The following is a 121,413-nucleotide window of genomic DNA, read 5'->3' as shown; positions in this document are numbered from 1 at the left end:
GACATTAATAAAATCTAACAGAGACCGCACAGTGACAAAAACCTTGTTTCAAACTTGTTTGCATAAAAGGAACAGTCTCAATAATTAACAAGAGCTAAGAGCTCATATGGCACCTGTGACTAGGTCGGAAGAGCCAAGAGTCAAGAGATCATATGGTATGAGCTCTAGCAAAATTCTAAGAATCAATAGATTGATTTAAAAGAAAAATCAGAGGCTTAATGCGTATTGGGATTTAAAATAAGAGCTCTGAATCACGAGGTCGTTCTAAATATCAAAATTCATTGAGACCTGATGACCCACTCGTAAGTTAAAAATACGTTAATTTTTCTAATTTTTCCTCTCCCTTCAGCCCCCAGATGGTCGAGTCGGGGAAAACAACTTTATCAAGTCAGTTTTTGCAGCTCCCTGACGCGCATACCAATTTTCATCGTCCTAGCACGTTCAGAAGCACCAAACTCGCCAAAGCCCTGAACCCCACCCCCTAATTCCCCCAAAGAGAGCAGATCCAATCCAGTTACGTCAATCACGTATCTACAAAATTTGCTTATTCTACCCACAAAGTTTCATCCCGATCTCTCCACTCTAAGCGTTTTCTAAGATTTCCGGTTCCCCCCCCCCAACTGCCACCAATGGAAACAGATCTAGTCGGGATTTAAAATTAGAAATCTGAGACACGAGTTCCTTCTTAATATTAAATTTCAATAAGATCTGGTCGCCCGTTCTACGGTAAAAAATATCTCAATGTTTCTAATTTTTCCAAATTAACAACCCCCAGCTCCCGCAAAGAGAGCGGATTCAGTCCGGTTATGTCAATCACGTATCTAGGACTTGTGCTTATTCTCCCCACCAAGTTTCATCCCAATCTCTCCACACTCAGCGTTTTCCAAGATTTCCAGTTTCCAAGATTTCAGTTTCCCCCTATAACCCTCTATGTCCGCGAATCCAATTCGAGTTGAAAATGGAGCATCTGAGACATATGATCTTTCTATATATCAAGTTTCATTAAGATCTGATTACCCATTCGTAAGTTACAAATACGTCATTTTTTCTAATTTTTCCGAATTACTCACCCTTCCCTACCTGGCTCCATCAAAGAGAGCGGATCCGGTCCGGTTATGTCAGTCATGTATCTTGGACTTGGACTAATTCTTCCCACCAAGTTTCATCCTGATCTCTCCGCTTTAAACGTTTTCCAAGATTCCCAACCTTCCCCTCCCCCCAATGACACTAAATCCAGTTGGGATTGAAAATGAGCGTTTTCCAAGATTTTAGGTTCCCCCCACTCCCCTAAATGCTACCGGATCTGGTCGGGATTTATAATAAGAGCTTGGAGACACGATATCCTTCCAAACATCAAATTTCATTAAGATCCGATCACCTGTTCGTAAGTTAAAAATGCATAATTTTTTTTGATTATTTTATTTAACCGTCCCCCCCCCCTCCTTGGTAGATACCAAGTGCCTTAAAAACTTATTTAAACCTTAACTATTAAAAAACCAATTACAAAAAAAAACTTTCGTCCCACCCAAACCAGAGCAAACGGTCCCAACCACAAATCCAACACCTCTTAAGGAAGGGCGCGCGCCCCCCGCGCACCCCTGGATCCGCCACTGCTCACTCTTGTTCCAACCCCTGTACCCACAAATTGAATAAATGCCGACAAAAGAACACAAAAAAACAAAAAACATGGGAAACGTACACAATAGTGTTCTTAACATGTCTCCTTCTCAACAGCACCAATTCTAGGCTAATACCCTTTGTAGTTAAATCGATTTCTACAAACGAATAATATGGAAAAATAATTGAAATGTATACGATTTTTGCTACCAATTTCAGTATTATGGGAGGGGTAAATTACATTAAAAAGCCACGAAGAATTATATAAGTAAGTGTTTTAGGATTTTTTTTAAAGTTGTTTCCGGATTATTATAGTATTTTCTTTTGGGTACGCCTAACGGTACACAAGTACCTTATTGATCTCTTCGGAAGGTATTTTGAAGAGCCTACCTCCACTCCGTCTTCCTCAAAAGGGTGCTACCCTTAGATGACCTGTTATTATCTTAGCTATGCCACGGCAGGATCCGGGAAACGATCAAAAATTAAAAAAACTAAAAATTTGCAAGAAGGAACATATGTGAAAAAAAAAATCCTTGTCCTTCCCGTACATTCTTCTGAATTGTGCCCCTTTTCTTGTAAAAAAGACTACGGGCAATCCCCGACCAAAATTCAGAATCTAGCCTGCGTACAGTCGCTTGATTTGCCAATTTTATTTAATATCCTTAAAGGGCCCTTAAAGTAACTTCCTTTTCCTTATTACACTACTTGCTTATAGAAAATTGACTCCCAAAATATGCTCAGCAGGGTAATGTGAAAAACTATAAATTTACCTAAGCCATTAAGTTCTGGTTTGACCTCATGATCGGTAGCACAAACAAGGGCCGGGGGGGGGGGAGTGGTAATTTTTTAGTTTCGTCACAAGCTATATAAACTGGAAATATAGCACTTTTAGTCCATAATTTAGTCCACTTTTAGTCCATAATATAGTCCACTTATACTCCATAATATAGCACTTAGAAATGCTAATTATAGAGGCGCATCCCTTTCTGGTTGACCCTCCTCATTCATGGGGCAAAATAATAATGCGTAAAGTGGGCTTGCTTATTACCTATAGAGCGAAGCGTATTAAACTCGAAAGTTTCTCGAAAGTGAAAGTGAACAAACTTGGATATGAGCATTAATGGTTGCTTGAGTTTTTTAATTATCTTCGGACTTTCCACTTTACAAAAATGACGAGTGATAACTGGAATTACTATTAAAAATATAATTTCATTTATATTGTACAACCCCAACTTTTCCTTTGGCTTCAAAACCCTGACCACTTTGCGCATTTTTAGTTTGCCCAATGAAGGAGGAGGGTGAACCAGAAATGGATGCACTTCTAGAATTAGCATTTCTAAGTGCTATAGTGTGGAAACTATGCTGCTTCGCAGTAGTTTCCACTTTAGACGGCTTATGACGAAACTAAACCATTATCGGAGGAGGTGCACCCATTTCAAAAATTAACTTTTTATATTTTCAAAGAAAATTTCTTTTTGATTTGAACAAAATTCGGAAAATCAAAACTTTCTGGTTAATTTGAATTGATTTACCACATTTAAAGGGAACACGCTAATAAATTATCAAAGTAGAACCACTAGATTCTTTTTTTATCATCTTGCTATTACCACGGTTGTTTTTCGTACCATCCCCCCCCCCCCTCTCTCTCTCTCTCTCTCTCTGATGGCTCAGATATAGCACTAGGATTTGTGCCAAGAAAAGGGAAGATAGCCCTTTTGGAAAAGCCTAAAATAAGGCATTTTTACAATAGAACACTTTATTAGACACAAATATATAAATTATCTTAAAGAAAAAACTTACATGCCTAGTGCATACTACAGCCACTAGGCTGTTGTTTACATATTGACCCTCCCCTCAAATATCTATGTAAGAGCATGCTAGCCTATAGAAAGTAATCTCACCTAAACCCAATCTTGAAAAAATTTAATGTCAATTCTCCGATTTCACACGCTCGACTAAATGAAGACCAGCTCGCATTACCCTGAGTTATGACAAAATGCATCTGCAAAGCTAAGCAAGTGTATTCTTTCTACACAGTCAAAACAAAATCAAATGGGGTTGGGTAGGGAGAATTTTATCTAGATAAGTGTGACATTACTAACATTTTAGATGTGTCAGCACAATCATATCATATAGCAGGACATCAGACCATGAATCAGATAACAAACAAAGGGAAATACTGTTTTATTCCCCATTTAATACTCTTCTGAGACATAATTATTGCTACCGTCACCATTTCGTGCCAGCCCCTCCCCGTAATTCCTAAATAAACTCCTAGGTTGTGTACAAAAGTGGCATAATTTTGTAATTTGACTTATTTATTTGGTATTCAGTATTTACATGGTGGCGCAAGTTCACAAAAACATCGATAAAATGTATTTCATCGAACCGGAGGGGCTGGGGGATAATTTTTTTTACGATTTCTTTCAATAAAAATACAAGAAAAGGGGTATCTTCAATGAAGGTGACGAAAGAGCTTTTAGTTTGAAATCTAGAAGTAAGCGAAAGATCTAGGGGAGAGGCAAGTGACACCCATGTCCCCTCAAAATTCGCGCCACTGCTGGCATTATGGGCCAAGTATTCACAGAGGTCGTTTTGGGGGGAAGACAAAGGGGCTACCTGCCCAGAAAAGATAAATGTTAGGGGCTCAAAATTTTGGATATTAATTAAATGATTTTTAGTTTTAAATATTTTATTTTTATTAGTATTAAGTAGAGGGGGCAGTTTGCCAAGTTTTGTGAATAAATAAAAGTTTGTTTAAAATTTACCAGAAACTTTTTGGGGGACAGGGAAGGGGGCTCTAATCAAGATTTTGCTCTGGTCGCAAGAGAGGTCAGAACCACCACTGATTATTAGAGGGGTGGATTGTAAACAGTAGTGACAGTAGTAACGGCAATTACTATATTTAGAAACACAATTAAATGAAAAATGGATGGCTAGTAGTCTTACTGTGTTATGCTAGAATTCTACCCATTTGAAACTCAAAGACTTGCTTCAACTTAGATTAGGCTGAAAAGTTAGTGAAAATAGTTAATACCGACTCTACATTAGCTCTTAAAAAATCAACTTACATTACGTGAAGTTTCTTAAGTTACGAAGATACTTAATTTACAATGGGTATGTGTCCTTATCCCTCATATGGTTAGAATGTACACTAATTACAGAGGCTGAGGGGCAAAAATTTGTATCGGGGTATCTGTGTTCTGCTGGTGTCCCCAACCTTAATTCTGTATCCACCCCTGCTATAACACCCCTTTGAACACTCTATCCCAGAAGACATAATACAATGAACTAGTATTATAAGCAACAAGCAATCATATGTAAACTGATAATTACAATGATGGCTGAAAACAGGGCTGAAATACTGCGATTTGAGTTTTAGGGTCTAGGTGTTTATCCCTCCTCAGGGCTGAAAACAGCTGTAACGAGTCAATTAGTGCAGCTCCCTGACATGCCTAACAATTTTCATCGTCCTAGCACGTCCAGAAGCACTAAACTCACCAAAGCGCTGAACCACACCACCTAACTCCCCCAAAGAAAGCGGATCCAGTCCGGTTACGTCAATTACGTATCTACTGCGTTTATAAGCGTTTTCCAAGATTTCCGGTTTCCCCCTCCAACTCCTCCCCCAATGTCAACAGATCTGGTCGGGATTTGAAAGAAGAGCTCTGAGACATGAGTTTCTCCTAATTATCAGATTTTATTAAGATCCGGTCACCCATTCTTAAGTTAAAAACACCTCAATTTTTCTAATTTTTCCAAATTAACAACTTCCAGCTCCCCCAAAGAGAACGGATCCGTACCAATAATGTCAGTCTCGTATCTATAGCTTGTGCTTATTCTTCCCATCAAGTTTCATCTCCATCTCTCCACTCTAAGCGTTTTCCAAGACTTCCGGTTTCCAAGGTTTCTGTTTTTCCCTCCAGCCCTCTATGTCCTTGGATCCAATTCTAATTGAAAATGGATTATCTGAGACATAAGATTCTTCTGTATATTAAGTTTCATTAAGATCCGATCACCCATTCGTAAGATACCTCGATTTTCACGTTTTCCAAGAATTCCAGTTTCCCCCTCCAGCTCCCTTCAATGTCATTGGATCTGGTCGGGATTTAAAATGAGAGTTTTAAAGCACAAGATCCTTCTAGATATCAAATTTCATTAAGACCTGAACACCCGTTCGCAAGTTACAAATACCTCATTTTTTGTAATTTTACCGAATTACCCCCCTCCCCCCCCCCCCAACTCCACCAAAGAGAGTGGATCCGAGCCGGTTATGTCAATCACCTATCTTGGACCTGTGCTTATTCTTTCCACCAAGTTTCATCCTGATCTCTCCGCTTTAAGCGTTTTCCAATATTTCCTGCCCCCCCCCCCCAAATGACACTGGATCTGGTAGGGATTTATAATGAGATATCTGGGTTTCGAGATCCTTCTAAATATTAAGGTACGATCGCTCTTTCATAAGTTAAAATACTTAATTTTGACTACTTGTTTAGAATTACCCCCCCCCCCCCAACTCCCGCAAAGAGAGCAGATCCGTTCCGGCTATGTAAATCCCGTTTCTAGGACTTGTCTTATTTTTACCACCAAGTTTCACCCCAACCCCTATACTCCAAGCGTTTTCCAAGATTTTAGGTCTTCCCCAACTTCCTCTTCACCGGATCCGGAAGAGCTCCGAGACATGATATCCTTCCAAATATCAAATTTCAATAAGATCCAATCTCTCCTTCGTAAGTTGAAAATACCTTATTTTTTTTCAGAATTAACCCTCCTCCTCCCAACTCCCCTAAAGAGAGCAGATCCGTTCCAGTTACGCCAATCTCATATCTAGGACTTAAGATTATTTTTACCACCAAGTTTCATTCCGATCCCCCCACTCTAAGCGTTTTCCATGATTTTAGGTTTCACCTCCCATCTTCCCCCAATGTCACCAGATCCGGTCGGAATTTAAAATAAGAGCTATGAGACACGATATCCTTCCAAACATCAAATTTCATCGATATCTGATGACTCTTTCCAAAGTTAAAAATACCTCACTTTTTCTAATTTTTCAGAGTTAACCCTTCCCCCCCCCCAACTCCCCCAAAGAGAGCGAATCCAGTCCGGTTACGTCAATCACGTATCTACGATATTTGCTTATTCTACCCACCAAGTTTCATCCCGATCTCTTCACTCTTAATCATTTTCCAAGATTTTGGTTTCCCCCTTCACCTCTGCCTACTCTCACCGGATCTGGTTGGGATTTGTAATAAGAGTGCTGAAGCACAAGATTCTTCTAAATATCAAGTGTCATTAAGATATGACTACCCGTCCATAAATTACAAATACCTTATTTTTAATTTTTCCGAATTACCCCCCCCCCCCAACTCTCCCAAAGAGTGCGGATCCGGTCCAGTTATGTCAGTCACGTATCTTGGATGTGTGCTTATTCTTGCCACAAAATTTCATCCTGACCTCTCCACTCTGAGCGTTTTCCAAGATTTCTGATACCCCCCCCCCCCACAACTCTCCCCAATGAAACTGGATTCAGCCAGATCTAAAATGAAAGATCTGAGTTGCAAAATACTTCTAAATATGAGATTTCATTAAGATTCGATCACTCCTTCGTAACTTAAAAACACCTCATTTTTTCGAATTAACCGTCACTCCACTCCCCCCCCCCCACAGACGGTCGAATCGGATAAATGACTATTTCTAATTTAATCTTGTCTGGTACTGATTTTTCTCATTTTTCAGAATTAACCCTCCCCCCCAACTTCTCCAAAGAGAGCGGACCCGTTCCGAATATGTCAATCACGTATCTGGGATTTTTGCTCATTTTTACCACCAAGTTTCATCCCGGTCTTTTTTTCTAATTAACCTTCTCCCCACTCCCCACAAATGATCAAATTGGGGAAACGACTATTTCTAATTTAATCTAGTCTTGTTCCTGATACGCCTGCCAAATCTCATCGTCCTAGCTTATCTGGATGGGCCTAAACTAGTAAAACAGGGAAAGACAGACAGACAGACCGACAAAATTTATGATCACTATATGTCACTTCGTAAATACAAAGTGGCACAAAAACTTGTTAATACCACACAAACTTATCAAACTTTTTCCAAAACCTTTTAAGCCGTGGAAGCAAGAGATAAATTATGGTCTAACTCGGTGTCTTCAAGTATCGCCCCGATTTACAAACAATTAGCTACAACTGAAGCCCAGCTGGAGAAAATAAAGTCATCTGCTGGAAAATATAACCAATCAAACAGTTCGTGGTAACGAACTGTAGTAAGAAGCGACCCGGCTCAATAGCAACCCAAACTCTATAAAATGGAATTTTGATACCAATAGTTACATCAAAAGAATCGCATTTTAATGTTGATTTTAAATATATAAGTTTCATCAAGACCAGTTATACCCATCGAAAGAAAATAGGGGGAAACACCCCCCAAAAGTCATAGAATCTTAACGTAGAACCTTATTGTTACCTTATTGTTTGAATTGGGGGCCAGGACCGCGCTCGGGATGGCAGTTGGGTTATAGGGAATGTGCCGACAAAATTGTCCAATGTGCCGACAAAAGCAGACACATAAACTAGATTAAACAAAAAACAAACTAAATTCGAAGTTGTCTTGGAAATTTGGGGTGGGGGATTTATCTTCTCTTCCTCGTCCCTTTGGCTGCACCCCTGGTGAGGGCCAAAGGTGGGTGACATCGTTGGCTCCTATTGGTCGTTCAAGTTTAATCTGTTTTGAGACCATTAGTGTGTGTTAAGACCTTATTGTGGAATATTGTAAATACTGTTTTCTCACAAATTTTTTTTTATTTTTTATTAGAAAATTAGCGTTTTCAATTTTTTGTCCCAAAACATTTGAAGGCTTTTTAACTGTGAAACAAAAACGCAGATCCTGACTCGAAAACTGATTCTTGCGTCTGCCTAAAAGAAATTTGAATATAACCTCCAAAGGATTTTCGAATAAAATCGTGTTTTTGAGTTGGCTACATACAGCAGTTTAAGTCTGATCTCAAGGAGCATAAAATCAATTATTAAACATACAGACTTTCCCTTTTATTAGGCTATATAAATAAATGAATTTATTAAACTTACAAAAACCAAAAATCCCCAATTTCTTAAATTAACGACAAAGAAAACAAAGCAAAACTAATATTAAATTCTTTTTTGCGCATTATTATCTTGACGATGTCTTAGGTTATTATTTCTGAAAAGCAAACATACCTAGAAAAAAAACCGAAAATAACATATAAATATTATAAGAATTCAATCTTTTTTAATTCATTTTTTTCAATTCAATTTCTGTTTTATTTACAAACAAAAACATAATATCTAATTTACTAATAACCTCCCGAAAAAGATACAAAAAAACACTTGTGAATGGGTGGCTACTTACATTTAAAAAAAAAAGAATTAATCAAATTAACAAAAAATTAAATTAAATAAAAATAAATAGATTTCATAACCAAAATAAAACTATAACCAATCTCTCATCAACCATTATACCATAATAATAATAATAATACTAATAATAATAGGAACCGTATTAATTACAATAAGTGAATAAAGCTATGAAAATTTTCCTAAAAAATATTTTTTTTAAATGGTTTTAAATAACCCAAGGTGCTCAACCACCCAAATACTCTTTGGAAGTGTATTCCATACATGGGGCCCTGAAAATCTAGCAGGGAAACCAGCCCGGGTTCTAGTTAAACAACTAAGAGGTGGGAGATGCGAAAACTTTCCAATACTAGCAAGAATTATCGCTCTATAATTGAGGGTTAATCGTGGTGCTTTAACCTAGTTCTCTTTGAGCCTCTCCCTTTTCCAGAATGAATGGATTCGAAATTGACAACTGAGTAAAATTACTGGTGCAGAATTAAGTGCAAGATTACATCTAGAAGTCATTAAGTCTAGAACTAAAAAAAAAGATATCTATCTAAGTTAAAACAAAGTAATAGATTAGGAACTCCTGTATTCATTTAAAAATATAAAAGTTTACTGATGTGGTAAATATTTAATTCATTAACTCAAGCAAAAAAGCGCTAATGAGTTTATAAAACACGTCTAGAAAGGTATACTCTCATGACATTCCAGTAAAAATTCTAGGGAAAGTTTAACATATCAATATGCAAAGGTATAATACAGCAGCATTAAATAGAATGATGCAGGCTTTATAAGGTATTGGAACATATCAGCAGAAATCTATCATGTCTTACGAGTTTTCCTGTGTCTAGTTCTTAGGCCAAGCTCAATGAAGATATCGATTTCTATGCAACTGTATTAAACACAACTGACACCTACGCAAAAAACATTTAAGTCCCCCTTCATAAGATTTTGTTTCGTCATGCAAGATATGGTTGATCTTCTCCAAATATATTTTTATTATATCCCATTAAAAATCTTACTTGAACTCTGTAAACAGCGGTAATTCCAGCATTAAAATAAGTATTGTAAGCTTCAATTAGTATAAAGATTTCCCCTCTAGATTGCAGCCAATGCATCAATATGCACAATTACAAAAATGGCCGTATATTCCGAATTGGTCTAAGACTTACATGAAACATAGGACTAAGGAAACCCCAATCCAGAGGGAAAATAAAAATAAGTGTTGGTTCCTCTCAAAGTGCAGCCTAAAAGGAGGCTAAAACATAAGAGATCATCTCTCTATTTCTTTTGGTTTCAACTGAGTATTAAATAAGACATCATATTTATAAGCTATAAAAAGTTATACTGTTTTATAGTTAAACAGTAAATGATGACTTAACTCTAATAAATATATACACAAATATAACATCACAGATAGCTAAAATTACTCAGAGTTCTAGAAAGAATCTATTGACTCCCCTCAAAACGCATCCCAAAAAAGGGTCAAAAAAGTAATTTTTGTCTGCAAAGGAAAGGGAATATTTTAAAAGTTTGGGAGGGGGATCATTCGATTGAAATTGGAAGTTCTTGGTTTCTTTTTAAATATCAAAAGCTACCGAATGGCGATAAGCTTTCCTACTGGCTCATTTTCTGCTACCCGGCCGTCCTCTGACCCCTATGATATCCAGCAAGATTTTGAGTCAACTGTTTCGTTTACATTTTCGAAATGTTCATTAATTCAACCTTTGGGGTCAACCCCCTTGTAATCCTTGAGGTAAACTTTGTTCTACCCTGCTTTCATAACTCTGCTATCTCTTGCCATTTTTTCTACTCAATTTTGTTGCGTTTCTTTGAAAAGAATAAAAAACAATTGATTCCACTTCTTTGAACAAGTAAAAACATGAAAATCTGTAAAATACTCATATTAATACTGCAAAAAATAAAAAAACTAATTGCCAAAATAAATAACAAGGGGTAAAATAAAAACTAATAAATAATGTAAAATAAACAACAAAACTGTAGAATAGTCTGAGAACCAAAAATAAGAATAAGCTTTTTGAATAACATCATTATCCGAGCTTTAAATACAGGCACGTATACGTGTGTTCATTTGGAGAGAAGACAGCTACAGAATGACATAGAAAATATCCCTCTGCTGACACAGAGTTGTAGAGTCACTTTTTATTTACAACAAAACATAAACACTGTTAATAAACGAAAACGCAAATGCCTTATGAAATAATTAAGCGCATTATAAAGAAAAGAAAAAATCACCCTCCAGAGTACAGTTTCAATAATTTAAACGGCTCCTTTTTTTCAAAATAACACAGGAAAAACAAGAATGACCTGACACTACAGAGTCACAACGTGTTTAACATATTAACCATATCAGTGCACTACTGCACTCTCGAATTGGAAATGGTAACTACTGCACTCTTTTTTGTACTCATTTTTTTGCCTTTCTTTAAAAAGAGTAAAAAAAAAACATTTATTCAACTTGTTTGAATGCAAATGCCTTAGGACATAATCAAGCGTTTTACAAAGAAAAGACCCCCCCCCCCCCAGAGCATATTTTCAATCATTTAAACTTCTACTTCTTTTCAAAATAAAACAAAAAAATAAAAAGGACCTGACACTACAAAGTCGCAACGTGTTTCTATAAAAAACTGAACCATATTAGTGCAGTACTGCGCTCTCGAATTGGAAATGGTAAAAAACTACATATTTTTCGTCCCATGTGGCAAAGGCTACAACTGGCTGTAGTTGTGGATCGCAATTACAATGAAAAACATGATAATTATGGTATTGCGAGAAGCGATGACTTACCCTATTTCTTTTTGTGTTGTATTTTTAAATGACATATAAAAATTGTTCTGATTCATATCTTGATACATTTTATTCAGAACAGTGTATAAAAGCAATTGTTCTTTTACTTTTTTCATTATTAATGCTAGTCATAAAGCGTAAATCTTCTTGTTTAAACAAAAGAAAAAAAAACTTGATCAATTTATTGCATATCAGAAGTGGTCTTAAAGTTTTGTTCGAATGTATTTTGGAAAAAATGGCATTGGAGGGGGGCCTAGCTATCCTCCAATATTTTTGGTCACTTAATAAAAGTACAATAGTTTTTGATAATCGTCTGAATAAGCCCTCCCCCGATCTTCTAGGTCCATTAGCTCGATACGATCCTCCCCAAAAAAAAAACAAGTGCTTTTAATATATAAGATTAGAGGAATATGCTTGCAAGCTAAGAACTCATCTTTTCAGTCTCTCTGAAGTATTTTGCATAGTGAGTAGCCAAATTAGCGATATTTATCTACGCGTAAGGTAAACTTTTTAGCGAGCAAAAATTGGCGAAAATATTCGGTGAAAACCACAACTGCAAGACATTCTCTCTCAACCGTCATATATTTTCTTTATGCTATTTCCTTATTGCTCATGTTTAGAATATTCCTTAAGGCTATTTTTAGCCTAAGGAATTTATTAGAAATTAGCAATATTTTTAATAAGGACGCAGGCCGTAAAATTGGAATTCATTTAACAAGACAAGAGGTTAGACTACTCTAATATTAAAAAATAAAATAAAAAGAAGAGGCTGAATAATGGAACTTAACTGAATAATGAGGTTGTAGTCGATTCGAAGTAAAATAGAATCTTGGAAAATTAAATGGTCGGGCTTCACACTAACATCAAAGAGTACAGAATCTGATGTTTTTTCACATGAATTGCAAACCGGTAGCACCATTGTCGGTGCAGCGTTATCTAGCATAATTAAAATTTTACAAAACCTGATAGGGAAACTTGAAGTTCTAATATTTATCTGAGAAAACTAAAATAAGATATGAAAACTTGATTCAACCAATGTCTGATTAGTTATTACAATTAAATTCATTGTTTTTTTCTGGCGAACACTACAAGGAACTAGCCGTATCTCTGAGAAGGTAGCATTCCCCGGCTGTCCAACTTCAATGCGTTTTTAGCTAAAATGGGCTAGATTACGCACTTAGCTAAATGAGTATGCCCTGACTAAAACGTGGCTACATTTAACATATATGACTAAATTATATTCGTAAAGGCTTATTTTGGCAAATATTCCAAATTGTATAGTAACTGCTCTTTGTAATTCTATAAAATAGTGATTGGAAAGTTACATCCTGTAAACGTTACTAGTTGAAAAAGAGAAAAGAACAATAGTACTAATTTATTGTATACCAAATGAATCATACAATCAGCAGAGGTATTGACAATCATAAAAATGACACTCTAACCCTTTCCCTCGCCAGATCCATATTAATTATTTTTCACCTCATCTCTTCAACAATCAAATGTCGTTCATTTATATAGTTTGTTTAATTATGAAGGTTCTTTCTTATTTTTTTTACCTTGACTAAAGGTTGATTTTTTTTTTTTTTTTTTTTTTTTTTTTTTACGTTGAATAGTCATGGACCATGGCTGTTTCCCTCAATGACATATTTAGCAAAAATAGGCTAGATTCCGCACTTAGCTAAATGAGCATGCCTTGACTAAAACGTGGCAACATTGAACATAGATGCCTAAATTAGATTCTTAAAGGCTTATTTTGGCAATAATTCCAAATTGTATAGTAACTGTTCTTTGTAATTCTATAAAATAATGACTGGAAAGCTGCATCCCGTAAACCTTATCCTATTAACCATCCTTTATCCTACTATCCAGTATCCATCCTACCAATCCTTATCCTGTAAACCATCCTGTATCCCATTAGTTGAAAAAGAGAAAAGAACAATAATACTAATTTATTGTATACCAAGAGTATCATACAATCAGCAGAGGTATTGACAAGCATAAAAATGACACCTTAACCCTTTCCCTCGCCAGATCCATATTATTTTTCACCTCATCTCTCAACAATCATTTTTTTTACCTTGAATAGTACTGGACTATGGCTGTTTCCCTCACAAATATGTTAATTCTGTAAGATTAAGAGCTATCCTCTTGAATCTGAGGTAAAAAAAAAAAAAAAAAAAAAAGATCTATTTTGTTAATTTTTGGGGCTAATTAAATTACCTTACTTTTTTATAATTTTCATTTCTGCTCTTATCTTATCCTTATATTTTATTAATTTGATAGAAATGTCTCTTTTCAATGAGACTGCAAAATATATTTTTTATCAAGAAAAATAAAGGATATCCCATTTAGTACATCATTGGTTTTATAATTCTATTAGGTCAATAGCTATCCTCTTTGCTTAGTTAGATAATATCCAAATTAATAATCCCAATTTAACCTTCTCTTCCGTTTCTATAAAATCTATTCCTATCATTTCGTTTTAAGTATCCCATCTTCATTCTTTTTACATTATCAATTAGTCTACTCATCTATTTTAATATCAATTTTATTTGTTCTGTTTTGTTTTAATATTTATTTTATTATTACTCTCTTAATTTACTCCATTAATCCTTTTACTCTATTATTTTAGGGGTTCTTCTCTCTCGAATGAACTAATTACATCTAAAATAAACAAGGGAACCCGCTAATTTTATAGAACTGTGGCCTTTAGTAAACAGTCTCTTCTAGAGATCTATCCCAGTATTACTTATTTAAAACAGAACAGAATTACTGTTCAATGTAAGAACAACTAAACATTAAGAAAAAACCTGTTAAATAAAATATATAAACGAACGACATTTGAGGTGAAAATATAACCATCTCGAAAAAAGTTCATAGTAAAAAAACGAGAAAGTAAGGGAAGGGTATTTGGATCAAAATATTTCATTTGTTTCGAAAAAGTTGACAGTCAATAAAAAGTTTGTGAATTAAAGTGGAAAACATTTAAGAGAAAAAAGTTTCATATTTCAAAAAAGGGTGTATAAGTAATAAAATGCGAAATTCCAAAGAAAATTGTTACAAGCAAAATGAAAGTGACTTTTTTTCAAAAGAAAAACAAAATGACGGACAAATAAAGGCATGACACGAATGGGGAAAATATTTGAACTAAAACTTTTCTATTATGTTTCAAAAAGAGGTTTCAAAATACTATTGAACAGGAAAATGTTGCTTGCAAAAAGAAGAGTAGTTGCTTTCGAAAAAGTCGAAAATAAAACTAGAGAAAGGAAGGAGTTGTAAAGTTTAAAATAAGAAAAATCAAAAGAAAAATTTGATGAAAAAAAGGAGATTTTAAAAAGAATACGTTAATAGACAAAGTAAAGTAAAAAAAAATTTGAAACAAAAATGACACTCACGTATAAAATGGCGGATTAAAGAGACAAACCTTATTTACAAAAAGTTATAATTTTAGAAAATAAATCAAAGTCAAATTAAAACACATGAATGGAAGGGTTAAAAATAATTGTTCGAACCATATTTCTAAAGATAATTATAATCACAGGTTAACCATTATTGCTACGTTACTAACGTGGACATTAAAATATGAACGTCCAAGCACACATTAAATAAGTGGGCGTTACTACGTAATAAAGGCAATTGGCACAAAACTAATTTAGACAAGATTTTTAACTTTTTGAACTTTTCGACGAACCAGCCAATGAGTTAGGCACTGTTGTATTTACATCATCGTCGTCATCCCAAGTAGCCAAACGTAGTAAAGACTTCTTCACTCGAAGTATTGGCAACCGTGCATTTGGATTTTGATGCCAACATTCTTTCATAATTTGGGAAAGGCCGGATAAGATCTGAAGTTAAAAATATTCTACATAAGGTTCAAACCTAAGAGTATAATATATTGAAGGCAGCAAAAAATGAAGAAATACAAAATAAGAAAGGAAAAGCTGACTTTTTAATTACAGTTGCAAAGATTTCCATTAGACCAATCGAAGTAATTCAGAGCATAAAAATGTTAGAACTTGGAAAGAACAAAGAACTTAAACAAAGAGATAACAAAATAAAAGCGCTTTAAACCTATCCAGAGGATAATTAAAAAGAATATCTTTGAATACATGGCCAATTTAGTACTTTTAACCTTAGTTTTTCATGTATTTATTTTTAAGCATCAACGGAGATCAAAATACCCACTGCCCCCACCCCCCTTTCCTGGCTGCTTCTTAAGCATTAATACATGAAAACCAGGGTTATCTATTTTTTTTTTAGTTTTGTTGTTAAAAGAATTCAAGCTGAGAGTTTTGCATAGAACTTTTGTGAAGTGTTGCAATACTGAACCGGGACGCAACAAAAAAAAGAAAGAATTTTTTTTTTATAAATTTTACAATATTAATTTCTGCTTGTAAAATTCTAACATAAGCAATCTTTTATCCCCAGTGTGTTAATCACAATTATTTCCTGCTTACAAAAATGGCTAAAACTAGCCAAATATCCACAATATTGGATCTTATTTATCGATAAATACTTTCATGAAACCCAAAATTCGTCAAATTTAGGATATTTTCATCTTGGCGTTGTGCTTTGCACAATAAAAATAAAGCGAATGGTGATATTCTCATAATCAGATAAGAATAAGGACTGTTGACATATGAATAAAGTTTTAAACACTAAATTGATATAATAAAAAAAGAATAAGTGGACTTTTTAAGACGTTCTTGTGGGTTTGTCAATTAGTTTGTTGTGTTTAAATTTGAATAATTTTGACCATAATTATATTAATATATAGCATTGACTTTTAGCTATTCAATGATATATACAATTATTTTCAATTCTTTTTTGGTAGTAAGATATTGCGGTTATATTTCTGACATAGGCTTGCTTATTTAATTTTTAAAGCCATTCAGTTTTCAATTTTAATCATTCAGTTTACAGCCATTTAATCGCAGTGTTTGCTTTCTAAAAACAGCAATCACGAAAGCCACACTTTCGTGAGTTCTATGATGATTTTTTTGCTTATTTTCTGCTAGTTTTTCAAACACTTTCCTTACACCCAAAGACGGTTCCCGCTAACACTAAAACTGCTTAAAGACCTCCACATATGAAGGTAATTTCGTTAAAAGTTGAGTTTCTGGGTTTTCCTATTTTTTATAAGACATACAAGGTGAGGCAGAGAAGTAATAAGACTGATCTTTTATTACCAAAGTTTTTGTTTCTTTCAAACATTAATATTACCTCCCTCATATTAGTTTGAATGGGCAGCTACGCACCGATGGAGACATTCCCAAGGTCCGTAGTAGCACTGAAAGTCATCACCATTGGAGGTCCTCAGTATGCCCGTTACATTCTATTGAGTGATTTCTTAAGTCTCGAAATGAAAGCCTTTGAGGTCACCTTTTACTTTAGGATAAATTAAAGGTCACAGAGACTGAGTTCGGTAGGGTGAGACTAAGGGGAGCCACGAAAATGCCTTTTGAGTCCGAAAATTTTGTTTTGGATGGAGCAGTAGATCATTTGGGGTATTCATGACGGGGCAAAGATTTTTCTTTAATATTTGGTCTCGTACGAGAGACCATTTTTCTGTGCCTTCCATGGTTCTTTATATGTATATATATATATATATATATATATATATATATATATATATATATATATATATATATATATATATGTGTGTGTGTGTGTGTGTGTTAATATTTGTGATTTGGTAAAATTTATCATATTTAGTTTACCTACTGTTGCTAAAAAGAGGAATATATTAACAGGATAAGCTTATTTTGGTGTTACTTGGTTGTTTTACATTTGCTGGGTTTTTTTTTCTTTTTTTTTTCATAGGCATGTATTTTGGGGGTGATACCTGACACAGGGATGCCATGGATATTCTGTGGTAGCCACAACACTTGACTGGGTAAAGAATCTAATGTGGCGAAACCCTATAGGCAAGTGTATTCTCCTGATGAGCCCTTGTGTTGGGTTGTTGCCTCTGAATTATTTGTCTTTATTGTTTCTATTGTTTGGTAAATGACGACTTATACTTATTGACGACATGACTGCCTGTCCATGGATTATTCTTTATGGTTGATTGTGTATGGCTATGCTGTTTGACCTATGTGATTGTATGGATGAGTAGGGTTAAGGCCTCATTCAAGTGCTGGTCAATATTAATCACTAATTTAGGAAAAGAGTCTTCCTTTTCTCCTTCTGTCTTTTTTTTTTTTTTTTTTTTTTTTATGTGTTTGTGCTGTTGCATTGGTGATTTCTCTTTTCATAATAAATATATATATATATATATATATATATATATATATATATATATATATATATATATATATATATATATATATATATATATATATATATATATATATATATATATATATATATATATATATATATATATATATATATAATGAAAAGAGAAATCATCAATGCAACAGCACAAACAAATTAAAAAAAAAAAAAAAAAAAAAACACAGAAAGAGAAAAGGAAGACTGTTTTCCTACATTAGTAATTAATAGGCTACAGATCAGTAATTGAATGAGGCCTTAACCCTACTCATCCATCCAACTACATAGGTCAAACAACATAGCCATACACAATCAACCATAAAGAATAATCCATGGACAGGCAGTCGTGTCGTAAGTAAGTATAAGTCATCATTTACCAAATATTAAAAACAGTAAAAAAAAAGACAAATAATTCAGAGGCAACAATCCAACAGAAGGGCTCGTTAGGAGAATACACACTTGCCTATAAGGTTACGGCACTTTTATATATATATATATATATATATATATATATATATATATATATATATATATATATATATATATATATATATATATATATATATATATATATATATATATATATATATATATATATATATATATATATATATATATATATATATATATATATATATATATATATATATATATATAATGAAAAGAGAAATCATCAATGCAACAGCACAAAAAAAAAACAAAAAAAACAAAAAACAAAAAAAACAAAAAAAAAACACACAGAAAGAGAAAAGGAAGACTGTTTTCCTACATTAGTAATTAATACAGATCAGTAATTGAATGAGGCCTTAACCCTACTCATCCATCCAACTACATAGGTCAACCAGCATAGCCATACACAATCAACCATAAAGAATACTCCATGGACAGGCAGTCGTGTCGTAAGTAAGTATAAGTCATCATTTACCAAATATTAAAAACAGTAAAAAAAAGACAAATAATTCAGAGGCAACAATCCAACAGAAGGGCTCGTTAGGAGAATACACACTTGCCTATAGGGTTACGGCACTTTAATATATATATATATATATATATATATATATATATATATATATATATATATATATATATATATATATATATATATATATTTATATATATATATATATATATATATATATATATAAAGAAAAAAAAGAAGTTAAAAGTCCTCGAAACCTAACTCAATATGCTAAAGTTAGACTTTCTGTCAGAACTCTTCAAAAATTAATTCTGAATCACAACTTAATTGAGACACTATATTTTGAGTAGATGGGGTTGAAGGCAGAATGTACACAGCTATGTACATTCAATATAATTTATGTATTATTGGTTTTTGTGCTTATCGTAATACAGTTTTTACGAATTACGATACTGTTCTAGTAGCATACCAAAATACAACTATATACAACTGGAAAACATTACCAGTGTCAATAGCCCAACAAAAATAAAGCTTACCTCACATTTTGACCATCTAGTCAAAATTTCTGGACGGTATTGGTCAATGCAAACCACTTTCTTCATGTCATCAAAAGATGGGTCGGGCAGGACCACATCATAAAACGGGGGTCTATATTCATCGAATATTCCATCAGTAGTAGATCGTCGAGCTATTTCCCATAATACCAAACCAAACGCATAAATATCTACCCGTCTATAAGACTCAAAGGCCTCCATGTTCATCCTAAAGGACAAAAAGTTTTTAGCATTCAAGGCCAATTAGAAGAACAACCTTTCAGACTAGTTAATTACAAAATAAGATAATTCAAGTGAACGTAAAGAAACACATAAAACACAAACACTAAAAACAATAAGAACAATAGGGAATTTTGCAAGACAGTGGGAAACAAATTAGAATGAACATTTTGGCCCTATGTCCAAGGGCCGTCCTCAGCAAGACATAAATATATAAGAAGAAAAAACTTACAACAGGGTAAAATCAATAAAACTAAAAAAATTCAAAACAGTCCCAACATCCTCACCTCAGTGAAGTTCATCCAGGACTGGCATAACGTAAAACACAAAACTAATATATATTATTGTCATGTCTATACATATGCATATATAAATTAGTTAAGGCGGGAGTGGCCCTACCACTCCCCAATCGTTTACACTCAAGCTTAATTTACACTTCTTGAAATTATTATCAAAATCTATGCTGGGGTATCACTTTCAATGAATATCAATAACTGCGCCCAAAGCCGTATGAGCAGGAAGGTACCTCCTTCCTGCTGTGGGATGTACCTCCTCCCCCGAAATTTTCGATAGAATCCTAAAATCTTGTCCAAAATTTTACTTACAATCCAATATTTGAATTTTTAAGCAGGAAATTGAAAAAACAAAAAGCTACCAACCAATTTACAATCATTGTTACATACACTTTAACACCAATAATCGTATGTTAATTGAGATGGTAGCCCCAATCATATCTTAGTTAAGTCTGGGCATGAAAAACGATCAATAATTAAATTAAAAAACAACTTTTTCAAAGGAAAGTAAGAAGAAACATTAAAATATAAAACAGACAAAAATTATTCCGTATCTGACGGGGGCTACTCCCTCCTCAAAACCTCACTCTTTCTGCTAAAGTTAGACTTTCTGTCAAAACTCTTTAAAGATGACTTCTGAATCCCAACTTTATTAAGACACTGTATTTGGTAACAATTCATTTAGTAGCAATTGGTTGAAAAGCAGGCTAAATCTTAGGTAATAGGAACTGAACTTTCAATTTCTAATTCAATGAGCCCCCTTCATAGCTAATTCGACCATCCTTCCTATATAAACCATATACGGTAAGAGTGGGCAACTTGCAAAACTTGCAGCATTTGTACCGGAGGTTGAAAGGGTTATTTGAACTTTGGATAATTTTGTACAAAATGGCTATCTTTAAATTTTGATCGGATGCGTTTGAAAAAGAAACAAGAGCTAAGAGCCCATATGGCACTTGTGACGAAGCCAAAAGAGCCAAGGGCTCATATGGTATGAGCTCTAACAAAGTTCTAAAAATCAATAGATCGATTTAGAAGGAAAATCAGAGGCTTAATGCCGGTCGGGATTAAAATAAGAGCTCTGAGTCACGATTTCCTTCTAAATATCAAAATTCATTAAGGTACGATCACCCACACGTAAGTTAAATACCTCATTTTTTCTAATTTTTCCTCTCCCTTCAGCCCCCCAGATGGTCGAATCAGGGAAAACGATTTTATCAAGTCAATCTGTGCAGCTCCCTGACACGCCTACCAATTTTCATCGTCCTAGCACATCCAGAAGCACCAAACTCGCCAAAGCACTGAACCCCACCCCCTAACTCCCCCAAAGAGAGCAAATCCAGTACGGTTACGTCAATCACGTATCAACGACATTTGCTTATTCTACCCATAAAGCTTTATCCCAATTCCTCTACTCTAAGCGTTTTCCAAAATTTCCAATTTCCCCCTCCAACTCCCCCCATTGTCAACAGATCTGGTCGGGACTTGAAATAAAAGCTCTGAGACATGAGTTCCTTCTAAATATCAAATTTCATTAAGCTCCGGTCGCCCGTTCTTAAGTTAAAAATACCTCAATTTTTCAAGTTTTTTTTTCAAATTAACACCCCCCAGCTCCTGCAAAGAGAACGGATCCGTTCCAATTATGTCAATCACGTATCTAGAACTTGTGCTTAGTTTTCCCATCAAGTTTCATCCCAATATCTCCACTCTAAGCGTTTCCCAAGATTTCTGTTCCCCCCTCCAACCCCACGTCCCCGGATCTAATTCTAGTCGAAAATGGAACATTTGAGTCATAAGATCCTTCTATATATCAAGTTCCATTAAGATCCGATCACCTATTCGTAAGATAAAGATACCCCAGTTTTCACGTTTTCCAAGAATTCCCGTATCCCCCTCCAACTCCCCCCAATGTAACAGGATCTGGTCGAAATTTAAAATAAGAGCTCTAAAACACAAGATCCTTCTAAATATCAAATTTCATTAAGATCTGATCACCCATTCGTAAGTTACAAATACCTCATTTTTTTCTAATTTTCCGAATTATTCCCCCCCCCCCAACTCCAACAAAGAGAGCGGATCCGGTACGGTTACGCAAGTCACGTATCTTGGACTTGTTTCTATTTTTCCCACCTAGTTTCATCCTGATCTCTCCGCTTTGTGTATTTTCTAAGATTTCCGGTCCCCCTCCCCATTAACGCTGGATCCGGTCGGGATTTAAAATAAGAGATCCGAGTCACGAAGTCCTTCTAAATATTAAGTTTCATGAAGATCCGATAACTCCTTCGTAAGTTAAAAATACGTCATTTTTTCTAATTTTTCACAATTAATGACTCCCCCAAATAGAGCGGATCCGTTCCGATTATGTCAATCACGTATCTAGGACTTCTGCTTATTTTTCCCACCAAGTTTCATCTCGATCCTTCCACTCTAAGCGTTTTCCAAGATTTTAGGTCCCCCCCAAACTCCCCCCATTGTCACCAGATCCGGTCAGGATTTAAAATAAGAGCTTTGAGACACGATATCCTACTAAATATCAAATTTCATTGAGATCCGATCAACTGTTCGTAAGTTAAAAATGCCTCATTTTTTCTAATTTTTCAGAATTAAACCCCCCCCCCAAATACCTCAAAGAAAGCGGATCCATTCCGGTTATGTCAATCAGGCATCTAGGACTTGTGCTTATTTTTTCCACCAAGTTTCATCCCGATCCCACCACTCTAAGCGTTTTCCAAGATTTTAGGTCCCCCCCCCCCAACTCCCCCCAATGTCACCAGATCCGGTCGGGATTTAAAATAAGAGCTCTGATACACGATATCCTTCCAAACATCAAATTTTATTAAGATCTGATCACTCGCTTATAAGTTAAAAATACCTCATTTTTTCTAATTTTTCCGATTTAACCCCCCCCCCCCCCAGATGGTCGATTCGGGGAATCAAAAATTTCTAATTTAATCTGGTCTGAATCCTGATACGCCTGCCAAATTTCATTGTCCTAGCTTACCTGGAAGTGCCTAAAGTAGCAAAACCGGGACAGACCGACAGACAGACCGAGAGAATTTGCGATTGCTATATGTCACTTGGTAGATACCATAAAAAAAAAGTATGGCGTGTGGCTTGTTGCCTTTAAATCTCTTTTGACTATCAAAAATGGCTCTAAGCCGTTCAATTTGCAAACGTATGAGCCCCCTCCGAAGTTTACACGATCGCCCCTTAAACATGAAGTGCCTTTGGGAAAAATATTAATACACTGATCCTTTATACTTCCTTACTATAGGAAACGCTATAAGATTGCCTCTGACTTTAATAGGTGAGTAGAGCCTTCAATTTCCCTTCTAATGAACATCCGGAATTATCCATGGGGAATATAGGGGAGGGGGATATTTTTCGAGGGAAAAATGGGGAAGTAGAGAAATTTCCACGGGGAGAGGGAGGGGGAAAGGGTACAACCTTTGGAATTAGTTTTAAAAGACTGTCTAATACTTATTGGTATACATGGTCACAAGGGAATGGAACGTCTGATTTCTCACAAGGAGTTTTGCAAAGCTACTATAAGAGTAGCCTTTCACCGAAGAATGATTAGATTGTATTTTTAGTAATTGTAATATAATGATTGTGCTCCATTAATTTAGATGAGTTATAGACTATTATTTACTAGACTACTTCAATTATTGTTAAATGGCAGTTTCTGGAACAAAAGACTAATTGGTTGATTGGTGAGAATTTTAAAGCTTCGTTGGCTTTTTAATCATTTACCTTCACTTGCTGGTAAATATGGTAAATTGTTGGCTACCTCGTTGGCTGGAGTCGGGAGCTGGGGCTGTTACCCTTGCAAGCTTGATATTATGAGGTAAGATTCTTTTTTTTTCTCTTAATTCAAATTTTTGAATTTTTATTGACTATTGACATTCTGATAGGTTTAAAATACATTTGCATAAATTTTCATACTTCTAGCTTGGTTTTTTTCGTAGATTTTTCTATTTAAGTTAATTAAATTAATTTAAGTTATGTGATTAATTCAATTTCTCTATTAGCTTTACTGACTTTTTACACTTAACTCTTTTCTAAGATCACAAAAAAGTTCACATTTACACACACTTGTTTTAAAGGAAGATTTCATTTAGACTACTTTCTTTATCTATCAGTGTATATTTGTTGAAGTATATTATACGGTTAATTACTATTTAATTTTTATCACTGATTTTTATTTTTAAACTCAATTGAAATTAGTCAAAGCACAGAAGTATTTTGGGTTTTCAATTTCTGTTAATTTTTTCTCCTGTTACATTGTATTATGTTCTGTTATACCATTTTCACCTGTTAAATCTTTTCTAATTTCTGTTATATTAAATTTCTGCAATATAATTTTTGTTATATTCAAACAGTAAAATTAAACAAAAACTATTGCTTCAGAAAAAATATCTGCCCAACCATTAAAAGAAATTATAAAGTAGTCCATCGATGTGGCAAACGTAATAGATCGACTTACGTCTAGGTAACTAATGGTAACTAGTTAAAACTAGGTAACAGAGTATTCTATTGATTTTGGCAGACGTCATCGATCGACTTATATTTAGGTAGCTTGATAACTAGTTATAACAAGGTAATAAAGTATTATATTGATTATGACAAACGTCATCGATCGATTTTGTCTAAAAACAGATCAATGAAAAACAGTTGAAAATAGGGATGATACCTTTTTATTGACAGTGAATAGATATAAAATTATTCAACTGGATATTTCGAACACATATACAGTGTTCATCATCAGCAGTAAAACTCTGGTTTTACTGCTGGCACCTTTGGCACCTTTCAAAAAGGTGCCAAATTGTGGCTTGAATATAAATCGGATTCACAAAAAGGTGCCAAATTGTGGCTTGAATATAAATCGGATTCAGAGTCGCAGTGGGAAAAAGCGTAAGATCACTAAAGGCGACTAGTGTGAGAATATAAGGTCTACTCCGCTCTTGATTGATATATTTTGCATTTTTGTGTTTGTGGGATGTTGATTATTTACTTTCGTGTGTTACTTAGGCTAACTTGGTTCAAGATTCTCTTCATTATTTTTGCCCCAGTTATTTCTGTTCACTTATACCTACTCAATATAAGTTTGCTCGAAGGATGGCAGGTTTTTCATGATTCATCAATGGCACGGGGTCCTTGTCGCGCGGACTTGCTGGCACGAGGTAGGATCTTTCCGACTCTTTTTAAATGAATTCTAAGTTTGCGGTTGTGGGGGGACGCGATAGGCTGGCAGCTTTGAAGGGGAAACCTCTAAACCTTTCGTTACTTTCTGAAACTTTTAATGTTTTTGGCCAAAGAGAAAATAATACTTTTTCAGAAATAAAACCGTCATCGTATGTTTCTCCTGATGAAATAAATAGACTTGAAGATAATTCGAAGAGAATTGGATTTATAAACACACAGGGACTAATTAGTTCTATTGATGAACTAACCAGATTATTGCCAAGAAATCAAATTGATATTTTGGGAGTTTGTGAAACATTCATCAGTGATGCGACAAAACATAATGTTAAAATTCCGGGATATAATTTCATTGAAAAAAATAGACAAAACCATGGAAAAGGTGGCCTCAGGTTATTTTTGAAAGAAGGAGTGCATTTTAAACGTCTGCCAGAGCTCGATAAATATGACGTTGAAAAATTGTGTGAAATTTTGGCTGTTGAATGTCGGGCCGGAACCAAGAAATTACAAATTTGTGTCGTTTATAAGCCTCCGTTGGCACCAATCCCGCTTTTTCTGCAATCTTTGGAATCCTTATTAGCATCTTTAGACGATAAAGATGTTGTGGTCATGGGGGATTTTAATATAAATTTACTGAATTATGATGACAATACTCAAACAACCGAATTTATTTCTCTAATGACATCAAAATCACTGATTCCCTCATGTACAATACCAACGCGGGTTTCACTCACTAGTGCAACTCTCATCGACAACATATTTTTAACAACACCAGCCACGTCTTCACAAGTTGTTTTAACGGATTTTTCTGATCATTTTTTGTTGATTTCCGATGTGAAATATCAGCTTCAAACAAAAAAAGCACCAGAAATATCACACCGGATTATCAACAAAAAAAATCTGGACTGTTTAAAGGATAAATTGAATATTATCGATTGGTCTCGCGTATTTGATGCTGAAGACGTAAACTCTGCAATGGCTCATTTCTTCGAAAAATTTAACACTGCTTTTGACGAGTCATGCCCCAGAGTAAAAACACGAAAAGGAAAATATAATCAACCCATTCAACCGTGGATATCACCCTCCCTTTTGACCTCAATAAAACAAAAAAACTGTCTTTATAAAAAATTGTTATCATTCCCAAGCGAAGAAAATAAAACAACATTCAAAAAATACAAAAATCTACTTTCAAAAATAATACGTAATGCTAAAACCAAATTTTATTTTGATTCTTTTAGAGAAGTAAGTAAGTCACCAAAGAAAACTTGGGAGCTAATCAATTCATGCTTAAATCGATCACCAAAAACTTCTAAACCATCAGAAATAAAGGACGCTCATGGTCATATAATTGAAAGGGAGCTAGAAATAGCTAATTACATGAATTTGCATTTCGCGTCAATTGGACACTCGGTAGCCAACAAGCTCCAACATAACCTGCCCTATGGTCAATGTGATTATCGTACATGCCTTGTAAAGCCTTCTGTAAAATATTTGTTTTTAACACCGGTAACAGAGAAAGAGCTTTCCAATATTGGTAAGCTTTTAAAGAATGGGAATTCCCCGGGGATTGATGAATCGTCTACGAACATTGTGGAAGTTGTTTTACCGAGTATTAATAAAGTAATTTGTCATTTGATAAATCTGTCATTTAGATCAGGAACTTTTCCGGATTCATTGAAGAAAGCAAAGGTGATACCACTGTATAAAAGCTCTGACCGGAGTGATTGCACGAATTACAGACCGATATCTATTCTTTCAGGCTTTTCTAAATTAATGGAGCGATGTTTTTATAATCGAGTGTATAATTTCCTTACTTCGAATGATTATTTTTCAAAAAATCAGTATGGGTTTAGAAAGGGACATAGTACGCAGGACGCTATCCTGACAATGGTCCAATTTATTCACGAATGTCTTGATAAAAAAATGATTCCGGCAAGTATTTTTTTGGATCTTGAGAAGGCATTTGACACGATTTGTCACGAAATATTGTTGTTTAAATTAAGCCATGGCGGGATACGAGGACCAGCGCACGATTTTATCGCATCTTACCTAACAGGTCGATCCCAAGTAACAACTATCAATAAAACAGCTTCGGATCCATGCTTATTGCCCAATATTGGTGTTCCTCAGGGTTCAATTCTGGGACCACTGCTCTTCCTAATATACATAAATGACCTTCCATCAGCAACAGAAACCAACAGCCTGAATGTCCTTTTCGCCGATGATACTGGATCAGCACTTGCAGGGAAGTCGGAAGATGATGTCAAAGAGAAGCTGCAAATCGTGTTTTCCCAGCTGATTGTATGGCTAAAAGCTAATCTTTTGTCATTGAATGCCGCCAAAACGAAATTCATCATTTATAGTAGACTTGGACACAAAGCAAAAGGAATTTCAACTATAATTGATCAGGCTACAGATATTCGAATTCAAAGGGTAACTTCACTCCGGTATCTTGGTATAACTATTGATGAAAATCTATCTTATAAAGAACATTGTAATAGATCACGCGTTAAAATCGCCCAAGGAGTTGGTGTAATGAGGAGGCTTCAGCATTTTTTCCCCTATGAAGTTCTACGACTCATTTATTTTGCCTTGGTGCATTCCCATCTTACGTATTGTCCCCTAATTTATTTGGCAACTTTCAAATATCATATAAAACCGATACAGACTCTTCAAAACCGGGCTCTTCGAATTTTGCAAAGATATTTACCGTCACCTTCTTCCTATCCAAATAAATCTAAAACTGAAACTATATATTTATTAACTAATATTTTGCCTGTTTCAGAATTATTCACTCTTCATTCTTTTTTATTCAAGGTAAAATATAACCGCTCAGAACTGCCTCCGTACTTTCGTACGAGAAATTTTTTCCCTGAGCAACCTGACCATGTTTATGAAACCCGTAATAAATGGAAAATGCAGCACCTGAAATTAACCACTGAGAGATCACGGTTCTCGCCATATTTTTCGATCATGGGTTCATGGCATTTTTATCTACCATATATTGACTGCAGTAAATCTCTCCCACATATTAAAAAGCAACTTCATTCTATCCTTATAAATAAATTCAAGAATCAGTAATAAAAAAAAAATCTTAAAGTGAATAGTTGTTTGTTTGATATTGATAAGGTGGGCTCATTTTATTTTTTTTTTATTATTATTTTTTTTTTCAAATAAGTTGCCAGTCATCGGTCACCCTCGCTTGCACACTGTTTTTGTTTTGTTTTTCGGATTGATATTTGCCGAGTGTCAGTTGTTTTGTGGGTGGGTTCCCGTCTAGTGGTGAGTCGTGGATTTATTGATATTTATTTTATGCATTTGTTTTTGTTTCTTTTTTCTGTCAAATAGGTTTGCTATATTGTTATACCGGGTCTTTGTCAATCGACCTTGTGTCTCCGGCTTGACCCTTTTTTTATATATTGTGTGTGTTGTACAGAAGTTTAAATAAAATCTTGAATCTATATCTATTCACTGTCAATAAAAAGGTATCATCCCTATTTTGAACTGTTTTACTTTTGTCCTGGAAAGGCAGTGTGGTCTTCGAAGTTATCTAAACCGATCAATGTTTCAAAACGATTAAAAATAAGCTCGGATATTTTCAGATATTTTTTCGAAAGGTAGCCTTGATCTGATTGGCATATTACCAGAATTTATCAACGTATTTGTCACGAAATAAAATATCTTATGACATAAAGAACAGCATTATCATTTCTTATCCTGTTTTTGTAAAAGTTTTCCTTTTTTTTAACTTAAGCTTTGTAGCCTTTTCCATATACAAAATAGCTAAAATTTCCTGCTCTATAACTAATTTATCTAGCTTTGTAATTTTCAAAGTTTCTTCTATCTTCAATTTAGACTCAAGTAGAAAAATATGACATTCTGAACTAGTATTTTTTAAAGATGGTTTGTTAATTATTGATCAGAGGGCAGCCAGCACCCCATTTCTACCATTTCAACCAGCAACCCCCCCCCCCCAAAAAAAAAAAACCTGAGTATTTGCCTGGCCCTCATTCCCACTCCTACTGTGAAAAGTTAAAGATATTCGATTTATCGTAGGGAAATAATAAATGATCCTGAGTGTGTCTGAAAAGGCTAAGACAGAAGACGCCTGTTTGCCTGTCATTCCACGCAAATTAACAGTCCTATGTCAGTTTTAAATTCTTGGTCAACCTGCCTGAGACTCTAGGCGGGCGTATATGAATATATATGCATTATCATTTCTTATCTTGTTTTTGTGAAAGTTTTCCCTGTTCGGGTTAATAAACGTGAACGGTTAGTCTGTTATGCTTTATAGTCTTTTTCGTATACAAGATAGCTAAAATTTCCTGATTTTCTTCTGAGACAGGTCTTTTTTTTAAAGTTTGAGTCTAGGAACTTTTTTATGATATTTCAGCAAAAATCTGTAAATTTTTGCTTACGTTTGATCAAGAACTTCTGGCGGCATATATCTTCTGGTACCAACACGCGGATTTGCCATAATATTCAACTCTCCAGTGGTCTGAGTGTGCATTACTGCCAATCCAAAATCAGCCAGGACACATTCACCATTAAGTTTTACCAATATATTTTTCGATTTTATGTCTCTGTGAGCTATTGCGGGTTTACCCTGAAAAAGTTTATAAACTAGTAAAAAAGTTTAAGCACGAAATAAGTACGCATAAATGATGAAGAATCAGTCAACAGGAAATATGTTAACAGAAGACTTTCAATCCACACTTCGACGATTACTAGTACCCTATCCTACACAAAAACGTACATTCGAAGAGATGAAGATTAACCCGCCGTTAACCACGGGTTAAATATTAATTCGCCCTTCAATAAAGGGTGGGTTAACGCGTGCAATACAAAAAAGATCACCCCCCCCCAAAAAAAAAATTGAAAGACCACAAAGATGTCCGAACATCACGCAATGTAGAAACAAAACTTCAAAAGGATCATATTTTTTTAGTTCAGATATCCATGTATTCGTAACAGATTTCAGACTTGAAGTGACAATATTCTTATATTGTTATTATTTTCCAAACATAAATTTCCCAAGACTTCTGAATCTCTCCAACAGAAAGGAGTGGGTATACTATCTATCAGTTTCCTGAAAACTTTGCATGAAATACCAAACAAAGCAAAATAACTATTCACCAACTGGCATTGTAAACATCTGATTTTTGCGAAAAGTAGAATACTAGCATAAAGACTTCACGAAGCCATGGATTTGCCAAAATACTGATACCCAACTTAAACACAATTCTTCACGGTGGGAATAGTATTCTATTATACTATTTTGCTTTTTCTTTTTACAGCAAGAACTGGTCGATCGATATGGTATCGATAATGGTATTAACAGTGTTGCCTGTTCTTCAAATATGCTTTTTCGGTCATTTTTGTGTTGGATTAATAGGAATAATTACCAAAGTCATTAACGAGAATAGTTTCTTTTTTTGAAGACACAGCATACTTACCAAGCAAGGCGTTCTTTTTACAAAACCTGGTGGAAGCAAGAAATCTCAGAAAGTATCCTTACTTGCCTTTAATCCTCAGCAATGAAAAAGAAGGGGAAAACGAACACTCTTATGTGAGCATCGTAAGGTTAACAGACTTTTACTTTAATAATAGGCTAGATAATATGACGTCGCGTAATTGGGCGTTACGGGCACTTGCCAATTAAATAAAATAAGATATATTTCATTATATTACACAAAAGAAGAAATTATACAAACGCTTAACGTTCATTTGAACATATCATTTTTTCATATGTGTTGTAGTAGTTCGTGTGGGCCCGACTCATTCTTATGCGGTAGCGTTACGTCACTTCTAAAAAAAGGAAAAGACCCGGTTTCTTGTAGTTCTTATAGGCCCATAACGGTAGCTTCTACTCTTAGCAAGCTTTTTGAACACCTCCTACTACCTTATATCACTAAGCTTGCTCTAAATGATGATAATCAATTTGGTTTTAGATCTGGGCTAGGCTGTCAGCATGCTCACCGTGCTTTGACTTCTTTGTTAAAAGACGCCCATCGCACTCGTCGCGTACTTCATTTCGCAACCCTAGACTTGTCTAAAGCATTTGACAGTGTTTGTCATACTCAAGCACGGACAGCATTATGCCAGAGAGGAGTAAATCCGTCGGTAATTCACGTGCTTCATTTTTGGTACTCCAATTCTTACCTTCGCCTTAAGTCATTAGATAATTCTTATTTTGATCATATCCCTGTTCGTTGCGGTGTAAGACAAGGGGGAGTTCTTTCGCCATATATTTTTAATGCTTGTATTGAAAATGTATTATCAAAAATATCGACTACGTGCCTACTAGGACCATCTGATATCTCATATCTGGCTTATGCGGATGACCTTCTTCTGATTAGTCAAACTGAGTCTGGTCTTGCCCGTTCAGTGAAGTCAGTTACTTCTACTTTCCCCGATATCGGCCTGTACCTAAATATTGACAAGTGCGAGTTTCTTGTTTTCAACGGTAATAATTGTTCAGAATCACAATACTGCAGTGGTTTTAAGATTCCTCGTGTTAAATCGTTTCGTTGGCTTGGTATAACAGTTTGCGACTCTATGAATGCTCTCCGGTCTCGTGTTGTCAAAGATATTGGTGATAAGCTGAGGCTCGGTTACTCTAAGATTGTAGCAAATCGTGGACACTATAGGAGAAGAGCGCTAACTCGGCTTTACTCAAATTTTTGTGATCATTCTGCACTCTTCTGTTCTGGTAGTAGGCCACTTCTGTTGACTGGTGATCTAAAACGTATTCGCATAAATTATTACCGGTACTGCAAATTTATTTTATATATACCTCGTTCTTACCGGAATACAAAACCGGTTAAAAAGTATTGTGCGACAGATATTACTAGTGCTTTCGAAAGATTATCTGCCAATCTAGCTATTGAAGAGCTTTATAGGCTAGGATGTTTTCATCACCTTATCCGTCTTTTTTCTGTATGTGATTAGATTTGTTTCTTGTTTTACTTTTGTTGTTTTTCTTTTATATTTACTCCACTTAACCTCTGTTTTGTGAAGTAGGTGATAAATAAATTATTCATTGTTATTATTAGCTAGTTAGGTTGATTAAAATTATCAGCTCCAATAATAAAAAAAAAAAAAAAAAAAAAACAAATATGTAAGTGTGAAATTTTACAAACAAAAATACACACAAAGTCGAATATATAAATGACAAATCATATTTATAAATAAGAGGTGAAGTGTAGCTTAGAAAGAGGAGAAGCACAAATTGAACAGAGGAGGAAGGGAAGCACAAATTGGAAAGAAGAAAGTGGGGAAGCAGAAATTCGAAAGTGAGCAGAGGGGAAGCACAAACTAAAAAGAGAAAAGAGGTGAAGCATAAATTGGAAACAGGAAAGAGAGAAAGCAGAAAATTGAAAGAGGAAAGAAGGGAAGCAGAAATTGGAAAGAGGAAAGGGGGGAAGCAAAAATTCAAAAGAGTACAGAGGGGAAGCAGATATTCATAAGGGACAGAGGGGAAGAGGAAATTGAAAAGGGGAAAGAGGGGAAGCAGAAATTCGAAAGAGGACAGAGGGGAAGCACAAATTAAAAAGAAGAAAGAGGGGAAGCAAAAATTGGGAAGAGGATTAAGAGAAGCACAAATTGGAGAAAGGAAAGAGAGGAAGCAGAAATTTGAAAGAGGACAGAGGGGAAGCACAAATTGGAAAGAGGAAAGAGGGGAAACTAAAATTCGAAAGAGAACGGAGGGGAAGCAGAAATTCATAGAAGGACAGGGGGAAAGCGCAAATAGGGAAGATGAAAGAGGAGAAGCACAAATCAGAAAGCAGAAAGAGATTAATCACAAATTGAAAAGGAAAAAATGGAAGCACCAATTGGAAATGTTCTATAAAAATAATTACCTGAGTGCCGAAAATTTCCGTATGTAGATGCAATATACCATTAGTTGCCGATATGCACAATTTAAGTGCTTCTTTTGGGGTCAGTTGAGTCCGATTCAAATAGTCATACAGGGATCCAAGTGGATGGTAGTGAGTAATCAACCATAGCTGAGTCACAGAATTGCGCGATATTACGTCACTACCAATATAGCCAAGAATGTTTTCATGACGTAATAGAATAGTACTGCAAAATAATAAAAAGAATATTGCGTCACTAGAAGTAAAATAGAAGAGTCTTCGGAACTATTTAGAGCATTTTATTCTTTTCTTTTCTCAAAAATAGAAGAAAACGGACGATTTCGAGGAAAAAAGGGCAAACAGACAATTTTTGGCGGTTCTTTTCGGCGTTTTGGAGGCTATGACCCATCTATGCATACCAAAGTTCAGCTTGTTGTCGACTAAAAACTTACTAAGCTACGAAAGGCATCTAACAGCCAAACCTGTAAACCAAAAAAGTCTGAAAATTTCCAAAGAAGGGGGGGGGGAGAGCAGCCGGTACACTTACAAAGTGTGGTGCCATACTAGGCTATTTCTAATAGGAGATTCATCTTCCCTTACTATGGTTCCCTAAATGTTAATTTCTTTCATGATAGGTATTTGATGATGATCGTCCGTTGCCGTATTTTCCAAATAATTCCCCTTTTGAAGTGTTCCCTTTCAACAGATCTCGTAACGCTAACTCAAGTGAAAAAATCATACGATTTAATAGCAAACAACAATCAATTTTTGTTTCTCTTTTTGGTGCATACGCCGCAAGATAGCATTACAAAAAAAGAGGGAAAATTATTCATAATGAAAAAGTTATACGGTTATCTAGATCAATGAGAAAGAAAAGATAAAGAAATTTCTTCATGATAAAGTGTGAATCCAATTTATACTGCGAATAATATTATTTGGATAAAAGAGTTGGATGAAACTGTTAGTGCTGGGATAACATTATCATCACAATCTGATCCGCGTTTAAATGAAAAACCCGGCTGAACCTCAATAACCTGTTTTTTGCACAGCGCAGATACACATCCCCAACAAACTTCAATGCACTAGACATCCCCATTAAAACTCTTCTCGTACCCGCAAGGTTACCCATACCATACTCTAAATAAACTACCCTTTTGAATTGTCTAGTTCTTCTATTGAGTCTTTCAAACAAGCCCTCTTCGTAGATAGCCTACCCTTCTGACAACTTTCCAGCAGACCAGAGGTTAAACTTCAGAATATAGAGAGAAGAAATACAGTTGGCCACCCCCCCCCCCCCTCTCCCTATCTTTTTTTTTCTTTATTTCTTTTTACGACTTTGATAATCTGTAGGCAATTTATTAATGTTTCGAATCACTGACGTAATAAAACTATTTAGTTTCCTACTAAGTTATTCAATTTTTTCGCTAGCCTACAACAATAAGATATTTGTTCTCCAAGGATTCCTGTGTGACATTTGGTGAGCTGTACTATTTCCGACTTTTAAACGTAATTTTTACGATCAAACAATCAGATTAAAGATTTACGCTATAATCTTTTGAAATTAGAAAACTGTAGTAAATAGTAATTGGAGATAAATTAGTTGATATAAGCTTTTTCTATTAAGTTCTAGACATTCCGATTTTTCCCATCTGTAGTACAAGCGTGGTGTTCAAATCAAGGAGCAGCACATTCCCAAACATTATGCATCCGATTAAATAGATGTTTGAATTGGGTTAAAATCCCTTTTTCTTCTTTTTTTTTACATGTGAAGTTGAGATAACAATTTTTTTTCAATCTCAACACATAAAATTCCTTTTCATCTGTCATAATATAAAAATTGTGTAACAACTTGCTGTCTAGTAACAAGTTAATTTATGTATATTTATGGCTGTCTTCTTCGTCCTAAGAAATGCAAACAATTGTCCCTAATAATATTAGAGAGCTAGCTAGGGAGGTTAGGGAATTTCGGAGTTAGGGAGCTTATATAATATAATATTATTATATTATTAATATAATAACATTGGGACTTAGCTTCTGGCATGAGGATCGTCGAGTAGCTAAAGTTTTTAAGTTTCCAGCCAAGGAGGCTAGCCCAAATTAGCTAGCCTCTCCCTCCCACAATCAATCTTTTTAGTTTTTATTTCCACATTGAAAATTTGTTAATAATTTATTTTTCAAGTACCCAATGAAACAACCTGTACTAGTTTGTGTTTTGAATTACCTACGCAAAATATAGCTATATAGTTTCCCACCTAGTCTCGTATATTACTATTACCCTTATTTACAATTACTATTACCCATATTACACTATTATCCTTATAAGGGTATTATCCTATTACCCTTAGAGTCTAACAAAGAGTTAGATGCATAAGATAATATTTAATGGATAATGTCTAAGGGCGATAGCAACACACGCAAAAATGTGCATATACATTTATATATGGTTACAAGTCAAGAGCCAAAATAGTCAAGAGCTAAATAAAATTACGAAAATGTCTTTAATGCCTGAAAATAATTTTGGCACTTGCTGAAATGCAGCAGGAAAAAACGACACATAATATCAAATTATTTCAGTTGCAAAAACTTTTTTTTATTTATTTAATTTCTCATTTATTTTAAATAATGCTGGAAAATCCAGCGCCCCCTTCATGGGAATTATCGTCCCCCATGAAAAATTTCTCTCTGGAAAGATACTCCCACGTGATCCCTTAATACGTACCACATAATATAATATCAAATTGTTTACCTGTAGACCTCTGTTTCTCGATTCCAAGATGCTTCATCTTTTGAGAAAAATATTTTGACAGCCACACTTTCTCCATTCCACCGACCTCTCCATACCTCACCATAGCGTCCTTTCCCAACACACTCGTTGAGGCTAATTTGTTTCCCCAGAGTCCTCTGTATTAACAATGGTGCTCCAGATCCGCTACCAGATGATACCGAATGTTCAAAAATCTCCTTTAAAAAGAAGATTAATTAATTACACAACCTGTTGTAGCGCAGTGAATTGATGCTCTGCTTGGCAATACGGAAGACTAGGGTTCGACTCCCGCTGCAGCAAGGTTAGACGAATATTAACACGTTTATTCATTAATTACAATTTTCAATGAGGAACAACAGGCCAACGAAAAATTAGTTCGATTTTTAATCCAGGTAGTTCTAAAGTTTTCGCGAAAAATCAGGGAAATACGAGGGTGAGTCTCAGGGCCATACGGAAAATTAATTCGATTTTTAATCCAGGTAGTTCTAAAATCAGGGAAGTACGAGGGTGAGTCTCAGGGCCACAATTCACGCATAATTATTTAAGTTTGAAAAGTGTTTAGAGACTTTTTTTAGATTCTAGTTTGAAAAGCACCCCTCTCTCAACCCCAAACATGGATCTGCCTCAGAGGTGTAATTTTCTACGGGGCAGGGGGAAAGTACCCCTCCCAGACTTCACTTTGCCCTTTCTCCCAGCAGAAATTTAGTTTCTTCAAAAATCTTCTGAAAACTAAGATAAGCCTGCACAATTCAAGCATCCGCAAAAACAGGTTAGTTTTCTTTAGTATACCTTCACCTTTAAGGTTTAATGGTTTCAATATATGGTTTAACTCAAAACTATATGGTTTAATATTGTTATACCTTCACCTTTATGGTTTAATATGGCTAATTTTCAGTCTTCACTGTCATTTTCCCTTGATTTGGGAATTTTTGCTCCAGCTTTGCCCCTCCTCCCCCCCAGGATTTTGGCGAAGCTACGCTACAGCTCTGCGTACGTGTCTGATCTATGAACATAAAATTTTGGTACGATAAAGGAAGTCGACGTATAAAAATGCCATCACTGAAAACTTTTTTTCTTTTTACAGACTTGCAGGGTTACTATCTTGGCGCAAAACGTTATGTAGAGGGTATGCACCCGGGATTCTGCACCCTGGTTGGTCAAATAAGGTCCTACGTAAATAGTGACATTGATTTTTTCTTTCATTGGGAAGAGAGGGACAGAAAAAATTTGTTTGATCTTAACAAGACGGTACACAGCACGGTTTTCGTTTCTTATGTTTGTCGTGTGACGTTTACTAATTAGTAATGCTAGATCATGAAATGAGCAGGTGATGCGACGCAAAGTGCATATGCACATGTATTTCTTCTTCTGACTTATATTTTTATATTTTTGTATTATATTTATATTTTTTTTTTGCTTATATTTTTGTATTTGTAGTAGTGTTTTCTAGAGCCAATCCTACTAAGTACGTTTGAGCCTTAGCGACTTAGTCACCTTAACATTAACTGTCAAACGTCTGTGTTGCTGGTAGCTTTCGATAATTTCAAACTATGTTTAATAATTTGGCATATTACCTTCTTCACTACTCTCCCAAGCCCTTTTAGCTGACTTAATTACAACTTTTTTATGTTAAAAAACTTCGGAAATCCATAGGTAATATTGAGGTTGGCACACCATCCTCAAGTGTCTGAAGACATATTAAATACTTTTTCCTAAGTTACTTTGAAAGGAACCTTGAAGTTGTTTAAGATGTGTTTATTTATGCTGGATCATGAAATGAGCAGGCTACAGTATAATAATAACTATATCTTTCAAGCCCTTCTTCTTGCCAATCAGCATTTAAAAAGAAGAAAAACTTTATTTAACCCTTGAAGCAAAACAAAAAAAAAAATACATAAATGCATGAATGATATGTATGCCACCATGAATGGCAGTATATTAGATTAATCGATTGCTGTAGATATGCTGTGGCTGTATATGGCTATATGTAGAATGCTGTGGCTTAGTGTTTGATCCCAGCTACCACGGGGACAAGACAATGACTTTTATAGTTGAGAAAAGTCGTTAGCAAAACACAATACCTATTTAAATGTCCAATTCATAATTAGCGCTGTTATGTCAATTATATTAAAAAAGAAAAAAATTTCAAGTAACAATTAATTTGGCTATATGTAGAATGCTGTGGCTTAATGTTTGATCCCAGCTACCACGGGGACAAGACAATGACTTTTATAGTTGAGAAAAGTCGTTAGCAAAACACAATACCTATTTAAATGTCCAATTCATAATTAGCGCTGTTATGTCAATTATATAAAAAAGAAAATAATTTCAAGTAACAATTAATTTGGCTATATGTAGAATGCTGTGGCTTAATGTTTGATCCCAGCTACCACGGGGACAAGACAATGACTTTTATAGTTGAGAAAAGTCGTTAGCAAAACACAATACCTATTTAAATGTCCAATTCATAATGAGCGCTTTTATGCCAATTATATAAAAAAGAAAATAATTTCAAGTAACAATTAATTTCAAGTAATACCCTTAATGTACTGTCACCAGCAGCAGTAGCCTTAATGTCGTCCTTGTATGAAAAGTCATCAGGAGCACCAGCCAATAAAAGCAATCTAGATATTCGCTGGCGATGTCTTTGACGCATAGCCCCAAACGCCACACCAAAAATCAGCAATGCAATAGCAACAGGGCATATTACTGCCAGCGCAAGGAGGATATAGTGTTTCACGCCAATTTCTTCATCGTAAAAATCTAAAAAGAAAGATAGTCAAACTATTTGGGAACAAATGTCAAAAATACAGAAAAACCATGCACCAGAAGTCGAAGCATAAAAGGTTTTGAAGAGTCAAGGGCATGAAAACATTTTTTAAGCCCCAAAAGCGTCTTAGAATCTGAGTATTAAAAGTACCAAGGATGCCAAATTAAAAAAAAAAAATTGCGACCCGAGACCATTATGAGACTGTTCTTACCAAAAACAAGAAATTTCCAAGATCTTTCCTTCAGTTATCATGAAAATATTCTACGCGGCTAAGGGCCCTTAGCCTATGGGTCTACTCATACCCGAAAGCCATAAATTTCCAAGATCTTTCCTTTAGCTATATTAAAATATTTGTTTTGCAAACCAGGAATATTATGGGTCATTCATACCCGAAAACCAAAAATTTTATTTGACTAACGAATTTTTGACTAAAAAAAAACACATTAGTCAATATCATTTGACAACCCTGCTACTGATATGGTAATGCAAATGATAAAATCAACGAGAATAAACATACTTAAGGAAGCACAAGTCAGTTTCGAAGAAACAATATTATTTTATAACTAGCCATCAAGAAAAAGAGCACTCAAGCACCCAAAAATTAGCTGGTGGAAAACACTATTTCACTAGTTTTATTTTTAAATACCAAAGACAGTGAAAGCATGAGCATCGGTGAAGCTAAGTAGAACTGCAAGAACCGGACATGACCTAGATTTTATGCTGGAGGGGGGGGGGGGCAATTTTCATTCACTCCTCATTATTTTTTTTTCCTTGTTATAATTATATGCTTGTTAGTTTTAATACAATCAGTCATTTTTCTATTCATTCACTCAAAATGTAATATTTTCAAAAAATTCGTCTTTTTTTTCTTTTCCCGAAATACATTTTCAATTTAAAAGTAATTTTCAATATATAAACAATTAAATGTATAACTAAATGTATTCCAGATTATTTTATATTCTTTACACGTCTTATTAAATGTCCTTCAAAGAAGGAAAGCCGGGGGCGCATCTACAGCAAAATCTTGGACAATGTGACAAAGGTGCCAATAATTGACCAAATTGACAAACTTTCGACAAATTATCGATTTTCCTCTGATTTGCGTTCTATCAAGTGCCTAGCGTCACCAGCAGTGAAAACTTATGATGTTTAATCCATATACTAGAGCATGACGAATACAATGGATAAAGGGTTAATTCAGTTATGTTTATGTAATGTGCAGAAGGGAGCGTGAGTGAGTTTGAAGAGCCGTATTAGTACTGGCCGGCCAAGAGGTCATAAACTGCTGGGGACAGACAGCTCAAGTACCTGCATTTCCCATAACATTTCATTAGAATTACAAAATTTTCGATAAGGAGCTACTTTTAAAAAGAAATCTTCTAAAGTGTCTGAAGTTGTCAAGAATTGTGCGTTTTTTTGTTTTTTTTTGCCTTTTTTGTTTTTATTTTTTTATGCTCCTCTTAAGTGCATTTGTGTTGTATGCAGAGGGTAAAAATAAATTATTGTTATTATTATTATTCTAGAAATGAGTGAGAAAAGAAAAAAAAACAGAGAAAGAGGGCATCAGAACCCCGGCCCCCTTGGATCCTCCAGTGAGGGCAACAGTAGTTTCCAAGGCATATTCCAGCAAAAACCGTCGAAAATAAAGTCCACGCAAGAAAAAAATGGCTTACATAGGCCAATAGACACAAGGACAGCAGAAGAGAAAGATAAGACAAAAATTGCAAAACAGAATCCCCCCCCCCCCAAAAAAAGGGGCCAACAATTGAGTATATACGTAGAAACCGTAGGCGATAGAAAGGATGACCATAACACGGGTAATAGCAGGTCACAATGTGCATTTTGAAAACCCCTTACAGCATTCTTTTTTTTTACGAAATAGAAAATAAATACAAATACACTGTTGCAGTTTAATATTAGAACTGAAATCCTCTGTCCCCGTCCCCTAGATTAAAAATATATTTCTGGTATTTTAATTCAAAAGGTAATTGTTTTAGCATTTTCATTAAAGAACAATAAAACACAACAAAAATTATTTCCCCCTCCCTCTAAATTTGGACAAACACATCACCCGCTTTCCACTATATTTCCAGGAATTGGTGCTCCCCTTGGAATTTTAGAAATCGTAATTCGTATAAGATGATTTTTTCAAAACTGAGCCCACAAAACTTTATAAACTATTTTTTTTACATTAGCATTATATATTTCAAATACTTTTTATTTAATTTTATACATAAGATTGTGGTTTATCTGAAGTATGTTGTTTCTTAGAAGTCTGAGTTCCTAGAGTACCTGTTAAGAGAACGGTACAAAGACAGAGGAGTAACACCACTTTTGGTACTTTCATAACAACTACTAACTACAAATGAGGAATTACAAAAATGTGAGAAGGATCTCCAATTTCATGTTATGCCGACACAGCCCTTCAATGTCACTTTGATGAAGGCTCTTAGCTCTGAATTGGTTTTCTGGAACTCATTTCTCTAATTTCCATTTTCTTTTTCTTTTTTAAGAAAACAGAAATGAAAATGACGGAAAGGATAGAAATAAAATAAAAAAATAATAAGCGAGAAACTGATCAAACAATGACTTAACAAAGCTACGACTAGGGAAAAGATAAAGAAAAAATTCAAAAATTATGAGGAAAAAATCTTCCTCAATGTTAAATTAAAAAAACAAACAAGTTTTTTCAACTGAAAGTAAGGAGTAACATTAAAACTTAAAGCGACCAGAAATTATAACGTACATGAAGAAAGTAGCCCACTCTTCTACACCTCGCTCTTTACGCTAAAGTTTTTCAGTACATTTAAAAAGAAAAAACTTCTTATTGTTCTAATTAAACGACCCTTGTGTTTCAGGAGTCGTTCGTAAAGAATTGGGACAAAATTCAAACTTCAGCGTTAAGGGCGAGGTGTTGATGAGCGGGCAACCCCCTTCATACACGCCACAATTTCTGTTCGTTTTAAGTTTTAATGTTGCTCCTTACTTTAAATTGATTTTTTTTTTACTCCTGATCGTTTTTTGTGAATAATTAAATCCACGGGAAAATCCCCCTCCCCACGGAAATATCCTCAAGACAATTTAATCCCGGTGAAAATTTACCCCTGGTAATTACCCTTAATAGCTCCTACGTGTAAAATTGAGACAGAAAAGAGAAAGTAAGATATATGAATAGAATTTTGCATAGGAATTCTGGCAAATACCCCCAGTGTCAAATTTCTCCTGACAAATTTACCTGAAAACTTCTCTCCCCATAAAAAAATTCCAACCGTGAAAAAACCGCAGCAGAAAATTTGACCCCTCACCCAAAAATGTTATGGGTGAGTTATAAAATGCAAATATTATAACTTAGACCTTTCCCTGGAGCTTTGGGGGACGTGCTATATTCAAAGGCTTGGTTTTAGGGGTCTTTCAACTATGATGAACAAAATGGCTACCTCAAAATTTTAGGAAAGAACGGACGGGAGAGGGGGCCTAGTTGCCCTCCAATCTTTTTGATCACTTAAAAAGAGCACTATAACTTTTAATTTCATTTCGAATAAGCCCTCTACCAATATTCTAGGAGCACTGTGTCGATACAATCACCCGTGGGAAAAACAAACAAACAAAATAAAAAACCAAAAAAAAAAACAATAAACACGCATCTGTGATCTTTCTTCTGGCAAAATATATAAAATCCCACATCTTTGTAGATAGGAGGTTGAAACCTCTGAAAAAGGTTTTCCGATACGCTGAATCTATGGTGTGATTTTCATTAAGATTCTTGGACTTGTAGGGGTATTTTCCCCATTTTGAAAAACCAAGCTAATTTCCTCAGGCTCATAACATGTGACATGTAACACTAAGCATTATGAAATTTATATATTTGAAGTCAGCATGATAAGCCGATTCTTTTGACATATCTATCGGTATCAAAACTCCGTTTCTTAGAGTTTCGGTTGCTATTGAGCCGCGTCACTCCTTACTTACAGTCCGTTAGCACAAAACTGTTTGAAAAATAGGACGTAGCATAATAGAAAAAAAAAACGGAGGAAGAGTCACCCTGTAGCTATTGTATAAATAAAATAAAGTGTTTCTATATTTATTCACCTATTTACATTTGACTTGAAATAGGCTGATTGTATATATTCCTACGTTTGCGACACTAGGTACTTTCTAGTAGATTAAAAAAAACTAGTTTTTTACTTTGCTTCATCAAGAGGTTGTAAATGTATATTAAATTTTCTTTTGAAGCTGTCAACAAATTAAAGTTTTAGATATAAAGTTATTAGGAAAGTTTAGAAATTTATTAGGAAAGATAGAAAGTTATTAGGAAAATTGTTCCAAATTCCATTGCTTCATAACGAAGTTGTTAATGAATGTTAAATTTTCTTTTGAAGCTGTCAACAAATTAAAGTTTTAGATAGAAAGTTATTAGGAAAGTTTAGAAAGTTATTAGGAAAGATAGAAAGTTATTAGGAAAATTGTTCCAAATTCCATTGCTTCATAACGAAGTTGTTAATGAATGTTAAATTTTCTTTTGAAGCTGTCAACAAATTAAAGTTTTAGATAGAAAGTTATTAGGAAAGTTTAGAAAGTTATTAGGAAAGTTTAGAAAGTTATTAGGAAAGATAGAAAGTTTTTAGGAAAATTGTTCCAAATTCCATTGCTTCATAACGAAGTTGTTAATGAATGTTAAATTTTCTTTTGAAGCTGTCAACAAATTAAAGTTTTAGATAAAAAGTTATTAGGAAAGTTTAGAAAGTTATTAGGAAAGATAGAAAGTTATTAGGAAAATTGTTCCAAATTCCATTGCTTCATAACGAAGTTGTTAATGAATGTTAAATTTTCTTTTGAAGCTGTCAACAAATTAAAGTTTTAGATAGAAAGTTATTAGGAAAGTTTAGAAAGTTATTAGGAAAGATAGAAAGTTTTTAGGAAAATTGTTCCAAATTCCATTGCTTCATAGCGAAGTTGTTAATGAATGTTAAATTTTCTTTTGAAGCTGTCAACAAATTAAAGTTTTAGATAGAAAGTTATTAGGAAAGTTTAGAAAATTATTAGGAAAGATAGAAAGTTTTTAGGAAAATTGTTCCAAATTCCATTGCTTCATAACGAAGTTCTTAATGAATGTTAAATTTTCTTTTGAAGCTGTCAACAAATTAAAGTTTTAGATAAAAAGTTATTAGGAAAGTTTAGAAAGTTATTAGGAAAGATAGAAAGTTATTAGGAAAATTGTTCCAAATTCCATTGCTTCATAACGAAGTTGTTAATGAATGTTAAATTTTCTTTTGAAGCTGTCAACAAATTAAAGTTTTAGATAGAAAGTTATTAGGAAAGTTTAGAAAGTTATTAGGAAAGATAGAAAGTTTTTAGGAAAATTGTTCCAAATTCCATTGCTTCATAACGAAGTTGTTAATGAATGTTAAATTTTCTTTTGAAGCTGTCAACAAATTAAAGTTTTAGATAGAAAGTTATTAGGAAAGTTTAGAAAGTTATTAGGAAAGTTTAGAAAGTTATTAGGAAAGATAGAAAGTTTTTAGGAAAATTGTTCCAAATTCCATTGCTTCATAACGAAGTTGTTAATGAATGTTAAATTTTCTTTTGAAGCTGTCAACAAATTAAAGTTTTAGATAAAAAGTTATTAGGAAAGTTTAGAAAGTTATTAGGAAAGATAGAAAGTTATTAGGAAAATTGTTCCAAATTCCATTGCTTCATAACGAAGTTGTTAATGAATGTTAAATTTTCTTTTGAAGCTGTCAACAAATTAAAGTTTTAGATAGAAAGTTATTAGGAAAGTTTAGAAAGTTATTAGGAAAGATAGAAAGTTTTTAGGAAAATTGTTCCAAATTCCATTGCTTCATAGCGAAGTTGTTAATGAATGTTAAATTTTCTTTTGAAGCTGTCAACAAATTAAAGTTTTAGATAGAAAGTTATTAGGAAAGTTTAGAAAATTATTAGGAAAGATAGAAAGTTTTTAGGAAAATTGTTCCAAATTCCATTGCTTCATAACGAAGTTCTTAATGAATGTTAAATTTTCTTTTGAAGCTGTCAACAAATTAAAGTTTTAGATAAAAAGTTATTAGGAAAGTTTAGAAAGTTATTAGGAAAGATAGAAAGTTTTCAGGAAAATTGTTCCAAATTCCATTGCTTCATAACGAAGTTGTTAATGAATGTTAAATTTTCTTTTGAAGCTGTCAACAAATTAAAGTTTTAGATAAAAAGTTATTAGGAAAGTTTAGAAAGTTATTAGGAAAGATAGAAAGTTATTAGGAAAATTGTTCCAAATTCCATTGCTTCATAACGAAGTTGTTAGTGAATGTTAAATTTTCTTTTGAAGCTGTCAACAAATTAAAGTTTTAGATAAAAAGTTATTAGGAAAGTTTAGAAAGTTATTAGGAAAGATAGAAAGTTTTTAGGAAAATTGTTCCAAATTCCATTGCTTTATAACGAAGTTGTTAATGAATGTTAAATTTTCTTTTGAAGCTGTCAACAAATTAAAGTTTTAGATAGAAAGTTATTAGGAAAGTTTAGAAAGTTATTAGGAAAGATAGAAAGTTTTTAGGAAAATTGTTCCAAATTCCATTGCTTCATAACGAAGCTATTAATGAATGTTAAATTTTCTTTTGAAGCATTCAACAGATTACAGTTTTTGATAGAAAGTCTTTAGGAAAATTGTTCCAAATTCCATTGTTTCATCGCAAATTTGTTAATGAATGTTAATTTTTCTTTTAAAAGAGTCAACAGATAACAATTTAGAGAGAACAGGAATATAATTTCAAATCGCATTTCATCATCATGAGGTTGTAATTGTATGTTAAATCTTTTTTTAAGCAGTCATCAGATCAAAGTTTGAAAGAGAACGTCCTCAGGAAGATCGTTCGGAATCGATGTGCGAAGTCAAACGCATCTGTTCTTAAAGTATTTTGCTCTCGCCACGTCATATTTTAAATAGTCAGAGGAGCCTTCAAGACTACCTTGGTGCAGCTAGTCTGGTGCAGCTAAACTACTCAAGTCAGTTATTATTTTTGTGTGTCAATTTTCTTCTTTGTAGAAATTATGGAAAGAAAGCGGAGCTCATAGTTATTATCATAAACAACCTCTATGCAAATTTTTGATATATATTAAACTATTTTAACTATCATCGTCTCTTAAGCTACTGTATTGTTTTTTGTCTATCTACTTTACAAAGTTTTTTTCTTTCAGATTGGATCTTTGTCAAATTTATTGGAAATTTCTACAATTGTATCTACATGCTTTATATTATGTGTCATTCCAGGTAGTTCTAATCTCTTATCATTTTTGATTGAATATTTTAATATTAGATTTAAATAATTAGAATGTTCATTATCACAAGAAATAAAAATCTTTTCACAAAAAATTTCGCCGTCCTTTGCAATCAAGCCAGCATTTTCTTAAAAGCTCGAAGGAAGACCTGACCAATGAGCTACGATGGTCAATAGATAAGTTACATGATGTTAGAGTATTTATCACCATAAAACACTTTGAAAAACTTCACCTATAAACGTTGCAACAGGCAATTCAGGAAAAGTTCCGTTATTGCAAAATTCTTCACTGCAGCACTCAATCTTATACAGAGCTCCTTCTTTCTGAAAAGCTTGAGCACTTTCAGTCTCTCCAGGAGCGCAATAAAAAGCAACTTGATCAGCATTGGTTGTGCAACCTCGGGCGACCTGCTCATCTCCAGATACTTCTCGTACTCTTGACTTCCAACACTAGAACAAAACGAAATAATCATCAGTGCACATAGGGCAACCCCCAGGGAAGGCTTAAAAACAACAGAAGCAAATATTCAAGGCATTCTTATTAAGGATTGGGGGCGTCTCATAAACCTTAAAAAGACCCCAACTCCATGTATTAGTAAGTTTTTCACTATTGAGCTTAGATGGAAAAACAAATGACTAAAAACCCAAGGATGAAGTACGGTACCATCCATCTAGCCAACTCAGAAAACATCAAAAGACCAAATACACATGAAATTCCACATTTTTGTAAAGTTCGGACAAAAAATACAGGCTTTTCAAACCCTTTCACCCAGAAAATCTGGGCGGCTCTTCTCCTCCGCCAAAAGGAAAATAACCTTGGACCTGGCTCCGTCTAAAAAGGGAAAAAAGTCACGCCCTTCTTCAACAGGACCTGAATCTCCTTAGCCAGCTTTAAGCTACGCTCAGATAGACTTCACACGACATGAAGGCCTTAAAAATACAGCTAGCTCACAAAGCTGAGAGAGAAGAAGGGGAGCTAGTCAAAACTATATTCTAACTAGTTAATTATCATTCGCATTGACAAAGGAGTACAACGAGAAAACAAGATCAAAACGTGTGTTTAAGATTCCACATTTTTCTAAACATATTTAACCCCTCTTTATAAGGAAAACAGTATTCACATAACAAATTTGGCAAGATATTTTTCTACATCCGTGCCTAGTACCAACTTCTATATACTGCTACTAATACCAACTCACTGCATCACTAAGTCATATGAGGCCACTGTAGGTATGCAGGCTCCTCCTCCATCCCAATCTATTCAAAGCCTTCTTCTTTACACCCTCCCAGTATGTTCTCATTCCCTTCAATCCTTCCTTACAAATTTCTCCCACTTCACTCGGGGAGGACCTTTTTATCGTTTTACCCTGGATCGTTGACCAATAAGGACAATCTTGGCAACATGTCCTGCTTCATCCACAGAACGTGTCCTTAACCATCTCAATCTTAATTCCATTTATAGCCATAGAAAGCGAGATTAAACCGCATTTTTTTTACAGCTTACTGTTTAAGATAAGGTCAGTCAGTTGGGTACCCAAAACAATCCGTAGGAAATTTCTCTGGAAAACTTCTAGTAAATCGTACTCCGTTTTTCAGAGGGCCAGCGCTTCAGAACCTGACCCCTGCCATCAGCGACTTCTATATACCCACACATAACCATGAATTTGAGAAACCCACAGTTTTACAAAAAAAAATCTAAATTATAGATTCCAAAAAAAAAGTACTCAAAACTTCCCTTCCCTCTCCTCGTAAAAAAAAAATTAGATTGTATCATTTTACATATATTCAGAGAAAACTACTACTTCGGAATAGAAAGTTAATTTCTTAGAATTTCTACCGAAATATCAAAGTCCGATGCTTGAAACACAGATTTAAGGCTTTAAATATCAGGAAATTAAACGATTAAATTTCTTTCATTTTTTCTCCTATGGAGTAGGACGGTTAGTTAAACTCGCATTTTCTTCTCTTTTCCTCAAAAACCGTAAAGAATTGTTATTGTTACTTTGTTTCCTTTAAAACTAGAATCTGGATATGCTTGTAATTGATTCCTTGAAATATGAAGCCCCTTATATACCCCAGTCGTAAATTTTTAAAAAGAAACCGAGCCTTCATGACTCACTTATAACAAATTATCTGCTTACTTTATATGCTCCTTGGCATTCAGTGAGATCCTCACAATCGGGTGGGTTACAAGAATAGCAATTGAACTTTGGCATATCTGACAATCGTGTTGGCAATCTACTTGCACGATGATAGTCTTCATCATAATCATCATACTCATCATCTTCTTCTTCTTCTTTAATGGGTGTTACCTTACGTCTACCAATTATTCCCCAGATACTTTCACCTTTTTCGCTTTCTATAGAATCTGGAATTGTACAGGTAAATCAATGTTATGGTATTTGAAGGCCATAAATAGATACACCTAAATTCACTTATTCTAACCTTAGAATTAGTTTTCTACACAAAAACAACGATCCACACAAAAAAGGGGGATATAGCATATTCTTTTTTGAAGGTTGATCGGGAATATTCTTACTTTTTTTCTTTTTCTTTTTTATTGTTGTGCATTTTCGGAAAATTTTAACTTTCTTTAGATATTTTGTAGAATTTTTTTTACCTGAAGAGGTGTATGGCGCCAATGGACGAAAAAAATTAAAGCCATAATTGCTTCTATTAGTGTTCTAAGCAGACATATAGCCAAATGGAAGGGGGAGGGGTCCTGTCCGCATATTTTTGAAATCTCTAATGTTTTTTAGATTAATTTATAATATAATATTTGGCAGGCTTCACTGTCCTTTTTTATGGTGGGTCTCGAAGCTTTATTGGATGTACTACCATTCTGGAAGATATACAAATTTTATGAAATATTATAATGCAAAAAATGTCCTTCTTTCTAAACAAAAACTGAGCTTTTTTTTGCCAAGAACATAAAATATAACATTTTTATCATTAACGCTTTCTTTTACACATATATCTTCTTTTACATATTCTCTTTTACAAACATCTTCCATACCAGAAATATTAATTTTCTAAGATTTTACTTTGCTTATTTCAAAATTATGAACTTTTCAAAACAAAATCGCATTTGAACCATAAAATATAAAAGAGTAGTTAGTTAAGTTCTATAAAACTTTTTGTTGGTAAAGATTCAAATATTAGCCATCTGTTAACTCTAAAAGAGAGAAGATACATTAAGGCTGTGTTGATTTCCGCCTAACGATTTCAAACAATGAGATTTAATTTTCACTATCCTTGATACTTCAACCATTATGTCTCCTTGACAAAACCCCTTACCGAAAACAAGAGTTGCACTAATAACTGAGTTGTATATCTGTGCCTAACGAGGGTAAATACGAAGTTCTTATAGACATTAGCCATGTCCACAGTAAGGCTTCATAACACCGCAAGTAATGGCACAAGACATCGATAGAAGATTTTCCAATGAAGCGAGCATTTCCACAGCATTCCAGTATTTTCAAAATTTCGACTTGATCATTCCAAACAGCCAGATTTCATTTTTACTGTCCTTTGTACTTCAACCATCATTACCCCCTTGACAATCCTCTTACAAAAAAAAAAAGTTGCACCTACGAGTGTACCTACAAATCTGTACCAAATGAGTGTGAATACAAAGTCCTTATAGATAGTGATCATTCCCTGAGTAAGTCTCCTAAACAACCGTAGTCATGGCACCAGCCATGAATAATTTAAATTTTTATAGTTATTCGCAACATTTCCACATCTTATGGAACCAAAAATTGGGCCAAACAAAAATACTTGTTTTTTTTTTAAAGATCTACTAGACGAGTCGAAAACTTTAATACCGTAATGGATCTAAACACTGTCTTGAAATATCAACTCAAGTACTTTTTTTTACCAATGATGGAAAAATCTCCACAATACATTTCTTTTTTTCTAGAAAAGCCAAAACGAAATCGTTTCATAAAAATTACAAAAACTTTTTGATAAATCTTTGGACTAGTTCCCACAAAAAAGAAAATACTTACAGGCTAATTACAAAAGAAGCGCAAAAGGTTTACACATTCACATACAAAAAAGAGGCTAAACCAGGCAACCACTTCCAGATTATTAATTTTAAAAAGCAAGTTTTTTCTAACTTGCAACTTAAAAAAGCAAGCCGCATAAAGACTTAAAACGAAGAGAAATTATTGCGTATAGAGACGGCTTTGCCTCCTCCTCAACACCTCACACTTTACGCTAAAGTTTTTTTGTACTTTTAAAGAAGCTTCTTGTTCTATTTTTTTAATTAATTTCCGATCGTTTTTTATATAATCCCAGGAAATCTGGCCCCACCTCCACAAAAAAATACCCTCCCCACGGATATCCTCAAGACATTGCAATTCTGGTAAAAATTCACCCGAGTCAACTGCCCTTAACAACTCCACGTATAAAATTGAGACGGAAAAAATGAAGCAAGAAATATGAAAATAATTTTGTCTAGGAATTCTGGCAAATTTCCCCAGTGCATAATTTCCTCTGAAAAATTCACCCCCTGGAAACCTCCCTTCCCAAAGTTTCTCCGTGAACTTTGTCTTCCCACCATAAATGTATGCATGTTTCCCAATAACAAATACTATGCGTATACGTAATGGGGTGACCCAAAAAGATGCATACCCATATTTTATTCGATAAGAAATCCATTTTTTAACGAATGTTCTTTTTGTTGCAGGACGTGAAAGGTGAATCTATGGATGATAATTTGCAGCTATAGTTGCCCCAAAAGTTTCTTGGACCAATCAGCAGAAGATATTCTCCCTGGAGTCTTATTTTGCGACAAAATCATACCAGAGTGTACAGACTCAGTTTCGAAAACGTTTCCATGGTCGCAACTCAACCAAAATCACCGATTGTTAGTTGAGTTACGGAGTTCAGAGAGTATGGGACTGTAGTGGATTTATGTTTTAAAGCCACATGGGGAATTTATTCAGACAGGAAAGAGAGTGCAAGGACAGAAGAAAATATTGCTGCAGTGAGGGACTACACTATCCCTCACTGTTACACGCCACTATGGCGTGTAAGAACACGCCATAGTGGCTCCCTTGTCATTCCGAGTTCTTGGCTGTGTCTACGCACTAATTTTTTAGGGGTGTGTCCTACTGAGTCCCTTACTGCAGCAATGTTTTCTTCTGTCCTTGCATTCCTTGCATGTCCTTGCCCTCCCTTGTCATTCCGAGTTCTTGGCTGCGGCTACGCACTCATTTCCCAGGGCTGCGTCCAACTGAGTCCCTCACTGCAGCAATGTTTTCCTCTTTTTCCTGCCTGAATAAGTTCCCCCTGTGGCTTTAAAACATAAGTCTACTACAGTCCCACGCTCTCTAAACTTCGTAACCCAGCTAACAATTGTTGATTTAGGTGGAAAGTTGCAACAATGGAAACGTTTTCGAAAAGGAATCTGTACACTATTATGATTTTGTCGCAAAATAAGTTTCCGGGGAGAATATCTTCTGCTGATTTATCCAAGACATTTTTGGGGCAACTATAGGTGCAAATGCTCATCCAAAGGTTCATCTTTCACGTCCTGCAATAGAAAAGACATTCATTAAAAAATGGATTTTTCATCGAATAAAATATGGGGACGCGTACATAGTTACAATTTTTATAACTTAAAGACCTTTCCCCTGAGACTGTGAGGGAGGAGGTTCATGTTATATCCAAAGGCATAGTTATTGGGCCTTTCAACTATGATGAACAAAATGGCGAACAAAAACTTAACGTGGGAGGGGGTCTAGTTGCCCTCCAATCTTTTTAGTCACCTAAAAAATGCACTAAACTTTTAATTTCCGTTACAATGAGTCCTCTCATGATATTCTAGGACCACTGGGTCGTTACGATTACCACTGGGGACAAAAAACAAAGAAAAAACAAATAAACACGCATCCATGATCTCTCTTCTGGCCAAAAATAAAAAAAAATCGACATTTCTGCATATAAAAGCTTGAAACCTCTACAATGAGGGTTGTCTGATACGTTGGATCTGATCGTGTGATTTTCACTACGATTCTCAGACTTAGATGGGGTGTTTCTCCCTTTTTCAATAATAAAACAAATTTTCCTCAGGCTCATAAACTTTGATAAGTAAGACTAAACTTAATTAAACTTATATGTTTGAAATCAATATAAAAATCCAATTCTTTTTATATATCTATTGGTATCAAAATTCTGTTTTTTTAGAGTTTTTGTTACAATTGAGCCAGGTCGCTCCTTGTAGTTCGTTACCAGAACTGTTTGATTGTCACATTAATAGGAAAACCATTTGTGTAGAAGTGGTAGAACCAAAAAACATTTTGAATAGTTTCAATTAGTAGACACTATCTCGTGGAGGCGGTTTTAAAATAAAATATTAAAAGAAAACCCACAGCCATACAATACTTTTAAAAAATCCTCCCTCATTAGCATTAACTTGGGTATAAAACAAGTTACTCATGAAGAAATTGAAGTTAAATTCAATATGAATAAAACATTTCTTTAAATAGGAATTTTGGGGGAGCATTAAGTAAATGCTTTGCACACAAATTCAACTAAAAATGATTTGTGATCAATCAATCAATTTATTTATTTAAAGGAAACAGGCAAAAAAATTACAAAACTTTAGACCCCCATAAAGGCTCTTTGGCCTGTGGGAGAGGGAGACTAAACATAAGATTAAAACATATCATTAAAATTAAACACAAGGGCATGAAAAAAATAAAAATAAAAACAAAAACTACCATACCAATCAAATAAATGAATGAAACAAATTGAAAAGGAAAGATAAAGATTAAAAAGAAAAAAAGAAGAAAAACTAACTGTCAGGGCATAAGAGGTGGTCGGTTAGCTCTTTTTAAAATCGTTCATAAGAATGATAGAAATTTTAACTGGTAGGAAATTCCATATGGAGGCATAACAAAAAACTGGATTAAAATCTGATCTTATGGTCTTGGTTTTATGAATGAAAATGTCAATGTTATTTCTGAAAGAAAAAAAAAACACAAGATTCCTATAGTAGTTCAGAATTTAAAAGATACAATTGTTTGAAGAAGTTAGGGAGGAGTCCATGAAAATACTTGAAAATGAAACAAGAGGAAAGAAAGATGTATGTGGATTGACCATCCATTAAATTGACGCTGAGCTGGCCTGTCACCTCAGATACTAATTTAATTGCTCAGTTATATATTTTGAAAATGCGAAAGGTAAAAGATGTGAATTTCGATAGTCATACTGTTGGGCAGTAGTACATATAAGGTTGAACAAGGGAGAGAAAATGGATCTTTATTATTGAACCAGAAAGACAATGACGAAGCTTCCAAAGAACTCCTGGGTTTCTGAAGAGTGTAAGTTTCACGACAGCACATTGATGTAAAAGAAAGATTTTCGTCCAATAAAATACCCAGGAAACGAACATGTCTGTCAGGGGGACGAATTATATCACCATGAATGGAAGAAATAGTTTGAACCAAAGCAAAAAAGTACCTGATCTGGGAAAAGAGGTAGACAAGTTTTAGGAAGATTTAGTGAAAGGCGATTTGCATCGAACCAAGCAAAGGTTCTTTCTAGAATAGAATACACTTTCATGATAAGGGAAGAATCATTAATTTCTGAACACCCAAGAGAATTTCTGAGCACTATCATCTGCAAATGCAAATAGCATTGGGTCTTGAGCTGCCTCAATAGGTGGAACAAAATTGTGATCACAAATACTACAGCAACTTCATTTAGTTTGTTCAGAGAGAGCAATATAAAAAAACCTTGATAAATATAAGGAATAAAACAGGTGCTAGGATACACCCTTTAGTGAAAGTTCTTAAGCTGAACTAGCCAGCCATGACAAAAAAAAAACAAAGAGAGGTAGAGAGAATTACGGCTTCTATTGATAAAGCTGAGGCTCCTCAGGAACTTAGAGCCGAGATTGTAAGGAAACTTAATACTTTTACTATGAGCAAAATCGAAAATGACATCACTTAAAATGATATGAGTAAGCCCTTTTTACCTGAGAAATTGTGAAATGTTACAAAGCTCTGTTATAAGCCTGTTTTTGTAACAATGTCCGATCAATCTGAACTCTTATTTTGAATATGTCTGTGTCTCTTATTTTGGATATCTTTGCTCTCCTGTCTGTGTCTAATCGTTTCATTTTACACTGCGATGACAGGCAAGAAACTGATTTGGAATGCAGTTCCAGATTTTTTTTTTTTGCCACTGATTTGATACTTGAAGCCAACAAATTGATGTGGACTGTAGCTGCGGTTTCTACACGTGCTACAGATAGACAAAACATGATTGATAATTTTGGAGACATGATTAGATGTCTTGATCTCTGAGATGAATGTAAAGTTGTCCTACCCAGTTTTGTCATTTTTGACCCTGATGAAGTTCCTGTAGTGCCAGGTAAACAAACTGCTGTGCTTACTCGAAAAGTCAATGAATTATGTCTACTAAAGTTCAATAATCTAGTTGATTCTGACATGTTCAGGGCTAATGTTGGTTTGTGGCATAATGGATTGTCTCAGGCTTCACATACCTATGCAGTAGTCTTAAAGAATCCACCAAAAGATCTTGTCAATCCCGTATCGTGATAATACATTCTTAGTCTTAGCCCTTACTCTTAGTCAAGCCCTTAGATTAATTTTTAATGTTAATAATAGATCCTCAGTTAGCCATCTTTATGGATCTTCTGGTTTCTTCTCTGTTCATTAACATCATTTTATTGCCATTTCTAATACTTGCCACAATTATGTTTTTGGACAACTTTGACTAAATTTCCCAAGATTATTCCTGACAAATTCACAATTCCACAATTACCCAACATCTCATAGTTCTGATTTATCTTTTGAAATTAGGCTAACGGTGCAAGTGGCATTTAGCTTGCATCGTACTGGCCCGAAAGTTTGGAATTTAATCCTAATGGCTGTGAGAAATTGTAATGATAGAAAAAACCAGTTTCTGAACTTATTAAGATATTATATTCCTGGTTTCCTGTAATATCTTCTGTTGTGAGTGTTGAAGTTTGATTTCTGTAAGAAGTGTACGTTAGTTTAAGCTGAAGTGATGACGGTTTTTCTTCTTTTTTTGGTGATATACCACGCGCTTAAGTATGCCATAAGGCATTTCCGCTGTTTGTTTATGGGGTTTAATTCTTGTTGTAAATAAGCATGTATCTATCTATCTATCTTATTAAAATTTGTGAAAATAGTGGTGATTGTATTATTGAATAAGGACCCCGCAAGGATGCTTAGCGGCTTTTTTGTCTGATAAAGATTTTGCTCAGTCAACAGCACACACTCTCAATGATCATGATCTATCTTCGAGGGCCAAAGTGAAAATCCTTAAAAAAAAAAGAGAGAGAGAGAGAGAGAGAGAGAGAGAAAAAATCTCAAAATGAAGAAAAAAACGGGACTATGGCCAGTAGAAGGAAAGAAAAACTAAAACAACGCGGATATTTTGCCTGTATGAAACAAGGCGTCTTCAACACTAAGAAACAAAGATAGAATCTAAAATAACATAAAATTAATAGAATGTGAGATCAGGAAACAAAAAAACATATATATATGCAATTATTGTTATTGTGATTGAGTTTCACAGAAGCTAAATAGAGTTGTTTCAATGAAACCACTGAAGCTACAGGATAAAATAAAAAGAATACGAAATTATTTTTTTGACCAATAATCCTCTTATTTGCTTCTACTGTTGCAATTCATCTAGGTCTTGTGTTTAATCTAGTCCCTTGGTGATTATGTAAAGCTTCAGTACCCTCATTAGCTATTGGTTTCTTATTTAATTAGCTGAATCTCTATTTATTTAAAGATTGGCAAGAATAAATTTTTGTTCAATTGAATTGCTTCTCTAGTCCACTGTATCAATCCTCTATCGTTAGCAATGGCCGTGGCATCGACAAATTGTATGTGATGATAAGGGTGGTGGAAAATGCGTTCTGCCAAAGCTGAAACAAACTTTCAGGAGGTCTTACTAAATTTTAGAGTTTTATTTATTGAGTTTTGATGCTCAATAGATCGTTTAAAAACAGACATTAATCAAATAAAACTAGGCCAGACAAAATAGCTGTCAAATCTATTGAGGAACTGGTAAGTTTTAAAGGCAAGTTGGGGCATTTTACCTCCTAATCTTTCTTAATTGGAGAGATTAGCAAAATGTTGCTTTTTTTAATTTCAATTGCTTTCCTAGCCCACTGTGTCAAGTCTCTATTGTTGAAAATGACCATTGGCATCATTAAATTGTATGTAATGATCAGTGTGTTGGAAAATGTGTTCTGCCACAGCCAAAACAACTTTCAGGAGGCTTACCAAATTTTACAGTTGAAGTTGGGGAATTTAACCTCCTAACCTTTCAAATGGGTGCAAATTGTGTAAAATGGGTGCAAATTGAGCTAAGTATCAAATAACTTTGAGTGTTTCCTTGGAATAAGATATTTTAAAACAACATCTTCTGACAAATTGTCAATCATGACCCAAGAAGAGATTTTTAGTTTTTCAGTTGGATGCTCCTAAGGTAAAGCCCAGATTCTGAAATTTTAAATTTGCAATGAGATTTCAAGCTATGATCCCTCTTTACCAATACTAAACGTACACATATTTGAGATTTGAGACCCTCCTTCCTCCCTGTATAAAACATGATATATAAAAAAAAATTACACTGTGGGCACCTTTGTCTCTTCAGCATCTAAGCAAGCAAAACGCTAAAATCCAATGAACTAAAAATAAATATCTCCCCTCCCAGACACCTCCTCTTCTTTGTTTTTGTTTTTATGAGAAGTACATTTTTTCTAGTTTCTATCTTGTGGCAAGGGTGACTAACCGAGTTAAACCTCTCTATTTAACTTTGTTATAAGTTGGTGTTTTGTTTACTTTGATGATTCTAATAAAGTCCAAATCCAATCTGTGTTTTACCTAAAACATTTCCTTAAACAATTCAGATCATGACTAGAATTTTGGCTAAGAATTTAGAAGTAGATAGTTAGGTATTTAAAAAATATGATTTGAATTTATATGTTCATTTTTATGAAAATCTTAAATACTATGTTTTGTAATCAGTAAAATTGGGATGACAACAATATTTAGCAAAGAATACAAAAAAAAGTTTACTTTTCTTTCTTTTATTAGTGATTGATACTACAATGGAGGATCCTTATCAATTTTATAATAACAAAAAAATAATGTTATGATGCCAGTTTTACATTTCATTTTAACATATTTATTTCCTAAGCAGACCAAGAATTTTTCATCAAAATCGGGAACAGTAAATTATGAAGAAAAGTGAATCTCTTTGAACAATCTTGTTTAAAATCCTGAAATATCAGTAGGCTACCAGGGGACCAAGCTATACTTGGCGCAAAGAGAGACATTTTTTTAATTTCTCTGCAAGGCTTTAATTTTATTTTATTTGGAAAACTTTTTTTGCAGATTTATACCAACAATTGATTCTACATTATCAACAATAAATTAAAAAAAAACCTACAACAGAGACATACATTTTCAGAAAAATGTAGAATAACAATTCTGAGCATTTGTGCAGTCATTCACATGAAAAATATTTTTTTTCAAAATTTTGGGCCCTAAATGGATTTAGTTAATAGGCTAGTTTATGGTCATATATTATATTTTACAACCCATGATTGTGAAATAAAAAGATGTATAGCAGGTTTCACAGAAACCCAGATTTAATTGCATCTGATTAAGCCTTATATCATCACATTCAGTCTGTGAACCAGATTTCAGTCTCTGTTGCTTTTTTTATAAGCGTCTAGCTTTAAACTCAACTTGATTTTCTGAGGGTTATGAAAAATCATTCAAAGAGAAAAAGTCAATTCATCAGCAGCCTCCCTCTTCCAAGTACTTGGGACATAACTCATATAAAATATTTATTTCCAAAATTAAGGCCTTAGACAAATTTCTCCATGACACTTAGATTCTGTTCCTAAATTCGAAAATAGTGTCAATTTTCAGAAAACAAAATATTGTACTTTCTTTAAAAATTACAGATATATATATATATATATATATTGCTTGTTTAGTAAGTATCATTTTTAATACATTAGTTGCCAGAGTACTTGACAAGACATTCTTGGTCAAATGAGAAAGGATTTCATGCAGGCCTATATTGAACTATTATCCTTGGATCAACAATATTACTAATTCAGAATATTACCTTTTCATATATTTTGTGAGGAGGGTGTGTGTTTACAGGCCTGGAATTGGTCCAAAAAACTTTTTGCCCCAGAGTCTATTTAAATACACACAAACATTGTTAAATGAAGTTGGATTTTCTCTCATTCTTTCTAATGTTCTTTCTGTCAGATATCAACTACTATCTGATAGGTTCATGCATAGAAATAGATTGATTTAAAAAAAAATAAGTGGTGTAGGTTGTTATTTCAGGAGATGACACACATGTTCCTTTAATGTGTGCATAGCTACTATATAAAACCTCCTAAAAACCTGGCTGGGAAGATTTAGTTATTATTTATACTGTGAATACTTCGTTTGTTTATTCACAGTAAATAAATTCGATTTTTTTAAAGAATGCTGACTAAAAACAAAATGCTGACTTAAAAATTAGGTAAGAAAAAAAAATTAAAAAAAAATCTCAGATAAATCACTAATAAAAAAGAGAAGAAGAAAAAGAATGCTGACTAAAACAAAGACAAAAAAATAATAAGTTTTTTGGCAAGAGTCCTAGGGTTAGCAGTAACAGCAGTTTTTATTTACATTGTCTCCCTGATTAACACACATGGTATGAAATTTTTAGCTGAATAAGTTCTTTAAAGAAGAAGTTTGATTTCAAAATAATATAATACATCAAGTCAATAATAGGCTAGACAAGCACAATAAGGGGTATGCTTTTTTGTCACAATTCAGGGGGAAGGGAGGGGGGCTTTTGACTAATATGAGATGGATTCCACAAGTCCATCTTCACCATGTGTAAATAATAAATTATAGCAATTGCCCAAATAGCTTCTAAGACTACTCTTAAAAGTTGTCTTATGGAATTGTTAATTTTTTTTTTAAGATTATGCAAGACTCTACCTCAACAAAGAGAAAGGGATTATACAGCATATCTAAACATAGGTATAATTGAGTCACAAACACTCCCCGCCCCTCCAGAAAATGAAAAAACAGGAGTCTATATTCACTTTATACTTCTGTTATCAACTATTATCTTCCTTATCAAAATCACTCAATTAAAACCCTTATTAAAACTACTCCTTCCATCCTAAGAAAGGGTATTAGACTAATGTGCCAATGGGTGTAACATATATACAATACTGATGTTTGTTGTAAGCAGTTGCGATTTTCTCATATAAATATTTGAATTGCCTGCTCACCCCTGCTTTTGAAAATCTTTTTACTTTTAACTGAGACCATCATAATCATAATACAAGAAAAGCTGATAACTTAACTCATGAGTTTAGGAGTACTACTCGGGCATCTTTTGTGATTTGCCATTATGGTCCCCATGTTTGGAATATTTTGCCCGAGGGTGTGAAAAATGTACCTAGTCTTCCAGCTTTCAAGTCACAAATAAAGAACTTTCTTTTATCTCGTGAATAGTTTTGATGTAAGGCCCATTCCAGGTTGTCATTCTATTCAAGGCATTTCCCTAAATTACTTGCTGTTAATTTTTTTCTGTCTTCTTCTTGTCTTTTTCCTCTTTCTCTTCTTCCTTTCTTCCTTCATCAGTTGAGTTTCTTTTGTATTGAGTAGTGTGATATGAATGTGGTTTTAATAAGCTGAGGGTGATAACCTTGCTTGCCCTTACAAGCTTATTACCTTTCTTGGCAGGCAAATGGCAAATAGTGTTTGTTTTCTTTTCTTAATAAATTTATAACTCATATCTCATAAAAAAAACAGTATCATCCAATAATGAAGAAAAAATTCTAAAAAAAAAAACACAAGACTGCATTTTCCAGGGAGTGGGTATTTAAATGTTCTATTGTTCCCCCAAGAACAATTGTGATATCTTTCAACAATCCCCTAAGAGTCAGACCTGTGTCACCTATGTCTTCCAATATAGTAACAAATGCTTTTCTCACCATTTTCAGTTTCAAAAGTAAGTCCAGATGTATAAAAGAAACTAAGAAGTGTAACAGCCAAATATGGATTCATCTTCAAAGCTTCATTCACTTGATCTCTTTCCTTATCTTCTGAAGCTATTATGCTCAATAATTAGAAGATGCATCATGATTTCTCATTGGACCAAATGGAGAAGACAAGGTGTTGACATTTAAATCTTCTGAAAGTTAATTATAAAAAAGGCTACCATTTAATGGAACTAGATTCAGAAAAAGCAATGTTTTAACAAGCAGTAAATTAAAGTAAAAATTTCAATCCAAAAACATGATAAGATGAATCCAAAAGAAGTAAATTACAAGAAAGTAGCAAAATTCAGGCTATTTTGCACTTTCAAACTTTTGTCATAGTTACCGAAATCTGTTTGCTAAACTACCCAAAACAGGAAGAATTGCTTGCAAAGTTTCTTTAATTCCACTTTAATCCCCCTGGTGCACACTTTCTTTTTAATCTTCCATTTGAAAACTACTTTGCAAAGGGCTTTTGGCAATTACCTCAGAAGTATGAAAATATCAGATACAACCTTTAGGCATGAGAGTGAGAATTGAAAACTTTGGGAGTGAAAACTGAAAACTTTGAAACTAATGGCTTTTGGTAATTATTAAAAGTTATAACTTAACATATCACAAAACAGAAGCATGAAATGTCAGATACAAGCTTTATGCATGAGAGAGATTATATGTTGGTGACTAGACACACATTTCTAAACTAGATTTCACAAATTATCCCTCAAAACCATGATAAACACAAAACCTAATGATCAAATAGCAAAGGATTAATGAAAATATAACTTAATTGAGTAATTACTGGTTTTGTTGGTTTTCAATTATCTTTTGTACTTTTTAATAGTCATTGGTAGGTTTGTCCAAGCATTAGTAGAGAGCATTGCCTTTTTTTCTAAATATTGTATAATTACTGTTGTTGCATATGGCATTTCAGCCGCTTTTAAGATGTAGCCCTAAATTAAAACTAAAAATCACTGATTTTGTGGGTTTTCAATTATCTTTTGTTATTATTTCTTGTCAATGGTCCATAATAGCAAACAAGTCCATAATAGCAAACAAGTCACTAGAGTTTAAAGTGTTGTTGTTTTTCTAATTTTGATATGATAAATGCTGCAGATACACATTGCATTCAAACAACCCTACCCCTCACAACTTAATGATATCAAGATGTGGCCAAAAAACAGTTCATAGAAGTTTACTGATTTTGTGAGTTTTACATTATCTTTTGAGCTTACTTATATCCAATGATTGATTCATAATATCAAACAGAAAAATGAAAAGAACAATTAACAGAAAAAAAAGAACTTCTGAATATAACCTAATGCTATATTTTAACACTAGAAATTATTCTATTTGGAAAAAGTGCTAGACAGAGAACCGAGAACCTTGTTCTATTTCATTTTTTTTTCGGCCAATAGCCTACTATATCTTTGCTAATTTTCCTTTACAGAGAATGCCTATCAGCTAATTACTAACAAAATAAGGTAATTTACTTCAATTCCCCTAAACTAAAGTACTTCTAGGATGATTAGGATTAGGTCTATACTCATACATAGATTTGAAAAAAAAGACATCAAAATCTAACTGTCAAGTATGTTGTCTCAATCATCACTTAAGCCATCCAACCAAAACCTGCAAGCAGAGACTGTTTTAGACAACTTAGAAAAATAGAAAAACTAAAAAAAAAATTTCCTTTTGGATAAAAATCAAAAAAGAATTGAAAGGTAGTTGCTTCTGGGTCAATCCTGACCACTCCTATGGCTAATTGATCTTCTCAGTGAGTGATTCACTTCAGTTTTTGCCAACAAACCTGACAGAAGTGTACTCCTGCTCTAAACTTTAAACAACACATCAATTAGCAAAGATATTTATTACCTTTACAATACTATGGTTAAGAAACAACATCATGGTATTAACATATAAGTATGTCAACTACACCAAAAACAAGCTCTTTATAGTCCTTGTCAATTAAAAAGAAACACAAAAGAAGCTCTATAAGCCCTTAGCCAACCATAGAATCAGACAAGATTTTGTACCCAAAGAGTGATTAAAAACTTTAATAGCTTGTGTCAGGATACTATTTTTTCAGCATCAGCTAGGTTTCCAAAAGGAGGCAAAAAAAGGAACAAAGAAAAGGATGCTAAGTATTCAAAATGTGATTGGGGTTGTCACTATTAATTCTCTACAATTAAGATTAACATATGTGTGCATAAACAAGGGCAAACATGTTACTGGACTGAATGCACAGTGATATCCTTTTATCAGTGGCACATTTTTTTATTTATTTGTGTATCTTTCATAAATAACTGCCCATATTAGTAATGGAACTGAACAAATCTAGCATTGGACCTTACTTGCTCCAAAGTACGAATGAAGGTAATATTGACTACCCATCAGTTGACAATAGGGCATATGAGAATACTCAGTACCTAGTCACCAAGCCTGTATCACAGGGGTGTTGTTTGGGGGGGGACGGTTGCCTTCTTCCTAAATAATTATGAGAAAAATATAACATAGCCAATACCCCTAGTGAGATTCTCTACTAGAGGTTAAACACCACCTTATCTAGCTGGCAAATAAAATTTTAGGTAATAAACTGATTTTTAACATTTCTCTAAATTTGTACAACCTAAATCTTTACTAAAGAAACAAAACATAAGAAGGAGCAGAAAATAAGCTAAGTAGCCTACCATCTAGAAAACAACAGACTAGAAAAGTTAGTGGTAAAATTATAGCAGTTCATATACCTGACTTGCCAATAAAGTAAACATACCACTCAATGCCTTTTTTATGCTGTTTATGAATATAATAATTGCTTCTACCTTAAATTCAAATTTAAGCAATTTTTCAGCTCTTAAAAATGACAAATTTTCAAAGAATTATGACCATTCATGCAACTGACTTACAAATAAAGTGAACATACCACTTGATGCCTTTTTTTATGTTCTTTACAAATATAATAATTTTTTTTACCACAAATTCAAATTTAAGTACCAATTCAAAAATGACAAGTTTTCAATTGAAGTATGACTTGTTGCTTGTTTACCACAAAACAATACTACATTTTCTAAGAACCATTTTTCCATTATTATCCAAAACAAAAAATGCTATATTTTTTTAGTGCTAAAATTATTTATAATAAGGACAGTTGAGGTATAATTATAACAGAATTTGTATAAAAACTTTGAAACAATTTTAAAGTAAATTTTATCTTTACAATGTGTAGAAAATTATAACTAGGCCTTCAGAAATCACAAAAAACTCTTGCCTTCAAAAATGTTAATCTAGTTCTTCAAATAATAATTAACAGGATTGCCACTCAAACGAGATTAACGGCACTCAGGGTCTCTACTAAGCGTTAATCAAAGAAACATTTTCCAAAAAATAAGTTTTTCAAAGAAAAGTGAAGAACTCCACTAAACCAAAAATTAGCGAAAATACAATCAAATAATCTACCAATCATAAAACTGACACAGATCAGCATCGATAAATAAGTGAAACCTAAAACGAACAGAAATTACAATAAATAACCGAGTGAAACTCAAAACGAGCAGAAATTAACATGAGTAGGTCTTAAAGCTTTTATGCCTTCACCAACAATTTTTTACGCCTAGCACCAAAGCACTCAGGAACCCAAAACTTTTACTTTAGTGGCCAGAACCCTTAGTTCCCAAAGCTCACAACTTGTAAGACAACTAAATATCCAAACTAAATTTTATTAGGATACAGTAAGCTTTTTTTTTATTCTCAATTAACAATTTGAAAATTGTGCTTGCATTTGACCAACTTTCAGTGCTTGTATTTTTTGCAAAGAGTTGCAAAACTTTCCACTGGTGTAGTACATAGAATCATATGCGTTTATCTTAAAAATAGAAAACATATCATCACCACCAGCGGACGTTATTGATATTGATATTGTGAACTATTTATATTGCCAAATAGCGTAAGAAAGTACAATGCAGATATACAAATTCATTATGGCGTATGCGCCACGGAGGGGCCATGAGAAAATGCGCTGCATATGAAGAGTTCAAAAATTCTTGAGAGAATTTAAAGGATTAGGGGGGGCTGATTTTCACCCTACACCAACTTACGCTCCAGCATTTTGTCCTATTTAGATGTTGCAAAAAAGCTTACTGGAAAGTTAATATTGATGTTGTTTGAACTTAAAAAAAGAAAGACCAAATATCATTGTTGATAAGCTGCGAACAAAATTTCAAAACTTCACTCAGTTTAGTCAATAGTGATACGATAAAACTACTTCTGTGTTTTAAAAGGAGAGCTTTAAATGTAACTGATGTAGAAAAAGTGTCATGAGCCTTTGATAAGTCTAGAGTACCTAACCTTAAGCAGATGGAGAGATTTATTAAAGAAATATTGATTCATCAGTAGGGACACTAAACTATTTGCAAGATAAGAAAACATTTTCTCAGTGCTCTTTTAATTAAAAATTTGATTTTCTTACAACAAGACCAAGCATTTCTTACATCACATCGGATTCGATATTTCCATGCTAGCAATGAAATTGTCTAACTTTAAGCTTCCCAGCTTAATGATTTTGAATTGAATTAAAATGGATGATTTCTTCTCTTCCTCAAAATTCTTCTTCTCTTCCTTCTTTCTCTTCCTGCAAAGAATCAAGAGGCTTCTTATACTACAATTACTATACTAAATGGTTTATATAAAATTAATCCAATTAATATCCTTTGAAAGATTGCAAATCAGCTTAAGTCTACCAGCATAGTCACTGTTCAAGCTTGCTCGACGTAATACGTCACAACTCTGTCAAATCTTTTTTCTTTAATAAAATGTCGAATACCCTTTCTCCTGCTTTATGTTTCCCTATATTCAAATATTAGATGTTTTACCGTTTCCTCACTTACACAAAACACAAATCTTGGATCTTCATTAGAAAAAGAGGCTCTATATGTTTAAGTTTCTGTATAACCTGACTTTAGTCTAAATATCACTCTGGCTTCAGATCTACTTAGTGCTCCATATAATTTCTTTTCAAATCGTCTTTTTTTTATAACAAATATATTTGTTAAGAACGCACAATTTTCCTTTAATTTCCATATTCTGAATTTCTTTATCACCTCTCCAATTTGATTGCACCATCTTGGGTGTAATACTAAGAAATGTTTTTCCGTATTTTGAGGATGAAAATTTTGCTTCAGTATCAGTAATTTTATTTCCGCATAATTAACATGTCCTGTACCAAATCCAATGTGATGGTTGCTTATTTTTCAAGTAGTTTCTATACTTCTTCAAGGCAAAAGTCACATCGGGAGTTGCTTTATTTTCTTAATGAATATTCTTGATTGCCTTCAAACCACTTTTGAATCCGAACAAATTCTATATTTTCACCTGTAGATCCAGAATCTATTAGGCATCTCACTGCTTTGGCTATTGCAACTATTTCTGCTTGAAACACTGTAGTTATATCACATAATTCAATCACTTCAACTATGTTCATGGAGGGAATTGCAAAAGCAGCCCCCACCTTATTGTATACTATGCATCTGTGATGATATCCAAAGTGTCAAGAATTTGCATTTCTTTTTTGATCTTGAATAATTAATCATAATATACATTATCTCACTTTTCAAAGTCAGTTTTTCTCAGATATGGAATGGATTCCCATTGAGGAGTTATGAACACCATTTAGCATTTTGCGGTACTTGGCAGTTTTCAATATTTTTAATTTGTACTCGTTTTTTTTGGCCAAGGATAGAGATCTATCTTATTATTATTCTAATTTTACCATTTACACTACTTAAATTAAGTTCTTTTGCAACTACACTGGCAAATGTCAATGTCACCAAACGCTAAAAGACATCAATAGTTTTATTCTTATGTGTTACCTATACTGATTTTGGGTGAAATTTCAGAAAAAAATGTCTGCCTAAATCTGAGTTTTAGTGCCTACTGCAGAAATGAACTAGCCCTCTTTCCAACCTTTACTACAAAAAGGAGAATTAACTAATGTTACTTTTTCTCAAGACGATCTGTATGATGTACAGTGTATTTAACTTTTTTTCTTTAGACGATGCCTTGCCTTGCCGTCCATAAAAAGTGTTTTAGCCACGTGCCTCCATACTTAAACATAGGTCATTTGAAGAAAGCAAAATGATGTTCCTGGTAATAATGCTTAAATCAGGATGATTTTGCTTAAATGCTTTTCAAGATACTTGATCCACATTATTGCCATTGTAACACCTTTGCTTCCTTTCCTGCCGAAAAATGACCCTTTCTTTACAGCTATTATTATTTAGTAATGTAATGAAAAAATATTCCAATTTAAACATTTAAAACGTGCTTTTCAAAGACGAGAGTGGCCTCGCTCAAATCAAGCTAAGACTGGATACATATATATGTATGGGAAAATGTTTGATTATATCCTTCTTTAAGGCATAGTAACAAAAATATATGGTAAATGTTTTTGTTTTAATGATTACTGAGATAGCCTAGAAAACTTAACGTATTTTTTTGGTTTGGCTAGGCTACCTGAATTCACAGCTTGGAGCAAACTAAGGATTTCATTCACTGTTATGCTCTGTGATTACGTTATCAGTGAAGATTTTCTGGTAAATATGCAGTTTACAACACAATATAGCCAAGCTAGAATGAAAGTGAATAGGCTATATTGCTTGATGCCTTTTTTTATGTTCTTTCAGAATCCAGTAGTCTAGGCCTATTCGCTTCAAGATTAAGGTGCACTGTGAATCCTTATAGGGCTCAAAGAAGCCCATAGTAACCACAATTCTTAAAATTTGTTTCTAAGATAACTGTCTGGTGAGAAGAAATTTCCATTTGTAGTTAATTCAGGAATTGTAAGTATTATTCTCCTTGGGTTAGTCTCAATAGTAAAATAAGAGGTAAAATTCTATTTAATTAACTTCTTGCTATCTTGGAAAGGGTTTAGGTTAGGAAAATGAAACTTTCAGGGATAGGTCTACAGGCTAAAGTATGTCCTGGGAAGGTATTTTAAAGTACCCACCTCCACTCCTTCTCCCTCTAGGGGCCCCTGAAATTTGCCTACATGACAGGTCTATACCTATTGAAATTTTGACAAAACAACATTTTACCTTAATTTTCAGTTACTAATTGCCTTTTCTCTGCCTTTAGTCCTGAAAATACAATTCCTGTTATTTGAGTAGAATTTTGAGCCATATCAATGTTTTTTTCAAAATTTAGGAAATGTATTCGTATATCTTTAAAACTTCATAAAATGAAATTGAGCAAAGTTATGAAGCTGAAAACAATTTTCTTATTCTTCAATTCAGCAGAAGATCTATTTTGCAAAGTTTCACTTTTATAACATACATATTTTTAAAGGTCATTAAAGGTCAGGGCCCTCTAGAGAGAGAAGGAGTAGAGGTAGTTACTTCAGAATACCTTCCCTGGACATACTTTAGTCTGTAGATTCATCCATGAAAGTTTCATTTTCCTAACCTAAACCCTTTCCAAGATAGCAAGAAGTCAATGGACTAGAATTTTACCAAATAATATTTAAAAACCAAATTTACAAAATTAAAAAAATTTAAAACCTAGGCTATTAAAAGTTATGTCAGTCTTAATGTGACATTGTTTTCAATGAGTTTAAGGTTCTGTTTAAGAATTCCAATAAACTTGTTTTCAAAATAGTATTTTACTATTAAGACTAAGGAAATAATAATTTTTTTTAGCAATATCAGCTATTAATGTTAAATTTTCTGACTAGAAATTCTTTTTTTTTACCTCAAATTACTTTAAATTACAGCTTGGAGAACTTTTGGGTACCATAGACTGTTCTACATTTTGGGGGACCATTATAGTTTCAAGATACAATTTCCTCCAAAAACAATTCTCTACCTAAGAAAAAGCATAAGAAAAGGCATAAATTGATGTACTTTATTCACTTTACCCTAGATGGATTATTTTAAAAATTGTAGATTTACTGATTTTCATGTCTGGCTGCTTATTACTTTGTGATTGAGGATTCTGCTGCTGCTAAACTTGAAGTTTTCAGTCTAGTTTAGCTAGGATTAAAATAAACATGTCAGTTAATGTCTCATTACATGCTTTTCATAATTCAATAGTTGCTTCTGGGAGAAATTACATTTTGAGCTGTTAAAGGGCTCAAAACAACTTATAGTAACAAAAAACTTACAAACTGTTTGAAAAAACTCTCTAGTTAGGAAAAATTATCATTTGTAGTTGGTTATGAGTGAATATTTGGTGTATAATTTATATAGATGTTGAAGAGACTTGGTCCAAGAAGAGCAACCTAAGTGACACCACTCAAAGTGGTTGTAGAGGAGGAAAAATAAGGAACACTGCCAGAACTAAAGTTCTGACAACTTGGGTTCTATCTTAAAGAAAGTCCTGCATCAATAGTATAACAGAGAGGCATATAACTACAGCTTTCAACTCCCAAGGAACCCATGGATAGCTTTATCAAAACTTTTGCTAGGTTTAAGAGAATCATGTCAGCTAGATATGTTTTGGTGCAGTCTGGTATTTTGCAATCAAAAGACAGTTGTTGATATTTGAGAGACAGCTGAAAGAGGTTGCATAGGAAAGAGCTGAGGATGTTTTGACAGTCTTTGAGATGCCTTGGATGTATCTCATATTGTCCTTTAAACCTATTGACATCAAGTTTATCAAACAGCTATTTGTTTGTTGATTGACAGTAATGACATGGGACTAGTTATAGTATATGGTGCTACTGCAGGGGCATATCTTTAAGATAGCTTAATGCAAGATAAAGCAAACTGAAAATTCAATGAAGAAGGTTTTTTTGTTGGTTATAAATGGGATGCACTATTATATACAAGGCTATGACTGGTTTGGTAAAACTCCTTGCAGAATATGTTTCTGAAAAGATTCTGGATTTTCCATAATATCAGAGGCAGGCCTCAGTTTGTTATTGACATTAGAAACAAGATTTTGAGCTTTCATGTATTTTATCCAGTTGTCTTTGGTCAATGCTTGATGTATCTATATAAGACTTTTAAATCAGTCTTTGAGCCCCCCTATGAGAAACAGAAGTGTTCTGGGCTGCATTTGAAAGGTAATACAGGTAATACAAGTTGAAAGGTAAGGAATTTGTAATATGTTCTGGCCAATAAATTGATGCAAGTTCCTGTTCTATGGCTTAAAAGTGCAGAGAAGAGATTGAGAACAAATATTCAAAGACAATATTGACAGGAAAACCAAATGGTTGCTTTTGCCAGTAGAAGTGAATAACTTGTTTTCAAACAGTTTGTGATAATGAACTGTAGTAAGGAGTGACCTGGCTCAATAGTACCTGAAACTCAAAAAAATGGAATTTTCATACCAATAGTTACATCAAAAGAATTGCATTTTGATGCTGATTTTAAATATATAAGTTTCATCAAGATTAGTCCTACCCATCAAAAGTTACAAGGCTGAGAAAATTTGTCTCATTTTAGAAAATAGGTGGAAATACCCCATAAAAGTCATAGAATCTTAATAAAAATCACACCATCAGATTCAGCCTATCAGAGAACCTTATTTTAAGAGAACCTTATTAGAAGTTTCAAGCCCCTATCTACAAAAATGTGGAATTTCGCATTTTTTGCCAGAAGAAAGATCACAGATGCATGTTTATTTGTTTTTTTTTCCCAGGGGTGATCATATCAACTGAATGGTCCTAGAATGTTGTGAGAGGGCTCATTCTAACGGCAATTAAAAGTTCTAGTGCCCAAAAAATGCACCTAGGGCACCTAGGCCCCCTCCCATGCTCATTTTCCCCCAAAAGTCACCAGATCAAAATTCTGAGATAGCCATTTTATTCACCAATGCTGTAAAACCTAATAACTATGTCTTTTGGGATGACTTACTCCCCTGCAGTCCTCATGGGAGGGGCTGCAAGTTACAAACTTTGACCTGTGTTTACATATAGTAAGGATTACTGGGAAGTGTACAGATGTTTTCAGGGGGATATTTTTGGTTTAGGGGGGAGACTTGAGGGGGGATTACGTGAGAGGATATTTCCATGGACGAACTTCTCATGGGGGGAGCCACTTTCAATGAAGGGGGCACACGATTTTCTAGCATAATTTAAAAATAAAAATAATAAATATGAAATTTTTTGTTCTACTGAAAGTAAGGAGCAGCATTAAAACTTAAAACAAACAAAAATTATTATGCATATGAGGGGTTTACATCTTTGTAATACCTCACTCTTTATGCTAAAGTATTTTTTAATTATGTCAACTATTTATTCTGCCTTTGTCATTCAGAGGTCATTCTTAAGGAATTGGGACAAAATTTAAGCTTTAGTATAAAGAGCAAGGTATTGACAAGGGGTGAACCCCCTCATATATGCAATAAAAACATACAAATGTAGAAGTTTGTTATGTAAGTTAATTTGTAAGTTGTGTATATTTTTTACCATTTATAACATTTGTAAGAAATTAAAAGTTCTAGTTGCCTTTTGAAGTAATAAAAAAATTGGAGGACAGCTAGGCCTCCTCCCTCGCTCTTTTTTCTCAAAACTTCCGATTAATTGCAGTTAATTAATATGCAAATTTCGGTTTAATTTTTTATGGGCAGAGAGCCAAGATTAAAACATGCATTAATTAAAAAATGTCCAGAAATTAAATAAAAAAAACAAGTTTTTTTTAAATGAAAGCAAGGAGCAACATTAAAACTTAAAACGAACAGAAATGACTCCATATATGAAAGGGGCTTTTCCTCCTCGACAGCCCCCTCTTTACACTAAAGTTTCCCACTGTTTTAAAAAGTAGAGTTAAAAGAAAGAGTCAAACTTTAGTGTAAAGAGCGAGTTGTTGAGGAAGAAAAGCCCCTTTTATATATGGAGTAATTCCTATTTGTTTTAAGTTTTAACGTTGTTCCTTACTTTCATTTAAAAAAACTTGTTTTTTTATTTAATTTAATAAGGGGCTTAGGATGACTTCAAATTACATGGTCCAACAAGATGGATCCTGGTCACTTCTATATCTTGTTGGCTTAAAAACAATTTGGCGAAGAAGATTATTGAATAAACAGGACACAAAAGGGGAATATGTAGTGCTAGTTGCAAAATGAACAAGGCCATTGATTCATTGTATTGTGGGGAGCTTGAAGTCACCAAAGACTATTGTATCATTATCTTTTGACATTGAGGAGACCATTTTATCAAGAATGTTTATGAGAGCCAATTCACATTCTTCATGGTAAGGTGCATTAGGATTTTCATAAACAGAATGTGTTAATTATAGGGGGATATCTCTCATAGGCATTCATTCCAGTCAAATTATTTGCCACCATTCTACTATGTAGATTCCTAACAGCTGGAGATAAGCAAACTTGGGGAAATCAGTCCAGATTTTGATCCCAATGCAGAAATTTTTGTCTGGCAAAACAGTATCAAGCCATTCAGATTTAATCTTAGGTACATTCAAAAAAAGGGGACAGATGGTATTGACCAGGATATATTTTGCAACAAAGACTCCAACTCCTCTTTTGCAGCATATCTGTTCCAGGTTAGTAAAAAGTTGAAATCCAGAAATCTTAAAATTATCTTTGGCATTAAAGAATGTGGTATTTTTTGGCATGATTTCAACTAATCTATCTATTTCTATTAATATTTTTTTTTGAAAAGAACTTGGGATTCAAGAAGTTTATTAGAGAAAGACTTGACATTGGTGGAAATGGTACACAGAGCATTATTTTCCTGGAATGAGTATTTTATACCATCTAGCAGTTGATGAAAAATTGGATAAGGAAATATAGGAAGCATGGAGGCAGGTCCAGAGACTACTGTTAAAACTAGAATTATTTCATAATCAGAAAATTTCATTAGCAATATGATTTGGTATGGTAGTATGATCTTACAGTAAGTTCTGACTTACTTATTAAGGGACATAGTTGCATGCCTATACATCTATCGGGTTACTATATTGAGAGTTAATTGGTTCACAAAAATTTATTGATGAATCACAACCACTTAAAATATTTAAAGGGGTAAAATCTAGCACTGTTATTAAAATGACATTGAAACAAATGCAGAGAATGATTCACCAGCCATGTTTTTTTGGACAATGGCACCTTTACAAATCACTAAAGCTAGTTCTTCATTCCCTTGTTGTGATTTTAACTATACCTTGCGAACCTAAGAACTTATTAAAGGGAAGTTTCAGCATCAGTATATCATAAAAACAATAATAAAACTTAAAAACTGACATATTATGCCAAAACACTAAAAAAAAAAAACAATGAAAAATCATTTGTTAGTCAATAATCAAGATTGTGAAATGTCAGTTAAAAAGGTAAGAATTGGCCAAACCACACAGAAACCAAAGCTAATACACATTAACATATTTTTAAGGGGATATTAGAAAGAGGGGGGGGGGGTAAGACAAATATAAAACCTGGGCAGAACCAGTAGGCTATTCAATAATAAGAGAGAAAGTAGCAGGATATTTTGTTTGTTTTTTCTCTAATGAAGTGGATAAAGGTTTTTCATATCTAGAGATGAAGCAGCAAATAGGGGACAAAATAGGAAAGAGTTCAGAAACAGCTTGAGTCAGGCAAAATCTGCATAGGGAGTGGTGTTTGGGGAAAATGATTTTCTCAAGGAAAATGCTAACAAGGTTGTGTATAAGGCAGGGACCTGGATGGCTTCAGCTTAATAGAAGACAAAATAAGACATATTCTCACTCCACCTCATACTGATGAGGATTATTGATGATTATTTGTGTTTCTATTGATTATTTGTCACAAATGTCAAATGAGAAAAATATGACTGATTAAAACTGTTACATGTAGTAGATACATTTTTAAATTCAATTACTCCTTATAATTCTAAATGACAGTCTGCAAAGTATTTATGCTGCTTAAGACTTTCTCTTTCTGACTAAGGATTCTGGTAGATATAGTAAGGAACAAACCAACAAACATGCCCCTTCATCCCATAAAAGACTCCTTGGTACCCCTCCCCCAAGAATTGGAAATGAGGGCATTCAATTTTAGATAGCCTATCTTTAATAATAGTTTACCATTGATGGAACATGTCAATCTGATTTGGATTACAGATACATCCCTCCTCCCTAAAAGAAAATAACTAGCTGGTTTCACTCCATTATGTATGGTTACTATTATAAATTTTCTGTCATTTTCTAGATTTGTCTTTATATTTTGTGAAATTATACTGCACCTCTTCTATCCATGTTTAAGTACATCTAATTAAAATGAATTGTTAATTATTTAATTCGTTGTTATATCAAAAATATTATTTTTATAACACATTTGACTAGAATTCTCACCAATTTGACCATGGAGTGGGAGTGGCCATACTAAAAAAGAAATTGTTAAACAGTTTGACCTTTTGTCCAAAAAAAAGTTCAAATCTTTTTATTGAGATCACATCCCACCAATAGTTCTTTTCTTGCATCATGGATCCACCATTGGTCCAAAATTAAAGTAGGACTGTTCAGTAATATCCACTCCTACTGGCTTTGAGAAAAAGTAAATATCTCTTTTACCTAACCCTAACACATTTGACTAGAATTCTCACCAATTTGACCATGGAGTGGGAGTGGCCATACTAAAAAAGAAATTGTTAAACAGTTTGACCTTTTGTCCAAAAAAAGTTCAAATCTTTTTATTGAGATCACATCCCACCAATAGTTCTTTTCTTGCATCATGGATCCACCATTGGTCCAAAATTAAAGTAGGACTGTTCAGTAATATCCACTCCTACTGGCATAGAGAAAAAGTAAATATCTCTTTTACCTAACCCTTTGTTCTATATTATCCAATTATAAATATATATATATATATATATATATATATATATATATATATATATATATATATATATATATATATATATATATATATATATATATATATATATATATATATATATATATATATATATATATATATATATATATATATATATATATATATATAATAATAATATCCAATTTTAATAATTGCATATTAAAAATACCCAATTATAAAAAGAAATGTAATATTTATTTTAATAATATCTACTCTTACAGGCATGGAGAAAGTGGAAATATTTCTTTTACCTTCAAGTCAGCACTCTGTCGAAACTTTGGAAGTATTTACAAGCAATATACTGAAAGATGCAGACAAAGTTCCAGGGTTTGATGATTCACCAAATGGACCGTACAAAACATGTAAAATCAAGATTTGGTATATTGACCTTGAAAGTGGAGTTGCTGAAACTTTCAACACTGATGTATCATTTACAAATGTGCTGAAAAGTTTGAGAAAAGGGAAAGTAAACCCCATTTTCTCCCCAATATCCTGTGCTTTTAAGAAAATTTTGACTACCTTAAATCACCCTGGAAAAACAGTTGTGAATATACATGTTTGGAAGTGGCAAAACGAAAGGTATGCTCTTTAATTTGTACCTCACTTTATTTGTTGCTTATTTTTACTTTATTTTATTTTATCAATCATTTACTTTGTTTGTAAGCTTTAAGTTTAACCATGAACTAATTGAAACTAGAAATGGTTGCTTTTATTACTTTTTTATGTATATTACTGTTTATTATACATGTATATATATTATATATATATATATATATATATATATATATATATATATATATATATATATATATATATATATATATATATATATATATATATATATATTTTATTTTATTATATACTTTTTATTATATTTATTATATATATTACTTTTTATTTACTTTTGTATGCTTTTATTTGTACTTTATTTTATTTTATCAATCATTTACTTTATTTCTAAGCTTTAAGTTTAACCATGAACTAATGGAAACTGGAAATGGTTGCTTTTTTTTGCTCCAATTAAGCAAAAGAAAGAACGTTTTTGCTCATGGAAGTAAAGAGCAAAGCTGAAGTAAAAGTTATTACTTTGCATATCTTGCAATATATATACAAAACTAGTTCAAAGAAACTGACTTTTAGTATTTTCAAATGTCTGTAAAATTCTAAAAGCTCTAACACTTCTTTGAAAACAAAACTATATATGGAAAAAAAGGAATTAAAAGTCACTTTTGAAAAATAAAACTTTTTGGAGCAGAAGATTGAAAAAGTAGCCATCAGAAATTAAAGCCAAATTTATAAGGCTCTCAATAGTGTTTTACTAGCAATGATATTAATGGTTTTTAGTATCCAGTTATAATTCTCTAAAAAACAGAAGAGAGCTCAGTTTTTGGTAAAATGCCAGTATTAAAAGTTTTACAAATCTTTATAATTTTATTAATCAGTTTATTTGAGCTAAATTTGTAAATATATCTTGCCTAACCTGGGGAGTACTAATTTTGTTCATTTACTGTTTTGGTGTTTTTGAAAGCAAAAACATTGCTTTCTTAAAATTTGTTCTTTACTTTTTCTAATATGTACATCTAACCTTAAAGAAGATCTTTATGTAACACAGGCAATGGAACTAAAGAAGTCAGTACAGCTTTTTTTTGCACAAGATATGTACAACTTTGTTACATAAATAAGAATTCTGAGAATTGTTGTCATCATTGTAAATAGGCACATAAAAATGCAATTATTTTATGATATTGAAAAAAAAGAAGTGATATTTATATATTTGGAACTTCTATTTATTTCTATTTGGAAGTGCTTAATTTTTCATGATCAGTTCTCGAGCATCTCATGGCTGGTAAAAGACTAATGAGAGCTAAACAAATTATTCCTTTATTTTCTGCAGCCTACTTAAAGGTTTTCCTGTTTTGTGTTTTCACTACAGTGCTAGTTTTCAGAATTTTTCAAATTTAGGGAAATATCACAAGTCATTTTGTTTGTTGCAGTTAAGGCAAATGTATTGCCTAAACCGCAAAGCATCAGAAAAACTTAGTTGTTTCAAGCAGATTCGATGCCATTTAGAATTAGCCTATCCCATCTATGATAAGCTGCTTTGGTTTGTGTGACCAAACTGTTTTGATTTAATTGGGTGGTCTTGCCATAGCTGGTATTGCCTTAACTTGGTCTGATAATTATGGTCTTGCCATAACTTGGTCTGATAACTATGGTCTTGCCATGACTTGTATTGCCATAACTTGCCATAACTATGGTCTTACCCTAACTTGTACAATAAGTGATCAAAATAAATGGTAGACAGCTAAAAATTATATCATTTGAAAGTGTAAATTTCGTTTTTTTGATAAAACAGAGCAAAATTTCCTTTTGAAAACTCAGAAAAGGGTTGTCCCTAAAAATGTTCTTGCATGCCTTCTGGGAAAATGCCTAAAATCACTTCAAAAGAAATGTCATTTGATTAATTTGACAGCTCTTCAAATTTTCTGTGGTGCAACCCACTTTGATTGAAAACTTTGCCTTCAGAAATCTATTGTCTTTAAGTCAAAGCTCATAATCGAATGATACATTCTCAATAGATTTTCATGATGAGTAGTCCCCCCGGAGAATTCGCTAACGCACCCTTTGCCGTTGACCCAGTCAGCCGACATTGAGGGTCACAAAAAATGTTTAAAGTATAAGATCCTTTCAAATAATTGGTTAAAGACTCATTGTTAAGATTTTGCTTAAATTCTAACTCCAAAGTAAATGACAGGAATGCCATTTAATTTGAAGACCATTTTATTGGAAGAAAAGAAGTGGTGAATTAGAAAGAAAGAAAACAAATAATTTGGCTTGTTTGGCTTGTTACATTTTTTTTTTCCAATTGCATAATCTATATTTAACATATCAATGATACAACAAACCCGAAGAACTACACCAGTGAACCAAAAGTAATCTATTTACAAAGAATCATACAGGCCAATGTTGTTAAGACAAGAAGAACTATCTATCTTTATTAACTACTAATTAGCTACAGCAGCTACTCAATAACAGCATTAATTTGGATATTATCTTGATAAATTGTTGCATATTGGTTATTGACTTTTTTTTGGTTTTGAAGCTCATTTTTAATTATATTTCCCATACAAGGTATCAGGGATCTGATTTCGAATAAAAGTGAATTATCAACTATTAATATTTTTGAAAGGAAAAGGCTGGTCTCAGATGCATATTAATCCTGCCCCAGATTTAATTTAGAAGTTTAGGATTGACACCCATTCTAGCGGGCGGCCAGCAGCTTACTCGTTAAGAGGTAGTTTGATGGTGATATTCTGGAAAGTTTTTGTTGGAAATTTTTCCCAAACAAACAGAAATGTATTTTTAGAAAAAAAAATATTTCAGAAAAAAAGACACAAAACTGTATTAACTTTAGCTCAGAATTTTAATCATTATTCAAGTAAACCTAAAACTGGATGGTAATTATAGTCTTGTTTTCCTTGCTTTTTTTAAGTGTTCTCTAAGTGAAAAGAATCTGAAGAAGAGCTCTGCAGAGACTGCAGTGGTATCAATTCACGAAACTTAAGGATCCCTTCCTAAGATTTAGTAAATTACTTCGTCTTAGATTTGGGAAATTACTTTTAATTTTCATAACTTTAATAAAACAAGTATTTAGCGGCAATTTTCTGTTTGCGGTGAAAAAGTGGAAGAAAAAACAAAGAAACTTTAGTGTAAGGTACTGGCTGTAGTGTCACCGCTCAAAGTGTTGGGTTAATGGAAATAGATTTTTACACCTATAAGAGTTTTTTGTCAACAAGTGTAAATATAAATGACCCACGTGAAGAATCTTTTGCGTTGAAAATGTGGAAAAGTGGAAATATAAATGACCCAGTTCAAGAATATTTTGTGGTGAAAATGCAGAAGAAAAACAAAGAAACTTTAGTGCAAGGAACTGGCCATAGTGTCAGCGCTCAAAGTGTTGGGTTAATAGAAACAGACTTCCGCACCTATAACAGTGTTTCTGGATCAAGCGGAAATATAAATCATCCAGTTCGAAATTTTTTTGCCTATTTGAATGTTATATACTGACGTCTGCACACTATACCCTGCAATGTAAAATGTTAGAATGGTTCAAACACCACAAAATTTCACTATCAGCCAAGAGTCTCGCTGACCATACCTGCACACATAGCACAGAACTCAATATATATTCTCTTATAATTCAACTCCTAGTATCAGAAGATTTACTGCAAGAACTCTGTGCAGATTCAAGATAAATAAGGACAAACCAACTCATTAGCTCTGTCCATCTCACATAGTGAGTCAAAAGGAACATTAACAATCATTTTCTGTTATCTCTTGGACACAATAGTGTCAGCTAACAGAAAGTATTAGGTAACAATTCTCAAAAGATTGTCCGTCAGACTGGAAATGCAAAAAAAAAAAAAAAAAACAAGATCAGAAAAAAATATTGAGTCAAACTGTGGCCAAACTAGGCTACCTGCACCTGAAAATATTTATTTGAAATCAAAAAAAGAATCGGTAACACCTCGGAAATATTTGCTTTTTTTGATTTTCTGTTAATTGATTAGCATATAAACAAGTCATTCTACTTAGGTGTATTATCAGTATGGAATATTACACTTCAAATTCTTCCATTTTTTCCTACAACAATTTGATTTGTTTGACAGAAAGAAGTAAAAAAAGGAAAAAAAGGTTTTAACTTTTTAAATTATTGAAACTTGACCTAAAACTTTTGCACATTTGGAAATAAATTTGAGTCCAAGCCTTTGTAACAACCCCCATTTTTATGGCACTTGGTATCTACCAAGTGACATATAGCCATTGCAAATTCTGTCTGTCGGTATGTCTGTTGGTCTGTCTGTCGGTCCCAGTTTTGCTACTTTAGGCACTTCCAGGTAAGCTAGGACGATGAAATTTGGCAGGCGTATCAGGAACCAGACCAGGTTAAGTTAGAAATCGTCTTTTCCACGATTCGACCATCTGGAGAGGGAGTGGGGGAACAGCTAAATCGGAAAAATTAGAAAAAAGGAGGTATTTTTAACTTACGAATGGGTGATCAGATCTTAATAAAATTTGATATTTGGAAGTATATCATGTCTCAAAGCTCTTATTTCAAATCCCGACCAGATCCGGTGACATTGGGGGGGGGGGGGACCTAAAATCGTGGAAAACGCTTAGAGTGGAGGGATCGGGATGAAACTTGTTGGGAAAAATAAGCACAAGTCCTTGATAGGTGATTGACATAACCAAAACAGATCCGCTCTCATTGGAGGAGATGCAGGGGGGTTAATTCTGAAAAATTAGAAAAAATGAGGTATTTTTAATTTACGAAGGAGTGATCGGATCTTAATGAAATTTCATATTTAGAAGGACCTCGTAACTCCGACTAAAAAAAAAAAAAAAAATCTCGACTAGATCCAGTGTCAATGGGTTGGGGGGAACCGGAAGTCTTGGAAAACGCTTGAAGCGGAGAGATCAGGATGAAACTTGGTGGGAAGAATGAGCCCAAGTCCAAGATACGTGACTGACATACCCCGACCGGATCCGCTCTCTTTGATGGAGTTGGAGGGGGGGGGGGGAGTAATTCGGAAAAAAAATGAGATGTTTTAACTTACAAACGGGTGATAAGATCTTAAGGAAATTTGATATTTAGAAGGATCTTGTGCTTTAAAGCGTTTATTTTAAATCCCCATCAGATCCGGTGACATTGGAGGAAGGGGTGGAGGGGGAAACCGGAAATCTTTGAAAACGTGAAAATTGAGGTATCTTTATCTTACGAATGGGTGATCGGATCTTAATGAAACTTGATATATAGAAAGATTTTATGTCTCAGATGCTCCATTTTCAATTTGAATCGGATCTGTGGACATTGGGGGTTGGAGGGGGGACAGAAATCTTGGAAACCGGAAATCTTGGAAAACGCTTATAGTGGAGAGATCGGGATGAAACTTGGTGGGAAGAATAAGCACAGGTCCTAAATACATGATCGACATAAACGGGCTGAATCTGCTCTCTTCGGGGGAGCTGGGGTTTCGTTAATTTGGAAAAATTAGAAAAATTGAAGTATTTTTAACTTAAGAATGGGTGACCGGATCTTAATGAAATTTGATATTTAGAAGGAACTCATGTCTCAGAGCTCTTATTTCAAATCCCGACCAGATCTGTTGACATTTGGGGGAGTTAGAGGGGGAAACCGGAAATCTTGGAAAACGCTTATAGTGGAGAGATTGAGATGAAACTTGGTGGGTAGAATTCGCAAATGTCGTAGATACGTGATTGACGTAACCGGACTGGATCTGCTCTCTTTGAAGGAGTTAGGGAATGGGGTTCAGTGCTTTGACGGGTTTGATGCTTCTGGACGTGCCAGGACGATGAAAATTGGTAGGCGTGTCAGGTAGCTGCACAAATTGACTTGATAAAATTGTTTTCCCCGAGTCTACCATCTGGGGGGATGAAGGGAGAGGAAAAATTGGAAAAATTGAAGTATTTTTAACTTACGAGTGGGTGATCAGATCTAAATTAGTTTTGATATGTAGAAGGACCTCGTGATTTTGCTTCAAGATAACCGACAGTGTTATCTTGCAATAATTGTAACAATGTACTCTCGTTATCTTCATTAATGATTAACAAATTGCGTGTAAAAACAACCAATTCAACCTTTATTTTAAGTAGTACTCCCCCCCCTCCACACCCAAATATATCGACAAGGACCACATTGTCTTGGCACCACAGTCCTGGATAATCTTTGTTGAAGTAATAACTCTGGAACTGTTTTAATTTTTTTTTGTAATGGTAATTTTTTTATTGTAATGCTTATTTATTTTCATACGTTACGGTGAGGACAGCCCTTGGATATACAGTTGAAATATTTATGTGAGGTTTGAGTAAGCTTCAATGGCTAAAGAAAAATCCCTTTTGTCTTTCCTTTTTTTGCCCTCTTATCTTCATTGATTATTAAAAAAAGGATTCAAAACGAACAGCCTGTTTTTGAAATAGTACCTCCTACAGTCACACATGCATGAACAAAAGTTGGAGAGATGACTAGATAGAAATTTGGCCAGAAACTGAACTAAAAAAAAAAGAAAAAAAAAAAAAAAAACTGCCCAAGTTCAGTCATATAATTGGATATTCCTAGTTTTATATTGAGCTTTGGTAAGAAACTTGGATATACTATTTGTCGAGAACGTTAGGCTTGTTATTATTTTGAATGTCGGATTTGATAAAAAACTTTTTTTTCTGTTCGCTCGAGAAAACAAAAATGTTCCTTAAGAATTCTCAGAATACTACTAATTGGGTGGAAAACATAAAAACCCAAAACCTCTCAAAACTTTTTCTACGATTTTCCAGGAGCCAGCTATCTCTAGGAAAAAAGGGGATATATTAGTCCTATCCCTGCCAAAATAGGGATCTCTTAGTTTTCTTGATGGGATAGTAAACCATTAGTAAATAGAATTACAACGATTGTAATTTTGAATATACATTTTTTTATCTTGATTTTGTCTTATATTTGCTCTTTTTCCAATTCTTAAAATTTGTTTCCATGATTCAAATATGCTACTCTGTTGAATGAGAATAATATGTACTATTTGTGCTTTAGCTTCAGTTGAGATTCGTTTCCACTAGGCACTTTCTCTTAAAACCCGTTTTAAAAATTTCGGTTGGCTTAGGCCATGGTTTGCCCTCTTTTTGGTTGCTGCTTCGGCTGCAACCATGAGCCAAGATACTCTGATTAAGCATTTTTAATAACGATAATCTCCATGATATAATTTTATGTCTACTAACGTTCTCTGCTCTAGAAATGGCAACGAAAAAACCAGTTTTTTTGCCACTTTGGACGTTTTTGCTACCTAGAAAATAATTTGCCATCAGAAAATAATAAAGACTACTGCATTGGACTTTACAGTCACTACTGGCGGTGCTGATGTCCGTCTATGGCGACCATCTCTGGCGTTATCGCGATGAATTTATTAAAAGCACACAAATTTGACAATATGCTTTCAAAAGAGCCATCAGGCATCTTTGCAATCTTTAGTGACTTGGGAGCGCTTGCGAAGGAAAAGTAAAACAGGGACATAAAAAAAATTACCCTTGGCAGGGACTTTAAAAAAGAGGGACTGTATAAGATGGACCATAAGAAAATAATAAAAACTATAGTATTATACTTTGCAGTCACTACTGGTGGTACTGATTTCCGTTTTATAGCCCTTCAGCAGGGAAGTGCAATGTGGTGTTGGGGGCCAGCCATCCTGTGCTTTCGAATACCCGAATATTTTTCTAGGTATCCATTTAGAGCTTCGTTGACATTAACTGGGGTTACAGAGTGACAACACTGAAACCAGAACTCGAATCCCTGCCCTCAAGGACAGAGGATTTTAAGTTTAGTGTGCAATCTACAAAGGACCTCGGCCACTACCATGAAAAAAATAACGCAAATTTTTTTTTGAGTGCATCAATAATATGTTTTATTTCTGAATATATATATACACACACACACACACACACACACACACATATATATATATATATATATATATATATATATATATATATATTTATATGTATATATATATATATATATATATATATATATATATATATATATATATATATATATATATATATATATATATATATATATATATATATATATATATATATATTTCATAATATTTTTCAAATTTTCAGTTATTGTGGGTTTTGATTCTTGCTTCGTGTTTGACCGTGTGTGACCTTCGACTGTGATTCTATGGGCTGTGATTCTTACTTCTCTGTAGCTACTGTGACAGCCATGATGAAAACTTAATAAGATTTTATAGAAGTCATTCTTTTTCAGGGATAATCGAGGATTGACTGACAGCCTCTCATCTTTGATTCAAATATACTGTGCTAAAATAACTTTTTACTCAGAAGATTTTCAAGTATACCTCATTCCTCCCGAAGTACCTGCTTCCGTTGTTATTCTCCCGGTCGATATTTATGAAGGACAAAGCCCTGCTTGGAGAGGTCAAGTAGCAATTTTTGCTCAAAACACTCAAAATTACGAATTTGTGAAGTATTTAGAGATGTTTCCCTGGCCTGATGACACTGGATTGTGTTCTGGAATGATTAAAAAAGAAGAGGTTATTATAATAATTTTACTTACGAAAACTAGTAAAAACGATTGTTTTGGCTGATGAACAGACTGGTTTATTGTTTTAGTATTTTTCATTCTCATGTTTTCTCGAAAATCTCTGCTTCTTTCTTACTTCATATTTTTCTTTGATTTTCGTTTACTTAAATTGTCTATCTTCTTTTTTTCTAACTTAAGTTAGTTTACCCACTATGGATTTTTGTTGTGGATTTTTCTATTATTTTCCTTTTCTTTTTTGGTTTGAATTCTTCTGTCAAGTTAACTTCTTTTTTATTTTATTGTGTCAAAAGATTATTAACAAGGAAAATGTTATTTCTGATCCTCTATAGTTCTTCATTTTCTGATTTGTTCTTCTTTTCCAATCTCTTTGTTGCTCTTTTAATTTTTGGAATTCAAGTTAATATACCCTGTTTTGTCTCATACTTATTTTCCTCTTTTTTTTTGGTTTTGAAGTGTTGAAACAACATTGAATTATAGGATGCAGCTGTGAAGCAACACATTTAACTATATCTAACCAGGTTTGCCACCATAGTCAGTTCATAAAGGGCTACAACTGCCCTAATTTGCCTGCTACACTGCGATTTTCGGTGCTGCAGTCAAAATTTTTTTTCACGTTTCGCGGCTTGCGCCGTAACATTCGCATACTCCTTTTATGTGTACTTATATTAGTTTTTAGGCAATTTTTTTTAATCTTGTCTACATTTTTTTAAACTAAAGGAATAAAATGTGTCCTGAGCTAATAAGGGCACTGAATGGGAAAATTTACGCGTACATGCAAATCCCGTATTTAAAGGTATTTAGATTATTCACATATAAATAATGTTTTGACGTATATTTTGACGTGAGACACATCATATAATTGCATTTTACATGTCTCTATTTTCAATTATGTCATGTAAGAGAAAAATTTCTCCTTCAATATAGCACTTTTGAGTTTGCATTTGAGTTTTGAGCTTTAGTTTGCATGAAGCTTCGAGTTTGCATGTCTTAACACTTCAGAAATATTGACTGCTGATAAATACGACGTTAAGGGAAAAGACCTCCATAGCAGTAATTTAGTTTTTGTGAGTTGCGGTTGAATTTTAGATGCTAGAAAAATTCGGAATTCGGACAAATTAGAAACAATAAGGTATTTTTAACTTACGAACGAGTGATCGGATCTTACTGAAATTTGATATTTAGAAAGACCTCGTAACTCACATCTCTTATTTTAAATCCCGACCGGATCCAGTGTCATTGGGTGGAGTTGGGGTGGGGACCGGAAATCTTGGAAAACACTTTTGAGTGGAGAGATCGGGATGAAACTTGGTGGACAAGCACAAGTCCTAGATACGTGACTGATATAACCAGACCAGACCAGTTTGCACAAAGTTTTGAGTTTGTATGTCTTAACACTTCGGTAATAATGACTGGTGATAATGGTAAATAGGAACTACGGAAAATTGACTTTTTAAGGGGAAAGACCTCCATAGGAGTAATTTAGTTTTTGTTAATAGTGGGTGAACTTTAGATGATAGAAAACAGGATTAGTAACCGGTTGTCCAGCTTCCTATATATTAGTTCATATATTCCTGGGATTATGGTGCATTGCATTTAACTGCTGATTAACTGTAAATGTAGGTCTTTGTTTATTTGTAGTCGTGTTCTGTTTAGTTTAGTTATTGCATCCAAAAGGCAGTAATACCAAAAAAAGTTAACCCACAACTTTAGAAAAAAGATATTAAAAAACCCACTCATGCAGAAATGCAGACTAATAAAATAGAAAAAAAAATTGCACCAAAGAAAAACGAAATATATAATATTGATAAGATTAGTTGAATATAAATCGAACAGAAGTAGCAAGACAAGCGGTTAGTCCACGGTTTAAGAATAAAAGAAATGACCATAATGAATGATAAAAACGGAAGGATTGAACAGGTACAAGATAAAAAAAATATCCTGAATGCTAAATGAGGATAAAATCAAAAAAGATATAATCATGAGAGGCAAAACAGTGATTTTTTTTTAAATGTCAGTTTATATATTGTTGATTTATTAAAGTCTCTTAATTTTTTTTTAATTTGTCAAAAACTAATGTTTAAGAACTAGGCTTAAAACTTCTTTTTTATAATCTAGTCTTACAAACTAATTTTTTCCTTTTTTCTATTTTTGAACTGTTTCTCACTTTTCAGGCATCATTTTACTACGGAGACAAATTGGAACTGATCAACCAATGTGATTTTCGTTCTATACCGGCAAATATGTTTTCTGGCAAAGTTTATTCGCTCTCTTCAAGTTGTGATGTACGGGGAAGACACGCTGAAGATGCAAGGGATTTCTTCAGTCTTGCAAACGCTGAATCAAATGTAGGCTTTGTTTCATTTAGATAGAGAGGGAAGAGGAGGGATTGTGTTTTTCATTTTTAGATATCATATGTTTCATTCCCTCGGAAATATCTATTGTTTGTTTTTTTTTTGGTTTCTTTTTTTTTTTAATCAGCAATTTTGGTATTTAAAGCTACCAACTACTAATAATTTACTGCAGCACTAAGTCGCTCGAGGCCAACACAGCTTCAAAGCCTCTCTTTCTCCATCCTCCCAAGGAGTTCCAATCTCCCTTAAATTTTTCCTTGCTACATCCTCCCCCATTAAAGTATGACCTGTTTTTGTTGGACTCTAGGTGGTTAAACTGACAAGAACGTTTTTGGCAAACTGTCATCCTTCTACCACAGAATGTGTCCTAACCAACTAAGAATTTTCTTATTGTAGCCCTAGAAAGTGGGATCGAACTGCATTTTTCTTATAGTCTACTGTTTGAAATACGGTCAGTCAGACGGGAAGCCAAAACAATCTGTTGATAATTTCTCTGGACATCTATCCCATCCTCCTCCACTTTTTGGAGTGCCCACGCTTCAGAACCATACTTGGCCACTATTTACCTTCCAGTATTCTAATCATGGTCCGTATACTTATGTTCCTATTCTTCCAGACTAAAATTGACCTAAAAAAACTATGGTATGGAAACAAGGACCTCATTAAGCAAAATAATTGGAAGGATAAAAAAGGTAAACAATAGTGATAACCCTTTGCCTCAGAACCCGGAATCAGAATACTTGAAATGTGACACTAGGCACACATCGATCCCAATATCGATTTATGCTTCACAAAACCCTCTACCTACTGAAAGGGGAGGGGTTGGGTGTGCTTTGTCTCATCTTTTGACAACCTGTATATCTCCTGTATACAACCTGTATAACCTGTATTTAATTAATGTTATATAATTATACTTTCTTTTTTTTACTTCCTTATACAATAATTATATAAGGAAGGATAAAAAGGAAACGTGGTAACCGATAGTGATAACCATCTGCCTCAGAATCTGGAATCAGAATACCCGAAATCTGACTAGGTCATCGATCCCAACATCGAATTATGCTTTACAAAACAGTTTACCTACCAATTGGGGAGAGGGTAGAGACACTTTGTCTCATCTTTTGACTACTTGTGCGTCTCCCTCGTAAAGGAAATTAATAATTACTTAAATTCATTGAACGCGTAGCATGTCACCCACTAGTTTTTTAGCGTACAAAGGCTAGTCAATTTAAATTAATAAATATAATTTATTTGAAATCAATATGCATCAAAATTCGTAGTAATTTCTAAACATAACTATTAATATTTATTGGACTTCAGCTTATAACTTTTCAATTGCTTATACCTTGGACAATCAATAATTGAAAATTTTATATAAGTTTGTATCCACAGCTTGATCACTTACTATCATATTCCTCTCAGCAAAATTTGTTTTGCTGAACATCTGATAGTCTTGATTTTGTTTTTAGAAGTCCTTTGTCTTTCGACTGATTTATTCACTGGATTTACCACTGGCTTGGAAAGATAATCGACAAGAATTGAGATCCATTGGACGCATAAGACGCTATCTATCATTTGCTTCGTATCCGCTACCAGAAAATAGTAATAGAAGGCTTCTTCTTTTCTTGTTGAAGAATGTAGAAGATAGTGACGATGAAGTTGAAGTTAAAGTTGAAGAAATGACCGAGGTAATTAGCTGAGGCTCAAGTTAAATGTTAAATTGGTTAAACTTTAATTAGATAATTTAATAGAATTTAATTTAAAAATTATTGTTATTGCTGTTAAATAACGTAAGTTTCCTGTACTACAAGGCAATTGTTATTTAATTATTAAGATTCACACAATGGTCACTGCGTAAGTTATTTTTCTTCTTTTAACTGGTAACTATAACCCCCTTCAAATGTCGACCGGCAGCTTAAAATAAATTTTAGCTCTTTATAAGGGCTAAAATTGTCTTAATAAAGGCCAAGCACTATTTCAGTTTTTTCTGCTATCCTTCAAGTTAATTTTGTCTCTCTGAGAATGAAAATCAAGAGGCGAACCTGAAGTCTTCATCTTTTATTTTAAACACTTTCAGTTATTTTATTGAAAGTATTAATTCTATTTCAATTCTAAATTTTGTTTATTGAAATCTTGTATAAATAATTTTGGTTTTATTGGCAATATTTTTAAAAACTCAAATGTTTCTTCAAAAATTTTCAAGTTATTTTCAAACTCAATTTTTTCTATCGAAGTTGTTCTGTAACGCTTATCAGGCTTAACTCCTCAGCCATTCATAAAGATTTCTTAAGCGTTAAAACCTTCAAAACCTCAACTGTAATATTGTATTCTTACCTTTGACCTTAGATCCTCTGATTTGCCGCAGGAGACACCCAGAGCATCCACGAAGAGCCGTCCGTCATCCCGCCTGTGCGCCGCCACCCAAACATCTTCCTGTTGAGGTTGGATCAGCAGACTACTATCTTCAATTTTAGCTTTCAGATTTCTATCGATATATCTTTGACAAATCATATGGGCCTCAAGCGAAACCTGTGAAAATATACAGGAGTCAAAAGCTTTTGCGACATCAAGCGCATTTAATTTTAAAAAAACACCTTGGTCTTCAATATCCTTTAGCACATTTGCAGAAAGGATATTTATTTTATGGCAAATAAGGGAACCTGGGTCGGATTACCTAGTACGCAAGGGGAACAATGCGCTTTCTAGTCATTTTAGTGACATTATTACTATGTAAGATCTCTTGACAGTTGCGACACTTTTGTACCTATATTTGTGATAAAGCGACAAACCGAGGTGCCGACGTGCCAACTACCCAAACCTACACCGGCAAGTGACACTCATGCGACAGTTATTGTCTCTAAAGTGCCTCCAGAGCTCTCTGATCCTATTGAATGCAAAACTGTTCTCGATCAAATAGCTGGGCATGAATTATTCTGCAGCGTGCAACCTGTTAATGGCAGATGGTATGTCAATATTGATGTATCTGCAACTGAAGATTTTTTTTACATCGGTCCAGAACCTTATTTCCGGAGCATCAGTTGAAGTACAATCCAAGCGCTTTTTTGGGATTTTCAGATGCTTCCCAGTTGATGTTGATCTTTCAGTTTTTAATAAACTACAAGGTATAAAAAGTGCAAATCAATTGGGCCCGACTATATCAAACTAGCTTGAATTTGAAGACTCCTTCGCTCAGTCCACTTATTTCAAATGAGGAAAAAGTTGGATATAGGTTTTTTGGAATCCACAAATTTAAAGAAATACATAAATGCTGCTTCAAATGACGGTCATACGATCACCTTCAAAGTGCTTGCACCAGCAATGTCCTAGAAATGTGTCAGATGTGCTGGGCCTCATCCTTCTACCAAGAATAGTCCTTGTATCGCTGTTCCTAAATGTGCTAACTGTGGGAAAAATCATGCTTCTTATAGTCTGTTCTGCCCAGTATCTAAGGAACTAATGTTGTGCTCCCCCATTTCACAATGACTCTAGTGTTTTCAATAATTTCGTTTAATATTAATGGTACTAAGGATAAGGATTTCGTTATTGACAAGTTCTACAATGATTTTGATTGGGTCTGTCTGCAGGAGCACCTTCTTACAGACTTTGGCATTACACTTTTGCGCTGGAGCCTTCTATGTGACGTGTTTTTCAACACTACTAAAGCCACAAGGGGCTGTTCATCCGGTGGGCTAGCTTGTGTTTCTAAGTGCAATCCGAATTTGGCTTCTCCTGTGACTTTTTACTCGGATGAGTTTTTTTTGGCTGTTTTTATGGGCACTTCAGTTTTGATATATTCTTATCTGCCTTATGATGATCGTTCTGCCAGATTGATGACTAGATATACCAGAGTATGTAACAAGTTGAAGTTTTTAGTGGACTTTTTTTTTCTATTTCTCTAGATTATATGATCATTGGTGACCTTAATAAGGATACAAATGATCCGTTGTTTGATTGCCTTCCATCTTATTGTATTATACTCAAAATCTCCTCCATTTTCTTGCAATCACCATTCAGGCAGTAAGAGCAATATTGACCACAATTGCTTACCTAGTATTACTACATCAATAGTGTCTGTACATGCTGAAGATCAAGAAATATACGATCTCCCTATTTCATTGGCTCTTACGCTTAATATAAACATTACAAGTGTTTGTGAAGTACCCCTGTCTTCAAAATGACTTGGAAATTTTTTTTGAAAGAAAGCTGATGCCCCTCTCTATGTTTTCACAGTAACAAACCTGATGTCTGCTATACGAGTTCCTTATCTTCTGCTCTAGTGCTCTGTACGAGTGAATTGCAAAAAGAACCTGGATTGCTATTATAATAATAATCAAATTTTTAAGAGATGCTGAGGCAGTTGTTGTGCCTTAGCAACGTGTTAGATGTGGTACGCAAAAACCTATTCCGTCCTTAGATCCTAATTTAGAACTTTGAAAAATAAAACAAAGCTGTGGTTAAAAGTTTGGAGCGAATTTTATGGACTGCATCGTGGAATTGTATCTGAACTTAAGCGTAATACGCGTAGTGAACATAAAAAATTTCTTAAGTCAGTGCGCTATTGTAGCATGGATTTTCCAGTTTCAAAAAGAGAATGGCGAAAAGTTATTAATTTCTGAGTCGATTAGAAGTGATACGCCTAGAAATGATTGTTTTCCTGCATCTGCTTGGCATGACCATTACTCGTCTATTTTTTCTAATGTAAATTACCTTGTACATTCTTTGTATACTCATTCCCTTTCTGCTATTCTTAGTATCCCCCTATCGTAACCCCTTTGTATTATTATTTCTCTTTCGTCCTTAACTGAAGCAATTAAGAAGCTTAAATGAGACAATGTTGATAATAATGGTATATCTAGATTTCAACTTTTATTATATTGCACCCCCCCCCCCTATTGACCATATACACATACTTTTCCAGATGTGTTTTTGTACTTCTGGTGTGCCGGAGAGTTTTTTGTATGGTACTTTTTCTTCAATTTCAAAGAGGGGAAAATCTCCTATAAATTGTTCTTCTTACCGACCTATTTCTGTCACTTGAGCTATTTCTGTCACCTGGAGTAGGCTGTCAGCATGTGCATCGTGTATTATCTTCTTTGGTCCTTGACCATTCTTCTAAAGGAAAGGGAATCTATCTCTATGCTCTAGATCTATCAAAAGCTTTCGGTAGTATATGTCTTAGTCGGTATTTTTTGCTCTTAATGGTTGCGGTGTCAATCTATCGGTTATAATGCTTCTTCGTTACTGGTACTCTTATTCTTTTCATCGGCTAAAATCGGTACCAGCTACTTTTATTAAAGAGGTTTAACACAAGGTAGAGTTTTATCTCTGACCCTATTTAAATTATATATTTCAGGAGTTCCGGCAAAGATATCGGCTACCAGTGTTTTTGGTTTTTCTGATATTTTACATCTTGCCTATGACCTGCTTCTTATAAGCTGTTCTAAAACTGGTCTATCTTACATGGTTTCTCGCGCTGCTACTTCTTTTTTGGATACTGGCCTTGCTCTTAATGTAGATAAATGTGAATTTCTTTCTTTTAACAAATATCCTAGTACTCCACTTCGTTGTAGTGGCTGTACTATCTCTCTTGTAGATTCTCTTTGATGGCTCGATATTTCAATTGCTAATAGTCTTCCAAGCCTGTGCCAGTGCAGTCTCCGACATTAATAAAATATTCAATTAGGATATGCTAAAATTGCAGCCAATAGAAGTAAATATGTTATAATTGCGTTGCCAAGCTCTGCTCAGCTTTTTGGGACCATTCAATTCTTTATGCTCCTGGAATTTTTCCCCTTCTTAAGAAATAAGAATTAAAAAGAATCCAGATTAATTATTTTAGATTTTGCAAAGTTTTGTTGATTTCTTCGTCTTTGGACAACAAAAACTGTTTCTTATTAACAAATTTCTTGTTCCTGATATTACAGTAAAACTGGAAGCACTACACTGAAAGCTTTCAAATGCCACTTGTATCCGTATTTCTGTGACTGGTTTCCTTGTGATTTCTATTTTGATTTGTCCTGTATTTTTATATTTTTTTCTTCGTGTTGCTCCACGCATTATACCTTTGTATACTGTGGGTCGAAAATAAATAATAATAATAATTTACAAGTAGAAAGAGAGTGTGTTGTTAGCCTAAGCTGACACACTCTCACTGTTTCCGAAGTGCCCACAGATCACTGTTACTCGAAGTGCCGATGAGTGGAACATTTTTCTTCAATGTGTATTATCACAAATGACTCGATGAGCTTTAACGTACTATATGAGACGGTAATGGAGCGATAAGGACTGCATATTGGAGAGTTTGTTTGCCATTTTTGAGGATGGGGGCTGTTTGTCTGACATAAATTTCATAGAGGCTACACCGCGGACCTGGACCTTCTGAAAATTAGAGCTAAATGATGCTCGATTAAAGGACCTGTAAGTTGCAGGTGCCTTACTGAAATACAGTTAACATCAACGAAAGATTTTTTCTTTAATTTTTGAATCAAAGAGTGTACAACACCTGGCGACACAGACAGATAAGATTTCGTTTTATTTGTAACAACGAAGTCTAGGTGTTTTTCAAAAACCTCCTCTGGGCTTTTGTTGGTTGCACTGAACTCGCTCCTGAAATATTAAATCCACTTTTTTAGGTACACTGGTATCCTTGGCTTTGGCAGGCTTGCTATAATTCCAGAGTTTGGAGGGGTCTTCAGTAATACTGATTACATTTTTATGAATCAGCATTAACTTCTGGTTTTTCAGTATCTTATTGAATTTCCGTTTTGTACGGAGTCTCAAGTGATTTACTAAGCTATCTTACGGGTGACGACAATAAGTCCAAACCGAAAGCCAGAGCCTAGCCGAATTACACACACTTACAAGAATCCCATTTTTTAACCAGTCTTCGTGCTGAGACTTTATAGGAACACTCTAAAGTAGAACAGCGCTTATTTCAGCTTACATCAGCGCGTGATTTGTTTGTGCCAAGTAGAATGTGAGCTTAATTAAGGTATTCTTTTCACTTTGTGGCTGCACAGCACGATCGCCTAGAAGATTGATTGATTTTGCTCAGCATCTCCTCACAGACTGTGCCGAAAGTCTCACTTGATACATTTTTCCAATATCGGTGTAAAAACCAATTTAATTCTTTGTTTTCAGCTGTAGGTGAAGAATAGCAAAACCAAGTAGAGACGGAAAATGGTCCGAATGAAGATTTTGGCTCTATATCTAAGCTGTCCTCTGAAAAAGGAATAAATAAAAATAAAATAGAGTACACATAGAATACATGAAAACTCCTCGTTATTTAATCATTTTATTGTTTATATAATGGAAAGGCTGTGTAGTTTTTGTCGTTGTTTACATTATTTATATCATTTTCCTATTTTCTTTTAAGGAAAAATCTATCTTTGATCAACTACCATCTATTCCTATGAGAGCGGTAATTGAGCTCACTCAACTAAAAACTAGCATTGGAAGTAGTCATGTCCCATTGATGCTGAACGTCTTGAAAACTCGCTCAAAAGACTTTCATGTAATGAATTCTCACAAAGAAGAAGAATATCAAGGCTCTTTACTCCGAACTTCTTGGCCTAGTTCAGATGTATTGGATAAGAGGAACAAGCAGCTCTCTCAGTTGTACACACTTTCTCATCAGGGAGATTCAAGAGTTTTCTCAATTAGTACAGCCGAAGCCGTACGAATCTTTAAGGTATTCATGACGTTTCAACTTCTTTCTATTAGTAAACTTTCTATTGTTATCTCACTTAGAACTGTTGGTTGAATTATAACTTTTAGTGTAAGTTGTTTAATTATTCCATGTTGTTTCTGGTGTCCCTTTGTAAAAATAATGATATTTTTGTATTGAATTCAATTGTTAAAAAATAAAAAGTAAACTTTTTATTTTAAAATCACCTAGCACTGTTGGTTGAATTATACATTTAGTGTTAGTTATTTAATTATTCCGTGTTGTTTCTAGTGTCCCGATGTATAAGTAGTGATATTTTTGTATTGAATTCAATTTTTTGAAAATAGAAAGTAAACTTTCTATTGTAATCTCACCTAGCACTGTTGGTTGAATTATGACTTTTAGTGTTAGTTATTTAATTATTCCATGTTTTTCTGGTGTCCGTATGTATAGATAATGATCTTTTTGTATTGGATTCAATTTTTAAAAAAAAGAGAGTAAACTTTCTATTTTTAAATCCCCTAGCACTGTTGGTTGAATTATACATTTTAGTGATGATTATTTAATTATTCCGTGTTGTTTCTGGTGTCCCTATGTATAAGTAATGATAATTTGTATTGAATTTAATTTTTTGAAAATAGAAAGTAAACTTTCTATTGTTATCTCACCTAGCACTGTTGGTTGAATTCCGTGTTGTTTCTGGTGTCCCTATATTTTTTTTTATAGAATATATTAGCCCCCACTAGTTAACCTCTCCTTCCTTATATAAACACAGGAAAATATGCAGGCATCATATAAAGGCCATCAAAAACTAACACCGTGAAGAAGATATTACTTTTTTTTTTCTCTTCTGTGTCGTTCTGTTACCCAATTTGATAAAATTTCACGCCATAGCTCGAGCCTAGAAGCCATATGTTTTCAGCTCCAACAAACTTCCGACAGTCTAAAAAGAAAAAGATATAAGAGAAAAATATTTGTTTCGGCAAGTATTTTCTATTGGAAAAGCTAAAATATTTTCGCTTTCCCACATTCTTTGTTGCCCCTATTGGAAATTACTTAATAATCTAATTTACAGAAAAATGTATTTTGGATTTGCTAAACACATACTTAATTTCCTTTTATGGGCAGGAAATTTTGGAACAGTTCCAAGGGTTGGATGTGCCGACCCTGATTAGGTCCGTAATTTCATTGAACAACAAACATAATAGAAGGATAGAAAACAACCTCGACGCTATTTGGTAGCTTGTCTTGTATAGTTGAATTTAAATTCAATGTAGTTGTGGACTATTTTCCATTTATTTAATTAATGTCTTTGTTATTTATTAGGCCTGACCTTTTATTTTCTCTTGTTTCATACATTTATCAATATTTTCTAAATTTATCTTTCCATTCTCTCCACTCTCACCGTTACTCCGTCTAGTGTAGTTCTGGTACACATTTTCCAAAACAAATATTGTTTCTCAATGTTCTTGTCAATTAAAAAAAGGGTAGTTTCTCTTCTGTCTGAATATGACGTTGCTTTGAAGGAGCTGGTAGTATCTGACGTACGAAACCAAGAAAGGAAATAATAAATGAAAAGAGGAAAAATCAAATAGGTGAAAAAACGAGGATTTTGTCAACAAGTAGCAAAATATGAAAGACGAAAATCAAGCAAATATTTCGACAAGGACTTCCGCCAAGTTGTCCTCAGTGCTCAAAAAAGAAAATCAGAAAAAGGAAAAAAAACCAACAAAATCTAACGCTCTGAAGTGAACTATGCAAGAGGAGAAAAGACACAGTATTTACAGGACACAGAAAATAAGACAAGACAGAAAAGGCACTGTACAAATATTTCGAAAAGGACTTCCGCCAAGTTGTCCTCAGTGCTCAAAAAAGAAAATCAGAAAAAGGAAAAAAAAGAACAACAAAATCTAACGCTCTGAAGTGAACTATGCAAGAGGAGAAAAGACACAGTATTTACAGGACACAGAAAATAAGACAAGACAGAAAAGGCACCGTATATAGTATTTACAAGGAGGTAGTATTTGACAAGGGTGCTTCGCTTGGCTGCTGTGAAACGATAAGACAAGGCTCATGTTTCAATTGAGGGATGCCCTTTAAAAGGCATATTGCTGGATGAGTTTTTACTGACTAATTATTAGTATTGGAAATCTTGTGTTTTATTGTTTTCCTGGGTCGGGGGTGTCCATCCGGTTATATGTGATGTCCAATTACATTGAGGTCTTATTGCCCGACTAGAAAGGCTTTTAAAAAAATACCTGGGAATCTTCCTTGATAAGAGCCTGTTATTCCTGCATCACATCCATTCAGTGAAACTAAAGCTATTTTAGAATCTTGGAGTAATGAAAGAACACCTCGCATTTTATCAATTCTTTGATAAAATACCATTCAAAATATTGTTCATTCATCTTGCAATCAACCTTTGAATCGCACTGGTAAAAACTGAGCTCGATGGTGAACACGGAAGATGTTTGTTACTAAGTAAAAAACGAAGAATATTTGTCACTGGAGTCGCTTCAACGACTGTCATGCCTTACTTTTAACCCTAACTCAAAGATCAGATTTTGCTTCAATTATAATTTGTGCGCAGATATGGAATCCGATCCCAGAAGAGCTGAGATGTAGAAGGTCGTTTGCTTTATTTAAGTGAAGACTAATAATCATCATTTAGAATTACAAACAAATTTATAGATTAAGCTATGGAAACTAAATACTCCAAGACGAATTTAAATATAATTGAGTTTATATATAAATACAAGAATTCTGTGAAATTTGAAGTTAAACTGAATTAGTTCATGGTCATATTTTTTTTAAAGATAATTTCTCCATTGATAGCTTTTTAATTCGTCCGATTTGGGTTTTGTTTCATTCTAAAATTTTTAATTCCGTTTTGTCTTTTTATTTATTTTATGCTCTTTTTTTCTGGTCCAAATTGTTCCCATTTTTGCTCAAAAACAGTGAACTAGATTTCCCCCCCCCCAATAAATCAACATTAATTGTTAAAGGAACTTCACTGTGTTCAAAACGTTTACTTACTACACTAACTGGGGAATCCACACCAACTGTTAAAATCTCCTATTTTTCAGGACGCAAATTCGTCAGTTCTTGCAAAACTTCGTCCAAGAAGACGTGTTAGACCAAGTGTTTCAGACGAAATAGCAGCTAGTACAAAATGGATTGACGCATATTCGGGGAAAATCAAATCTCTTGGAATATGGTAAATCTAAAGGCATTCGTATCTTCTTGACGGGAATGCAGCCTTGATTGTGATCCAAAATGTTCACATGTTTTTGTATTCCTTTATCCTCAGTTATAAATGCTTCCCAAAAATATGAGCGTGAGGAAATCTTGAGTCTTTTCTGGGCGGGGTGGGGTTTTCTATGATAGTTATAAATATTTTTATGATTAACGCCAAGCTCAGCTAAATCATGACAAAGCCTAAGTCCCTACATCCTTTTCTTCCAATGAAATTCCTAAACCTAACCTAATCTATTACAGATAAAAATTAGCTTTGATGTTTTGATTGTTCATTTTGCTATAGGTCTCTAAAAAGTTGTAATAAAAGAAAAAAAAATCGCTGGGTCTCTTATTACCAAGCTAAGCCCAAACACACCGGACCACCACAGTAAAAGGGGTGTTGTAAGGGCTATTTTATATTAATAAACGAAGGTAGGATAGCATTTTCGTAAATATAAGTGTTTAGTTTCTCAAAGTAGAGTAAACATCCATACAACAAAAAAAACGAAAAAATTACTTTCTTAAAAGTGAAAGCAAGAATCACAGTAGAACTCAAAACGAACCCGAATTATTTTGAAAATTTCTGGCCTTAGAGTAGCATTAGCAAAAGAATTACGGGGGAAAAAAATCAAACTTTAGCGTAAAGAGCAGGGGTTGAATAATATCTGTTCGTTCTAAGTTTCAATGTTACTCCTCTTTCTGTATGAAAAACTCGTTTTTATCTAATTTCCGGGTGTTTTTTCAAATCATGCTTGGAACCCCCCCCCTACTTTGTAACTTTTTCGTCGTAAAACTCCCCCCGAAAACTTTCCTCCCCATGGTAAATGCTCTCGGTGGAAAATCCCTCTTCCCGCAGAAAACTACCCCTAAAAATCCCGTATATTTCCTAATAAAAAATTCTATATGTGAACAGTATGGGCAAATTACTTAACTTGAAGCCCTTTTCCAGGGGCTATGGAGGTCGTTTCATTACCGAAATCATAGCCATTAGATCTTTCAACTATGCCGAACCAATTGGCTATGTTACAATTTTGGTCAGATATGTTTAGGTGAAAAATAGGCAGGAGAGATCTTCTAGGACTATATGTTTGATACAGTTGCCACTGAAAACAAATAAAAACATATCCGTAATGTTTCTTATGATAAAAAAGAAAAAATCCACATTTTTTGGAGGGGTTTGAAATTCTGTAATATGATGATTCTGAGGGTGCAATTTTCGTTAAGATCATTTGAATTTTTTGGGGTTTATTTCTCTTTTTCTCGAAAATTAGGCAAATTTTCCCAGGCTTTTAGCTTTTGATGGGTTACATTGAACTTAATGAGCTATATATATTTGGAATCAGTAAAAAAAGCCAGTTCTTTTGACGTATTTAATTCTTTCAAAATTCTGTTTTTTAGAGTTTCTGTTACTTTTCGGCTCAGTCGGTCCACACTTACACGTTACCACGCGTCCAAACGTCCTACCACGACCTGTTTGATCATAGACCAGTAGGATTTATGTCTTTTAAGAGTTTAAACGTAAAATAAACAGGAACTGTACGTCCACCCGCACCTAAACGGCCACGACGTTACCACGAACTGTTTGACAAAAGATCAACAGGAGTTATGTCATTTAAAAGTTCAAACTTAAAATAAACAGTAATTGCTAAAACTAAATAAATAAAACCCACAACTGAAAAACCAGAAATTAAATGAAGAAATCATGTAAATATAAAGATGTTATATACTGCTATAGAAGAATAAGTACATCCTAAAGTGAACAGAAAATGAAACAAATAGTCAAGCTTAGTTTAAAAAACAGAAATTATCACGAATTTGTTTAGGGCTACTTACTCCCACTTTAAAATCTTTTAAAGGCCGGTGTGTCATTAGTGCTTTACGTAAAAAGAGTTGTATCTTTTGTAGAATGTTTTTAATTTTTATATCATAAACGACAGTCCAGCCAAAAACTAACCAGACTATTACATTACAAGACTAATCAATCCTTACAAACAAGATTGTTGCTTAAATGGCTACTAGCCTATTCAAAACTCTTAAACGGCTTGATGTTGATAATAGAGCATCCAAAGCTGTTTTTTTTTTCTAGAATATATTTTTTTCTAGAATTTTTTTCTTTCTTTTTTATTTTATTTTTATTTTATTTTGCTTTTTTATTTTATTTTTTTTTATTTTTCTTTTTTCTTTTTTTTCTAGAATATAATAGAGCAGCCAAAGCTGTTTCTTTTTCTTCTAGAATATTTTTTTTTCTGGAATTTTTTTTTTCTTTTTTTTTATTTTCTTTCTTTTTTATTCTATTTTTATTTTATTTTCCTTTTTCATTTTTTTTTCTAGAATATAATAGAGCAGCTAAAGGCGTTGCTTCTTTTTTTCTAGTCAAAATGCAAAATGTATTCTGATTACTTTTTGTTCTTTTATTCTTAAGTGTTTGATTTCGATATATTCTACTCGATAGATTCAGTGTCAAGAATAATTTATAACTTGTATGTATTTTTCTCTTTGGCTTTTCTGTTCAGTGTAATTCTAGTTCATTCCAGGAATACCAGTTTATAATATAGTAGCTAATACAATATAATATAATAGAGAATATAATAGAGCAGCTGAAGGCGTTGCTTCTTTTTTTTCTAGTCAAAATGCAAAATGTTTTTGGATTTTTTTGTTCTCTTATTCTTAGTTATTTGATTTTGATATATTCTACCAGAGGTTAATTGATGTCTATTTTTTTCCTGTTTGGATTTACTGTTCAGTGTAATTTCAGTTCATTCCAGTAATATCAGTTTCAGTTCGAATGAATTACAAATCCAGTTATGAAAAAAATATTAATTTTGTCATTTATTTCCCTTGTGGCTCATTCCTCAATTATGGTAGAAAATAACGAACTTTTTTTTTGACAAAAAAAAAAACTGAGAACAGCTCTTTAAGGAGCTATTGGGAGCTTTGGAACCCCTTCAGGGACCTAATATTTTTTTTAGCCTGTTATAACCAAATAGAATGGATACATTAGTATTTTTAATAACGTTATGAAATACATCAGGGTTAACACAGATGGTTTTTACAGAACTGGTTTAGTAACCATACGTTTGGCCATTTTACATCGCTGAGCCTGCGAACGAGCACATTTTGGACTAATAATTCACAGAATATCTAAAAGTACAACTGTCCCGATCCGGTGCAAGCGCTCTTTCACCTGATAAGGCATCAAGTGGTTAAAAAGTAAAGATAACCTGTTCCTTCCCTAATTCTCCATAAGACATTTTTCTTCAAGCGATAACGAAGAGAAGTTACAATTTAGCAAAGACATTACTCGGTTAAATTGACAAACAATACAAAATACACAAATAAACTTGTCCTGTGGTGGCGCAGTGGGTCTGACTTTAGCTTGGTAATACGGGACCCAGAGATCGAATCATACTGCAGCAATGCATTGCAGGGCCGAAGCAGGGACCTTAGTAGTCAAGAAGCGTCGTTGATCTGATACAATACACAAATAAACTTTGCATACGCCTCAAAAAATTGTAAATTAAGTAGTAGATTCAGCTTTTACTAAGACTTTCAGCAATGAGTTAATGCCGAGGACAGTATTCCACTGTAAACAAGCGTTTGGGTATGTCATGGTGAGTAATAAGCTCAGCTTTGTTGCCAGCTGTATCGTTAATATTAAATTGCATATCCCCCTTTCACATCCTTTAGCTCCTGCGCCCATCATAGGAGACTAAATCTCGCAAATGAAATGCGCACTATTCCAACAATGTTTGATCCTGTGTCTGTTTGAGAAGACTGTGGTTTTTAAGTGGGAACTTCAAGGAATGTTAAGAGGATGATTTTTTTTTCATTCGTAAATTTTTGGGTCCTTGTTTGATTAAGAATCTGATTTGTTGCTTATCTTTTATTGAGGTTTTTAGATGATTACTGAATCTTATTTTGAAAAAGGCAACAGAGAAACTTTTAGGGATAACTCTCTCAAAAAGATCATTCCTGATCAAAGTCTATCGCCGGATGAAGCTCTTCAACCACTCCGTTCTCGGCCATCCAGCTTGAAGATAATCGGATTGTACACTGATCTGAAACCCCTTTGTAAATATTCCCTGAGTAGGAGAAGAGATTGTTGGCCTATAAGGGTCATGTTAATTGGATCACCCTGGATTAGGTATGGTAATTGTGTATGCAGATGTCCATATGTGAGGAAAGGTTTTAGAAGAAAAACAAACGTTGAAAAGCTATGGCAAAGAACCAGCCAATTTGGCACTGCGGGTGTTCAACATAATGCTAGGTATATTGTTAGATCCCATAGATTTGGTCGTGTCAACAGTCTGTAGAACCTAAAGGGCCTTAGAGTAAAATAGTTTATATGATCAAATCCTGCATCGGTTCGATCCTGGACATTAGGAGCTTCTTTGTCTTCGTCTTGCAAATTTAAGAATTCGGCAAATGCCTTACAAAAGGTTTGGTCTTTGCTTACGGGTCTTGGATAATATTTCTATCGTTTACTCTTAGGGAATAAATTGAATCTCCTTGTGATGTTGATAAGTCCTCTTGATAACACTCCACCAGTTCTTGGCAGAAGCATTTTTGAGCTGGGAAGCGAATTTTTCTTTGCATTCAACATTTGATTTATTAATCGTGTGAACTGGGTTTTGAGGCCACTTTTGAGGCATTCGTTCAACCCCCCCCCGCTCCCTCCGGTTCTAATGTACTGCGCGAACCTGTGTTCTAATAACACCATTTTATGAAATATTTACCATGAACGTTCTTTTTAGTTATAATATTGACAAAGACTCAGAATTAAAAGAAGCTGAATGCTGGAAAATTCATGAAAAGGTTGCTGGGCGGGAGACTGAGTCTTCTTGTAATCCTTTGGATTCCGGATACGGGTGCTTTATTCTTCGACGTACTCAGGAGTCTCAAAATGTTGAATCTGTTTCGAACCTGGTCTACCAGAAACAGGTTTCAAGTGATGCTGATAAAAGTAAGTATACCCCAATATTGTTTATTCTACGTTGACATTACTAAGCATTAGTGGAATGAATGTACACAATGGTATATTCTACTTTTCCTGTTTTGTTGAAAATCATTTTGACTTTAGCTCTTTAAAGCAGATAAAAGTCCTATTATGCTTAAATTAATGCCAAAGAATCTTCACCCAGGTCTCCTTTTTCTCAAATTAAAAAACAAAAACTTTTTCTGAAAATATAAGTTTTCTGAAAAAAAAAGTAAAGTGAAAACTTAAGACTAGAAGAAATAAAAAAAAAGTAAAGGTAAAGAATATGACATTGGACTTTACAGTCCCTACCTGCAGTGCTGATCTCCGTTTCTTGGCCCTTCAGCCAGGAAATGCAATGGGGCTTCGGGGGCCAAACATCCTGTGCTTTCGCACACCCTTCCTGTTTACCTACTCCAAATTTCTCCAGGTACCCATTTAGAACTGGGTCGACTCTGGCTGAACTGACAGAGTCACGCCAATAACCCCCGTCCCAAACCAAATAATTGGGTATACTAGGATTTGAACCCTCGTCCTCTCGGACAAAGCTCGTAAATCCAGTACATCAATCCACTCGACTAGGACCTAACTTGAAGAAACAAAGTCCTATTATGCTTACATTTGTACCTCAGAACCTTCATCGAGGTTTGCTTTCTCTCAAATTAACAAACAAAGGCTTTTTGTGAAAGTTTAAGGTTTTCTGGCAAAAATAAAAAATTAAAAGAAAAGTGAAAATTTAAGACTTGAAGAAAAAAGTCCCATTGTGCTTAAATTAGTACCTCAGAACCTTCATCCAGGGTCGCTTTCTCTCAAATTAACAAACAAAAGCTTTATATAGTAATTTATATTTTCAAAATAAAATGTAATGTGAAAACTTAAGACCTGTAAAAATAAAGTCCGTTTATGCTTAAGTTAGTACCTCAGAACCTTCATCAAGGTTTTATTTCTCTCAAATTAACAAATAAAAGCTCTTTCTGAAAATTTAAGGTTTCCTGAAAAAAAAAACAAATTGAAAACTTAAGACCTGAAGAAATAAAGTCCTATTATGCTCAAATTAGTATCTCAGAACATTCCTCCAGGTTTGCTTTCTCTCAAATTAATTAACAAAAGCTTTTTCTGGAAATTTAAGGTTTCTGGAAACAAAAGCAATGTGAAAACTTAAGACCTGAAGAAATAAAATCCTCTTATGCTTAAGTTATTATCTCAGAACCTTCATCAAAAATTCGCTTTCTATCAAATTAACAAATAAAGCTTTTTTTTATGAAAATTTATGGTTTTCGGAAACAAAAGCCATGTGAAAACTTAAGACCTGAAGAAAATAAGTCCTATTATGCTGAAATCAAACAGTTCGTGATAACGAATCGTAAGTAAGGAGTTACCCAGCTCAATAGTAACCTAAACTCTAATTACCCTAATTTTGAAACCAATAGATATACCAAAAGAATTGTATTTTTATGCTGATCTCAAAAACCAAAAGATATACCAAAAGAATTGTATTTTTATGCTGATCTCAAATATATAAGTTTCGTCAAGCTTAGTCTTACCCATCAAAAGTTAAGAGCCTGAGAATATTTACCTTATTTTTGAAAACAAGGGGAAAAAACCCCTAAAAATCATGGAATCTTAATGAAAATTACACCATCAGATTCAGCGTATCAAAAAACTCTGCTGCAGAGGATTCAAGCTCATATCTGCAAAAATGTGAAATTTAATATTTTTTTCCCAGAAGAAAGATCACTGATGCGTGTTTATTCGGTTTTTTTTTTCAGGGGTGATCGTATTGACCCAGTAGTTCTAGAATATTGCTTTGGTATCGAACGTAAATCTTATATACCTAGAAACTGGGATTGAAGTATGCTTTTTTTTAAGGTTTCATTGAGAAGTATTCTCTGGATTTTATTTTGTTTTGCAATTTTTACCAGTTTAGTCCTGGCTGGATTTCAAAAGTCCAGCATGATGAAGTAGCATCCGTATCATTCCCACGTGGCCTTACCGACCTACAATTAATTTCACCTCAAACCCCCGAGAAACTAAGACTGAAGCATGTTTCCTATACGTACGATTAAAAATATTTTTACCAGTTTAGTCCTGGCTGGATTTCAAAAGTCCAGTTTGGTGAAGTAGCATCCGTATCATTCCCACGTGGCCTTACCGGCTTACAATTAATTTCGCCTCAAACCCCCGATAAACTAAGACTGAAGCATGTTTCCTACACGTACGATTAAAAATATTTTTACCAGTTTAGTCCTGGCTGGATTTCAAAAGTCCAGTTTGGTGAAGTAGCATCCGTATCATTCCCACGTGGCCTTACCGGCCTACAATTAATTTCGCCTCAAACCCCCGAGAAACTAAGACTGAAGCACGTTTCCTACACGTACGATTAACAATATTTTTTGCATCTGTTTTGGGAAATTTTGCTCTGTTTAGCCCCGGCCGGGTTTTTAAAAGTCAGTCTATGATAATGCACTATCCTTTTAACTGGGCGTGAATGTCCACCGAAAGATGTTTTTACACTCCTAAAAACTTGGATTGAAGTATGATTCTTACACATATAATTCAAAAATACTGCGTACATTTTTACAATTGTTGCTCTGTATAGCCTCGACTTAGTTTTAAAAAAACGCCTGTGAATATGTATCATCCATTCAACTTGGCCAAACCACCCTTAAAAGTAATAATAATAATTATAATAATAATAATAACAATAACGATAATAATAATAATAATAATAAAAAAACAAACAAACAAACCTTAAAAACATTTAAAAACATTAAACCCCCTAAAAACTTAGATTTAAGTATGCTTTTTAACGTTTGATTGAAGATTGTTCTTTTTCAAGTTGGGCCCTTTTTAGCTCTAGACAGGGTTTCAGAATTTTCAGCTTATGGTAATGTTTCACCTGTTCAATGCGGCCTACACGCCCTAAATAGTTTGTCGTTGGACCCTTAGAAACTGGGATTGAAGGCTGTTTCTTACATGTCTCATTGAAAAATGTTCTGTACCTTTTATTAAAATTTTTGCCCTATTAAGCCCTGGCTCAATTTTCAAAAGTCTAGTTTATAGTAAGGGATTATCCTTTCCACGTGGCCTAACTGTCCTAAGCAAAAATGCCATTACACCCCTAGAAACTGGGATTGAAGCATTATTCTTTATGTATGATAGAAACATGTTTTGAGTATTTTGTTTTTCCTATTTTTGCCCCCTTAACCCCGATTAAATTTCCACAATTGTTATCTGTGAAAATGCATCATCTGTTCAATCTAACCTAAATTTTCCGCCCCAGAATTTTTTTTTATTATACCCCTAGAAACTTGGATTCAAGTATGTATCTGTTACGTATGATAAAATAAATGCTCTGCAATTTTTTTGGTACTTTTTTTCAATTTTTTGGCCTTAGTTTCCAAAAATGATGACATGACACATAGTACCTAACGAAAGGGCTGCAAGGTATACAGTTCTTTGTTCACACTCAGCCTAGTGTGTCTTATAGGGAGGCAAACCGTTTTTCGGGGTTGGGGGGGGGAGTGGAGACAATATTCTAGAGAGGAATTTTCCACTGGGAAAATTTTCGGTTCAGAGTAAAGTTTTCGGGGGAATTTTTCAGGGGAAATTTTACGTAGATAACTTCGATGACTACACTGCCTTTCTATGACGAAAGTATTACAGTTCAAAATAGGGATGAAACCTTTTTATTGACAGTGAATAGATATAAAGTTATTTAACTGGATGTTTCGAACACATATACAGTATTCATCATCAGCAGTTTTACTGCTGTTCGAAATATCCAGTTAAATAATTTTTATATCTATTCACTGTCAATAAAAAGATTTCATCCCTATTTTGAACTGTTTTACTTTCGTTAGGGGAAATTTTGTATAAGGGGAAGGGGATTGCCTAGGATGATTTGAAAAATAATCAGGTAGCAAATATAAAAACAACTTTTCTCAATTGAAAGTTACATTAAACAACAATTACTTCGTAGGTTTGGGGGGGGGGGACGAGGGCTGTTCTTTTTTCAACCCTCACTCTTTACAGTAAAGTTTGATTTCTTGTCAGGTTTCTATAAAAAAAAGTGTGCTTAAACACATGGGTCGCTGAACTCGAATGAAAAGTTTTTTAATTATGAACTTTTAGACTGTAACTTAAAAGGCGGGGTTAAGGAAAGGGCAGCTCCCCTCATGTATGTAATAATTTCTGTTTATTTATAATATCTGTGCTTTAATTTTATGCTTTAATTGTGTATTCAACTTTATGGCCGTTCTGAATTCCTGATTGAATTTATTTTGATTTTTGACAAGAATTAAATATCCTACGTAGAAATTTTTTAGTCACTCATTTGTTGAAATAGATCATTTTTTAACTTGTATTATCTTTACATCGTGCTAACAAGTTGCTTATAAGAGTTAATATTGTATTACTTTATTCTTTAGAAAGTTTAACAAGACAGCAATCAGCCAGCAGTCCTCTGCCTCTTAGAAGAAGTCCTAGAAAAAGGAAGCATAGTGGAGAAACAGTCGCTCCTGGGGTTCAACAGAATTTTCCTGCGTCTGAATCTCGTCAACTAACTAAAGCAGAGCGTAATCACCAGTTGAGAGAGGTAAATGCTCTTAAAAATTAACCTTGATGTAACAGGGTTTGTATTCCGCTTTACGATCATAGTTAATGATGAGGAATTTTGTTGACTGAAATTTGCTATTCATCGCTGAATTAACAAAAAAAAGGCTTTGTCAATTAGTAATTTCTGCTCGATGTTCGTAAAATAATCTTTTTTTCTAACTCTTGCAAGGAATTGGATAAAAAAGGGAATGAAAGAAATGCTGGGCAAGAGGAGCGTGGGGGGCCATCCCATCAGGGGTCACAAAAACAAAACACACAAAATAAAAATATCGTAAGTTTGATATTACATCATCAATGGTAAAGGTAACGGTAAGGAATGCAGCTTTGGACTTTACAGTCCCTTCTGGCGGGTCTCATCTCTGTTTCTTGGCCCTTCAGCCAGGAAGGGCAATGGGATGGGCCAACCATCCTGTGCTTTCGCACACCCTTCCTGTCTACCTTCCCCAGATTTCTCCAGGTACCCATTTAGAGCTGGGTCGACTTTGGCTGAGCTTACAGAGTCATTTCATTGACCCCTGTCCCAAACCATATTTTTGGGTACACAAGGATTCGAACCCTTGCTCTCTCGGACATCATCAATGTTGAACAAACAAAAATAAATAAATAATATTTGCTTCTTTAATTTCTGTTCTGAATTTTGGGATTGATCAATAGGAGTTTTATCATTCAGCTTATATTTAATTGCAATGAATAGCACTTGATACCTAACTTGAAACCTTTCCCTTTTGGATCTTACAAACAGAATTCAGTATATTCCAGACCAGCGACGAGCCGAACGACGGGGCAAAATCAGCAGGGAGTTATTGTAGAAATAATTATTAATTGCACGAGATAATATTGCTCCAGCCAAGGCAGGAAATAAGATTACTATTTGGCTTCTTTTTGAATCAGAAGTTAAATAGGGTAAACTCCATTTACATAAATCCTTTTGATAGACTTAGTCTTAAGGAGCACATCAACTGCTATGGAAATACACGGGATCTATTTGGAACGTAAAACTCTCCTAGATTTAGATTAAGCTGATTATTTAAGCATCCCTTATGAAATGTTAGCCTAATTGTTAGCCAAATTAGCCAAATAAACGTTAGCAAAATTTTTAGAGGTTTTAAGAGTTTAGGGTGCAAGACTAAATTTGAAAAATAATGCCAAGAAGACTAAGTCGTTAAGACTAAGAATAAGTAAAAGTGAGGAGGTGATGTTGGACAATGATAAGATCAATCAATTTGACAGTTTCCCCTACCTATGTAGTAATATTAGTAAAGACAGTGAGCGCAGTTAAGAAATTTAAAGTAAAACAGCCAAGACCCAGAGCATTTTTTTACAGTTGAAAAAAGTTGAGAATAATAAGAAGATAAGTCTGTGAAACAAGATTAAAATATCAGAAGCTATAGTGATGACAGCGGTCAAGTATGGTTCAGAAGCGTGGGCGTTCTAAAAAACGTAGGATTTTTTGTTAGACGTTTTCCGCCAAAATTACCTAAGGATTGTTTTGGGTATCCAACTTGACGACCATATTATAGGCAGTGCAATAGCGGAATTTGGAAGTCCCAGTGCCGTTTTTAAGAATCAAAAGTAATTGGAGGGCAAACAGCCACCTTCCGACGCCCATCAATTCCCCAGACACATTGAATCGAAATTTTGAGATTGCAATTTTTGGTATAGTTAAAACGCCAAGTAGCTATGTCTTTTTGGATGTCAACCAGATACCGTCTCCCCGTACCAAAGCCCAAGGGGCAAGGGTTGTAAGCTATATGATTTTCCATTGTTTACATATAGTATTTGTTGTTGAGAAATGTGGGGTATTTGACCTTTTGTTTCCAAAAAGACAAAGTTCATTCAGGCGAATTTTTCAGAAAATGTTGAGGGATACTAAATCAAAACACATTTAACAATTTTTAAGTTAAATCAAAACATGTTATGTGTATAAGAGTAGTCAAAAGGGCGTAACTCATGAATGACTGAGTGTATTAGTTTGGAACTTCTAGGAAATGAAAAGAGGGGGTGATCACTACTGCTACAGCTACTACAACCACAGCTTCTATAGTGAGTACTACCAAGGCTGAGGGTATTGCAGTAAGAATTTGAGGAAATTTTAGGTAAAATTTGAACTAGATCAAAATATATTATGTGCATAGTGATTGTCTAAACGGTGTATCTAAATCGCTGTATTTGAACTAACTCAAAATGTATTATGTGCATACCGATTTTCTAAACGTTGTATCAGCAATATCTTTGAAACGGCCTATCGTATTGACCTGAAACTTCTTGGGAATTATTGGGGATGTCCAACTGGCCAAAATGCAACATGTACGTACTACTACTGCTAACAATACTACTATTATTATTGTTTTTGCTAAAATTAATACAAGACTACTAATGCTACCATTGCTCCTACTATTATCACTTCTGCTACAATACTCATACATTTAAAACAATGGTAGCAAGGAGAATATTTGAAAGAATATAGTGGAGAAATTTGAACTAAATCAAAACATACTATCTGCGTGTAGATTTTTGAATGGGTGTATCTCAGGAATTGGCTAGGTTATTATGCCTGTACTTTCAGGGAATGCTTAAAGGGATGATATTATGTACTCTAGATATTATGTACTCTCAGGAACATAATATCTAGGATATTATGCCTGTACTTTCAGGGAATGCTTAAAGGGATGATATTATGTACTCTAGATATTATGTACTCTCAGGAACATAATATCTAGGATATTATGCCTGTACTTTCAGGGAATGCTTAAAGGGTAGGTCAATTGACCAAAAGGCAATGTTTGGACGCTATATCTTTAGAATAGCTCACTGTATCAAGCTGGAACGTAAAAGGCATCATGAGGGGGATTTTCAACCGATTAAAATACAACAAACAAACACAAAGTAGAAACAATAGGGAAAATCTTTTCAAGACTTGGAAATCAATTCTGTGAATATTTCGGCCCTTTGTCCAAGGGCCGTCTTCAGCACAATACGAGAAAGAGAGAAAAAAAATGTATATAAATAAACTTTACATTATTCTAATATAAGTTTATTTATATATATTTTTTTTTCTCTCTCTCTTTCTCGTATTGTGCTGAAGACGGCCTCTGGACATAGGGCCGAAATATTCACAGAATTTATTTCTACTGTCTTGAAAAGATTTTCCCTATTGTTTTTTCTTTGTGTTTGTTTGTTATGGACAGGCAGTGTGGTCTTCGTCGCTATTAAAATACAATATTTGCATACTACTACCTAATATGAATACTGCCTAGCATTATTATTAATGCTAGTATTAATATGATTGCACGGGGTAACGAAAAGATTGATCATATGGATAGCTTCATTTACTTTGGTAGTATTATTAGTAAAGACGGTGGGAGCAGTGAAAATATTAAAAGTGGAATAGCCAAAGTTCGGGGTGTTTTTTTTTCACAGTTAAAAAAAAGTATGGAAGAATAGAAAGATAAGTCTGTAAACCAAGATTAGAATATTGGAAGCTACAGTGGTGACAGTGGTCAAATATGGTTCTGAAGCATGGGTGCTCCGAAAAGCAGATGAAGATTTGTTTAATATTTTTCAGAGAAATTTTCTATGGACTGTTTGGAGCACCTGGCTAACTGACCGTATCTCAAGCAGTAGTCTGTATGAAAAATGTGGTTCTATCCCGCTTTCTAGGGCTACAATAAAAAAAGAACTTTGAGAGGGCTTGGGCACGTTCTGTGGATGAAGGATGACAGCCTGCTGAAAAATGAGAGGTTGGCGAAGATTGTCCTTTTTTAGCCAACCATCAAGGGCTTAACAAAAAGCAGGTCGTCTGTGATTGGGGTGCAACGATGTCATAAAGAAAGATTGAAGGGAAATAAGAACATCCTGAGAAGATGTAAAGAGGGAGGCTTGGAATAGATTGGGATAGAGGAGGAGCGTATGCAGCTGTGTTGGTCTCAGGGGGCTTGGTGCTGCGGTAAGTTGTTAGTGGTAGTAGTAATAGTTTGAGGGAAAAGTTCAGCTGAATTAAAACACACTACGGATTCACTGCATATCAAAAGGCCAAATCGGCAATGTTATATCAATGGCTAATTGTCCTACGTTTGAATTTCTACGCCTTAATTATGGGTGTATTTAACTGACCAAATAATAATACGTAAATGGTGCTGCTGCTTCTAGTGCTAGAGCTAATACTGCCAGTACTACAACTATTTCTAGAACTAATACACCTACTACTACAACCGTGACTACTCTTACAACTATGGCAAAGTGTTTGAAGGGGAAAATTTCAGAAAATATTGAGGGGGGAGTTGAAATGAATCACAACACTTCCTTTGCATGCTAGTTGTCAAAAAGCCGTATCAGCGATATTTTAGCAACGACCAGGTATGTGAAGTTGAATTTTGCAGGACTTTTCGTGGTTGATGTTGGACTAACCAAGAGGCAATATTTGTATCTTACTACTACTATTTCTACTGCTACTACTGCTTCTACTATCATTTCTACTATTGCTACTGTTATTACTCTATACTGCTACTGCTGCCACCAAAACTATTGCTACTACTGATTATGCTGCTTCTCCTACTTTGTTACTAGTGCTACTAAAACTATTAAGGTAAAAAATTTGGGAAAAAAATGGAAATTTTTTGGGGAGTAGTGGTAGTTAAACGAAAAAACTATGAGTATATATGTTTTCAAAAGGGCATATAAGTAATATCATAGGCAGCACATCGCCATCATAGAAACTTTTAAAGGGGTTTATTTAGGAAAAGAAAAGTTCTAATGCCCTTTTTAGGGTCAAATGAAATTTGAGGATGAGCAGCCTTGTCTAAAGCCTGTTAATTCTCCAAGCACATTCAACAAAGAATCTCAATATTAAACATCCGATAAAGAATTTTAAACATCCGATAAAGAAATCTAATTTCTGTAAAAAATATATTTCGTAGGAAAAGTTTTTATAGCTAATTTCAAACTGTAAGCTCTACTTAAGATGTGGTTCAATCCCACTTTCTAGAGCTATAATTAGAGAAAGTTTGAGAGGGCTAGTACATGTTCTGCCCATGAATGATGACAGATTGCCAAAGATGGTTCTTGTTGGCCAACCGTCTAGAGTTGTGATTACCATCGGTTGGCAGATGCCCCACCAGTGGGGCATGGCAATATTTTGGTGGGCCATGGGCAGGACGTGTATCCTTTAGCTAACTACACTTTAGAGCCTGAATGTTGAAAAAAAATATTTTTCACATGAATGACGTCACATTTAAATGCATTTAAAGAGCGAAAGAGATACATGATAGGATTATAGCGACGTCATACTTTGTATGAAAGTTATTGAGGAAGAGAAAAGCCCTAGTTGGTGGTATTTTAATGGTGCCAATTCACGGAAATGTGGGGGAGGGGAGGGGGTGCAAGGATTGAATTTAATGGAAAAGTGCAAATTATGCTCATTGATGGTTTAATGAACCGTAAACTTGTTTTATGGAAAGACTTCTTTAAATTGATTTCTGTTCGTTTCTTATGTAAATAATCTTTTTATGGGAAAAAAAATACTTTTTAGAATTTTTGTTTTCATCTCTATAAGAATACATAGTTTCGCTTGCTATTTGTATGTTTGAGAAACTTTTTCAACAATTTTTAATCCTGAAATAAATAGTATTCTTTAATTTCATTTTGTACCCCCTCAATTTAACCTGAAAAATTAAGCTTTATGCAATTCCCAAAAAATTCATTCTATGCTCTTCAACAACGTGGATACACTTTTGCAATTTCCAATTTAGTACACCCAGTCGTTCCTTATAAATTGCTGAGGTTTGTTATTGGCAACCATACGTACAGTGCTTTTTGATTTAGTTTTAAAGCATAATGGGTTAATTACATTATTATGGGGCGTTGACTTACCCAGTATCCCTAGAGACATAATTGCTGAGACGTTCTACTATGCTGAACAAAAAGCTGTCTCAAAATTTTCAGTGGATATGTGGCAAATGAATAGGCTTGGGAGGAGGACTGCTTGCCATCCAATCTCTTTTTACCTTTATAAAAGGCACCAGAACTTTTAATTTTGAATCGAATTAGCTCCTTTAAAAGTTTCAATGATATTTTTCTGAGGCTCACCCGAATGCCCTTTGTCTTTTTGGAAAGTAAAGGTCAAACATGCATACCTTTCCCAATAAAATGTGTTATATGTAAACAGTAAACGAATTGCCTATCTTACAGCTTTTGTTCTAGGCGCTGTGAGGGGGGTTGACATCCGCATAATTATTGGATCTATTAACAATACCGATGAAAATAGATATTTGAAAATTTTTATTGAATGTTTGTTTTGGAAAATGATGAGCGTGGAGAGGGGGCTGGTTACTCTCAATTACCTTTTGACACTCAAAAAGAGCACTATAACTTCCAATTTCCAATCAAATGAGCCCTGTTCAAGGCTATACGGCCACCTATTCAATAAAACCTTGTATTTCCCCAGGGCACAACTTACAACCCTTGCTCAAGGAATCTAGTGGGTTGTCTCAACCCTGGAGTCTTTGTTATACGTTCTTTGGACTATCTTTTACAAAATTACTATCTCACAATTTCAGTCAGATACGTTTGGGTAAAAAAGTGTGTCGGAGGGGAAGGGGACAGAACTTTCAATTTCAAATGAAATGAGCCTCCTCTAAAGATTATACGACCAAGCCTTCCATAAAAACCTTTTATGCATTTGGGGTATATTTTACAACCCGTCAACCCTTACCCCTAGGTTCTGAGGGGCTGTTTCAACCCCAAGGGCCTTGTTATATGATTTTCAGATTATTGCGAAAAAATAGCTCTCAAATTTTTATTGAATGCATTTCGGGAAAAGAAGACGTAGGAGGGGTTAGTTGCCCTCCCATGACTTTTGACTTTTAAAAACGACACTAGGACTTCTGATTTGCAGTTGAAAAAGGCAATTTTATGCTCATATATAGCTATCTCAAAACTTTGGTCGGAAACATTTGGGGGAAGAAGATTTTCCGCCGTCCGAACACTCTTGACTTTTGCAAAGGGAGATAGATTTTAACACTGAATGACTATCTCTGGATTTTGATTCGGTGTGTTTGGGAAAATAATGGATATGGAAGGAGGAGACTGGTTGCTCTCCAATCAATTTTGACTAGTACAAATTTCACTGGAACTTCTGATTGCCAATGCAACCAACAGCCTAAAAAGTTTATACGACCACCCTTTCCACAAAAAACCTTATATGCTTCCGGGACATGACTTACAACTGCTGACCTCTGGTCTGTGGGGGTTGTTGTTATCTTCAAAGACATAGTTAGTGGGGCTTTCAACTACTCTGAACAAAACGACTATCTCAAAATTTTGATTGGATTTAACTGGTGAAATTATGGGTCTGGGGGGCTGGTCTCCCTCCAATGACTGTTGAATATTAAAATGGCTCTAGAGTTTCTAATTTCCATTCCAATGTGCCCCCTGAAAAGTTTATACGGCCACTTTTCCATAAAAAGGGCTGTAATCTTCAAAGATACAATTACTGGACCTTTCAACTACGCTGAACGAAATGGATATCTCAAAGTTTTCATTGGATGTACTTGGGGAAAATGATGGGCGTAGGGAGGGGCTGGTTGCCCTCTAATCACTTTTTACTATTAAAAAGACTCTAGAACTTGCAGTTTCCAATTGAATTCCAATTGAAAAAAACTGCCAAAATATTTTGGTTGTGAACAATCTTCTCTCTACATTTTTGTACATCGGTGTGTCTGGGTAAAAGGGCAAGAACCTCGTCTGTCCAAGACTTGTAGTCTATGCCCTATTTGCCGAAAATATTAAAATCCTCCAAAAATGGCGGTGGATAATATTTTCTTAAGCGTTCCTTTCTCACAAAAAAAAAAAAAAAAAAAAAAAAAAAAAAAAAAAAAAAAAAAAAAAAAAAAAAAAAAAAAAAAAAAAAGAAGAAGTGACGAGGTATCAATACAAGTCTAATGAGTTTCTTTCAAAACAACAATGCTGTTAAGTGCTCATGTATTTTACAAGTATTTCAGGAATTCCTAGAAATAAGGCCTTATACTTAACCTTTTCGTGAAAGTGATTCATAGCCTACAATTTACGACTCATTTCTGGAGATGAGTACCAGGCTCGTACACAGGATTTTTTTTTTTTTGGGGGGGGGATAGCTGAAAATCATTTAACAAATTTAGTAAGAAATTTCTGATAATTCAGGAAATTTACCTTTGTAGGGGGAAAGAGGGTTAGCTTTTAGTACCTCTCCCCATAGTACCTCCCTGATGGATATGTCTCTTTATTTACAGATTAAACCGACAGAAAGGATTTTTCTGTAATTCACTGCCATACAGTTTGCGTAGTTTCTATGTTTTTGGATTTTTTTCAGTTTCGGTTATTTTCAAAATAGTGTCAAGAATATAAGTTATTTTTATTGTTTTATTTCTCTTTTTGTCCCCTAATTTTATTCCTTTACACATAGGTGTATAGAAGAAACAAGAATATTTTTGGCTTTAACCGAAATGTGATCTATTTAACCATAACGGTAGGTCATTTTTAAAGAGCTATGCTAACCATAAAAATTCCAATTTCTTATTTAATCCGACACCTTCAAGAAGAAGAGAATATTAAATATATTGCAAAAAATGATACAAAAAATGGTACAAAAAGTTATTTTGTTCAGCTTTATCCTTTATTGCTACTCATCACGTTTTATAGACTTCATTATAAAGCTTCAGTAGTAGAAAATTCAACTTTTTCTAAGAGAAGAAAAAAAAAGAATCTTAAATCCATGGTCTTCATACAAAAATAATACAAGTTTTTTGTTCTTTTTTATTTGTTTTTCTTTGTGTTTCATTGCCTCATTTTCATGTCTATAGCAGCGAGTTATGAATAAATTACACTGTTATTATTGATTCAAATATATGTTATAACTTCAGATGGATCGTGTATTTTCTAGTGTACATCTTATATTGTTTATTAGACTGCACGTGGGTGAAGTAGTTTGTATCTTATCTCACAAAAACACAAGAGATGATATCTGATTCTGCCGTGTCTTGAAACGATTAAATTTTTAAATAGCCAACTAGGAACTAAATCTATTAATTGACCCTAGTAAAAACTAACTCCAAATTTTCTTTCTTATCTTGTGTTGTTTTTCTTTCTTTTATCTTATAGTCTTTGTTTAACTGCAGTTAGAGCGGATGAGATTCAGTGTTATTTTGCTTTTGCCAGCAAAACGTCTGCCGAATTTCTATTTGGATCATGTAATCATGTTTTATATTATGCAAAAAATAAATTTAATTTTACCCTCATTGAACACTTTTGTCCCCAAGAGAACCATATTCAGTTATTCTTTTTTTAAAGATTTATCCACGCCACGTGGCATGTACCAGGCTACGTGGATGTATGTCCACTTCTCTGTCAATTAAGATTCTTCAAACAAGATTCAGAGCTGTTGCTTATTTATTTCTAAAGGATGTATTTAACATAACATAAATCAGAAATTTTTTTTTTTTTTTTAAGTTTTCTTTGTGAGCCTCCCTAGCCAGAAAACAACAGGATAGTAAAGAATAGCAAAAAAGACCTAATACACTGAAACAGCATATTCAATAACATATTCAACAAAATATTCAATACAGATTCAATACAACAACATATTCAATACAGAAACAACATATTCAATACAGATTGCAAAGAAAAAACAAGATCTATTTTCGCATATCCAAAATCTCTGAAACTGCAGCCTTGGCAGAATAATATCAGATCCGTTTACAATATCAAATAAATACTAAACCTAATCCATAAACTTTAACTCTAGGGGACTAAAAACACAACAACAAAAAAACTCAATGATAAGCTTTAATCTTTCTTTAAAGATACTGAACGACTAGCAGGTTCTTGTTGATTCTGGGAGCCTTTTCTGTATCATTAAACAAGCTATCTGGCGGCTAAGTGAGACCTCTCTGATGGTGAGGTCTCATTGATGATGAGACCTCATTGATGATGAGGCGCCACTGATGATAAGACCTCATTGATGATGAGACCTCATTGATGATGAGGCGCCACTGATGATAAGACCTCATTGATGATGAGCCCTCAATGATGATGAGACCTCATTGAGGATGAGACCTTACTGATGATGAGACCTCTTCGATGAAGAGACCTCACTGATGATAGACCTCACTGATGAAGTTTAAGAAATTTTGAGATTTTTGGGAGTTTGGAGATGATAAGTTGATTATGGTACAAGTGGAACAAAGAAGTTATAAAACCTTTTTGTAAAATTTTTACATTGTTGAAAGTGCAGAGATGGTAAGTTGATTGTGGTGTAAGTGAATACTGATGCGAAAGCCGATGAAAAGCGAAATACCGATGAAAAACTAAAAAAACGATGAAAAGCGGCGGATTCTTAGCCTAGAACTCACATGAACTCACAGTCCTCAGTGCTTCAGCTTCTTAAGGATCTATTTTGCCTGTAGAACACGCTTATATTACTCTATAGTTTTCACAGTTATTAAAACATGGCTCATTTTATAAATTAACTTTTTTTTCTTTTTAGGATTTCTCCCGAGTAATATACAAGTGCTTAAAGGGCCGTGGCATTGGAACAAAAGATAGACTATACCAAGTTTGTGGAACGAAGCTTTATAGTTTACTTAAGAATTATGCTAGGCTACATAAAGATGCTGATATGAGCTCCCATAAGCTATTAGAAGTTTGTGAAAAACATATCGAGGGTGTAATCGAAGAGTGCAGAAATGAAATAAAAATCAAATGAAAATTAATTTTTAGATGGAAAAAGCCTTCTAAAATAAAGGAGTTTTTATATTTAATTTTTTTTTTCAATAGACGTATGAAGTTGATTCCCACCATAACCGCTCATTTTCGACGAAATGATTTACAAAGAAGAAGGGCTTCTATGAAACCCTATCGTTCCCTATTCAACGCCTCATTCTTTACGCTAAAGTTTGACTCTTTCTCATAACCTTACTTTTTAAAACAAAAAAAACTTTAGCATAAAGAGCGACACGTTGAGTAGGAGACAACCCCTTTCATATACAGAATAATATCTGTTCGTTTTAAGTTTCAATGTTGCTTTTTACTTGGCGTTAAAAAAACTTGTTTTTAAAATTTAATTTCTGAACATTTCTGAATTAATGCATGTTTTGATTTTGGCTCAACGCACATGAATAATTGATATAAAATTTGCATATCATTTTTTTTGCTAAATGGTTATCTCATAGTTTCGATCGGACCATTTTGATAAAGAAAGGGGTGGGGGAGGAGGTCTAGTTGCCTTCCAATTTTTGGTTACTTAGAAAGGCAACTAGAACTTTTTATCGTTTTATGAATGTTTTTATTAGTAATAATTATAAGTAACTTACGAATTAACTTACTTAACGAACTTCTATATTTATATTTTTTTTATTAAATATGTGAGGGGATTTGCCCCCTCGTCAATGCCTCGATCTTTAGACTAAAGCTGGAATTTTGTCCCAATTCTTTAAGAATGACCCCTGAATTACAAAGGCCGTAGAATAAATAGTTGAAATTACTAAAAATATTTTAGCGTAAAGAGCGAGGTATTGAGGAGGAAACGTACCCACTTATATACGTAATAATTTTTGTTTTTCTTAAAATTTTTAATGCTGCTCCTTACTTCCAGTTGAAAAAAATGTATTAATTTATTTTCTCGTTGTTTTTTAAAATAATGCTAGAAAATCCTGCGCCCCCTTCATGGAAATTCTTTTCCCTCATGATAAAATCGTCCATGGAAATATCCTCCAACGTGACCCCCTCCCCCTCCCAACGCGAAAAAATCCCCTGAAAACGTCTGTACACTTCCCAATAACCATTACTATATGTAAACAATGGTCAAAATTTGTAACTTGCAACCCCTCACCAAGGGACTGTGGGAGATTAGGTCGTCCCCAAAGACATAGATATTAGGTTTTTCGACTATGCTGAACCAAATGGCTATCTCAAAATTTTGATCCGGTGACTTTGGGAAAAAATGAGCGTAAGAGGGGGCCTAGGTACCCTCCAATTTTTGGGCTGCTGCAAAAGGGCACTAGAACTTCAAATTTTCGTTAGATTGAGCCCTCCTGCGACATTCTAGGAACACTGGGTCGATACGATAACCCCTGGGGAAAAAAAACAAACGAAAAAAAAAATCCACATTTTTGTAGATAGGAGCTTGAAATTTCTACAGTAGGGTTCTCTGATATGCGAAATCTGATGGTGTGATTTTCGTTAAGTTTCTCTAACTCTTACGGGGTGTTCTCCCTATTTTCTAAAAAAAGGCAAGTTTTCTCAGGATCATAACTTCTGATAGGTAAGACCCAACTTCATGAAACTTCTATATTTAAAATTACCATAAAAATACAATTCTTTTGCTGCAACTATTGGTATTAAAATTCTTTTTTTAGATTTTCAGTTACTATTAAGCCGGGTCGCTCCTTAATACAGTTCGTTACCACGAACCGTTTGATTCTCCAAAGAAGACATTAGCGTTAGCCTATAAGAGATTAACTTGGAAGAAAAGCATGGAAAGTCAAGTTTAAAACATAGAATAAAACTGGTTGTACACGCTATAGGCTATATCTAAGTTGTATACATTCGCCAACAAATGAAATGATATGTTGGATCTGTGAGTTTTTCTTGAATTTATTGGTCATTTTGGGATAAACATGAAAAACATATAGGCTTCCAATGATAGCAAGACCGAATCCAGGAATTAGGACTAGGGAATCGGTCCCCTCTCCCCCCCCCCCCAAAAAAAAATGTTTCTCCAACACAAAAAGTCTTTTGAAGTATAAAACGTGTGAGATCCAACGTTTTACGTATAATTAAATAAATATTTTTTTTTTTATTTGCTGAAAGTAAGGAGCGAGAATAATACTTAAAACAAACAGAAATACTTCTGTATGTGAAAGGGGCTGTCCCCTCCTCAACGCCCCACTCTTTACTCTAAAGTTTTTTATTGTTTTAAAAAGTAGAACTGTGACATAGAGTCAAACTTAAGCGGAAGGAGCGGGAAGGTGAGGAGGGGACAGCCCCTTTCTTATACGGAATAATTTCTTTTTAAGTTTTAATGTTCTTTTTAAGTTTTAATGTCACTCCTGATTTTTAGTTAAAAAAAAACTTTTTGTTTAATTTCTGAACGTTTTTGAATTAATGCAGGTTTTGATTTTGGCTCTTCGTACATGAATAATTAAAACAAAATTTATATATTAATTTTTGCTTTTTTTGGCTAATTGGCTTTTTCAAAGTTTTGATTGGACAATTTTAGAAAAGAGGGGGGGGGGCTTAGTTCCCCTCTAATTTTGTTGGTTACTTAAAAAAGCCACTAGAACTTTTGATTTTATTTAAGAACATTTTTATAAATAATAAATATACGTAACTTACGTAACGGACTTCTATAGTTGTATATTTTCATTACGTATATGAGGTGGTTTGGCCCCTGGTCAATACTTTGCTCTTTACAATATAGTTGGAATATTGTTCCAATTCTTTAAGAATAACCCTGAATCACCAAAGCCTGTTAATTAGAATAAATATCTCTTTTGAAATTACTATTAAAAAGTACTTTAGTGTAAAGAGCACAACCCCCTCATATACGAAAAAAATTCTGTTCGTTTTAAGCTGTAATGCTACTCCTTACTTTCAGTTGAAAAAAATATTTTTAAAATTTAATTTCTTATTTTTTTTAAATAATGCTCGATAATTCAGTACCCCCTTCATGGAAATGCTCTTCCCCGTGATAAATTCCTCAATGGAAAGGTCCTCCCACGTAAATCCTGACCCCCCCCCCCACCAGAAAATGTCTGTATACTTCCCAGTAACCAAAACTATATGTAAACAATGGGCAAAGTTCATAACTTGCAGCCTTTCCCACGGGGATTGTGTGGGATTAAGTCGTCCTCAAAGATGTAGTTATTAGATTGCTGAACAATATGGCTATCTCAAAATTTTGATTCGGTGACTTTGGGAAAAATGAGTGTGGGAGGATGCCTAGCTGTCTTCCAATTTTTTTGGTTGCTTGAACAGGGCACCAGAAGTTTGAATTTCTATCAGAATGAGCCCTCTCGTGACATTCTAGGACCAGTGGGTCAATACGATCACTCGTGAGAAAGAAAAAAGTAAACATGCATCTGTGCTCTTTCTTTTGGCAAAAAATACAAAATTAAACATTTTTGTCGATAGGAGCTTCCAGCTCAAACTCTGGGGGTGAATTTTAGGCGGTGTTTACCCCTTTTTAAAAAATAAGGCAAATTTTCTGAGGCTCGTAACTTTTGATGAGTAAAACTAAACTTGATGAAACTTATATATTTAAATTCTGCATTAAAAATTCATTTTTTGATGCATCTATTGGTATCAGACTTCTGTTTTTTAGTTTAGGTTACTATTGAGCTGGGTCACTCCTTATTCACAGTTCGTTACCACGAACTGTTTGATGTATAAGCTTATATTGAGCCCTTAGTCACTTGTCTATGACCATCCATTCTATGAATGTCTCGGGGGAAAATGTCAATGCCAACCGTCAATGAATAAGATTTTCGTCGTTTTCGAGATGGGGGACTTTATAGCTGTGATTATTGATTTTTGACTACAAGGATTTAGATGGTATATGCGGCTTTTGGATTCACTTAGGCCTCAGTTTGTAGAATTTTGAGCTCTTTCAAGATTCCCTAAAATTCGTGTTTTGTAATCACAAATGACATAGATTACTAATGAGCTTTGGGTCGCCCTTTACTGGATTGAGTGCACTAATGTAATGGAATGTTTTCTTTTAATCGCTCATCATTATTCCCATTCAGGTGGTCCGTCTCTTTCTTTCTCTTTATCTTTCTTTCTTTGTCTCTCTTTCCCTTGTTCTCTCTTTCTCTTTCAGTCACTCCTTTAAAACACCCCCGGTCTTTTCCTTCTCTTCCTTTCCTTCTTTTCTTAAGCTTGTCCCCTCCGCAATCCCTCGCTCTTTACGCTAAAGCTTTTAATTGTTTTAGAAAGTAGAATTGTGGCAAAGAGTCAAACTTTAGCGTAAAGAGCGAGGGATTGCGGAGGGGACAACCCATTTCATATACGGAGTAATTTCTGTTCGTTTTAAGTTTTAATGTCGCTCCTTACTTTCAGTTAAAAAAATTAGTTTTATTTTATTTAATTTCTGAATGTTTTTGAATTAATGCATGTTTGGTTTTGGCTCTCCGCACATAAATTATTAAAATGAAATTTGTATATTAATTCTTTTTTTGGCTAAATGGCTTTCTCTTAGTTTTGATCAGACGATTTTGAGAAATAAGGGGTGGAGAAGGAGGCCTAGTTGCCCTCCAATTTTTCGGTTACTTAAAAAGGCAACTAGAACTTTTAATTTTTAACGAACGTTTTTATTAGTAAAAAATATACGTAACTATAGGTAATATACGTAACAAACTTTCATAACCTTATATTTTATTATGTATACGAGGGGGTTTGTACCCTCGTTAATACCTCGCTCTTTACACTAAATCGTAAGTTTTGTCCCAATTCTTTAAGAATGACCCCTGAATCAGAAAGGCCGTAGAATAAATTGTTGAAATTACTAAAAATACTTTAGTATAAAGAGCAAGGTATTTATCTCCTCCTAAATACCTCGCTCTTTATGCTAAAGTATTTTTAGAACC

General features: G+C 34.1%; 2 protein-coding genes across 4 annotated transcripts; one reads left to right on the top strand and one right to left on the bottom strand.

Moving 5' to 3' along the window:
* Positions 1 to 13,166: 13,166 nt before the first annotated feature.
* LOC136027922 (activin receptor type-1-like) lies at positions 13,167 to 63,322 on the bottom strand. 2 transcript variants are annotated; one of them, XM_065705365.1, is made up of 10 exons: positions 63,286 to 63,322; positions 59,976 to 60,175; positions 48,070 to 48,296; positions 46,162 to 46,378; positions 38,433 to 38,656; positions 35,876 to 36,090; positions 33,133 to 33,355; positions 29,689 to 29,876; positions 19,539 to 19,764; positions 13,167 to 15,652 (listed from the first exon to the last, which is right to left on the bottom strand). In XM_065705365.1, the coding sequence occupies exons 2-10, from the start codon at positions 60,046 to 60,048 to the stop codon at positions 15,473 to 15,475; spliced, it is 1,773 nt and encodes a 590-aa protein (XP_065561437.1). In that variant the 5' UTR covers positions 60,049 to 60,175; positions 63,286 to 63,322; the 3' UTR covers positions 13,167 to 15,472. The 2 variants fall into 2 exon arrangements, with proteins under 2 accessions (XP_065561437.1, XP_065561438.1); XM_065705366.1 differs by lacking the exon at positions 63,286 to 63,322 and adding an exon at positions 63,235 to 63,274 and having other exon boundaries at positions 13,742 to 15,652.
* A 2,964-nt stretch (positions 63,323 to 66,286) lies between these two features.
* LOC136027921 (uncharacterized) lies at positions 66,287 to 116,586 on the top strand. 2 transcript variants are annotated; one of them, XM_065705364.1, is made up of 10 exons: positions 66,287 to 66,393; positions 74,039 to 74,396; positions 82,654 to 82,939; positions 85,122 to 85,295; positions 86,771 to 86,989; positions 92,677 to 92,991; positions 96,054 to 96,184; positions 100,959 to 101,167; positions 105,610 to 105,776; positions 116,313 to 116,586. In XM_065705364.1, exons 2-10 carry the CDS (start codon positions 74,041 to 74,043, stop codon positions 116,529 to 116,531), a joined length of 2,076 nt encoding a protein of 691 aa, XP_065561436.1. In that variant the 5' UTR covers positions 66,287 to 66,393; positions 74,039 to 74,040; the 3' UTR covers positions 116,532 to 116,586. The 2 variants fall into 2 exon arrangements, with proteins under 2 accessions (XP_065561436.1, XP_065561435.1); XM_065705363.1 differs by having other exon boundaries at positions 66,305 to 66,449.
* The last annotated feature ends 4,827 nt before the right edge of the window (positions 116,587 to 121,413 follow it).

Source organism: Artemia franciscana, chromosome 6 (assembly GCF_032884065.1).
Source record: "Artemia franciscana chromosome 6, ASM3288406v1, whole genome shotgun sequence".
Classification (NCBI taxonomy): domain Eukaryota; kingdom Metazoa; phylum Arthropoda; class Branchiopoda; order Anostraca; family Artemiidae; genus Artemia; species Artemia franciscana.
Note: the sequence above shows the minus strand (reverse complement) of the source record. Positions and strands in the feature narration are given on the sequence as shown.

Bases quoted from the DNA above. Each gene is read 5' to 3' on its own strand.
- LOC136027922 (XM_065705365.1), bottom strand. From the start codon at position 60,048: ATGAATCCATATTTGGCTGTTACACTTCTTAGTTTCTTTTATACATCT. The intron at 36,091-38,432 runs GTATTACTTGAA...TTCTTTTTAAAG, and splicing joins CTGGTGACAGTACATTAAGG to GAGATTTTTGAACATTCGGT. The intron at 19,765-29,688 runs GTAAGCAAAAAT...TTTGTCCTTTAG, and splicing joins CCAGAAGTTCTTGATCAAAC to GATGAACATGGAGGCCTTTG.
- LOC136027921 (XM_065705364.1), top strand. From the start codon at position 74,041: ATGGAGAAAGTGGAAATATTTCTTTTACCTTCAAGTCAGCACTCTGTC. The intron at 82,940-85,121 runs GTTATTATAATA...CTCACTTTTCAG, and splicing joins GAATGATTAAAAAAGAAGAG to GCATCATTTTACTACGGAGA. The intron at 85,296-86,770 runs GTAGGCTTTGTT...TTTTGTTTTTAG, and splicing joins TTGCAAACGCTGAATCAAAT to AAGTCCTTTGTCTTTCGACT.